The sequence below is a fragment of the Triticum aestivum genome, chromosome 6D (assembly GCF_018294505.1).
Source record: "Triticum aestivum cultivar Chinese Spring chromosome 6D, IWGSC CS RefSeq v2.1, whole genome shotgun sequence".
NCBI classification, from domain to species: Eukaryota; Viridiplantae; Streptophyta; class Magnoliopsida; order Poales; family Poaceae; genus Triticum; species Triticum aestivum.
The window spans coordinates 106,695,917-106,840,095 of NC_057811.1; positions in this window are offsets into that span (position 1 = coordinate 106,695,917).

Consider the following 144,179-nt stretch of genomic DNA (forward strand, 5'->3'; position numbering starts at 1 on the left):
GTATGGGTGAAAGCGGGGAGCCCATGTTTTCTTGACCGTCATGATTGAGAACTCCGACTCCCTCACGGTGCATGGGTGATTGATGTCCACATTCCTAACGCGACCGGCGGTATACAAGTGTGAGCATGGGAGATGAAGCAACAATGGCCTCCCGCAAGTGCAATCACATTCTGTTAACAACACCTTGAAAGCCCGACCTCCATGTTGCCGGCCATCGTTTGTGGTTCCTCCTGGCTCTTTCACTTCGTACTTCCACTCTTCGTTGTCATATAATATAGCTTCTTCTGAGTCCGCCTTCCGTGATTTAAATACCAACCATTCATCAACTTTGGGTGGGAACTTGTACTTGTACTTCCGTGGGTTCTCACCCGCTATCTGTGCATCGGTTTCCATCGAGTACTTTACAAAGTACGCATTCATCTTGTCAAATGTGTATTGAACTATTGCCATCACGGGTAATCCACGTGCACCTTTGAGCACCCTATTGAAGCATTCGGCCATATTGCTTGTCATTTGACCGTATCTCCGGCCATCTTCATCAAAAGCACGTGCCCACTTGTTCCGGTATTGAATGTGCCTATTGAGAAATTCTTGACCCCCGGGATCAAGTTTTTTGTGTGCGAGCAATTTGTGGTACAAAGTGGCGAAGCGCTTATCGGAGAAAGCGAGACAACAATCTTGAAGATCATCGGCCAACTCCTTAAGGCCACATGCCCTATAGAAGTTCGAACAAAAGTGCCTCATGCACCATCGATGGTGCAACGGATCATGCCCGGGAATGTCAATCTCCACGGCGTTAAGAATTCCTTGATTCCGATCCGATATGACACAAATTTCCCTTTGAGCGGGTAACACCTTTGTCCTCAAAAGATGCAGAAACCACTCCCAGTTGTCATTGTTTTCCACCTCAACCAAAGCAAATGCCAATGGCAACACCCGGTTATTGGCATCACTTGCTATCGCAACCAACAAGGTGCCCTTGTATTGTCTGGTCAAGAACGTGCCATCAATTGCGATGACCGGCCTACAATGTTCGAAAGCCCTCACACATTGCTCGAACGCCCAAAAAGCACGGCCAAATACTCCGACTTTCCTTCCTTCATGAACCGTTGTTTGGTGCCCATGAGGCTCGACCACATGAACCATGCCCGGGTTTGTCGCAGCCATGGCTAACAACAACCTAGGGATTCGGTTGTATGCTTCCTCCCATGTACCATACAACATCTTAAATGCGGCTTGCTTCGCCTTCCATGCCTTGCCGTATTTCACCTTGTAATGAAAGATGGCTTTCACAAGGTCAATGGCATGTTGGACGCTCATTGTTGGAAGTGTGGATATTGAGTTGGAGAGCCTGTAAGCGATGAACTCGGACATGAGTTGTTTGTGGTCTTGGGACACAATCTTGCCATCCACCCTTTTGCCTTGGCACATGTGAGTTGGCACAGAACTCACTACATGCCAAGTTGGACCTCCTTTCCATGGTCTTGCACGCACAATCCACGGAAAACCGCCACGGCCTCTTGTAAGTCCAAGTTGGACCTCCTTTCCACGAGCTCTACCACCACCACGGCCTCTTGTAAGTCCAAGTTGGACCTCCTTTTCATCTTCACATGCACATGCAACCGTGTAGCGCACATTGACGTCCGAGTTCACCACCTTGTGTGGACGATAATGCGTAACCGAGTAGTTGTCGAGCCACATCTTCAATTCCAACAAGCTGTCGAACTTAGAACCTTTAGCAATCCGGTTCTGGTCGTCTACCAAATCACGGTGAGAGCTTGGCCTAACCCCAAGAGGTACACATTGTCCACCATCTACCACGGCTTCATCCGCGAGACTAACATCCTTGAACAATGTAGTCCGATGATCCAAACCAAATACCTTCACGAAAGCTTCGGGCTCCTTCACCGTGAACCCCTCCGCATCAACTTGTTCATCGGGACCATCGTCATCTGAGTCCGATGCATATGCACGGGAAAAGGGATGGAATGGTCCATTGTCTCTTGCAAATGATATTTGTCGAGATCACCCACATTGTTGTCATGGAGATCAACTTCATTGTCATCGTCCGCATACTCATCATTGTCCTCTTGCGAAGATTCATCTTGGTTGTTTGTATACGGGCTCAATGTTGGCCTCACTTCTTGGGTCAAAAGAGGTTCAACAATTTCATCTCGCTTCAATGGTGGGGGGCTACTAGCAACCAAAGGGGAGGGGTTCCGGTTCAAGTCCAAATGCAAACTTGAATCAACCTTCTTCGTTGCAAATAACTCAAGAGCCTTGTCTAGTGATTCGGCCACCGTTTCCTTGTATGCAACCCAACGTTGCTCCGAGTTGAAACGCATTGTCTTCCAACGGATGTGCATTCCTAAACCTACATTAATTATGCCTTCCCTCCAACTCAACGATATCACTAGGGTCCATCCAATTCAAATCTTTCCTCACTTGGTGCAAGAGCTCCGCATAGCTAGGACTACTATCAAACACCATGTCAAGCTCATCCGGGTCCGGTTCAATATTGCCTTTCAAGAAGGCGTCTTTGTCCCCATGATGAACAAACACACATGTTCTTCCCATCCCTATAAGCATTCAAATAACACAAGGTAACATTGCTTCCATGAGTACTAATCCAAGGATTAACACGGAATACAAACCCTAATATATATATGAAACAACAACCCTAACCCTAACCATAACCCTAACCCTAACCATAACCATAACCCTAACCATAACCCTAGCCCTAAACCTAACCCTAGCACCAACATAAGAACACCCATAAGAATAACCCTAGCATACTAACAAAGCCCAATCATAGAAATTGGCAAACAAACATCTCACATCTCCATGCAAATCTCTAGATCCAAACAAAACTAGAGTTTCCCCAAACTAGCAACAAATGAGCAATGGGAGAACTTTACTTGGATCAAAACAAGGGGATCGGAGAATATTACCTTGAGGGAGGGTTTGACTTCGAAATCCACGGACAAATTCTTCAAATTTGCAAGATTTGGAAGAAGATTTGAGAGGGGGAGAGAGTGGGAGAGGGGGCAAAGCTCGGGGAGAGAGTGAGAGAGTGTGTGGTGTGGGGGGGGGGGGCCAGCCAAGTGGCTGGATAAGTCACAGTGCAACGCCTAGCCGCTAGGCGCTGCACATTATATGTGTGGCGCCTAGCCCGTAGGCGCTGCACATTACATGTGTGGCGCCTAGCCCGAAGGCGCTGCACTGCTGGGTGCGGGCCCAGGGGCTGCCACGGCGGACAGGAGTGCAACGCCGCCGCGCTAGGCGCTGCACAGTAGGGTGTGGCGCCGGTGTGGCGGGCGCTACACAAAAAGGTCAGGGGAGTGAAATAGTTTCACGGGCAGTTCATTCTGTGAAATGATTTCGTTCCGAGGTCAAAATTGTCAAATTTGCCGCAGCAGACCTGACTTTTTTGCATGATCCCATCCCATCCCATCCGGTGAGTAAGTAAAAGGTGAGGAGAGAGGTTGTGAAGGATGGAGAGAGAGGTGAAAGGTGAGGAGAGAGAGGATAAATGGCGGGGGAGAGAGGAGAGAAAAGTTGAGAGGTTGTGAAAGAGAAGAGAGAGAAAAGCTGATACGTTCCATCAGAGAGAGCGTCTGGGAGAGCTGAGATTGGCTTATACGTGCACTGTTCCTCCTCATATTACTGTTCATCTGTTGCAGCGAGCCAGGTTTGTTGGGCCGACCTTACCCATGTAGGTCCCAGTGGAACTGTGCACTCACATGAAGCCTCTTTAAAGATTAGCAAACCTAGCGCTCACGTGTAGCCCTGTAATCACCGACCGGTCCTGTGCATGGTTCATATCACGAAGCATGCCAGCCCATGACGAACGGTGTAGATAAGGGGGTGTACAGACACCCGGGAGCTAAAAGTCCAGTCTCATTCGTTCATGGCTGCCCATTCATTTCTCTCCTTTCCTCGTTAATTCCTATGCCGTTTCAATTTGCCATCAACGAAAGTTAGAGCCCCTCCAACGATGAGTCTATTCAGAAAAATTGCTCCACTCATGGTGGTGTTAATCTCACGCAAGTAACTGACGAACTTATTGGCCAGTAGTGGCGTTCGTCCCTCGACTCCCTCTATAGATCACTGTTTCCACATCCACTCATGTCACGGTGTGCGCCAAGAGCTCCTCTATCATCCTCCAATTCCTTTCGAAAAACTCGCAATCCACCCTGCCATAGAGCCGCATCCCTTCTGTTTTTCACCCATCGTCGCCTCAGGTGAGCACGCCGATACAATTCCTTCCACCAACCAAATCCCCTTGCCGCAGCCAATCTCCTAGACATCTTTTCCTGTCCATTTGTCGTTGTTGGCTACGCACACAATGGCGCCATGCCGCTGCCACCATTCGGGGCCGACGCCACCGTCACCCATGGACCGTCCGGGCAGTCCAAACGTGTCACGGTGCTCTCTCATCACCAGGAGAACACCACATCTTCATCACCATAGATCGTCGACAACTACATGCACCGGTGCTCGCCGGCATCAATGTTTCGATCTCTGACTACTACTCGGTGACTCAAAACCAAGCCTAACCTATAGGCCAATTTTGATGATATTAGGAACGAGTGGATAATTTTATTTTCAATTGAGTAGGTTTGATTGGTGTTAGTTTTTTTATAGCAAGTGCATATGATGTTGGCGCAATGAAAATCATGCAAAAAATAGCTGTGTTTTATTTTGTCATGTTCGTAGCATGCTTAGGGTATGTTCTAATTATGGTGTGATTCTAGAATTGTTTTAGAATGTCGTAGGATTAGTTTCCCTCTATTAAAATAGTGATGCATGATAACATGGTTTGATATTTTTGTATTGTGCATAGACGTAAAATATGCATGCGTATATATTTCAACTAGTATTTCCAAGCGTAGGAATTTCTTGTTAATCTAAGCTTAGTTTAATTACTTGATGCATATCATATTTGTTGTTTGATTATTTTGATTTTTGTCTAGGATATGTTGTGATGCATAATATATGAACGATGTTGCCCTTTATTATTTTGTTACATGTTTTGATCATGCCATTACTAAATTATTGTCGATCCTTTTGATTATATATGTATTTAGATTATTTTCTTTTAGATGCCACATGATTTGTGCCTATAATGTTTTGGTACTATTTTAGGGTCATGTTGTCGTTTGATGTGATGTAGTTTATCTAGTTTAGTTATGAAGTTATATAGCTTGGTTGGCATTTACGATGCTTGTCGTCGAATGCAATATTTGGTGTTTTGTTTAGATGCTATTAACCATTATGAATATTTAGATTTCATCAAAATATTTAATTGTGGTTAAATATTGTAATTCTCATGCCATGATGAATCATTTTGTTCGAATGCATAGAATAGTTTATTATTTTGTGTTCATGTCTTGTCATTACTTTTTACTTTTTTATTTTTAGTTAGCCCAAGGTAAATATAATGGGCACTATTAGAGTTCAATTAGCTAAGACGATTTAGAATGTTAGTTGTGGTGGCCAAATTTTTCCTAGTAACGATAAACCTAAACCCAACCAATCCATTCAATTCCATCTACTGATCTTCAACCGTGCTACCTCTGAAATCTCCATATCCATCTGGATATTGCTACACATCCTTACTATATTATTATTTCATTTGGACGATATTTGTATTTATTTCTTGTTATTTATTTTGCTTCGCCGTTACTCCGAGTAGGAGGTGACGGTACGGGAGATGAGCACTACGAGGAAGACGTAAACGGGGGACTCGACAACGAAGGCATGCCTCCTTTGATCAGACTTATCCTATGTTTTACAAAATTGCATTGTGTTTTACGGTTATTATATGCATGCTATTTTAATTCTGGTAGCAAGAGTGTTGATTGACACATTACCTTGATCCGATTCTCGCCTATTTACTTGGCACCTAAGTATAAGTATATAGTATTCCGATAGAGTAGAAATGCTTAGCCAAGCTTACCACCCTATAGGTGCTTTGTTGAATGAGCTTTGAGTCATTGACAGTTGAAAATTATCGCTGAGACTCGGTTCCGTGCGCCAGACTCGGTGGGCATATCACATCTTTGGGGGATCTATCCCAAAGACCTCGTCACAATCTCCCTGTCGGTAGACCAAATGGTGTTCTATACCAGCGGCCACTAGTGGCATCAAGATGAGATTGTGTTGTGTGGGTAAAGAGTACAACCTTTGCTGAGGGTAAAACTATTCGAATAACCGTATCCACGGTCATGGTCGACACATTAATCTTTCTTGACATACAGGACATGTCTTGCTTACTCCCTCTTTGCCCATATTCTTGAACCTATGAAGGACGTGAGTTGATCGAGGATCCTTACTTTGATGAAAGTTATTTTGGTGATAAAACATGTTTTCATCTAAAATTTCTTTTATCCAACTACTTTATTTGTCAAAGAAAATTAGCTTTTATGCAAATGAGCCATACATCCTTACTTTGAACCCACATATAGCTATTGGGTCTTTCCTCGAGGGAGGCATGTTGAGTACTTAATGTATTCATGGCAATACTTTTTTTGAACAATAGAGATCTATGAAAACGAGGGCATCGACTATGACTATTATGATGATCTTGAGGAGTCAGGTCACGTTGACTACGACGACTGCATGTGGCTGAGATGGAGTCGCTGTGTATTTTTATATTCCGCCGTGTTTATGATTGTATGACTTGTGGCAAGAGTTATTAAACTTATACTTGTTTTAAATGTTCTGCAATGATACCATTTCGTTGTGTTGTCAAGTTGATCCTGGCTTGACAAATATACACAAAAAGGTTTGAAATTAAATTCCGAGTTCTCATAGAAGTGGCATCAGAGCCGACGTCGACCTAGCAACGTGGGCATAGTTATAAATGGAAAAGCCTTAGGACTTATTTTGCAAATTATTGTTTTATACTTTTTTTAGCATTTCGCTCCTATATTCTCTTGTTAAAATTGTTTATCGATTCTCTTCTTATTCAAATATGTAGATGGTGATATCATCCTCACACCGGATTGAGCAGTTTGGCAACCTCGGTCGTCAGTTTCGGGACATGCTCACATGCTTGGGCTTCAACAAGGATCCAGAGGTTTTTGGACACTCCTACCGCATGATCGGGGGCGAGGAACATTTCAAATTCAAGTTGGTGTTATATCCGATGATTGAACAGACCGGTGATTACCAATTCACAGACGATGGAGAAGACTTCCTGGATGTTGTCATTCGAGTTGTTCATCAGGCGATGCATCAGATAGTCGGACTTCATCAGGACGAGCTGAAGCACACCACGTTCCGGTACTACACTTTTTGTATCGGGGACAGGGTGGTTCAGTAGAGCTTAGAGTAAATGGAGGAGGTTGATCCGACAATCATTCGTATGGCTTCACTCATCTTTGGACATGTGCAAAACCTTGCTATTACTACAACTATGCTGGAAGAGAATCATCAGCGCTTAGAGTTTTACCAGATGCATGTGGAGAAACTTGAGAGAGGTTTGTGGAGGTGAACACTTCCTTAGCTGCTGGCCATGAAACACAGGAGGCCGCTGAGGGAGTTGCAAAGCAGAGTATCATCACGACGAACTCTATGCTTTCCATGGAGAAGGTGACCAGCAGGAGATGCCACCAGAGGACCATACACCTCCACAACAGAGGCTTCATCCACGCATCAAGGTTAAGGGAATGAAGAAGAGCGCCCTAGCGAAGAAGCGCCGCCTGACACATCGTGACATTCCACCTTCAGCACCGCCCAGACTTCTAGCGCCATCGACTCATGATCAGAAGCTCGACGACACCGAGTAGGAGGAGATTGGGCCTGCGGAGAGAGTTCCTGCTACGCCAGAGGGGACATCGTCACCACCATTCGAGCTTTGCTTTGCAGCATCACCTACCCACCCGTACGATGGACCAGAGCAGCATGGCTATCTTAGCGAGTAGATGGTCTATAGGAACCATGAGTGATATCTATGATGACGCAAGTGAACATTATCCAGTACTCATGTGATCGAGTGTTTTAATTGTATTTTCATTTGGAGTTCAGTTGCTTGTTTCCTATAGCACATATATCGGTATAGTCTACCATGGACATAACAAACATGAAAAAAACTAACGTTCACTCGCATCATCATAGATATCACTCATGGTTCCTATAGACCGTCTACTCGCTAAGATATCCATGCTGCTCTGTTCCATCGTACAGGTGAGTAGGTATTGGTGCAAAGCAAAGCTCGAACGGTGGTGATGTTGTTCCCTCTGGCGTAGCAGGAACTCTCTCCTCAGGCTCAGTCTCCTCCTCCTTGGTGTCGTCGAGTTGCTGCTCACGAGTCGGTGGCACTAGAAGTGCGGGCAGTGCTGAAGGTGTAATGGCGCGATGTGTCAGGCGATGCTTCTTCTCTAGGGCGCTCTTCTTCATTCGCGCAACCTTGATGCGTGGATGAAGCCTCTGTCATGGAGGAGGTGTACGATCCTCTGGTGGCATCTCCTGCTAGTCACCTTCTCCATGGCAAGCATAGCGTTCGTCATGATGACACCCTGCTCTACAACTGCCTCAGCAGCCTCCTGTGCTTCATGGGTAGCAGCTAAGGAAGTGTTCGCCTCCACAAACCTCTCCTAAAGTGTCTCCACATGCTGCTGGTAAAACTCTTAAGCGTTGACGGTTCTCTTCCGCATAGTCGTAGTAATAGCATGGTTTTGCACAAGTCCAAAGATAAGTGAAGCCATACAATGGTTGTGGGGATCAACCTCCTCCATGTACTCCAAGCTCTGCTGAACCGCTCCGTCCCCGATACGAAAAGTGTAGTACCGGAACGGGATGTGCTTCAGCTCGTCCTGATGAAGTCCGGCTATCTGATGCATTGGCTGATGAACAACTCGAATGACACCATGCAGGAAGTCTCGTCCATCGTCTGTGTGTTGGTAAGCGTTGGTCTGTTCCATCCTTGGATACAACACCAACTTGACTTTGAAACGTTCCTCGCCCCCGATCATGCGGTAGGAGTGTGCAGAAACCACCGGATCCTTTTTGAAGCCCGAGCATGTGAGCATGTCCTGAAACTGACTACTGAGGTTGCCAAACTGTTCAATCCAGCGTGAGGATGATATCACCATCTACATATTTGAATAAGAAGAGAATCGGTAAACAATTTTAACAAGAGAATATAGAAGCGAAATACTAAAAAAATATAAAACAATAGTTTGCAAAATAAGTCCTAAGGCTTTCCATTTCTAACTATGGCCATGTTACTAGGTCGACGTTGGCTCTGATACCACTTGTATGAGAACTCGAAAATTATTTCCAAACCTCCTGTGTATATTTGTCAATCCAGGATCAACTTGACAACACAACGAGATGGTATCATTGCAGAACATTAAAAACAAGTATAAGTTTAATAACTCTTGCCACAAGGCATACATAGTGGAATGTCTCATGACATTTATTACAAACAGAAACACAGCGAAATATAAAAATACGTAGCGACTCCATCTCCGCCACAGGCAGTCAACGTGACCTGACTACTTAGGATCATCATAATAGTCGTAGTCGATGACCTCATTTTTATGGATCTGTATTGTTCAACAAAAGTATTGCCATGAGTACATTAAGTACTCAACATGCCTCCCTCGGGGAAGGACCCAATAGCTACATGTGTCTTCAAAGGAAGGATGTATGACAAATTAAATAGTTGGATAAAAGCAATTTTAGATGAAAACACGTTTTATCGCCAGAATAACTTTCATGAAAGTGAGGATCCTGGATCAACTCACATCCTACATAGGTTGAATAATAGGGGAAAAGAGGGAGTAAGCAAGACAGGTCATGTATGTCAAGAAAGATTCATGTGTCATCCATGACCGTGGACACGGTTATTCAAATAGTTTTACACTCTGCAAAGGTCGTACACTTTACCCACACGATACAATCCTGTTTTGATGCCACCAGTGGCCGCTGGTATAGAACACCATTTGGTGTACCTGCAGGGAGATTGTGACGATGTCTTTGGACTAGTGCCCCAAAGATATGACATGCCCACTGGGTCTGGCGCACGGAACTGAGAGTATGTCCCCAAACCGGTCCCCCATCTGTGCCGACGATACTCCCCGCAGGGCAGCTACCACATATGCGGTATGGCGACATTGACACCTAAGGCTGACTAGCTTACCTGACCAAGCCAGTGCCCATATAGCATGTGGCTATACTGTTATCACTATCTTCAAATCCAAGACATGCGGCACGGATGACTAATTGCCTCCTTCAACTTGTGAAGGCTAGCTAATTGCTTCTTCAATCCTTGATCCAGCTGTCGTCCACACCAGTACTCAGATGGTAAGTATAGTGCCCAAGATGCGATTCTATCCCAATCACATGATGAATTCATGATTGGGGCACCACCGCATTTCGAGCGCATGGCAAGGTGGATATCATTACAACATACCATGTACTAAATAGATGAGAATACCAGATGAAGGCTTACACTCGCCACAAGCTACAACAAGAATACATCAAGACATGAAGACATAGCAATCATCATACAGAAGAGCAGGATCCAACTATGAATGAAACCAAACGAAAAATAAGAATGACACCCACCCTACTAATCCCAGGCTCTCGACCCGGAACCTATCCCTTGATCGAAGAAGAAGCAGAAGAAGAACTCCAAACAAACAAGCATCACTCTCACGTCAAAGCATAGCTTTGACTGTACCTGCACCTGTTGTTGTAGTGATCTATGAGCCACGAGGACTCAACAATCCCATTATCATGGGTATCAAGACTAGCAAAGCTTAATGGGTATGAAATGGATACGTGGTGAGGTTGCAGCAAGCACTAAGCATTGTATGTTGGCTAACTTACGAGTACAAGAGTAAACTACGCATAACGGTCGCAAACTAGTAATGATCAAGAAGTGATCTCGAACTACTTACGAGTCAAACATAACCCCACTATGTTCTCTTCTCGGACTCTCTCGAAAAGAGACGGTCACAGTTACGCACGCGGTTGGTGAATTTTATTTGAAGTTTAGTGTCAAGTTCTCTACAACCACGGGAACGGTCTCAAAAAGATTTAACCCTGTAGGGGTGTCCGAACTTAGTCCATCATAAACTCTCACGATCCGCGGAGGAAAAACCTCCATCTCGTAACAACCCGATCAAGCTCGGAATCCGGGTGCACAAGATATTTCGACAATGGTAAAACAAAACCAGCAGGACCTCCTGACGTGCCGACACCCCGATAGGAGCCGCGCGTATCTCGTCTCAAGCCACGATCGGATGGGTCAAGCTACGAGTAAAACCAATCCTCGAGTTTCCCCGTGGTGGCCCCACAGGTTGCCCGGTTTGGACCAACACTCATGAGGAGCACTGGCCCGGGTTGTTGATTAATTATCCTCGGGTGCTACCTGGTCCCTATGCAAGTTCTAGTTATTATTAGGCAAATGGTAAAACCAAAGTTGAGCCTTGCTGGAAGAGTTTTATTCAAAGCGAACTATCAAGGGGGGCCCATAAACCCCGACCGTGTAAGGAACGCAAATCAAGGAACATAACAACGGTATGACGGAAACTAGGGCGGCAAGAGTGGAACAAAACACCAAGCAAAAGGTCGAGCCTTACACACTTTACCAAGTATATAGATGCATTAATTAAATACGAGATATTATGATATCCCATGATATCCATGTCCCAACATGGAACAACCTGCAACTAGCAACGCTATAACAGGGGCTGAGCAAAGCGGTAACATAGCCAAACAACGGTTTGCTGGGATAGTGGAAATATTAGAGGCCTATCGTGGCAATTTGGGAGGCTTGACAAACGAGTGGTAGGTAGCACGACATAGCGATAGCATCGAGACAACTAGCAAGCAAGGATATCAGTGATATGCAGGGTAATGGTCATCTTGCCTGAAATCCCGCTAGAAAGAAGACCGAATCCATGAAGAAGACGAACGGGCGTAGCCGAACGAATCCTCGCAATCGCAACTTAACCGGAACTATTGAGAAGGAGCACAATCGGAAAGAAGCAAACAACATGGTAAACCAACAAGCATAATCATGGCTTGATGCACAATCAAGTACGATGCATGTCTGGTTTAATGAGTCATGGCATGACAAAGTACAACAAACAATACTACAAATTAAGTGGAGATCATATTGATGAAAGACCACATTCAATTATTTAGTTCGCTCCCGTTTATTTAGTTCCCTCTATTTATAGTGAGACGGTTATATTTGCTATGTTTGAATGAAACAAACGGAGTTCGTTGCAGCTAAAAAGTTTGCATGGACCATAATATTTGTAGTAAATCATGAGTCAAAAGAAAATCGATTATGTGGTTTACCATATATTTAGGATACATAATTAAATATGTTTTTTTATTTCTTTGACTATTAAATATATGATCAAAAATTAATAAAAAATGTTAACCAATTAACCAAGCATACCCTGGTGTGGTGACACGAGGCTAGGTGCATGTAACAAGGTTGAGCTCAATTGCAATGAAATTTATGTTGATCTTCACGATGACTTTATAGAGTGAGCGATATGATTCATTCAATTTATGTTATAGGTTATCGTTTCGTAATGTTGCACCCTCAATTGTCTTATGCCTTTTTTCTTTTTTTCTTTTTATGCTCAGCATATTCTTGCTGGGGAAGGGCCGTGTTTATGCGTGTGGCCAACACTTGCCTATCGATGTGGACGGCACAGTTCATTTTGACATGATGCTGTTAAAAAATGGCATACCCTTGGCCGTCACTATCACCAACGAGGGAGAGAGAAGGGTATGCCATTTTTTTAACAGCATCATATCAAAGTGAACTGTGTCGTCCACATCGATGGGCAAGTTGGCCACACGCACGAACTCGGCTCTTTCCCAGCAAGGCATATGCTGAGCATGATAAAAAAAAAGATATAATACAACTATGGGCGCAACATTACAAAACGATAAGATATAACACAATTAAGTGAAACATACCATCCACTCCATAAAGTGATCATCGAGATGTACACGGATTTCATTGCAAGTGAGCTCAATCTTATTACATGCACCTAGCCTTTTGCCGCCACACCAGGGGCATGCTTCGTTCATTGACTACCATTTTTAGTTAATTTGTATATCATATATTTATTGGTCAAAGAAGTAAATACATATTCAATCTCGTATCCTAAATATGGTAAACCACACAATCTATTTTATTTTGACTCACGATTTGCTACCAATATTATCGTCAATGTTATGTTTTTAGCAGCAACAAACTCTGTTTATTTTTTGTAAATATAGCAACTATAATTGTCTCACTATAAATAAAGGCAACTAATAGCGCACAGTGAGAGTAGTAGTAGTTTTTTCTCAGATTTCATTGAAAGTGAGGTTAAACTTGTTATATGCACCTTGCCTCATGTCACTACAGTAGCGGCTTCCTTTGTTCATTGCCTATCATTTTTAGTTAATTTATCTATCGTATTTTTGGGGGTCAAATAAGTAAGAAAACATATTTAATTCCGTATTCTAAATATATAGTAAACCACATAATTTATTTTTGCTTGATTCACGATTTGCTATAAATATTATCATCCATGCAAAGTTTTTAGCAGCAACGAAATCCGTTTGTCTCACTACAAATAGAGAACTAATAGCGCATAGTGAGAGGAGTAGGATTTTTTCACAAAATTGGTAACTTGCCGTCTATTAAGAAAAACTCAGGATTACTTCAAGTTAACATATTTATTTTATATTTTGTGTGTACTAAATTAATATTTGATGTGTTATAACACAATTGGATGGAACTTTTTTAGCTTGAAATGGGTAACGTCTGCAATAATTGTACTACTGGTGTAACACCGTGCATCTTAGATCGTGAATAAGTATCACACAATTCTGTGTGATAGTTCCACAAAATCATCGTTATGGTAATGTGAGTCAACCATTTTTATATTTTTTGGTTTGTAATGTGATATGTAACTGTATTATACATCAAATTGAGTTGTAACTTACTATGTACACTTATTATGTATAGAATGTACATTGCTGAGGAGTTATGCAATTTAGGCACTACATCAAATAGCGTTATTTCACAGGCGAGACTTCTCACCTATCAAGCTAAATGATGTATGTAAAAGATAACGGAGATAGGATTAATATAGGTGGCATTGGATGAGATTGGTTTTGCTACAACTATGATATAAAAATAGGAGAGAAGATACATTTTCGCTACAACTGTCACCCTTTTGTGATGTATATGTCCCAATACATCAAGACGGTGAACCAATGGATATAATTAGTAAATACATATTGTTTTAAAATTAGTTGTTTTTAAGTTTATTTTTTAAAATTAACAACTGTTCAAAATTTTAAATTAATATAGCAGACATATTTGACGAAGGAGAAAGACCTGTTGCATACTGCAATGAGTTTAATTTTACAGAAAGAACATGCACACTATATTAGAGACATATGATGAATATCCTACGTGGGTCCATTGCTTCACTGCTGCCAACATGTATTAGAATCATTTGGTAAATAATAACAATATGTGAAATATAATCTCATTACTTCACAATTTAATAAAAACTACTTATTTTTATTTAAATATAGTAAAACATAGACCAATAGTTGGCAGGCTTGGTCTCCGACGATATGGTTCAATTTTGTTGGAAATGAGCCAGAAAACACACCAATCAGTAGAAGTTGATTATTAGATTAAGAAAGATGCCGTGGCTACTCTTTTTTTTACTTTTTAGAAAGTAATGTTCTTTTTCGAAAGATTACCCCTGTCTTTGTTTATGCTTCCGATTAGAGCAAATGACTCTAATTCGTCCATGCCTACGAATCAGTTGACATTTTGTACAAATTTTACGAATGAAGTTTTCATTCTGTACATGCCAGATCATGAATTAGTAACTGCATCCAATCTCTGAAAAGTCCCAATTGTTTCAATTTTTGAAATGGGATATTTACGGAATCCCCATGAATATGATCAAACCTTATTCCATGCTATTTCCATAAGATTCTTCTTTCTTATTCTTAAGCAAGCCCTCGAGAGGGCTTAGATCATGATTTCTGTTTTCTCTTTCTTTTCCTTTTTGTTTGTTTCGAGAAAGATATCGTCCGATTCTCCTTTTATTGATTCTTTTCCGATCGAGATGTACGGATCCATGTGTCTACATACATAGATTCTGTCCATGGTTAAAGAAAATGTGCATGAGCTCTATTTACCTCTGCCATTCTATGTATGGATGGACAAAAAATTGGGCATGACTTGTGTAAAAAAATAAAAAAATTGAGTGTTAGAAATGTTGCTAAATGAAAATTAATCAACGTTTTATGATATTTTGAACACTCTTTTAAAGCCATGTTGGTTAATTCATCTACAAGCTATAAATACATGAATTATACAACACATACATGGAATATTATTATTATGAATTTAACATATCTACAATCTATAAATACGTGAATCTATACTAATGTGCTTCTAAACAATAACATTCATTTACAATCTATGAATACGATCTAACATTCATCTACATATGTGAATCAAATATAAGTGCATATTTACCTGCACACTGCTTGAGCGCGAGGCGAACGAGGGATCGGTACTGGCCTCGGCGGAGGAGGAGTTGGTTGGCGGCGGTGTCACTCCCCCACTGCTGACGGAGGAGGCCATCGCATTGGGGGAGCATGAAGGCGGGCGAGGGACGGCGAGCGGAGGAGGGTCGCTGCCACGAGAGGGCCACAGACAATGAGGGCACCGAAGGACAAGGGCGGACGAGGACGACCCAGGCGAGGGGGCCCCAGAGTACAATGCCCCCGGCGGGCGAGGACAGCCGCGGCGAGGCGGGGGCAAGGGGGACGGGCTAGATTCAGAAGAGTTAAGGGAAGTTTGAGTTTCCAGATGCGGCTTTGGGAGGAAATTGAACCATCGCTGCGGCAGGCTCTAGCAAATGCCCGCCACTTCAACTAGTAGCAACGGGTAGCTGATTTTGACCGCCATTGCAATGTAGTTATACTAAATATGGTTTCCTTAGGAATTTTCGGAGCCCCTTCAAATTTGAGAGTAGTCCACGTTTATTATATGTGATTTCCTTGGAATTTTTGGGGCTAAAATACATGTGGCAGGCGACCCCTAGTACCCGTCACTTCTAACTTCTGGATATATATAATTTATCTTTTGCGCGTTTACCATAATTTATTTGTGATGGACATACATATTGCCTGCCACGTAAGGATACCGTAGCAGTGGCGGGTTCTCCCGAGGGCCCGGCACTGCTCGCTTTCAGCACGCGGGCAAATTTTGGGAGGTTCACTTTTGGCGGGTGCTCCCAAGGGCCCTCCACTGCTAGGGTAACTCCAGTGGCGGGCGGGATTTGTTACCCACCTCTACGTGTTTCCAAATAACAGTGGCGGGTCCTTGTATATGTCCGCCACTAATTTGAGTTCATCTATAAGGCTTTTTCGAATAGTGTCGGGCGTCACGTGAAAGGGCCATTTTGTGAAATATTTTTTAAATGGGTTCATTTTGTGCCGAACTTTGCAGAAAAAGGGTCAGTTTTGTCGTTTTTCACCATGTGATGCATCACCTTTAGATTTCATCACGCAACGTGTTCCTTAGACTGGTCAGGCCAACGCGGGGTCCACGGGGTTCACATCAGCATCAGTTTTTATAGTCCCAATATATTACCTTCTTCCTTCATCAGCATTCGCGACCGAGATGAGAAATTGAGAATGGGAATCCTTCAACCAAGCATTGCCCTACACCTAGAAAAGGAGGCGATGTCTTCTTCATCATCGTCGCCACATGGGTTGCGAGTTATTCGCAACGCGCCATTTACGATAAGCCGTCTTTTATCAGGTTCTCCGATGGCGGCATGCTTGTTTGCATCTAATACGACTATGGCTTGAACAGTGCATCGGATCAGGGTGCATATTCTGCATGTGTGCTATCATGACGAGGCATGTTACAGCAGAGCTCGCATCCAGCAGGATTTGCGCGCTGGAGCAGGACATGCTGGAAAAAGTTACCCACCCTACGGCGCATGGTGCGGAGGTAGTAGACGGGACGACCCGCGAGCCCGCTTGCAGTGCTGGCAGAGCTGCCTTGCAAGCTTTCCTGCGCAATTGAGTAGGTCGCTCCGCAGCAAGCCCCGCTGATTCTTTTGGCTCGTCCGCCAGTAGCGCGATGGGCGCCGACGATCAAGGATGTGCGACAAGCCGCATCCAATCAAGCAGGGACTTGATAAATTAACCACAAGTATAGGGATCAGTTGTAGCCTTTTAATAAATATAAGAGTGTCAATTTAACGAGGAGCTAAATGTAGAATTAATACTGTCAAATTCTATCGACCACCAATACAACTCTACAGATGCTAATGCTTACTTTACCTAGAACAAGAATAAAACTAGTTTGCACGTGTAATGGGATAAGTTTGCAATATAATAAAGAACATGTAAATAAAAGTTAGGTGTTGTTTTAATTAAAGAACAATAAAGTAAATGTTTTTAAAGAACAATGAGAAAAGGTTTGTCCCTAGGCACATGAATATGACATGATAGTGATAATGATCATACTTATGAGGGAGAGGCTTAAGCTAACATACTTTCCATGCTTGGGTCACATGTTTTTATGGTTGGAACTCTGGGAAGCATTCGCAACTACTAAAGATTCATTAAGGTAAAGCCCAACCATAACGTTAAGTGTAATATAAAGTCCCCTCTCACCGGTTCCATCGCTTTTCTATTACTACTGCTACTGATAGTACTAGTATTATGTATTCAACAGTGTATTTAGGGGATAATCTAATGCTTGCAACGTAGTTTTGTAGTGTAACAAAAATTAAAACAACAGTACTCCCTCTGTAAAGAAATATAGTACTAGTACTGTGTTTGGGTGGCTCCATTGAAGCCATGGAAACTGAATTGGCATTCAGCTGGCAGCAATGCAGGTGTTTGGCTGGACACCGAATCTGTATTGGAAACGAAGAGGCAATTCGGCCTGTTTTGGCTCCCACATAAAACTCCCTCCCATGATTCGGAGGGCTACTGCTCCGATTTCGGCTGAAATCACTCGCTCCCGCAAAACATACCGTTTCACCCCGGCAACCATGAATAGGAGAAAAGCAAAAGGGAGAGACTCAGCTGCGACCTAGCAGGGAGCTCGAAGGACATCCAAACGAAGCGTGAGTGTTTAGATCACTAAAGTAGTGATCTAAATGCTCTTCTATTTCTTTACGGAGGGAGTACCATTTAGTGGTGGTTTGATACGTCTCCAACGTATCTATAATTTTTGATTGCTCCATGCTATTATATTATCTTTTTTGGATGTTTTACATGGATTAATATGCTCTTTTATATTATTTTTGGGACTAACTTATTAACCTAGAGCCCAGTGCCAGTTTCTGTTTTTTCTTTGTTTCTGACTTTCACAGAAAAGGAATATCAACGGAGTCCAAGCGCAATAAAACTTTACGGTGATTTTTCTTGGACCAGAAGAAACCCACGAGACTTGGAGAGGAGGCCAGAAGACCTACGAGGCAGCCACAAGCCGTGGGGGCGTGCCCCCAGGCTTGTGAGTCATTCGTAGACCCTCCAGCCCTAATTCTTGCTCCATAAATACCCAATATCCCCCCTACGCCAGAGGGCACACCAAAAATATTTTTCCGCCGCCGCAAGCTTCTGTTCCCGTGAGATCCCATCTTGGGGCCTTTTCCGGCACTCCGCCAGAGGGGGGTTCGATCACGGAGGGCCTCTACATCAATCTTGCCTCCCTTCCAATGATGCGTGAGTAGTTTACCACAGACCTACGGGTCCATAGCTAGTAGCTAGATGCTTCTTCTCTCTTTTTGATCTTCAATACAATGTTCTCCTTGATGTTCTTGGAGATCTATTCGATGTAATCTTCTTTTGCGGTGCGTCTATTGAGATCCAAAAAATTGTGGAGTTATGATCAGATTATCTACGAATACTAGTTGAGTCTTTTCTGAACTCTTTTATGCATGATTGAGATAGCTTAGTAATTCTCTTCGCCCTATCGATTTGGTTTATCCAACTAGATTGGTTTCTCTTGCAATGGGAGAAGTGCTTTGTGATGGGTCCAATCTTGCAGTGTCCTCTCCCAATGACCGAAGGGGCAGCGAGGCACGTATTGTATTGTTGCCATTAAGGATAAAAAGATGGGGTTTATATCATATTGCTTGAGTTTACCCCTCTACATCATGTCATCTTGCTTAAAGCGTTACTCTATTCTTATGAACTTAATACTCTAGATGCAGGCAGGAGTCGGTTGATGTGTGGAGTAATAGTAGTAGATGCAGAATCATTTCGGTCTACTTGTCACTGGCATGATGCCTATATTCATGATCATTGCCTTATATATCGTCATAACTTTGCGCTTTTCTATCAATTGCTCGACAGTAATTTGTTTACCCACCGTATGCTTTCTTCAAGAGAGAAGCCTCTAGTGAAACCTATGGCCCCCGGGTCTATTTTCCATCATATATTTTCAGATATATAAACCCAAAAACCCAAAAATACCTTGCTGCAATTTATTTATATTTACCTTAGTTTGCTCTTTTATTTATCTTTTATACCTATCTCCATTAGATCTCACTCTTGTTCGTGACCGTGAAGGGATTGACAACCCCTTTTTCACGTTGTGTGCAAGTGCATATATTGGGGACTTGCTTGTGCCTCCTACTGGATTGATACCTTGGTTCTTAACTGAGGGAAATACTTATCTTAACTTTCCTGCATCACACTTTCCTCTTCAATGGAAAAATCAATGCAAGCTCAAGAAGTAGCATGGTTCAAGAATTAAGCTTCAAAGTATCTTTGAAAGTAGTGAAATATATTATTACTTCAAAGTTGCTATTCTCCTTTTGTTTATCATTCATACGAGGACACCCTTGTAAGCAGCAAAGGGTTGATTTCTTAGTTACTCACTCTTCATAACTGACTGTTGTTCTTTTGTCATATGCTTTTCAGGTCATGGAACTGTAACTCAGAGTGGCAATGGCAAGCACGATGCAAATGCAAGTAGATTCCAAAGATCTTGGAAAGGTATTAATGTGCTTGCTTGTTCACAAGATGAAAATGGAAGATCTTGATTTGCTTGGTTCAATTAAAATGACGTTGTTTGTAAATTAGCAAAGCGGGACTTAAAGACAATAACACGTATGATCCTTGGAGCCATGCATGACCGTATTATGAGGGATTTGATTGTATGTACTACAGCCGAAAGAACAAAGGTGGGGGTGCAACCCGTGCCACTGAGCACCTTGGTGCTATTTTAGGTAATGTGAGGGTGTGCCCTAATGTGCTAAGAAATGTGAAAGATGCAATAATGGAGTACGATAATTAATCAAAGAGGAAGAAAAGATACGAACAAAATTGTAAACTGAGAATGAAAAGAAATATCATGGAAGGGTTGTATCAAAGAGGAGGGTTAGTTAACATAACAGATGATGATGAAGAAGAAATTAAGATGTCAATTAGAAATGCATTGCATGACCCGAATGTCTCTCGCAAAGTAGAAAGTAGGATTGGGAGAGGGGTGTGGGTGACGTGCGGATTTCTGTTGGTAAAAAGAGTATCACCGCCTATTTTGACAAAGAATTATCCAGAAACAAAGTATCTATGTATCCCAAGATCAATACTATTTTGGATCCAAATTTTAGAGATGTACTTGGTCTAGCTTGGTAAAAGTTTTTCAAGCCAATGAAATTACTAGACTTAAAGTCGATTCCTGTATTTTTTAGATGCAAGATCACTCAACAATTAGGACCTACTCCTATACCAACTACAAAGGAGATTGATGGGAAATATTTTGAGGCCAATTATAATGAAGCTACTTTGTTTCTTCAAAATTTCAAACAAGGTTAGGAGAACTTTGGTGTGACTCTTGTGTGCAACTCTTGGACTGGACCTACATGAACGAGCATCATAAAATTCATGGTGCATTGTAATATACGAATGTTGTTTCTCAAAACCATTGACACATCTAGCCAAACGCATAACAGGTTACTTCTTCCTCCTCTTCTTCACATTTTACTATCTTGTACTCTTATAATTCTTGCTTCTTGAAATACTTGGATCTGTTCTATAATTGTCTTATGTTCTTATAATACTTGCTTTGTTCTAATTAGGTATATGCATTTTACATATTTTCTTAAAATACTTGCTTATGTTCTTATTAGGAATAAGCATTTTACATAATTTGGTAAACTTTCTCCACATAGAGATTGCAAAGGTTGTAGAAGAGATAGACCATGAGCATATATTTCAAATTGTAACTTATAATGGATCGAATAGTAAGAAAGCTTGCAAAACCCTTGAGAACCACAATACTCTCATATTGTTTAGCAACTATGTGTTGCATACAATGTCAATATTATGTTAAAAGATATAGATAAATTTCCTGAGGTTGGTGTGACCGTCAAAATGGCCAAGACAATATGTAGGTTCATGCATAACCACAAGAACCTACATGATAACATGAAGAAGAACATAGGTTGTGAACTAATAAGATGTCACATCCCAGATTTTTCTCAAATCTCGTATGTTAAAATATTTCACACGGAATTATATCTTTTCTAGGAAAACCTATGAATGGCTAGGATTTCTTGAGATTGACCTTGTTTGCCTGACTGTTTGCTTGGGAAGGGCAAAGCCCAATGCAAGAAGTGGAAACCTACCTAGCTTTTAATTGACACCAATACAAATTTTAATGTTCATTTGGGCATAAGGCTATCCTTAAAAAGACCCACATGGAATTGAAGCCCAATAAATTTCCCCAAGTGATTTGAGTTGATTTTTTTTGGAATCAACTTAAAAGCCAAATGGAAATTATTTTAAAATGGCTTTGCATTTATTTCGAAAGAAAGTGAATTCCATAAGTCCAAATTATTTTCAAATGGCTTTACTTTTATTTGGAATCAACTTAAGTACCAAAAGAACAAGATACACTTATGGTTGTAGGTATTGATAAATGAATTCACCTTTGTTCCATTGCATCTATCCTATTGGTCACCTTGTGCATTAAACTAAGGCACAACTTTGATGTAGGGCCAAGATGCGCGTCCATCCTTTGTATAGCGACCATCATAATTTTCTGAAGCTAGAAAAACTGCATTTTTTCTGTATCACCGTACTTCATCGCCTTATAAAGTGGCCTCAAACTACTGCAGGATGCTGGTAACGCGACACTACGATCAGAGACCCTTTGATGAAACTGTGTGCGATGCATTAATCGCAAACGTTGATGTAAAATAACTATTAAAAAAGATGCAAAACATTAGCAATGAAGGATACATCAAACACGGTTCAGATTTTTGTTTCGTGTGCGATGAGGGGCATACTGTTCAGTTCAGTTAACTGTTAGCGATGAGGCAGAACAAAAGAAACAGCCAGACAGATAAAGGCGTGTGCGATTGATACGTCTCCAACGTATCTATATTTTTTGATTGTTCTATGCTGTTATATTATCATTCTTGGATGTTTTACAATTATTTTATAGCAACTTAATATCATTTTTTGGGACTAACCTATTGACCTAGTGCCCAGTGCCAGTTGCTGTTTTTTGCTTGTTTTTTACATCGCAGGAAATCAATATCAAATGGAGTCCAAACACTGCGAAACTTTTTGGAGATTTTTATGGACCAGAACACCTAGGATGGGCCAGAGCAGCACCTGGGGGGTGCCCCGAGGGGGGCACAACCCACCAGGGCGCGCCTGGGGGCCCGGGCGCCCCCAGGTGGGTTGTGCCCACCTCGGTGGCCTCCCGCACCCCCTCTTTACCCTATAAATTCACAAATATTCCAAAATCTCTCAGGGTTTTCCTAGATCAGAAGTTCCGCCGCTGCAGGCCTCTGTAGCCACCGAAAACAAGTCTAGACCCCTTTTCGGCACCCTGCCGGAGGGGGGAATCATCTCCGGTGGCCATCTTCATCATCCCGACGGCCACCATGATGAGGAGGGAGTAGTCCATCCTCAGGGTTGAGGTTTGTACCGGTAGCTATGTGTTCAATCTCTCTCTCTCTCGTGTTCTTGAGATGTCACGATCTTGATGTGTCGCGGGCTTTGTTGATATAGTCGGATCATATGGTGTTTTCCCCTCTCTATATATCTTGTTGTGATGAATTGAGTTTTCCCTTTGAGATTTTGTTGTTATCGGATTGAATACTCTTATGGATTTGAGAACACTTGATATATGTCTTGCAATTGAATACTCGTGGTGACAATGGGGTATCGTATTGATTCACTTGATATATGTTTTGGCACTCAACTCGCAGATTCCCGAGGTGACATTGGGGTAATCTATGCATCGGGGTTGATGAACGTTCTTCTCTTTGTTTCTCCGGTAGAAATCTTGGGGCACTCTTTGAAGGTTTTTGTGTTGGATTGAGTATTATGAATATGAATTTGCTTCGGTGTTATTTTAGTACGAACCCTAGGATAGATCGAACGGAAAGAATAGCTTTATGTTATTTTAGTACGAACTCTTGAATAGATCGAACGGAAATAATAGCTTTGAGGTAGTTTCGTACCCTACAAACAATTTATTATTACGTTCTCCGCTAGATAGGAACTTTGGAGTGATTCTTCATCGCACTTTGAGGGGTGGTTATATGACCCAATTGTATTAGCACTGTTGAGAGATTGCACTAGCGAAAGTACGGACCCTAGGCCTCATTTTCAAGCATTGCAATACCGTTTTTGTGCTCGTTTAGTATTTGCTACCTTGTTGTTTTTTCAGATTATAGAAATATATTTCTACCATCCATATTACACTTTTATCATCATCTCTTCGCCGAACTAGTGCACCTATACAATTTGCCATTGTATTGGGTGTGTTGGGGACACAAGAGATTTCTTATATTTGGTTGCAGGGTCGTTTGAGAGAGACTATCTTCATCCTACGGCTCCCACGGATTGATAAACCTTAGGTCATCCACTTGAAGGAAAATTGCTACTGTCCTACAAAACTCTGCGCTTGGAGGCCCAACACGTGTCTACAAGAATAAAGTTGTGTAGTAGACATCAAGCTCTTTTCTGGCGCCGTTGCCTAGGAGGTGAGTGCTTGAAGGTATATCTTTAGATCTTGGAATTGAATCTTTTAGTTTCTTGTTTTAGCACTTGTTTAGTTTATAAAAGAAAACTACAAAAAATGGAATTGAGGTTGCATCATATTATTGATCATCTTTATAATGTTTTTCGTGAAAATGATGGAATGGAAAATTGTGCTCAATTGTTAGAAGGAGAAGTCAATAAAATGTTTGGCACAAAATATTTGAATGATGAGCATGGTTGCAATATTGCTAGTATTAAATCTTTGAACATCCATGATGCAAACGGCAAAGCCATTAGCTTGGGGATGCTATGTTTGATGAAGATTTTAGTCCCCCAAGTTTTGATGAGAATATTTACTATGATGAAAGCATGCCTCCTATTTATGATTATTATGTTGATGAAAGTGTATTTGGAGAGGTCATGACTTTATTTAATGATGAATCCACTATTTTGGAGGAGGTTGGAATTGATTATGACAACAAAGTTGCTATCTATGATGATTATGGTGATAACATTTATGCTATAAAGAAGAATGATAACCATAAAACTTGTCATCATGATTTTAATTTTGGGATAATTGGTTTTATGCCCCTAGTTGTGTCCCACTCGACAGGATTGCCCTTAATTTTCAAAAGCCAGCGGTTCTATCCAACCCACTTTGCTCGTCTTGTGCTTTTTCCCTTTGACCGTTTGACCGTCACTTTGAGAACTTCATAACTAATTCATACTAAATCAGCAAAATGCAAATAAGATACCAAAATGTTTGGGAAAACATCACCTACATGTCAATGTCATTTGCATTCATGACAAAAGTGTTGGCAAGTTCCCATCTGAGTGTTTGCTCTTATCATACCACCATGAACAGTAAAATCTAAAAAATTCAAAAATAAATTTGATGGCAAAGAATGACAAATGTTTTAAGTGCTTGCCAAGTTTTATCAGGGAATGACATTCATGGAAGTCATGGCAAAAAAAATTACCACTTCTAAGTCTGGTTTCAACACCTCATAATTTTTGCAAAGGGGTCAGCCACTGAGAAGTCATGGATGGGATTGACACGATGACTTCCGATTACTCTGTCATCTGAAGTTCCAAAATGAAATTCAACATTTTCGGAGCCTATTCCATTCTGCCGCAGTCGCAACAAACCATTCATTTTTGCGAAATAAATGTAGGGAAAACCTCATTACCTTCAGCACCCTTGCTCTGACAACAAAGAACCTGGCGAATACAAGCTCCGGTAAGGTCCCTCGGTAGGAGTTCAAAGTAATTTGATGTGATTGTTATATTGTATCACATTATCCATCACTGGGCTTAATCTTATCTGCAAAAGAAGAAAACGTGTTAGTGCCTACATGCAGTTTTGAACACTACTACATGCCTATTTGGTTTCCAGGATTTGTAAAATGCACTAATATGCCATCTTTGAGCCGACATGATTAACATGGGCATTTGATTACAATCTAGAAAAATGTAGCCTTCTTCACAAGAGGTTGGAGTGGATGAAAAGTTCCCTAAGAAAACTAGTACAGATGAATGCAAAGGAGAAATGCTTATGGATTGTAACCATATGGATCAAGCAACCAATATGCGGGGGACATGTATGTACTGAAATCCTCTAAAAGAAAACTTCAGAAAACATAGTACATTGTCATTGTAAACTTGGAAAAAGGTGTCACATATTGGACTCCCTTATGGTTAATATTTAATAGGAAAGGAACATCACCTCGATATATAGGTTCTCTAGGCACGGAAAGCATCTCAGGAAACTGACAACTTGCTCCAGGTTGGGGCCGATAGATTCTAGTGCCAAGACCTTCTCTTTGCATAGTTTCGGGGTCAAGCTTGTCAGAGTCATTTCCTGGATGACATACGAACATACATCTTTAAAAGTAGAAATAATGTTAATTTGTAGAATGAGAGGTAGAAGCCGGCTATTGTACCTGAATGGGTGTGGATCCAATAACAAGTTCGGAGTATTTGTCAGACGAGTAGCCCACCACAACTGTCAATTTCGGCGCAGAAATGACATTGATTCTTGTTGGACCTTCTTGACCAACTACAAGTAATCTCTCAAGTGCAGGTGTGTCCTCAATGACCATACCGTGGTACACATCTGGTGATGTCTTCTTGCCGCACCAGCAACACACATAAATAGTCCGGAGAGTCATGGAGGTGATGAGGAAGCTACTCAACCCATTGATCGCCTGAAGACGAAGGTACTCGAGTGTAGTACAGCCACGGAGCAGGCGCTCCATGTCACCATTTCGGAGGCAGACGGCGACGAGCTCGAGGTGCTTCAGTCATGGTAGAATAAGAGCGGGCGCGTGTCGGTGTGGAACGACACCTATGGGATCACAAGAATCCCTACTACGGTTGCCGGGGCGCAGGGTTGCGAGGAGAGCAGGGCTAGTAGACAGCACAGGGATCGTTTACCCAGGTTCGGGCCGCGAGGATGCGTAAAACTCTAGTCCTGCTTTGGTGGGTGTATTTCTGAGAGTTCTTGAGCTCTCAAACTAGCTGTGGTCAGTGCGTGGTTCGAAAGAGCCGAATCCTTCTCCAGTATGCCATGGGCCTCCTTTTATAGTTGAAAGGGGCTGCCACAGTGACACACAGGAGGTGGAAAGGCGTACAGTGCCCTGAGCTTATCGCTCGTATTACAGGACAAGACGCATTTAATGCGTAGCTTAGGTGTCCCCTTGCTTTATTGGGGACGGGGGCGAGGCCAGTCCCGTCCGTCGCCGCTCTTCCTCGCCTTGACACGCGCCCTGGCCAGTGAGGTGCGTGGTGCCATGTAGGTAGCCAGGCAGCTGAGGTGGCGCGGTGGCGGAGCCTTCACGAAGATCTGCATGCCGCCACGCAGGCACTCGATGAGTTGGCCTGGGAGCTGCATGTTGCCACGCAGGTGCCCGCCAGCTGGTTGGGCTGGCAGCTGCATGTGAACGGTGGTGAAAGCCTGTCCGGCGCGGGTTTGGCGGTGGCTCTGCTGGCGTCCTTGGCGAGGGCCTTGCCGGGTGGCCCGGCAAGGGACTTGCCGTGGCGTGCTGTCGTCCCCGGCAAGGACCTTGCCGGGGGTCTCGTGGCCTTCCTCGGCAGGGATCTTGCCGAGAATTATCATCTTCTAATCCTCATCTGATCTTGAATATGTCTTCATAAAGATCTGCATGCCACCACAGAGGTCCCTTCCCGAGCCCTGGCCCCACGTTGATGACGGCGTTGGGGGCCGTGGGCTCAAGGGTGGCTCGCTCTGTTGGTGTGGGGCAAGCTGTCCCAGCAAGGGTCTTGCCAGGGCCGGTGAGGCCGCCCGGCAAGGGTCTTGCCGGGGGAACGTGCTTCGTCCCTCTGCTCTTTGTGGTCTTGGCCTTGGCGTTGCTTTGATTGTCTTGGGCTTCGGTCTTACCTTGGCTCACCTTCCCTGTTCTGCTTGGTGTGGTCGTGGGCGCGGCTCTGACTGCTCGTGCACAGGTAAAGGGGTACAAAAGCGTGCCCCTCTTTTTGTACACCGACAGGAGCCCCCGGGCCTGGGCCACACATAAGCGCGACACGTTGTTGGGCCAGGCCCAAAACGGTGCGCGGGCAGGTGGGGCGTTTTTTTACCGTGGTAAGATTCTTCGCGCGCTCCGCTTCCCATGACCCGTGCGCGTGGCACGGCGTGGAGGGGCGTGCGTGACGTGGGCGGCATGCGTGGGGAGGTTTCCACACGCATGCGTCACATCGCAGTAAATGGGCAGCGCGCCCCGCGGCTTCCCCATAAAAAGGGATAACTGCGGGGGCATTGTTCCTTTTACCCTCCGCGCAACCCCAATCTCGGAGACCTCCGCCTGCCTCCCTCTTCTTCTTCAAGCTTCGTTCCTGCTTGCCGCCGTTGTGCCCCCGCCGCCCTCCTCCCCCAGCCGTCATTGCGCCAAAATCCACCAAGGGAAAGGGAGTGGCTAAGGATGCCGGAGCCGCGGAGCCGCCGGAAAGTGCGCTGGCGGTGCAGCGGGCGCAGTCCGCCTTCTTCCCCTCGACAGTCGACGTGTTCGAGCTTCGGGACTCCTTCAGGCCCTTGTTGGGAGTGAAGACGGGGCGGGGGGTGGGGGGGGGGAGAATTCGGGGCATCCGGCCATGCGTGTCATCCCCGCCGACTGCGCCGAGGCTGCCCCAAATCGGTACCCCTTCTTTGTTGATTATTTTTCTTGTGGGCTCTGTCCTCCCTTCTCCGACTTCTTCAGTGACATCATGCACACCTTCGGCTTCCGCCTCCTGGATTTTACTCCGAATGCGGTGGCGTGCATGGCCCTTTTCGCGCACCTCTGCGAAGGCTTTGCTGGGGTGCACCCCAACACGGCGCTGTTCCGCCATTACTTCTTCCCTCGGATCCAGACGGGAGGTGCCATCTAGGGGTGCATCGCCTGGATCCCAAAATCCAAGGGAGCGTACCTGGACGGCGCCATGAAGGAGAGGTGGGAAGAATGGCGGGGCCGGTGGTGCTGGATCGAAGAGAAGGACCCGCCGGCGTTCTGCAGAGTTCGCCGGGCGCCGCCGGTTCGTGGAAGCGATTGGAGCGACTTCGACGCCGACGACGGAAAGCTCATGGTTGCCACCACCAGGATTCTCCGGCTTACCCAGGCCGGGCTCACCCTTGAGATGATCGGGGCGGACTTCATCCGTCGCCGGATCACTCCTCTGCATAACAAGGGGAGGCCAGCCTGGCTCTTCACGAACCCCGCCGACATCATGCAGCTCCGCCCCAGCCTCAACCACAACTTCACAGTGATGGGACATGCCCATTTCTGCTAGCGGATCTTCCAGCTCAACGTGGGCCGCGACGAAGAGGTTGAGCGGACCGGCAAGGTCGCGAGGGCCGCCGCGAAGGCCGGCAAGGTCCTCAAGGGGCCTCTGTTCAAGCTGCCGGCGGGGGTGGTCCCGTTGTGCAACAACTCGCGTCGGTCCGAGATCATTGCCATGATGCCGGACTGCAACGTGCATGGCCCGGACCTGAGCTGGAAGGTGCCGGAGGACGCTGAAGTGCAGCAGTTCTTTGACACCCTGCATGAGGGGTATGTGAATGCTGACGCCGAGCGGCTGCTTGTCCAGGACACCACCCAGGAGGAGCTGGACTACATCGCCACCAGGGCGAAGGAGGCACAACTTGACAGGGAGGCCGGAAGCGCCGGCGGTGTGGAGGACAAGGCCGCAACGGCCGCGGAGGAGGAGGAGCTCGCCCGGTGGGCGGCGGCCGCCGGGGGAGCCAGCAGCGCCAGCACCGAGGCTCCTCTGGTTGAAGATGTGACCGGCGAGTCATCGTCGGAGGAGGTCGAGACCACAGGCCCGACGCCGGCTATGGGGAGAGGGCGAGTCCTGCGGCGGGCCAGTTCCGGCGAGCCGGTCCGGCCTGGCAGGGTTGCGCGGTCACAACTGACCTTGGAGGGGTCCGGGCGCCACACGAGGGCTGCGGCGGCGAAGAAGCCGGCGAAGGTCGCGGTGAAGAAGAAGATGGCCGTCCCTTCTCCGTCTACGCGTGTCCGGACTCCACCTCCTTCTCCTCCTCCGGCGGACGTCGACACGGGGGTCACTTTTGATTATGGATCCCTCAGCCCGAGGAGGAAGAGGAAAACAACAGAGGAGGAGGCGGACGACGAGTAAGTATCTGGTTCTTTTCCGTTATCTCTGCCTCCTCAATCTGTGTTGCTCGTCTTAACTTGTCTTCATGTTTGCAGGGATGTGGAGACGTTGGCCCAGAGGGTGAAGAGGGCCAAGGTCTCGGCGGGTGGCCAGTCCCCAGTTGGCACTTCGGGGGTGCCATTGGTGGTGTTGAGCAGCCCGGACAGCAGCCCCCGGCAGAGCCCCCAGTGGAAGTTCATCACTCTTTCCCCTGTCGACATGTGTTTGGGGCACGACTCTTTTGGCGTTGACCTTGCCAGGTATGCAGGAGGAGAGCAGCAGCAGGAGGAGCCACAGAGGGCTACTCCCAACACGCCGCCCCCGTCGACCACGCCGCCCCGAGGGACCTCCCCGACGAGGGCGCCAGGCATCGGGCCCACGCACATGGAGGAGGAGGAGGACTTGGGCGCCGGCGGCTTTGCCTCGACACCGAATGTTGGCGGGGAGGGGACTCCCGTTTCCCAGCCGGGTAATGGCACAGGTAAATCGTTCGCCGTTCATCCTTCCTTCTTTTTCCTTCTGGCCCTTGGTCCCGGCCTTGCCTCACCTCCTTTTTCGGTGTCCAGACTCCTCCTCGGTGAACCTAGAGGATGTGGACGCCGTCATCGAGGGCGTCGCCAAGGCTGCCGAGGCGGACGCCGAGAAGATCACCGCCGAGGAGGCCACCAGGGGCGCTGCCGAGGAGGCCGCCAAGGGGCCTGCCGCCGTCGAGGAGGAGGAGGAGGTGGCTGGCAACCAGCCTTCCTCTTCTGCTGCTTCCGGCTCCGGCAAGTACCTGAGGGTGAGCGACAACTTGTTCGTCCACCTTCCAGGCGCGTCGAGCACCAAAACACCCATTGAGGGGGAGGTGTTCGATGACGAAGTGCTTGCCGCTGCCGGGCTCGAAGTCGTCGATGAGCCGATCGTTGGCGGCGACGGTTCGCAGGAAGAGCGGTTCCTCCACACCATGGGTGCCAGCTTTCGGAAGATCCAGGCGCTCCACCGCGCCCGCCTGGACAAAGCCAAGTCCAGGACGGCGGTGGTGGAGAAGGCGGACCTCCAGGAGCGCGTTGCCGAGACGCAAGACTGGTTCCGTGAGGCCCACAAGGAGCTCAAGGCCGCTCAGGGCGAGCTCGCCAAGCGCGATGTGGAGCTCACCATGAAGCTCGCCGACGTCGAGAAAGCTCAAGAGACGGCGAGGAACTTGGCCGCGGCCGCCGAAGCTGCTCGGACCCAGCACGAGGCCGCGCTGAACTCCCAGGAGGAGGACCTCGCTGCGCGCGAGGGAAAACTTGCCGCCATGCTTCGCGACAAGGAAGCAGAGGTGGAGAAGCTTGTCTTGCAGCGGACTAGTGAGCTGGAGCAGAGGCACAAAGAGGCACTCAACGCCCAAGCCCAGGTCTACGCCGGCAGGGTGGAGGAGCTGGAGGCGGAGCGCGACGGGCTGAAGGAGCAGGCCCTGAAGCTGTCCCAGGAGAAGGACATGCTCAACAGTGTCCTGACAGAGGCGCCGGGCGCGGTCGTCAGCAAGGCTGGGGAGTTCTCCGAGGCCAAGAACTCCATCAAGGACCTCAAGCTGAAGCTGGAGGGTCTCGAGAAGGTGCTGGAGGAGGCCAAGACCCGAGAGGGGACCCTGGCCAAGGAGCTGGAGGCCAAGAAGCAGTTGCGGGAGAACGAGGGCCTCAACTTCGCGGATCACATGGCGGGCGAGAACCGTTGGCTCGATCGCCTCGCCACTGTCGCCAACCAGGCCGCCGCGCAGCTGGCCATCATGGGGATGCCGAATGTGAGGTACGTCCCGGAGCGGAGCGTGAGCGCCAATTGCATCCTGACCATGTTCTCCGAAAAGGTCGTCGGCGCTCTGGAGCGGCTCCACGCCAACCGTGCGGCCTCACTGGCCGACGAGTCCCGCAGGTTTTGCCAGGGAGCCATGACCAAGGTTCTCACCAATGTGGCGCACTGGTACCCCGACCTCGACTTCGACGCCGCGCTGGAGAGCTTGCCGGAGGGTACTGGCCTCGCGGCGCTCATGGAGCGCATCAAGCCCATCATTAGCCGAGTCGGCAGAATTCAGAGGGTGGAGGGCCAGCGCCAGGATTAGGCATCCCATTCTTTATCGCCGCTGCAGGTTCACAACCAAGACAATTGCTATCTCTAGTTAGAACCGCAGCAACAATTTGATGTAATATAACTCTACAGCACTTTTGGTATCATGCATGTTATTTTCCTGTTCGATTTTTCCTTGTATGTTCGCCCTACATAACTGGGTAGGCTTTGCCAGCACGTAAACCCAGGGCGGCGTCTTGGGGACGGATCCCCATTGGCCTACCGGGTGCGCTTGCTTTCGAGCAAACCACCTTACCGCCCTTAGCGCGGCCGCTCGAACTGTCGAGTTTGACTCGAGTCAGAGTCAGGAGCGTTGCCAGGTGTGGAAGGCTACCCCGCCACTCTCGACGCGGCTGCTTTGAGCTGTTGAGCGGACTCGAAACAGAACAAGGGCATTGCCAATTGCGGGGGGCCCCTTTGCGTGCAGGTTTCCCATACATAGGCAAGATCCTCGAGGACGACAACCATAAGTGTAAAAGGAAATAACCCAAGGCTCTGAATGACTTAGCTTTTCTGTTGCCGAGCCGGCGTCCTTCCTCCAGCCGCCTTCTTCTCAGAGACCGAAAGCGATGAAGAACTGCTAGGCTAACTACCAGACCAGTTTCTCACAATTGCGCCCCCTACCTGGCGCGCCAAAGATGTCGGTGTGGAACGGCACCTATGGGATCACAAGAATCCCTACTATGGTTGCCGGGGCGCAGGGTTGCGAGGAGAGCAGGGCTAGTAGACAGCACAGGGATCGTTTACCCAGGTTCGGGCCGCGAGGATGCGTAAAACCCTAGTCCTGCTTTGGTGGGTGTATTTCTGAGAGTTCTTGAGCTGTCGAACTAGCTGTGGTCAGTGCGTGGTTCGAAAGAGCCGAATCCTTCTCCAGTATGCCATGGGCCTCCTTTTATAGTTGAAAGGGGCTGCCACAGTGACACACAGGAGGTGGAAAGGCGTACAGTGCCCTGAGCTTATCGCTCGTATTACAGGACAAGACGCATTTAATGCGTAGCTTAGGTGTCCCCTTGCTTTATTGGGGACGTGGGCGAGGCCTGTCCCGTCCGTCGCCACTCCTCCTCGCCTTGACACGCGCCCTGGCTAGTGAGGCGCGTGGTTCCATGTAGGCAGCCAAGCAGCTGAGATGGTGCGGTGGCGGAGCCTTCACGAAGATCTGCATGCCGCCACGCAGGCGCTCGATGAGTTGGGCTGGGAGCTGCATGTTGCCACGCAGGTGCCCGCCCAGCTGGTTGGGCTGGGAGCTGCATGTGAACGGTGGTGAAAGCCTGTCCGGCGCGGGTTTGGCGGTGGCTCTACTGGCGTCCTTGGCGAGGGCCTTGCCGGGTGGCCCGGCAAGGGTCTTGCCGTGGCGTGCTGTCATCCCCGGCAAGGACCTTGCCGGGGGTCTGGTGGCCTTCCTCGGCAGGGATCTTGTCGAGAATCGTCGTCTTCTAATCCTCATCTGATCTTGAATATGTCTTCACAAAGATCTGCATGCCCCAAGGGTGGCTCGCTCAAGGGTGGCTCGCTCTGTTGGCGTGGGGCGAGCTGTCCCGGCAAGGGTCTTGCCGGGGCCGCTGAGGCCGCCCGGCAAGGGTCTTGCCGGGGGAACCTGCTTCGTCCCTCTCCTCTTTGTGGTCTTGGCCTTGGCGTTGATTTGATTGTCTTGGGCTTCGGTCTTACCTTGGCTCACCTTCCCTGTTCTGCTTGGTGTGGTCGTGGGCCCGGCTCTGACTGCCCGTGCACAGGTAAAGGGGTACAAAAGCGTGCCCCTCTTTTTGTACACCGACAACGCATCATTAAGGGGGGGATGGCAGTTCCTGAACTTGGCGACGCACATCGTGGGCGCGAGGCGGAGCGCGGACGTTGGCAGCGAGCGCTTATGCCCATCATCAAAAGTGAGCTCATCGAGCTCATCTAGGGCGGGGGATCGGAACCAGTCATCAAGCTTGGCTCGGTCCTTGCCGTTGGAATAGAAGTTGCCCATTCTAAGGCCTCTGGTTGGGCCAAGGTGGCTACCGAGGATCTTGGAGAACGCATCCAAGCTTTTGCGATAGCCATGGCAGAGTTCGTGGGTGTCGATGAGGTCGAGAGGGGCGGAGTTCTATAGGGGGCGCCACCGTCGAGATCGGACGGTTGTCCGCGCCCCATATTTGATTGGGAGGAGGGAGATGATGACTGTCAACATATCATCGGGGAGGCTGCTCATGAAGTCTAGGCCTGCTGGAGTCGCTTGCGGTTCTTGCTCGCCCTGCCTCCGGTTGTTGGCAACCCGTTCTCCACCTTCAGAGTCTCCTTGTTAGCAGCGCTTTCTGATAAAAGTGGGAGTACAGGGAATATTTAGTTAAAACATGGAAATAGAAAATGGTATTGGTAACTAGAAGTTATTAGGTAGGAATATAGTAAGAAACTGGAATAACAATTGGTTGCTTAAATACTACACAATTCATTTGATATTGCTGGGTAAGTCAACATGCAGATACTTGAAAAGAAAACTTACTTCGAACAAAGTCTGGATGGTGATATCGTCGGGGAAGTTAGCATATATCTCATGACCAGGATCTTTTATGTGCAGGCAATTTGTCACAGCCTGATTTTTGGCCCTTTTCTTTTTCAATCCATTTTCTGAGATTTTTTGCTTGAGTTTTCTTTTTCCGTGGCTATGTGGTTTGGAAATTGAAGAAGATGACCTCTTCTTTCTTTCCAGAGTGGCTTGTCATCCTGTTATCCATCCCTAGACCTTGCCATTTCCATCTTGGACCAACCCCAATAATCTTTTCCTTGGGAATATTCCCTTTTCTGTTAAAGGAATAACCCAATTTGTCCTAGGTTGTGAAGCAACCGATATTTCCATCACTCCTAAAATTCCCAAATAATTCTCATAAAATATGTTTGGGTCATATCTTCCTCAAATATGGCAAAAGATTTCATTGGCCATGTTTTCCACCATGCTCAATTAATTCATTTCCTATTCTGTCCTAAATGGCAAGTTGTGAAGCAAGTGCCATTTACCTTTGCCCTATTCACCCCAAACTTTTTCAACACCTTTTCATGTCCAAATAATTTCCTCATGCCAAAATTCAACTTAATGTGCCTAGTACATATTCCTGAGCAATTTTTCAAAGTTCCTGTCTGAGGGAATTGTTTGTGAAGGAAGTACTAGCTAGGTTAACCCAATTGAGTTGAAACTTTGCATGGTCCTTTATATCATCAAATCATGACCCTCCTCAAGATTTGAGCTCATGCTATGCAACCATGTGAGCTTAGCATCAATTCTTTGTTTCTATCCAAATTTTCAGTTAGTGAAGCAAGTATAGTTTATGTTGCTCCAATATAGCTGAAAATTTTCCAGGACCTTCGTCTATCCATATAACCTATCTCCACCAAATTTGGGCATATTTTATCTAGGCATTTTCCCTCAGGAATTTTCTCAAGTTTCTGTTCAGAGAGGACCATTATGAAGGAAGTACCACTTGGGCTGATCCAAATGGTATGAAATTTTTATGGCACTCTCATATGCCCAAATCATCTAGCCTTGCCCATTTTCAGCTCAAGTGGATGCACTGTGTGAGTGCTTCTTCAGGATTCAGTTTCTGGACCAGTTTATGCATTTGCAAAGCAACTGTCTTAAGTCTTGGTCCATTTCCTCTCTAAACCTCCAGGATTATACTCCTTCTTAACCTAAGCACTCCATACAACTCATTGGCTTCAAGCTCTTCGCTGTTGATCACTCTAACCTGATTCAGTTTGTTACAGCAAACATGCATCGAAGCCACACTTCACTCCAGAGAAGATTTGCTTTATCTATCACTTTCCCCAGCCCGAGTGATACATGGACTAATTACCAGACATATCACGACAGCCCCTCTTGTCCTCTTCATGCCAGACTACGCGTTGACCACCGTTTTGGCATGGCGTTTCTCGCGCTCTAGCATCTCTGTCATCTTCTCCCTCTCTCCGCTCGTCGTTCCAGAGGGCATGGGCATGTCTAGCGTGCTCCCCGCATCATCGCCGTCCTCCCGGAGCCATCTCCCCCTTTGTTTGTTTCCCCGGTGACCCATCCCCGTCGCCGAACAGTGAGCGCCCACGGGAGCGCTGTAGCCGACCCGCTCTGTTTGCGCCGCGGCTTCTTCCTCCTCTTGTCCCCGAGCTCTGCTCGTCTCCGTGACCTCTGCGGCTCGTCCGTTCCCTCCCTCGTCGCCTTCCCGTACCCTCCCGTGATCGCTGAGCATCGCCAGGGGCTCGGTCGGACGTGAGCGGCGGCACCTGAGCCAACCGCCTCGCCCCACCTATAAATAGACATCCCCGGGCAGCCCCGAGCACACCACTCGACTCACTCCAATTCCAGGACCCCGCCTAGCTACTCAAACAAACTCCAGAGCCCCTCCTCATCGCCCATGGCCACCGCGTCCATCCTCGGCCTTCCTCCTAAATTGGAGCCCTGCCTAGCCCCTCCGCTCCTCCTTTCTTCACTAGTAGAAGCCCAGGATCCTGGCGGAACTCCCCCATCTTCCTTTCTTCCTCGGGGCAACCCCTCGTCTAGAGCCAAGATCGACCGGAGGCCTCTTCCGTGGGAGCCCACGCCGCCGCCTTTCAGGGCCTCGTAGCCGTTCGTGCTCAAGTGGGATGGAGGCGCCGTACTCTCCTGAGCACGTCGGTGGAGGGAGCGCCTCGGGGGATGACCGGAGTCGGCCAAGCTAGAGCCGGCGCCGGCACCCTCTCTCTGCCCTGCGGGCATCGTCGGGAGATAGAAGAGAAGGAGCGAAGGAGAGAGAGAGATTGAGCAGGTCCCACCAGTCAGCGAGACAGGAGACGGCCCCGCCTTTGCCACGTCAGTTAAGTGGACGCGTATTCCGGCGAATATGTTTTCCTCTTAAGAAAGCGTACTTTCCTCGTACTTCGGCTAAAGGTACGTTTTCTCTTTGCAGAAGACGTATTCTCACCCTTGTAACTTTTTGCTCAAGACTTTGATTAAGGTGAATCCAACGCCCACGTCTTCGTCTCATCGAGCCCATTCTGTTCCCATCATTTTTACTATGGTTTGACATATTGGAAATGACCATTTTGCCCTTGCCCCTAATCAGCCCCCTCCGAGGGAGAAACCTTTCCAGCGATTCCTTCCGCGATCGTTTCTTCACCCCCAGGCAAGCCACAACCACCATTTACAAGATAGCCATGCAGTAGCATTGGTTTTGAACTTGAATCTTTAATAACTGTCTGTTTGATTTGCTACTGCTATTGTTATTTTGGTTATGCTTACGGATCGGTGGTTACCATCATGCCATGTTTTCTTGCACTCTGTTATCATGTTCTACCTGCTAGTAGTACTTTCGTATGTCACGCTTGGTAGCAGTACATGTTGGTGTTGGTTATGTTCTTCAGTGCATGACTATCGCCTGCTACCGAGTACCGTTGATATCCATGTTTCCTTTGCATCCAGTTGGTTACATGATTACCTGGTAGTGTTATCGTTATATTCTTGCATGATATTTACTTCTTATGCTAGTGGTTATGCTATGCTTATGAGTAGTGTTATGCTTGTGTTATTCATGCTCGTCGGTATGCCATGCTCATTCGGATATATGTTTCATTGTGGTTATGCTCGATGATTATGTTGCACCCCCATGCTTATGTGGATATCATGCTCATGCATTCTAGTTGCATCATGTTATTTTAAGATGGCTCAGCTTATTGCATTCAAGTTTAACCGGATAATAATGAACTTGAACACCTGTTGGCTGAGTCATGGTGCCACCATATCGAGCTGACCAGTGCAACCACATTTGCCTTTTATGGGGAGGCCCTCATTGGGTTTATTGTCATGCCTCTCGCCGGTGCCTCCAACGAGGGAAGGTTATGGGCGCGCGCTACCCTGATCAGGTAGGCAGACATAAGCCTTGTGATCCCAAGTTTGGTTATGTGCACATGTCCCCGTTTGGGACCATTTATTGTTTTGCCACGACGGTGTCCGTTGATGCCTTTGGTAGGCACGGGGCCACCCAGGACCTAGCCCAGAGGGGAGTTGGTCGGAGTGGCTGGGAGAGTGTCATGGGCAATAGATCGGTTTTGTCGGAACGCCATTGGTCCACCCGAATGGGAGGGCGAGGCCATGGGTTCCGTGCTGTGGGTACACTGTGCTAACCTCTGCAGAGTGTGTATTAAATGTATTGATAGCCGCGCCCGCGGATAAGGGCCTAGTTCGTAGTTGGTCACACTATGGGTCAACAGTAATTATAATAATGTTCTTAATAACAACCATGGTTCGATGATGTAACACCCCGGATGTAACTTTCCATATTTGTAACTTCAACTCTTGCCATTTTCGGCTATGTGTTATGATATTCCCTTCGTGGTCGGGTTTTGTCTTTCGTTTTGCACTTTGTTCATGTCATGCATCTCATATCATGTCATCATGTGCATTGCATTTGCATACGTGCTCATCTCATGCATTCGAGCATTTTCTCCGTTGTCCGTTTTGCAATCCGGCACCCCCACCTCCTCCGGCGCACCCCTCTTGTTTCTTTTCATGGGCGGGTCTTGAACGTTCTCGGAATGGACCGAGGCTTATCAAGTGGCCTTGGTATACCACCGGTAGACCACCGGTCGAGTTTCGTTCCATTTGGAGGTCCTTTGGTGCTCCAACGGTTAACCGGGTAACCGCAAAGTCTGTTTGTGTGTTACAGCAAAACCCCTCTCCAAACAGCCCAAAACCCCTCTAACTCACCTCCATGCTCTAGGTCATTCGATCACGATCGTGTGGGCGAAAACCGCACTCCATTTGGAGTCTCCTAGCGCCCTCTAGCTATATATATGTGAGTCCCCCCGAAATCTTCGCAGATCAAACCCTAACCTCGTCCCCTCCGTGCCGCCGGACAAAACTCCCACCGACGGACGTGTCCGCCTGCCACCGCTGCCGCCACGTGTCACCTCCGGATTCACCGCCGCCCGCGCCCACTTCGCCGCCCGCGCCGCCGGCCCGGAGAGCCCGTGCGGGGCCCTCCCGGCCCGCTCCTCCCGAGCCGCCGCGCCCTCCTTCGCCGCCGTCCTCCTTCGCCGCCGCCGCCTCGGCGCCCCGCCTCGCCGCCCGTCGCCAACGCCGCCGCCTTGCCACCGCCCGTCGCCCGCGGGACCCCGAGCCGCCGCGCCCGAGTCCTCCTCCTCCGAGCTCCTCTCCTCCTCTCCAAACGCCGCCGGCCGCCGTCTTCCCGATCCCCGATGAGCAGCACCCCGGCGACCTCGAGCGGCCCGATCCAATCTGGGACAGTGCGTTGACTTCTTCTCCTCCCCCGAAAATCAAGTCCTAATATTTTTACAATATGTGCACCCGTTCATCGCATCATAACTCCCTGCATATAGCTCCGTTCCGCGCGTGTAATATATCAAAATTTTCGAGTCGAGATGCTCTTCATTTTGTTCCATTACACCATGTTAATTTGAGTCCATCTTGATGCCCAAATCTCTGGTGCAAGAGTGCTAGTTGCTATTATCTGCTGTTACTTATCAGAACTTGGTGATTTGTTATTTTTGTTGCATTTAATCTGTGCATCTTATGGGCATGTGCTCTACATGTGTTTTGATGTATGCCATGCCATCTTTACAGAGGTGTATGCCATGTATTTTTGTGATCTATGTGGTGACTAGCACAAGCATGTAAACTAGGCTTCGTGATGTTTCTGATTTCAGAGACTTGGTGATTTTACCAAGTCTGTGACTGCTGTTATTTTGTTGCTTTGTATCCATGTGTCTACAAAGAGATCCATGCTCCTTTTGGAGATGTTCGGTAAGGATATTTTGTGGATATTGTTGTATTTTATCCATGCATGCCCTTGTTTGCAATTATGGAGTGCCATAGAATGAGTCAATCTTGCTCTACTTTTGCTATAAAATATTTCTGGCAGATTGTTTACATGTTATTCAATTTTGCCAAGCATGTTGTTGTTGATCCATACATGTTATGTACCTGCTCTTGCCATGGATCGCTTCATAAAAATTCCATCTTGCTGTAGGTATGCTTGTTTTGTCCTGGATTGCTTTGTGATGAGTGCATCAAGCTCACTAAGATGCCCTCATAATGTCTGCTTCTGCCATGCTCTGTTTTCTGCTAAGTCTGAAACCAGTTAACGAAACTTGCTATGTTTACATGGTTGCCATCATATCTTCTGGTCCTTTTTGGCTTATGGTCAGTAAGGGACTTTTGTTATATGCATTTAGTAGAATACTGCCATGCCTTGATTTGCCATGTTAAGTTCCTGTAGCATGTTCATTTCGTGCTCTGAACATTGCTACCTGATGTTGTTTCAGTCATGTCCAGTAATTTCGCCAAGTCTGTGAACCTGATATCTTTTGCACTTTTGCCATGCTTGTTTGAAGTTTCGGTGGTGTGAACTAGCCATAGCTCAATGTTCGTCTTTTGTCCAGCATCTCCTGTAGATTACTGTCATATGCTTTGTTGCTATGTTGGAGTGCTGTAGCATTATTACTTGTTGCATTCTAAGTGCTATCATGCCGTTAATCGCAGATTCGTGTCATTCTTGTTTTGCTTGCCATTTGCAAACCGTGCATCCGTTTCCGGTGATCTTTATATCGATTTCGACCGAAATCATCTCACCTTTCCAGTGGCATGATTAGTTTTCCAAGTTACTGCCTTGTTCATCATTTCCCTTCTGGACACGCATATGCATCGCATATCATATCTTGCATATCTTTCATGTATTGCATCATGTTGCTCGTGCATTCCCTGTGATTGATTGTGGTTCCATTGCTTGGGTTCGTGTTGGGTAGAGCCGGGAGACGAGTTCGTGAACGAGGAACCTGTTGAGTACGCTTATGAGGATCAAGCTTTCGACAACTCTGAGAACCTTGCAGGCAAGATGACCATACCTTCGAAATCACTTCTATCTTTGCTTTTCTAGTTGTTCGCTCTATTGCCATGATGCGCTACCTACCACTTTCTATATCATGCCTCCCATATTGCCATGTCAAGCCTCTAACCATCCTTTCCTAGCAAACCGTTGTTTGGCTAAGTTACCGTTTTTGCTCAGCCCTTCTTATAGCGTTGCTAGTTGCGGGTGAAGTTGAAGTTTGTTCCATGTTGGAACATGGATATGTTGGGAAATCACAATATCTCTTATTTAATTAATGCATCTATATATTTTGGTAAAGGGTGGAAGGCTCGGCGTTATGCCTGGTGTTTTGTTCCACTCTTGCCGCCCTAGTTTCTGTCATACCGGTATTATGTTCCTTGAGTTTGCGTTCCTTACACGGTTGGGTGATTTATGGGACCCCCTTGACAGTTCGCCTTGAATAAAACTCCTCCAGCAAGGCCCAACCTTGGTTTCACCATTTGCCACCTAAGCCTTTTCACCCGGGTTTTCGCGAGCCCGAGGGTCATCTTTATTTAAACCCCCGGGCCAGTGTTCCTCTAAGTGCTGGTCCAAACTAGAGCCACTAGCAGCGCCACCTTGGGGAAACTCGAGGATTGGTTTTAGTTGTACGTAGTGTTAATCCGGTGTGCCCTGAGAACGAGATATGTGCAGCTCCTATCGGGATTTGTCGACACATTCGGGCGGCTTTGCTGGTCTTGTTTTACCATTGTCGAAATGTCTTGTAAACCGGGATTCCGAGACTGATCGGGTCTTTCCGGGAGAAGGTTTATCCTTCGTTGACCGTGAGAGCTTATGATGGGCTAAGTTGGGACACCCCTGCATGGTATTATCTTTCGAAAGCCGTGCCCGCGGTTATGAGGAAGATGGGAATTTGTTAATGTCCGGTTGTAGAGAACTTGTCACTTGCTTAATTAAAATACATCAACCGCGTGTGTAGCCGCGATGGTCTCTTCTCGGCGGAGTCCGGGAAGTGAACACGGTTTCTGGGTTATGTTTGATGTAAGTAGGAGTTCTGGATCACTTCTTGGTCATTACCAGTTGACGACCGTTCCGCTGCTTCCCTTCTCGCTCTCATTTGCATATGTTAGCCACCATATAAGCTTAGTGCCTGCTGCAGCTCCACCTCATTACACCATCCTTTCCTATAAGCTTAAATAGTTTTGATCTCGCGGGTGTGAGATTGCTGAGTCCTCGTGACTCACAGATTCTACCAAAACAGTTGCAGGTGTCGACGATGCCAGTGCAGATGATGCAATCGACCTCAAGTGGGAGTTCGACAAGGAACGTGGTCGTTACTATGTTTCTTTTCCTGATGATCAGTAGTGGAGCCCAGTTGGGACGATCGGGGATCTAGCATTTGGGGTTATCTTATTTTTCATATGGATTTTGACCGTAGTCGGTCTATGTGTGTATTTTGGATGATGTATGGATTATATTTATGTATTGTGTGAAGTGGCGATTGTAAGCCAACTCTCGTTATCCCATTCTTGTTCATTACATGGGATTGTGTGAAGATGACCCTTCTTGCGACAAAACCACAATGCGGTTATGCCTCTAAGTCGTGCCTCGACACGTGGGAGATATAGCCGCATCGTGGGCGTTACAAGTTGGTAATCAGAGCCATCCCCGACTTAGGAGCCCCCTGCTTGATCGAATCGCTGGCGTTGTTGAGTCTAGAACAAAAATGTTTTGAGTCTTAGGATTATATATATCGGAGAGTAGGATTCTTTTTACTCCCCAGTCCCTTCGTCGCTCTAGTGAGGTCTCCTGACGTAGAAGTTTTGACTCTTCTCTCCTGAAATTTCACAAAATTTTTTTTTGGATCACGCGGGTATCTTAGAATCGTTCCGATGGTTTTGTGACGAGAACATTGTTCTTGGTGCCTCCTGACATTTAGGGGTTGTGGCAGTGTCCCGGGGAGTTGAGCTCCAAGGTGTTGTCGTCACAATTTTATCGTTGCAGTTCTGGAATACCTGAGTTTCGCCGACATCGAAATCTCTTTTATGCAGTTGTTGGTGAGATCACCTCGACGCCACCCAGTATTGGGGTGGGAGTTCGGGAGTATTGCCATAACTCGTATAACGGATGCTTTTCAAAGGTTGAGGTACACGATTTCCGAAGGTTTCTTGGTTATGTGTTGACGGATGGATACAACTGGATCTAGGGATTGCTAGTTTGGGTGATATATTTTGTGTCCCCTGTATCCCCAACACCAGATTGCATAACCAGAAAGTTTCGGGAGTTTATAAGTGGGAATTCAAGTAGCTCCTAGGGTATCTTTCCGACAGACGCATGATATGAGATTGGGGTTCGACGTCTAGTGGTCCGCCTTTCCACGGTTGGTTTTACAGTTGTCTCGTAGTGTCTTAAAGAGTCCTTGGCTATGCCGACTCGGGGACGCTTCGTATGTCATGTGCACTGCCTTGTACATGATGGTGCTGTATGATTGAGCCCGTGTGGGCCCCACCACGAAAACTTCGGACGGAATCTCTATCATATGTTTGTTCTGGCTTATTCTGCAAGCCAATACTTTGTTTTGTTTTGAATTGTGGTATTCGAGTTGCTTCGAAGTTAAATGTTGATTCCATACCTTTTTCTAAGTGGCTTCTCAACTAATGGAAGTGTGATGTTTTACTATGGAATTCATTCGTTCATCCTCGTTCGAATGTTTATTGTGAAGACTATATGTTGCAATTTCATTCCGTTGATTCTACTTGTCTATTTGTCTATCAAGATGCTAACGGATGTCACCCTTTCAGGATGGCTCCGCCAACGTGTCAGAATCCGGAACGCAATGAAGGGAGTCAGGCGAACCCTCCGCCACCACCTCCGCTTCCGGAGGCATGGCAAGCTATCATGGCAGCCACCAACGCCAATGCTCAGATGATTCTGCAACTCTTGCAAGAACGCACCCAAGGGCAAGGCAATCAAGGTCAAGGAAACAATCAGCCTCACTTTGCTACTCTCAACCAGTTTCTCGCAAATCAGCTGAAGTCTTTCAGCTACTGTGCCGAGGCCACGGATGCCGATGATTGGCTCGTGGACATCAACAAGCATTTTGAATGTAGCAATGTCAGGCCTGAGGACTATGTCAAGTTCGCTTCTTTTCAGCTCAAGGACCAAGCTGCTGATTGGTATCAACAATACAAAGATTCCAGAGGAGGTCGTGTGATCACTTGGACTGACTTCTGTCGGGACTTCAAAGCGCACCACATTCCACAAAGTGTTGTTGAGAGTAAGCGTGAGGAGTTCCGCAATCTCAAGCAAGGCCACATGTCTGTGTATCAATTCAACATCCAGTTTCAGAAACTTGCTCACTTTGCTAAACAAGACGTTCCTGATGAAAAGAGCATGATCTATCACTTCAGAGGTGGCCTTAGAGAGGATCTGCAGTTAGCTCTCGTTCTTGTTGAGCCTACTCAGTTTGATCAATTCTATAACATGGCACTGAAGCAAGAGGCTGCTCAGCTCAAGTGTGAGGCTTCTAAGAAGAGAGTCAGAGACGCAGTTCAGTCTTCTTCTTCCTCACTAGTGGCTGCTAAGCAACAGAAGTTCTGGTTGCCTCCTCCTCCTCCGTTTCGTCATCCTTACCAGTAGAAGAACAAAGGTGGCCATGGATCTTCCCACTCTTCCAACCCTGGCTATCAGAACAAGTCTCAGAATCAAGCTCCAAAGCCGAATGCTCCTTATCATCATCCACTCTCAGAGGTGACTTGCAACAAGTGTCAGCAGAAAGGTCACTATGCTAACAAGTGCTTCAATCAAAGGCGCCTTCCGCCTCCTCCTCCTGTCAGATCTTCCAGCAATGCAGTGGTCAAGCATAATCCCAAGTCTGCAAAGGTGAACATGATGAATGCAGCTCAAGCGGAGGAATCTACTAATGTGATAATGGGTAATCTCTCAGTTAATGATATTCCTGCAAAAGTTCTTTTTGATACTGGTGCATCTCTTTCTTTCATTTCGAGACCTTTTGTTGCCAAGCATGAGTTTGTGATGGAAAAGATTCCTATCCCGTTGAAGATTGTGTCACCGGGTAAGCAAATGACATCTAATAATTGTGTCCCGGATGTTTCTATCAAGATGGGGAACTATAAATTTCTATCTAAACCAATTGTTCTTGGTGACTCGGATATTGATCTAATTCTCGGGATGGACTGGCTTTCTAAGCATGAGGCTCAACTTGATTGTGCTGCCAGGGAAATTCAATTGACACACTCTTCTGAGGATGTTATTATTTATGCCGCTCGTGACGAAACCATTCGGTTGTTTTCTCTCAATGAGAAGGGCGAATTGAATGCCATCTCTCAAATTCCAGTCGTTTGTGAGTACCAAGATGTCTTTCCAGAAGAGCTTCCGGGTATGCCTCCTCACCTGCCAGTTGAGTTCGTTATCGATCTTGAGCCCGGCACTGAACCCGTTTGCAAGCGTCCATACAAGCTTGGACCCAAGGAGCTGAAGGAATTGAAGAAACAGCTCGATGAACAAGAGCGTCTGGGTCTGATCAGACCGAGTTCTTCTCCATGGGGTTGTGGTGTTCTTTTTGTCCAGAAGAAGGATGACACGGAACGACTTTGTGTCGACTACCGTCCATTGAACAAGAAGAGAATCAAGAACAAGTATCCACTTCCCAACATCAATGAGCTATTCGAGCAACTCAAAGGTGCTAAAGTATTCTCCAAGCTTGACCTTCGTATGGGTTATCATCAGATTCGCATTCGTGAAGAAGATATTCCCAAGACAGCATTCAGAACAAGCTTTGGTTCTTATGAATATACTGTCATGTCTTTCGGCCTTGTCAATGCTCCTCCAACATTCTCTCGGATGATGAATTTCATCTTCAACCCCTATACCAATGAATTCGTCCTGGTGTATCTCGATGATATCTTGGTCTTCTCCAAGAATAAGAAGGATGATGCCAAACATTTGCGACTGGTGCTCGACAAGCTCAGAGAGTATCAATTTTATGTGAAGTTTTCAAAATGTGAGTTTTGGCTTGATGAAGTTCTTTACCTTGGTCATATTATCTCTGCCAAGGGCATCGCTGTTAATCCTGAGAAGGTGTCCGCAATTGTGAATTGGGAACCTCCTCAGAATGTCAAGCAGCTCCGCAGTTTTCTTGGTCTTGCAAGCTATTGCTGAAGATTCGTTGAGAATTTCTCTAAGATTGCAAAGCCTCTTTCCAACCTCCTCCAGAAGCATGTAAAGTATGTCTGGTCTCCTGAGTGTGACGTTGCTTTCAACACTCTCAAAGAGAAACTAGTCACAGCTCCTGTCTTAACTCCTCCTGACGAATCCAAGCCATTTGAAGTTTTCTGTGATGCTTCTCTCCAAGGTCTCGGTGCTGTGTTAATGCAAGAGAAGAAAGTTGTGGCCTATACCTCTCGTCAGTTGAAGCCCAACGAAAAAAACTACCCCACTCACGATCTTGAGTTGGCGGCAGTTGTCCATGCATTAATAACATGGAGACATCTCTTGTTGGGAAGAAAAGTGGACAGTTTCACCGATCACAAGAGTCTCAAGTACATCTTCACTCAGCCCAACCTCAACCTCAGGCAAACTCGATGGGTCGAAATGATTCAAGAGTACAATCCGAGTATTGAATATACTCCAGGCAAAGCCAATGTCATTGCAGATGCTTTAAGCAGGAAGGCTTATTGCAACATCTTAATCCTCAAGCCATTCCAACCGGATCTTTGTGAAGCTTTCCGCAAGCTGAATCTCCAAGTTGTTACTCAAGGCTTTCTTGCCAACCTCATAGTCTCTCCTACTTTGGAAGATCAAATTCGTGAGGCACAACTTCTTGATGCCATGGTGAAGAAGGTGAAACGTGGTATTGACAAGGGTCTTTCCAAATACAAATGCTATCGCATTGATGACAGAGACACTTTATTCTTCGAGGACCGGATTGTGGTTCCTAAAGGTGATCTAAGGAAAGTCATTATGAACGAGGCGCACAATTCTCTTCTTTCCATTCATCCTGGAAGTACGAAGATGTACCATGACCTCAAGCAGTCGTATTGGTGGACTCGAATGAAGCGAGAAATCACTCAATTCGTGAATGAATGTGATGTCTGTCGTAGAGTGAAAGTAGAACACCAACGACCAGCTGGTCTCCTTCAACCTCTTGCTATCCCAGAGTGGAAGTTTGGTCATATCGAAATGGACTTCGTGACTGGATTTCCAAAGTCCAAGCGTGGAAATGATGCTATCTTCGTTGTCATTGACAAGCTTACTAAAGTGGCTCATTTCCTTCCAATCAAAGAATCTATCATAGTAGCTCAGTTGGCAGAGCTATACACCTCCAGGATTGTCTTCGTGCATGGCATTCCACAATTGATTTCTTCAGATCGTGGAAGCATCTTCACCTCTAAGTTCTGGGACTCCTTCCAGAAGGCCATGGGCACCAACATTCACTTCAGCACAGCTTTCCATCCTCAAACTAGTGGCCAAGTCGAGCGAGTCAATCAAATTCTTGAAGATATGCTCAGGGCTTGTGTCATTTCCTTTGGCATGAAATGGGAAGATTGTCTTCCATATGCCGAATTCTCCTACAACAACAGCTTCCAAGTGAGTTCGGGCAAGGCCCCATTCGAGATTCTCTATGGCAGAAAGTGACATACTCCTCTCAATTGGTCAGAGACTGGTGAAGGCCAACTTCTTGGCAATGACTTAATCACAGAGGCTGAAGAAATGTGTAAAGTCATCCGTGAAAATCTCAAAGCCGCGCAATCGCGCCAGAAGAGTTACTATGATAGTAAGCACCGTGATGTGGCTTTCGAGATCAGAGACCATGTCTACCTCCGCGTCTCTCCAATGAAAGGCACTCATCGCTTTGGTATCAAAGGGAAGCTTGCCCCTAGATACGTGGGTCCTTTCAAGATCATTGGCAAAAGAGGCGACCTCGCCTATCAACTTGAGCTTCCTTCCAACTTCGCGAACATGCACGATGTGTTCCACGTGTCACAGCTTCGCAAGTGCTTCAAGACGCCTGAGCGCACCATCAACTTCGAAGAGATTGACCTCCAAGAAGATCTGTCTTATCATGAGCACCCCGTTGCTATTCTCGAAGAAACTGAGCACAAGACTCACAACAAGTCAATCAAATTCCTGAAAGTGAAGTTGTCGCACCATTCCGACCAAGACGCCACCTGGGAATGCGAGGACCACCTTCGTTCCGAATATCCAGAGTTCTTTCAGTCCTAGATCTCGGGACGAGATCCTCTCATAGTGGTGGAGTGTTGTAACACCCCGAATGTAACTTTCCATATTTGTAACTTAAACTCTTGCCATTTTCGGCTATGTGTTATGATATTCCCTTCGTGGTCGGGTTTTTTCTTTCGTTTTGCACTTTATTCATGTCATGCATCTCATATCATGTCATCATGTGCATTGCATTTGCATACGTGTTCGTCTCATGCATCCGAGCATTTTCTCCGTTGTCCGTTTTGCAATCCGGCACTCCCACCTCCTCCGGCGCACCCCTCTTGTTTCTTTTCGTGAGCGGGTGTTGAACGTTCTCGGAATGGACCGAGGCTTGTCAAGTGCCTTGGTATACCACCGGTCAAGTTTCGTTCCATTTGGAGGTCCTTTGGTGCTCCAACGGTTAACCGGGTAACCGCAAAGTCTGTTTGTGTGTTGCAGCAAAACCCCTCTCCAAACAGCCCAAAACCCCTCTAACTCACCTCCATGCTCTAGGTCGTTCGATCACTATCGTGTGGGCGAAAACCGCACTCCATTTGGAGTCTCCTAGCTCCCTCTAGATATATATATGTGAGTCCCCCCGAAATCTTGCAGATCAAACCCTAACCTCGCCCCCTCCGCGCCGCCGGACAAAACTCCCACCGAAGGACGTGTCCGCCTCCCATAGCTGACGCCATGTGTCACCTCCGGATTCGCCGCCGCCCGCGCCCACTTCGCCGCCTGCGCCGCCGGCCTGGAGAGCCCGTTCGGGGCCCTCCCGGCCCGCTCCTCCCGAGCCGCCGCGCCCTCCTTCGCCGCCGTCCTCCTTCGCCGCCGCTGCCTCGGCGCCCCGCCTCGCTGCCCGTCGCCAACGCCGCCGCCCGTCGCCCGCGGGACCCCGAGCCGCCGCGCCCGAGTCCTCGTCCTCCGAGCTCCTCTCCTCCTCTCCAAACGCCGCCGGCCGCCGTCTTCCCGATCCCCGATGAGCAGCACCCCGGCGACCTCGAGCGGCCCGATCCAATCTGGGACAGTGCGTTGACTTCTTCTCCTCCCCCGAAAATCCTAAGTCCTAATATTTTTACAATATGTGCACCAATTCATCGCATCATAACTCCCTGCATATAGCTCCATTCCGCGCGTGTAATATATCGAAATTTTCAACTCGAGATTCTCTTCATTTTGTTCCATTGCACCATGTTCATTTGAGTCCATCTTGATGCCCAAATCTCTGGTGCAAGAGTGCTAGTTGCTATTATCTGCTGTTACTTATCAGAACTTGGTGATTTGTTATTTTTGTTGCATTTAATCTGTGCATCTTATGGGCATGTGCTCTACATGTGTTTTGATGTATGCCATGCCATCTTTACAGAGGTGTATGCCATGTATTTTTGTGATCTATGTGGTGACTAGCACAAGCATGTAAACTAGGCTTCGTGATGTATCTGATTTCAGAGACTTAGTGATCTTACCAAGTCTGTGACTGCTGTTATTTTGTTGCTTTGTATCCATGTGTCTACAAAGAGATCCATGCTCCTTTTGGAGATGTTCGGTAAGGATATTTTGTGGATATTGTTGTATTTTATCCATGCATGCCCCTGTTTGCAATTATGGAGTGCCATAGAATGAGTCAATCTTGCTCTACTTTTGCTATAAAATATTTCTGGCAGATTGTTTACGTGTTATTAAATTTTGCCAAGCTTGTTGTAGTTGATCCATACATGTTATGTACCTGCTCTTGCCATGGATCGCTTCATAGAAATGCCATCTTTCTGTAGGTATGCTTGTTTTGTCATGGATTGCTTTGTGATGAGTGCATCAAGCTCACTAAGTCTGAAACCTGTTAACGAAACTTGCTATGTTTACATGGTTGCCATTATATCTTCTGGTCCTTTTTGGCTTATGGTCAGTAAGGGACTTTTGTTATATGCATTTAGTAGAATACTTACATGCCTTGCTTTTCCATGTTAAGTTCCTGTAGCATGTTGATTTCGTGCTCTGAACATTGCTACCTGATGCTGTTTCAGTCATGTCCAGTAATTTCGCCAAGTCTGAACCTGATATCTTTTGCACTTTTGCCATGCTTGTTTGAACCTGCTGTGTTGTGAACTAGCCATAGCTCAGTGTTAATCTTTTGTCAAGCATCTCCTTTAGATTACTGCCATATGCTTTGTTGCTATGTTGGAGTTCTGTAGCATTGTTACTTGTTGCATTCTAAGTGCTATCATGCTGTTAATCGCAGATTCGTGTCATTCTTGTTTTGCTTGCCATTTGCAAACCGTGCATCCGTTTCCGGTGATCTTTATATCGATTTCGACCGAAATCATCTCACCTTTCCAGTGGCATGCTTAGTTTTCCAAGTTACTGCCTTGTTCATCATTTCCCTTCCGGACACGCATATGCATCGCATATCATATCTTGCATATCTTTCATGTATTGCATCCACTACTAGGAAAAGGGCTATAGATGGAATGGCCACTAATGGCGCACCAGACATGTGGTGCGCCATTGCTATATAGCAATGGCACACCATGTGCTGGTGCGCCATTAGTAACAATTTTTTTTATTTTGCCAGACATACTAATGGCGCACCAGGACGTAGTGCGCCATTACTAGTTGTAACTAGTAATGGCGCACCAGTAACATAGTGCGCCACTAAAATAGTTTTTTTATTTTTTACTTTTTTGCAAAACTACTAATGGCGCACCTGGTGCAGTGCGCCATTACTAGTTTAAGCTAGTAATGGCGCACTGCTCCCCGTGCGCCATTAGTGTTTTTTTTGCAAAACTACTAATGGCGCACCACCAGCAGGTGCGCCATTAGTAACCAGGGTTACTAATGGCGAATTTTGTGGTGGTGCGCCATTAGTAACCTGGGACGAGCTAGATATTTTGGACAGCCACACCTACCCACTCACTTTCCCCACTTCATTCTCTCCTCCCTCCTCCAAGCTTGTCTCGGCTGCCTCCTCCTCCTCACCTCATTTGCACCATAAATTCATCCAAATTACGTGGTTAAAGCCCATTTTTTTATAGGTAAGTAAGGGGGAAGCTATCTTTATGTTGTTCTCCCTCCAACAACGTGCACATGCACTTTTTATGTCCTAGCTAGATCTATGTATGTTTGTGGTGTTGCATATGTTTGTGGTGTTGCATATATGTTTGTGTTTGCAGGTACCGGTATTTGAAATGCGATAGTTGCCAATATTTTGCCGGAATGTTGATTCATTTCTGTTTCGGCGAGAATTTTGGCACTATGCATTCTTTTTGGTCCTATTTTTAGGGAAAGTCATGCCAAATTTTTTCTTGGTTCTAAAATATCGTTTTGCTCTACCCCGCAGGTGACCATGGTCCGCACGATGACCGAAGGCATCGTGAATAGGTTTTTGAGCTCCGCGAAGGCCGAGATGCTTGAAAAGAACGAGACGGAGATAAGATGTCCGCGTCGAAGATGCAAGCTAAAGAGCCTTATTGCGGACCCGGATTCCGGGCAGGTGCGGGACCACCTGCTCTTGCGTGGTTTCATGGATGGCTATCGGTGGCAAGGTGATGAAGATGACTATGAAGTCGTCCATGGGGGTTGGGCAAGAAATGAGGATGGGCAGCAAGACAACCACCGCGGCTCGGGCGGGCGAGAAGACGAAGAATCTCCAGGACATGATCACGACGGTGATGCTGTACACAGTCATCATGTAGAAGATGCCGGACATGATGATGAGGAAGATGTGGGAGCAGACGAAGGGCATGATCATGAAGATGAAGATGCCGGCGGAGCAGACGACGATGGACCATCGATGGGCTAGGTGCAGGACCCTCATATTCAAGAGCTGCTTCTCAAGCAGACGGATAACGCAAGAGCTGCCGCCCGAGAGAAAGCCAAGCTGGATCAACTGGAGATAGACGCGGTTACTCCATTGTATGAAGGATGCAGGCCCGAGGATACCCGCCTGAAAGTAACGCTCATGGCTCTGGAGATGAAGGTAAAGCACAAAATGACCGACGCATGCTTCGACGAGAACATGTCATTCTGGCACGAACGTCTTCCCAAGGGGAACAAGTGCCCGACCAGTTTCGAGGAGGTGAAGAAAATCGTGTGTGCTCTGGATTTACCGCACGTGAAATACCATGTGTGCATGAACAATTGCATCATTTATCGGGATGAGCACACGGAGTCTACCATATGTCTGGTGTGCGGCGTCACTCGATACAAGAAGAGGAAGAAAGCTCCTCGAAAAGTGGTGCGGTACTTTCCGATCACTCCTCATCTGCAGCGGTATTTCGTGGACCCTAAGGTAGCAAAGCTCCTGCGTTGGCACGCGGATAGGGAGGAGAAGAAGCGAGAAGATGACGCAAATGATCCGGAGATAAATAAAAAAGACAAGATGCTGAGTCACCCTAAGGATGGGAGCGAGTGGCAAGCGTTGAACTTCGAACACCCAGAATTTGGGAACGATCCAAGGAACATCGTGCTGGGCGCGAGCACCGATGGAGTCAATCTGTTTGGCAGCCAGAGAAGCACATATAGCACCTGGCCTGTGTTTGTGTGGATGTACAACCTTCCCCCCTGGTTGTGCATGAAGAGGAAGTACATTCACATGAGTATGCTAATTGAAGGGCCGAAACAACCAGGGAACAACATCAATCTATATCTGGGGCTGCTGGAAGAGGAGCTAGACACTGTGGAAAACGCCAGCCAATACGTGGGCCGCCGCAGAGAAAGAATATTTCCCTATGAGAGCCGCACTGCTCACGACGGTGCACGACTATCTCGGTTTCGGATATCTCGCGGGGCAGGTGGTCCACGGATTTTCTGGATGTGTCAGGTGCATGGATGACACAACGTATCGCCAGCTAGATAGAGATCCCGGGTCTTCGAAAACCGTGTTCATGGGACATCGAAGGTGGCTTCGCGACGATGACCCGTGGAGGAAACGCAAGGATCTGTTCGATGGTGAAACCGAACCCCGAAGACGCCCGCGTACGAGGAGCGGCGAGGAAATAGACGAGCTCTTGAAAAATTGGAAAGATTGCCCACTGCCGGGAAAGAAGCAAAAGGCGCCAGAGCCGGGAAAGAAGTGAAAGGCGCCAGAGCCACTGCTGAAGGTATGGAAAACGAGGTCTGTTTTCTGGGACTTGCCGTACTGGAAGATCCACCGTGTGCCTCACAGCCTTGATGTCATGCATATCACGAAGAACGTGTGCGAGAGTCTGCTTGGTACCCTGCTCAACATGCCAGAGAGGACCAAAGATGGGGCGAAAGCAAGGGCAGACTTGAAATCAATGGGCATCAGGGAGGAGCTTCACGCTAATGATGATGATGATGAGGCGAAGCAGGACACGGAAAGTCGTCGCAAAGGCAAAAAGGCCAAGAAGACCGGAAATGACTTCCCTCCCGCGTGCTTCACTCTAAGTCAGGAGGAGATCGATCAGTGTTTCACCTGCCTCGTAGGAGTAAAACTTCCTTACGGTTACGCTGGGAAGATAAGCAGATACATAGACTCAGTGAAGCAGAAGTTCAGCGGGATGAAGTCTCATGACTGTCACGTGCTGATGACGCAGATACTTCCAGTTGCAATCTGTGGGATCATGGACGCGCACGTCCATGAAACGCTATTTGGCCTATGAAACTTTTTCGACGTCATCTCTCGGAAGTCGGTTGGCGTGAGGCAACTCAGAAGGCTACAGGAAGAGATCGTGGTGATACTATGCGAGCTTGAGATGTACTTCCCTCCCGCATTCTTCGACGTTATGGTGCATCTGCTGGTCCATATCGTGGAGGATATCATCCAACTCGGGCTGACGTTCCTGCACAGCATGATGCCGTTCGAAAGGATGAATGGTGTCATCAAAGGATACATTCGCAACATGTCACGTCCAGAGGGAAGCATAGCTAGGGGCTTTCTGACCGAAGAGTGCATCTCCTACTGCACGAATTATCTAGGCATCGAGAACCCCGTTGGTCTGCCCGTCAACAGGCACCTCGGCAGGCTCGCTGGATGGGGTCACCGTGAGGGTCGCCACGAAATGCATGTCGACTTCGATGGTCGACTCGCCGACTTTGAAATAGCAAACCTAGTCGCGCTACAACACATAGACGTGGTCGATCCTTGGGTGGTAGAGCACAAAACGTTTATTGAGAAGACGTACAATGACCGAGGCCAACAGAGGACAGACGGAGATATAATCAAAGAGCACAACTCATGTTTCACGCGTTGGTTCAAGCAGAAGCTTCTGTCGTACCCTTTACATGAGGATTCTTCCATGGAAGAACAACTCATATTCGCCTTGTCACAGGGCGCCGAGCACAACCTGATGACGTATGTGGCGTACGATATCAACGGCTACACATTCTACACCGAGGACAAGGACATGAAGAGCGATGGTTATCAGAACTCCGGGGTAACAATGGAATCCTACACCGGTAACGACAAGGATAGATACTACGGAAGGATTGAGGAGATCTGGGAGCTGAGCTATGCTGGAGAGAAGGTCCCGATGTTCCGTGTCAGATGGGCCAAGAGCGTCATAAAATAAGACTGGTATTTCACCACCATGGTTATACCCGAAGCCAAATCCAAGACCGCAGGCGCGAACGTCACCGCGAAAAATGAGCCATGGGTAATGGCTTCCCAAGTGGACCAATGCTTCTTCATTACCGACCCATCAAAGCCCAGTCGTGTTGTCGTGAGGAGAGGCAAAAGGAAGATCATCGGAATGGATGGAGTCGCCAATGAGCAAGACTTCGACAAGTACGGCGACCCGAAGATGGAACATGACGACGATGATAAAGTATTAGCATACACCACAAGAAGAAGCAGGACCACCCTACCTAAAGGACGTCCGTTCAAGAGAAGAACTCCATTTACGAAAAATAAGGGCAAGAAGATTGTGAACATATAGCTAGCTAAGATCGATTGTATTTAAATTGTAGCCTTCATTTCTCGATTGTATTTCATGGGCACTTTTTGAACTCATGAATGTTTTTAAATTTCATGGACACTCGATTGTATTTCTCTATTGTAGCGGACCCCCCGCACCCTCCCCCGCTCCACCGGCCGCCGCCGCCGACCCCCGGCCCGCACCCTCCTCCACTCCACCGTCGCCGACGACCCCCCGCACCCTCTCCCCCGCACCCTCCCCGGCCCGCTCCACCGTCACAAATGAATGCAACTAAATTTGCAAAAACAAGCATAAAAAATTATTACTGTTATGATTTAAACAAGTTTGAACATATTTAAACACAAATAAATATCAAACAGCATTTTAAATGCATAAAAATAAAAATTGGGGAGCCTGGGAATCGAACCCAGGACCTCCTAGTGTGTGTGCTGCGTGCTAACCAGTCGGGCTAGTGGGCGTGTTCTGATGGAGATAGGGTTAGGTGGGATATAACCTGACAAGTCGGGCTAGTAAGTAAAACCAAATTCTAATGGCGCACCAGGGGGAGGTGCGCCATTAGAGTTGACGTACTTATGGCGCACCAGGGGGAGGTGCGCCATTAGAATAGACATACTTGTTCCCTGGCCTCGCACTGTCGCCTCCCTCCCTCCCTCGCTCGCCAGATCCCCCACTCCTCGACCCCAACCGTACGCCGCCGCCCCCTTGCTCCGCCCCCTCCGTCCGCCGCGCCTGCACGCCGTCCGCCGCTGTGCTCTTGCGCTGCCTCAACGCCGCCGCCCCGACCCCCGCGGGACTCCACCCCGCCGCCCCCGCGCCCCCTGAACGGGATCGGCCGAGCACGCGCCGCCCGCTCCTCTCCTCTCCTCCTCCCTCCGACGAGCGAGGGCCTCCTCCAGCCCCTGCAGCAGCCGGCGAGCGCGGCCCCGACGCGCCCATCCCGCCTGCCCCTGCCGTCCTCCGCCACCAGCCCCTGTTCTCCTTTGACCGCGGCCCCGACCCCGACCCCGACCCCTCCGGCGACCAGGTACCTCTCCTCCTTCCTCCTTCCTCTGTCACCATCATTCAACACTCTGCTTGCTTGATGTAGTATTAGCCTAGAAAACAATTGTTGGTGTAGTATTAGCAAATCTGGGTCACTAGATCAAAAAAATAAACGGTCCAAAATAACTTGTTGTACTGTAAAAGGTCTCTTTTATGCCTAGAAAACAATTTTTCTTTCCTTTTCTTTTACAAGATGGAACATACCGCTAGGAGAATATACTTTACACTACTCTGTCATCATCACTGTTATAGGAAGTAACTCCAAATTTAGCAAAAAGTGTATATTGTTATTTTCTTGTCATATTCTTTAGTTTGTATGCAATTTTTTTAGCAAAATTACTGCCAACTTATACTCTAGTTATTTTCCTGTCATTTCTTTAGTTGTATTGGCAGGGGTCACCGAAATTATTATTTTTCTATCTTAAAATTAATTTTCATTTATATTATATCCTATAACACTATCAAGTAGCTGAGCACTTAGATCTTCATCTCATATGTTGGAAAATGAACTAGACATTCACAGAGGCCAGTTGGTCTAGAATTATCCAAATTATGTCAGTTTTTAGATGCCAAAGGAAAATTCAGTTATGGCATCTAGAATTATGTCAGTTTTGTTTTATAACTAGAAGACCAAAGTGTTAGGAATTCTGTCCAAACTGTAGTTTTCAGTATTCTGTCCAAACTGAAAACTGTTAAAAAGACCATGTGTTTTTTGGTCAAAATCTGCATATATATGGGTGAAACTTCACTTGTTTTTAGGCTAGTGCAGGGTGTTGCTTTATTGTGATGCCTCTGAATTACTTGTGACATGAGTATTTGGCCTGCCCATCATGTTTTGTCTCCGACCATTGTGTCGTGATGAATTTGCAGGTACCCCGAGAGGCCCTTGAGTTTGCTGGAATGTCGATTAACTTCCGTTCCGGCAAATTCGGGTACTCCATATGTCCTATTTTCAGCAAAGGTCATGCTGAAATTTTCCCTATGAGATTTAGCATGACTTTGCTAAAAATAGGACATATGGGGTACTTGCGACTAATGCATGGGCCAGGGTATCTTAGTACTTAGTTAAGTAGGATCGACTGCCCCGCCATTCTTGCTGCATTAAACCATAGGTGGCAATAGAGCCAAGTGATTACGCCCAACTTAGAATTCTCCTTAGCATCGATAAACCCTGGATGATAAACTCAACATAGGTGGCAATAGAGCCAAGTAATTAGCCCCAACCTAGGGTGCCTCGGCATCGATAAACCCTAAATGATGAAAACTTAACTTAGGATTTAGGGTGCCTCGGCGTCGACAAACCCTAAATGATGAAACCTTGGCTTCTATAGGGTGCCTCGGTGTCGATGAGAACCTAAATGATGTACGCTTAGGCTTTTAGGGTGCCTCGGCGTCGACAAACCCTAAATGATAAAAGATTAGCTTTTAGGATGCCTCAGTGTTGACAAACCCTAAATGATGAGACCATGATCTTGTTCCTTGACAATAACCAACTTTTTGACCAAACTTTTTTCCTATTTAGAGCGAAACATGGCCCACAACAATGAGGCCGGCGGTTCGGGCGGCAAGCAATTCTGGGAGCTGTCCCAGGAGATGGAGGAAGAACCTCACCGCTATCGGGACGATGCCGCGGAAGACACCGATCCTGACTACACAACCCCTAGTGGGGTCGGGGATGACACCACTGATGGTGCCGTCGAGGATGCCACCACTGATGATAGCGGCGCACGCACAGATGGCAGCCAACCGAAGAGGCAACGGAAGGACCGGCGCCCGAACATGCTCGGCACCGTCAAGGAGGAATTTACTGAAGTGAACTCCGACGGGCATCCAACGGCGCCCAAACATGTAGTCAAGGGGTACTCGGTTCAGCTCGGGTGCATTCTCCGGAGCACCGTCTCCATCAACACCGAGAACCTAAGGCATAAGGACCGAGGGAATTTGCGCTGCCTCCTCTTCACGAAGCTGCACGAACGATACAAGTTCCCCAATGAGTTTGCAAACACACGCCTCTCAGGGAATAAAGTGAACAGTGCCGCCCTCATGAGGATGAGCACGGCCCTGTCTACATGGAGAAGCACGGTGAAGGAAATGATTGAAAAAGGTGATAGTTATGAGAAGATCAAGGCGAAATGTCCTTTGATGAGCGAAGATGACTACAAGGAGTTCAAGATCGAGTGCGAGAGCAGCTCAACCTCCGAATCAAGTCAGTGGGGGAAAGAAATGCGGCAGTTGAACTTAGGGGTCCACCAACTCGGTCCCGGCGGTTATAGAGTGGCGGAGCCTATATGGGACAAGGAGGACGCGGAGCGTGCCGAGCAAGGCCTACCACCCCGCTTCGAGAAATTCCCTGACAAGCAAACCAGGAACTTTGTCAGGGCCCGGTACAAGGAGGACCCGGTAACAAAGGAGCTTACCACGGATCCGAAGACCAAGGCGCTTGAGAAAGTTCTGGTAAGGAATACACCCCCGCGTAATTAGCTACATATATGGTTGCATTCTAGTTAATGAAGCCAAATTTCTAAATGGTTCACATTCCTTCCGCAGGAGGCTGAAAGCAGTAGCGCGGGGTCATCTCAGAGCTCCCCTTTTGACACCCCTTTAAATAGGGCGTTGAACGTAATGAAAAACAAGGATAAGCTTAGTAAGCCGTCGTCAGCTGGTCGTGTGGCCGGCAAAGGCTTGTCCACAAAATGGTCGTCATACTATTCCGCTGGTGGGCGAAAGGAGAAAAAGACCAGCTCGGAAAGCCAGTCGCGCGAGGTTCAAGAACTCAAGGCACAAGTGGCGCGGATTCCGGAGATTGTCCAAGAGCAAGTGCAACAACAACTGGGAACGACGCTCACCGCCATTGTGCCTACCTTGATTCAGGGGCTGACGACGTGGATTGCGGGCGGCCAACAGGGGCCTCCCCCGGTTCCCAGCTTCACGGCCAGCAACTCGCACAACACGCAGGCGGCGCCATTGGTGTCTCCGGCGGAGGCGGTATTCGTGTCTCCGGCGCCGGCATGGGCATTGGAGCTTAATGCACCTGGGTGTACGCCGGCCGGCAACTCGCCAGCAAGCGGCCCCTCCGTCAGTTGCACGCGCACGCCCGCCGTTGGCGGTGCCTCGACATTAGCCGAGCTCGACGGCATCACGGTAACTAAGCCTCTCGGCCGATGACTTCATCTCCTTGCCATTGACTGGGCATCCCTGACGCCCTACATGTTTTTACAGGGCGCCACCGATGTTCCTTGCACTCTCCTGCACTTCGTGGGCGGCGAGTTGGTCGACGTCGCCAAGGGCAGAATCGTTCAACCGGGCAACAGCGTGTTCCACGGTAATCCGATGCCACCCACCTTCTATAGGGTTGAACTGGTTCGGGTACTGCCAGGCTGCGACGAGTTGTTACCTCCGATTTGACCCGCTGGGGCCGACGAAGATGATATGATGACCCTCAGCGCCTGTGTAAGCTGGCCCCTGCTTTGGCCGAAGAGCCAGATTCGTTTGGGGGCGGGGGACACCACCCCACAGACAAGACCGCCAGTCGTGCCAGCGCCAAGCCATGGCAAGAACGCCGCAACGCTACCGGACCTGCCGGACATCCCTATGGCACAGGATCCGAACATGCATATGGCACAGGATCCGGACGACGACAACGACGACGGTACATTTACCAACGTCGATAAGTACTTTGCCGAGCATGGGTACAGTGACGAGTTCTGCGGGCCTCCTTCTCAAGAACCCAACCCTCAAAAAGACGACCGCGATCTAGCTGGTACGGCGGAGAAACCCAATTGCAACAGGCGTCGTCTGGCATTCAGTTCTCAGGAGACGCCTCCAGCTGCCGCCTTCACCGAGCCTCAGATAGCTGAGGTGCCAAATATTATCAGCCCCAACACGCTCAAGAAGGCGGTCTGTGAGCAGAACTCGATCCCATTACAGCAGATCAAGAAGAAGGGACGGAAACGAAAGACTAACAAGGGCGCCAGTGCGAGCCAACCGGCACCGAGTACGATCCGTGCTCAGGACGGACCACCTTCACCTAAGGATATCTCGAGGAGGGTGCATGTGGCGGGTAGGCCGATGCTACCGACAAATATGCTCAATGCTGCAACCGGTGCTATGCGGAGTCTGCATGACAGTGTTCTTTCTTTGGAGAAGCGGCGTCTTAGAGAGAATGATGTGGCATACCCGGTTTTCGTGGCCAAGGTGCCAGAGGGCAAGGGCTTTGTGGATAGCGCCGTCGGGGGTACGATCGTCCTGCGATTTGATGACATCTTTGCTATGCTTAACCTTCATCCGCTGCACTACACCTTCGTTCGGCTGTTTTCGCTGAGTATGGAGATGCGGATCATTAGAGACAAGACCCCGGACATTGTGATAGTCGACCCCTTCTACATGCGTGCCAAGATCTTGGGCAGCGCTGGGGACCGGCAAGTCGCGAGTTCACACCTCGAAGGCGTCATTCTGGCAAACCCAAATAAGGATAACTTCCTCGTGCCTTACTTTCCCGTGTAAGTCATCTCCTAACCGCCCCGTAACATATGATTTCTTAGATTTCGATCGTTCTTTTTTTCTAACATTCCGTGTTCTGTGCAGTGAAACACATTGCACACTCATCCTCTTAAGCCCAAAATATTCCATGGCCACGTATCTCGACCCGGACCGTGACTCCAAGATAGACTACACAAATATCAAGAAAGTTCTTGATGATGCTCTCCCCGGCTACGCCGCATCTGGAGGCACCTTTAAGAGGCCAGTTCGTAGGTACGGCAGGCACGTGTTCACCCACAATACGACGTTCCCCTGCGTCAAGCAGCCGCCTGGCGGTCAGAAGGATGCCTACTACGCCCTCCATCACATGCGGGCGATCGTGCGGGACCATAATCACCTTCTGCTACCAAATAATCTCAAAGATTGGGCCGCAAGCTTGGCGGCAATCCAGGACGCGGACATCCGACAAGAATTCTTTCGCATCTAGTCGGAGTTTGCAGAAATCATCCATCAAGATGTCCTTCGTACCTCGGGGCAGTTCTACCTCAAATTTCAACCGTCCAACAGCGACATAGACACAACGCTACAAATGCAGGCTGACAATGCCCGCGACTTCATGACCATCACGACAGACGGCGGCTTCATCCACGCTCCGGTCCCATGAGTCGAGTCGAAAGTTGTGATGCTATGTGTAGTTCTGAAACATTCATTAGCTCATGTTGTAATTAAACTCTAGTGAACTTGTACGTCTCTTTGGTTTGGACAGTCGTTCAACTTAGATGTAATCGATGCTATTTGTTAGTAGGACCATGAATCGTGCTATGGATGTCTTGCTTTTCTCTTCCGATCCTTTTGTTGCATACTTATATATTGCTTATGTATTGTCTATTGTTTGGCTTGTGCATAGAGATGTCGTCGTATGTCGTGTACAAGGGTAAGGTTCCCGGAGTCTACGACGACTGGGAGGAGTGTCGGAGACAGGTTCACCGTTTCAGCGGTAACAGTTACAAAGGGTACACCACTAGGGCGGAGGCGGAATCTAGATACGCGCGCTATCTAGCGGGAGAGAGGAGGGAGCGTTGGAGGAACCGGATGAAGACCAGTTTCATCGCGATGATGCTCATCATGATGACCGCATGTCTCTTCTATGTGATGGTAGTTTAGATGATTGATATCGACTTGTAATGTGAAGACAAACTCGCTACTCGCGGTCTCGAGACTTGTAATGTTCTATCTTCGTTCGGTCTTTTGAATTCGGAGACTAATATGATGAATTGTATTCAGAGACTAATCTTCTATTGTATTCGATGAATCTGCTCTTGCTGTGTCTTGCTGCTTATTTTCTATCCAATAATATATTTTGTAATCTGTGCAAAAATCAGAAAAGAAAAAAATAATAATCCCTAATATACATACTAATGGCGCATCACGCCAACGTGCGCCATTAGTATGCCAAAGGATACTAATGGCGCATCCCAGAGCAGTGCGCCATTAGTATGCCAGAGGGTACTAATGGCGCATCACCCAGCAGTGCGCCATTAGTATGCCGAAGGATACTAATGGCGCATCACACTGCAGTGCGCCATTAGTATGGCAAAGCACATGGGTATATATGGCCCCCTGGGAGGCATACTAATGGCGCACCGTGGCCTATACTAATGGCGCACTGCTCGGTGCGCCATTAGAGTACCAGATACTAATGGCGCACCAGCGGTGCGCCATTAGTAAAAATTACTAGTGGCGTGATGCTAGTGGCGCACCAGTAGTGCGCCATTAGTAGGCAAAACTGGTGCGCCACTAGTAAGCCTTTTTCTAGTAGTGATCATGTTGCTCGTGCATTCCCCGTGATTGATTGTGGTTCCATTGCTTGTGTTCGTGTTGGGTAGAGCCGGGAGACGAGTTCGTGAATGAGGAACCTGTTGAGTACGCTTATGACGATCAAGCTTTCGACAACTTTGAGAACCTTGGAGGCAAGATAACCATACCTTCGAAATCACTTATATCTTTGCTTTGCTAGTTGTTTGCTCTATTGCCATGTTGCGCTACCTACCACTTGCTATATCATGCCTCCCATATTGCCATGTCAAGCCTCTAACCATCCTTTCCTAGCAAACCGTTGTTTGGCTAAGTTACCGTTTTTGCTCAGCCCTTCTTATAGCGTTGCTAGTTGCAGGTGAAGTTGAAGTTTGTTCCATGTTGGAACATGGATATGTTGGCATATCACAATATCTCTTATTTAATTATTGCATCTATATATTTTGGTAAAGGGTGGAAGGCTCGGCCTTATGCCTGGTGTTTTGTTCCACTCTTGCCGCCCTAGTTTCTGTCATACCGGTATTATGTTCCTTGAGTTTGCGTTCCTTACGCGGTTGGGTGATTTATGGGACCCCCTTGACAGTTCGCCTAGAATAAAACTCCTCCAGCAAGGCCCAACCTTGGTTTTACCATTTGCCACCTAAGCCTTTTCCCCCGTGTCATGGAATTGTCACGGCAGATGTCCTCGAGCTAGGACTTAGTCGTGGAGCCATCGCAGCTAGGAAGCTTGAAGGGGTTAATGCGGGACAAGGAACACGAGGGTTTATACTGGTTCGGCCCCTTACGATGAAGGTAAAAGCCTACGTCCAGTTTGAGGTGGTATTGATTAGGGTTACGATCACCAGGGAGCTAAACTGCTATGCCCGGCTCTCGATGAGATCGTTCTTGCCCCTAAACCGCTGCCGGGTCGTCCCTTTATATAGGGAGGCTGACGCCCAGCAGCTCTCAGAGTCCCGGCCGGCTCATAAGAGTGTCCGGTTCGGACTCTCAACTATACTTGCCTTACACTACAAGTTCTACCATAACAATGATTGTACTACGGGCCTTAAGCCATATCCGGGTCTTAAGCCCATCTCTGGCCCATCGTCTCCAAGCTTGGCTCCGGGCTTCTGGCAACGACCATATGAGTAACCCGGCCCCTCCTGGCGGGTGACTCTAAGGTCTATATCCTCAACATTAGGCCCCAGATTGATTTGAGCCAGTTCATGTCAATCTTCAATTCCTTCAGCAGAAAATCGCCGGCTCACAATTGCGTGAAGACCATAACCCGGCGTGACGTCATCCTCTGGACTCCGGATAATCTGCCGTGACGTCATCTTCCATTAAGCCCGTTTTTTACTCCACCAGATCCGCAACGGATCTTTGCATTTACTGTCATCCCGAAAATCGAGGCGTTTCCTTGATTCTCGCGCCCACTTATGAGCTCGCCTTATAAATAGGCCGGCCCGACGGGCTCTTCTCACTCTCCTTCCTCTGTCATCTCCTTCCTCGCGCCGCTGCTCTCCTGCCCGAGCTCTGCTGCTGTCGCCGCCGCGGGTCGCCTCGTCGTCATCAACTCAGACCGCTGCATCACCCTGATCTGACCAGAGACACGCGACGACTTCCGCGACTCACCAGCCTCTATAAGCTTCTTCTGCCCTGCTAGAACAGATCTGCAATAGGGTTCGACTAGTTCATCCATGTTCTTCGCCATCATCCGCAAGTTCTTCAGTAGTTTTCATTTTTACCGCCCTCCTTGATCTTGGACCTGTATAGACCTGCCGCGGTAGCTATTTGGCACTCATTTTAGACGCAAGCAGGTATCTTTTGACTGCCAAAAAGTTCCATTCAAGCCCAAGAACTTCCTCACGTCTGTTTCTAGGTCTAGAAATTTTTCTTTTGCCCGACTGTTTTGATCCAAAATTTTTACTGCGATGTGTGAAACCTGTTTTACCACACTTAGTAAAAATTGCAATCATTGAATCTCGGCGGTTTACAGTTCCGGCTTAAAAAAACCACGCGCCGTAGAACCTTCGACTTACGGGAAGCCACGCGCCGTAAAATTTTCCGGCTCACTTATAACACGGCTGTAGACAATTTGAATTATTCTCAAGCACACTAGCGGCTTAGATAACCCGATGTACTTAGACATATATCATTAGTCCCCTCCATAAGCCGCCACCTTATACCTTAACCTTGTAAGTCTCCTCCGGCTCATTATTAAACCGGATATTTTTCCCTTTATCATAGGTTTCCAACAGTCACCATGCCTCCCAAGGCTCCTAAAGCCTCCATCACTTGCAACTGGATGAGGTCCAATGTCACCAATGAAACCTTAGCAGATTTTGTCAAGTCCGGCTATCTGCCCAAGAAAAGACATCATGTCCTACCGTGCCCCTGACCTTTCAGAAGAGAGACCACAGCCAAAGGACGGGGAGGTAGTGATTTTTGCGGATCATATGAGCCGGGGCTTCGCACCGCCCGGTTCAAAGTTTTTCAGAGAGGTCCTGAATTTCTTCGATCTGCGGCCTCAGGACATAGGACCCAACTCAGTGTCCAATATCTGCAACTTCCAAGTATTCTGTGAGGTTTACCTTGGAGAGGAACCCAGTCTGCTGCTCTTCAGAGAGCTTTTCTATTTAAACCGTCAGAATGAGTGCGCCAATGGGCCAAGTCTGGAGCTAGGTGGCATCTCCATTCAGCGGCGAAGAGACTGTCTTTTCCCTTATGCCGAGCCGCCAAGCCACCCAAAGGACTGGAACATGACTTGGTTCTATTGCCAAGACACATCACCGGCTGATGAAAGTCCGCTGCCCGGCTTTCGCCCATCGCATCTGGAGCCGACTCACCCACTGTCAGACAAGCTGACTCAAGCGGAGCGCCAACCTCTGCTCCCCACTATCAACAAGATCAAGGCTCTCCTGGGCAATGGTCTGAATGGGATCGACCTGGTCCAGGTCTGGATCTCATGGCGGGTGATCCCCTTGAGCCGCCGGCCCGGCTTAATGTGCGAGTACACGGGCCGAAAGGACGATCCTCAGAGACACAACCGCAACGATCTTCCTGAAGACGTCGCAGAGGAGATGACCAAGGCTCTATTGAACGAGAGCCTGGCAGACTGCGGAAGGACCGGGTTAGCCCCCTTCTGCAAGACCAACCCAGCCCCAGCGGTAAGCCGCTAATCTGAACATCTTATCTGTACATACCTTTCATCTGAATCATTTTAAGAAAAACTCATTGCACTTTTCAGGCTGATGATAAGTTCTGGCGGGTCAAGTATGACCATGAAGCGGCCAAGAAAGCCAGAAAGGCAAAGAAAGCCGCCCCTCGCAAGAAAGGAAGCAGGCCTACTGCTTCAGAGCTAATGCAATTAAGCGACAGCTCCAAGTCAGAGGTAACCCCTGAGCTTTTAAGTCCCTCCTATATTTTTTGTTTGCTGCTATCCGCCTTATTAATACTTGTTCATTGACAGGATGACACCGGCGCAAGTAACCCGGTGGTTGAAGAGGTAATGTCACTTTCCTCCGACTCGGAGCCCTTGCCAAGGCTGAAAGTCCGAAGGGTAACCCGGAAAGTAAGCTTTTCACATCCTTTAGCTTATCAAGATCCTTAATTTATTTTGAAGCGACAGGTTCATGAAAGCCGGCGTCACACCCGGACCAACAAGGACACCGACCTCTCCTCCGGGTTACCTGACGCATCGAGGAAGCACCGAACTGAGGTGATTTCCCACTTGTACCCTTTTCATCCGTTGGCGGGTGTTATCCGTCAGCCACTCAATTCCTCTGACTCAAATTATCAGGAGACCTCCCCCTCTTCGGGCGATTCTATGCAGTCGAGTCTTCGGGCTTTCAAGACCGCGCCCGAGTAATGACAACCATCTCATATTATACTTATCTGTACTTACCCTTTTTGTGCTTAACGTTTCTGTCCTTTCAGTGCCCAGGCAAAGCTCACCAAGAGAGCAAAAAAGACCAAGTCAGCCGGAGTGCCGGATTTACCTGAACCGGAGGTGACGGCTCAAGAACCGCCAGCTGCCTCCGCCCCCGAAGCCACCATTCCAACCGACAAGGCACCTGAGGCCGCTGCCCCAACTACCAAGGCAACTACAGAAGCTTCTGTTAACCCGGAGGCCTCCAGCTCGGCTCCACCAGCAGACGACCCGGACGTGGTAATCACCCGGACGGAGTTCGTTGAGCCGGGGAGACCTACCGTGCTGGCCAAGTGCTCCGCTAAGGGGGAGTTGCTGCAGCCCCACCGGGTGAACCTGGACCTCTCCGACTACACCAACCTGAGCATTGGAGAGCTCATCTCTGGCTACATCAGCCATGTGCACAAGAGCCGGGAAGCAGAGGTTGCCATGGTGAACCAGATCCAGCAAAAATCTGAGGTATCCTTCTGCTATCCTCTTACTGACTGCATAGTTACCTTTAGCATGCTAGCCCCCAAGTCGGCGACTTATGATTAAATATGTTGTAGACTTAGGTTCCGGCTTACTCAACTGAGCCGGCAGTTTGTAGATAGATACGTTCAATATGCATTAGCCCCCAAGTGCCAAGTGTCTTTGCTTGGAAAACGCTTGGGACTTATATAGTAACTGTTCATGCCATAACCCGGAAATTTATACAGGCTGCTGGCAAGAAGCTTGAGGCTGACCTTGCTGATGTCAAGAGCCGGCTGAAGATGCAAGAAATGGAGACCCGGAAGGAAAACGCCAAGTTCGTGTCCAGCATCGCCGCGCAAGAAAAGCTGAAGACAGAGTTCGACGCTGAACGGAAGGCGTGGGCCGAAGAAAAGGCCGCATTGGTGAACCGAGCTGAACAGGCGGAGAAGGCTCTCTCCGAGAAGACCGCCGAGCTCTCCGGCCTAAAGCGCCAAGTGTCCCAGATGGTGGCCGCAATCTTTGGTAAGTCGTCGCACCGGCTTTCATAATGTTTAGAATGTTTATATCTCATAATCTCATCCTTGTCGGCGGCTTATCTGACTCTGTTAAAACAGGTCCCAGAAGTGCCAACCTCAACCAGAGCGTGGTAACCAAGCTGAAGGCCGTGTATACCCTGGTGGAGCCGCTCTACACCGGGTCACAGCATGCCTTAGATGTGGTGGCCCTATCCAACGAGGTGCCGACTCACCTGGCAGAAGTCCTTCGCCGGCTCGCTGTACTGCCTCAACGGATCCAAGAGCTGCGACGGGCCTCTGCAAGAGCCGGAGCGATCGCCGCGCTGAGCCGGGCCAAGGCATTCCTGCCGGAGTTAGACCTGGCGGACATCGCCCTTGGCTATCCAAGCTTGAAGGAAGACGGCTCAGCTTTCGATCAGAAGGACTTCGCAGCTTGCGTGAAGGCCGTACGCCCGGTGGCCACCCTTATCGGGAACGACACATATCTGACCAAGTACCAGCCGGGTTACAATGCGGAGAATCAGAGGATTCCAACCCCTCGCTATGAAGCCCTCAACTTGATCCCGCCGGCTCGTCAGCACACTTTCGCCCCGGAAATTGACGCGGCCGGGTTAATTGACGAGGAAGCCCAATTCGAAGCTTCAGCGGCATCGACTGGAAGTCATCAACTTTCCAGGTCTTGGGATCAGCCGGAGGAGAAGATAGGAACGAGCCGGAGACTTCAACTCAGCAAGCGTCGTAACTCGGCTGGCGGTTTACCAAACAATGCCTCACCCTTTTGGACTCAACGAGTCTTGTAATAGAATAGGACCAACACTTTATTTTTGCCGTGTCATCGTGCACGCCTTGAATACTTGAAGTTTTATCGAAGTTATCTCCTTTATATTTCTCCGGGTCATTCTTTCCCCTTAGTCGCAAATAATTGCCTTTAACTATCCTGCATAAAAAGACGGATCACAAGTCTCCAGGCGGCTTACCGCCCTGAGAATCATATGTTTCAGATATATAATCTGGAATATGAATCAAAAAAGACTGGTTCTCAGGCATGTCCTTAATACAGCCGTAATAACACAATTAGCGGTCTGCAAGCATACTTCCGGATTAGATAACCCGGATAATAAGGCTGAATTCTGATTTGCTTGTCTTAATGACACCCATTGTATTCAACTATTACTATAACTCAAAGATAAGCCAGCAAAGTGAGACCCGGTCGTACACACTTGGAAATAATCAGACGGAACTTGCCATAAAGTAGAGGAACTTAGGGGCTTCCGGTTCGAATACGACCAGAGAACCGGCCCAAAGGGGTTATGCTAAGATTCGAATACGATCATATAGCCCCCAGTGGGTGTGGCGATGCCAATCAAGAGGGTATCGACAGCTATGTTCTCTTTGGTTCGAATACGACCCATGTTTGAACAGGAAGCCCCCAAGTGATTCTAAGAATTGTTTAACGACGCCGATTCGAATACGATCCACGTCGGTTCCCAAAGGGGTTAAACTATGATTCAAATATGATCAAAGAAAACCTCCCAATGAGCTCGGCACTTTGCCAATCAAATGGGTATCGACAGCTATGTTCTCTTTGGTTCGAATACGACCCATGTTTGAACAGGAAGCCCCCAAGTGACCTTATTACCTTCGGCTAGATTCGAATACGATCATAAGCCGGATCCTCCTACAAGTTATCATGTTAATCTTGCAATGAAAACAATACGTGCACATTTTGCGGAGAAAAAAGGACAGAGGTCCTGCTTTATTGCTTATCATAATATATACATGGCTGAGAGAAATATGTACATTATGAGAGCCGGTGGCTCAAGTGTAGTAAGGCCGAAGCTGAGCTATTTTCCATGGCCGACGGGTCTCTTCCTCCGACTTACGTGAATCTTTGTGCTCCCGAATGTCAATGAGGTAATATGACCCGTTGTGCAAGTTCTTGCTGACCACAAAGGGCCCTTCCCAAGGCGGGGATAACTTGTGTGCATCTGTTTGATCCTGGATGAGCCGGAGCACGAGATCGCCTTCCTGGAAGACCCGGGATTTAACCCGGCGGCTATGATAACGCCGCAGGTCTTGTTGGTAAATCGCTGAACGGGCTGCTGCCACATCATGCTGTTCGTCCAACAAGTCAAGAGCATCTTGGCGCGCCTGTTCATTATCCGCCTCAACGTAAGCCGCCACTCGAGGTGAGTCATGACGGATGTCACTGGGGAGGACTGCTTCTGCTCCGTAAACCATGAAGAAAGGCGTAAAACCCGTAGACCTGTTAGGAGTAGTGTTGATGCTCCATAACACGGAGGGCAACTCCTCCACCCAACAACCCGGCGTTCGTTGCAAAGGGACCAAAAGCCGGGGCTTGATACCCTTCAGAATCTCCTGATTAGCTCTCTCAGCTTGACCATTGGATTGAGGATGAGCCACTGAGGAAACATCAAGTCGGATATGCTCTTGTTGACAAAACTCTTCCATGGCGCCTTTGGAGAGATTGGTGCCATTGTCAGTTATAATGCTGTGCGGAAAGCCAAAGCGGAAAATCACCTTTTTCATAAATTGAACCGCCGTGGCTGCATCGCACTTGCTAACTGGCTCAGCTTCAACCCACTTGGTAAACTTGTCAACTGCCACCAAAAGGTGGGTCTTCTTATCCTTGGACCTTTTGAAAGGCCCAACCATATCAAGCCCCCAGACCGCAAAGGGCCAAGTAATTGGGATCATCCTCAGCTCTTGAGCCGGCACATGAGCCCGTCGTGACAACCTCTGGCAACCATCACATTTACTGACCAAGTCCTCTGCATCAGCATGAGCCGTCAGCCAATAAAAACCATGGCGAAAAGCCTTGGCCACAAGAGACTTTGAGCCGGCGTGATGGCCACAATCCCCTTCGTGAATCTCACGCAAGATCTCTTGACCTTCCTCAGGGGAGACACAACACTGAAAAGCTCCTGTAACACTGCGATGATGCAACTCGCCATTGATAACAATCATTGACTTAGCCCGCCGGGTTATTTGTCTGGCCAAAGTTTCATCCTCAGGCAACTAGCCCCGGGTCATGTAAGCCAGATATGGCATTGTCCAGTCTGGTATGATATGGAGAGCCGCCACCAGTCGTGCCTCCGGGTCAGGGACAGCCAAGTCTTCCTCCGTAGGCAACTTAACAGAAGGGCTATACAGGACGTCCAGGAAAGTGTTAGGCGGCACCGGTTTTCGCTGAGAGCCCAGCCGGCTTAAAGCATCCGCCGCCTCGTTCTTCCTGCGATCGATGTGTTCCACTTGATAACCCTGAAAGTGCCCAGCAATAGCATCAACCTCGCGGCGATAAGCCGCCATGAGAGGGTCCTTGGAATCCCACTTTCCTGATACTTGTTGAGCCACCAAGTCTGAGTCGCCGAAGCACCTTACCCGGCTTAAGCTCATCTCTTTAGCCATCCGAAGACCATGGAGCAAGGCCTCGTACTTAGCCGCGTTGTTAGTGCAAGGAAACAGCAACTGTAGCACATAATGGAACTTGTCACCTTTAGGGGAAGCCAACACGACTCCAGCCCCCGAGCCCTCCAACTGCCTGGAGCCATCGAAGTGGATAGTCCAATATGTGTTATCCGGCTTCTGCTCGGGCACTTGTGACTCTGTCCAGTCATTGATGAAATCCACCAAGGCCTGAGATTTAACAGCAGTGCGTGGCACGTACTTGAGACCATGAGGTCCAAGCTCTATAGCCCACTTAGCTACTCTCCCTGTGGCCTCTCTGTTTTGAATGATATCACCAAGAGGGGCAGAACTGACCACAGTTATGGGATGACCCTGGAAGTAATGCTTAAGCTTCCGGCTTGCCATGAACACACCATAAAAAAGCTTCTGCCAATGCGGATACCGCTGTTTGGACTCGATGAGCACTTCGCTGACATAATAAACCGGCCGCTGAACCGGATGCTCCTTACCCTCTTCCTTGCGCTCCACCACTATAGCCACACTGACAGCTCGTGTGTTTGCCGCCACATATAATAATAAGGGCTCCTTATCAACCGGAGCAGCAAGGACTGGAGGCTCTGCTAGCTGCTTCTTCAGCTCCTCAAAGGCAGTATTAGCTGCATCATTCCAGACAAAGTTATCAGTTTTCTTAATCAACTGATATAAAGGCATGGCCTCCTCACCCAAACGGCTTATGAACCGGCTTAAAGCAGCGATGCGACCCGCCAAGCGCTGAACGTCATTTATACACGCCGGCTTAGCCAGGGAGGTGATGGCCTTGATCTTCTCCGGGTTAGCTTCAATGCCTCTGTCAGAAACCAAAAAACCCAAGAGTTTGCCTGCAGGAACACCAAAAACACACTTGGCCGGGTTAAGCATCATCTTGTAGACCCGGAGGTTATCAAAGGTCTCCCTCATCTATCAGGGTTTCCTCCTTTATGGACTTAACCACAATGTCGTCCACATAAGCATGAACATTGCGCCTAATCTGTTTATGAAGACAGTTCTGCACGCAACGCTGATAAGTCGCCTGTGCACACTTGAGTCCAAATGGCATGGACACATAGCAGAAGGCTCCAAAGGGAGTGATGAACGCCGTCTTCTCCTGGTCCTTAACTGCCATTTTAATCTGATGATATCCGGAATAAGCGTCCAGGAAACTTAAACGCGCACAACCGGCCGTAGCATCAATAATTTGATCAATACGGGGAAGGGCGAAAGGATCAGCCGGACACGCCTTGTTCAAGTCCGTGTAGTCCACACACATCCGCCAAGTGCCGTTCTTCTTGAGTACGAGCACCGGGTTAGCTAACCACTCTGGGTGAAAGACTTCAACAATAAACCCGGGCGCCAAGAGCCGGGCCACCTCTTCACCAATAGCTTTCCGCCTCTCTTCATTAAACCGCCGAAGAAACTGCCTGACCGGCTTAAATTTCGGATCAATATTGAGAGTGTGCTCAGCGAGTTCTCTAGGTACACCTGGCATGTCAGAAGGTTTCCATGCGAAGATGTCCCTATTCTCATGGATGAATTCGATGAGCGCACTTTCCTATTTTGGATCCAGATTGGCACTGATGCTAAACTGCTGAGATGAATCTCCAGGAACAAAGTCAACAAGCTTAGTTTCATCAGCTGATTTAAATTTCATCGCCGGCTCATTCTCTGTAGTCGGCTTCTTCAGAGAGGTCATATCTGTTGGGTCAACATTGTCTTTGTAAAACTTCAACTCCTATGTTGCACAAACAGATTCTGCATAAGCTGCATCGCCTTCCTCACACTCCAGAGCCACTTTCCGGCTGCCGTGAACCGTAATGGTCCCATTGTGACCCGGCATCTTGAGCTGTAAATACACATAACACGGCCGTGCCATGAACTTGGCGTAATCCGGCCGTCCAAATATAGCATGGTATGGACTTCTTATCTTGACCACCTCAAAGGTCAATTTCTCCACCCTGTAGTTGTTCTCATCTCCAAAGGCCACTTCCAACTCAATCTTGCCGACTGGATAAGCCGACTTACCAGGTACCACCCCGTGGAAAATAGTGTTGGACTGGCTGTGGTTCTTATCAATCAACCCCATACGACGGAATGTCTCATAATAGAGGATGTTGATGCTGCTGCCTCCATCCATGAGCACCTTAGTGAACTTATATCCTCCCACCTGAGGAGCCACCACTAGGGCCAAGTGACCCGGATTATCCACCCATGGAGGGTGATCCTCCCTGCTCCACACTATAGGCTGTTCAGACCACCGCAAGTAGCGTGGAACCGCCGGCTCAACAGCATTCACAGCCCTATTGTGAAGCTTCTGATCTCGCTTGCACAAACTAGTGGTAAACACATGATACTATCCACCGCTAAGCTGCTTTGGATTGGTCTGATAACCCCCCTGCTGCTGTTGATGACCCTGGCCAGACTGCTGATTAAAGCCCCCTTGACCGTTCTGAGGAGCAGAATTTGAGCCGCCACCCGGGCCATGAAAGCCGCCGGCACCTGAGCCGCCGCCCGGGCCATTGTAATTCTTAAAGGCCTTCATAATTGCACAATCTTTCCACACATGAGTCGTTGGCTTCTCTCTAGAGCCATGCCTTGGGCAAGGCTCATTCAACAGCTGCTCCAGAGTTGGACCTGACCCGCCGCCTCGAGGAGGGGGCCTCCCCTTACGTCGCTGGTTATTCCCTTGTGAGCTGGCGTTGGCCACAAACTCTAGGCTGCCGTCGGCCTTGCGCTTGCCTCCTCCTTGGTTCCCCGGGTTATGCTGAGGACCCTTGCCATTGCCGTTCTTCTTTCCCTTCCCTGTCGTTTCATCATCTGAAGGGGGATCCTTGGTACCATCAGAATCGGCGTACTTGACAAGGGCCGCCATTAGTGTACCCATATCATTGCAGTCGCGCTTAAGCCGCCCGAGTTTCATCTTCAGGGGCACAAAACGACAATTCTGTTCCAACATTAAGACTGCAGAGCCGGCATCCATCTTATCTGATGAATGTATGATCTCCTTGACCCGGCGAACCTAATGAGTCGTGGATTCACCCTCCTGCTGCTTACAGTTAGTCAAATCCACAATTGACATAGACTGCCTACAGGTATCTTTGAAGGTTTGGATGAACCGGGCTTTCAGCTCAGCCCAAGACCCGATGGAATTCGGTGGTAGCCCTTTCAACCAGGTGCGGGCAGTCCCATCCAACATCATGGTGAAGTACTTGGCCATTGCCGCCTCACTGACCTCCAGTAGTTCCATGGCCATCTTGTAACTCCTGATCCAGGCTGCGGGTTGTAAGTCAGCCGTGTAATTGGGCACCTTCCTAGGGCCTTTGAAGTCCTTGGGTAGACGTTCATTGCGGATAGCTGGCGCTAAGCAAGGGACACCCCCAGTCCTGGTAGGGATACCCACATCAACGGATGTCGTCGGATAAGCCGGGGGAGTCTGGTAAGCCGTCAACTGAGGCACCTGCTCTGCCTCTTGCCATGCTTTGTCTTGGTCTGCTGCGTGAAAGGCTCCATTATAAGCCGGGCCATGGCCAGGGGGCGGGTCATGGCGTCGGACGTTACTTGAGCCGGTTGCTGAGACCATGTGTCTGCTGTAACTCGGGCTCCGGCCTGGACGAGGGGTCGAGTGGATCCTGTCCCGGCTGTAGGAGTACGCCTCTTGCTGCGCCAGTGCTGTCTGAAGGAGTTCCCTGACCCAACGGGTTTCAATAGCCGTCGGAGAGTCGCCGTCGACCGGGAGAGCCGCCAGCCGTGCTGCCGCAGCCACCGTGTTCTCCAGCGGGTTATTATAATGACCCGGTGGTATTGGCACGTGCTGAGGTGGGGCAGGGGGCATCTGGGGAGGCCGCATTACTTGTGGCTGAATAGGGGTCCCCGACCCGGGCACTATGACCCCTGGCGGGTTACTAGACCCTGCACCTGGCGTGTTGAAGAGGTTGCGTGGATCGTAAACAGGAGGGAGTCGAGATTGGGCCTTTTGATGCCTCCTTCTCAGGACCTCATTGGACGCGTTTTGATCCATCGTGAGCCGGAAGGACTGCGCCTGAATCAACTGGGTTTGGGCATCGAGAGCCGCCCGCTCCGCAGTCATCCTGATCCCTTCCGCTGCCAGATCCTCTTTAGCTTTCACTAGATCCAACTTTAACTGTGCCACCTCCGCATCATGCTGAGCTTGATCTGCCGGGTCAACCGTGGCGGTTAACAGGGTCGTCATCTTGTCCGTGAGATCCATCAGCTCCTGAGCCGGAGAAGGCACCGGGTTTCCCGCTCCAGCAGCGGGGTTCTGAACAGGCTGCGCACCGGCCATAAAGATTCCAACCCGGCTTGGCAGCTCAAATAGGTCCGGAATACTGTCACCATCAGAACAACCCATGAGCCTGCCGTCTTGGAGTTGATACAGCGGGTTTGACTCATCGGTGGCCGACTCGCCGTCAGAGCCGGCGGCCGTCTCATCACCAGATCCAGATCAATCAGAGAGTCCTCCATGGATACACCCCACAAAAGCATGCCTTAAGGCAGGCCGGGCCCGGGCGGGTCGCGCATGCCGAGCCGTCTCGATGAGATCGGCGCAGAGATCCGGCTCAGGGCCCGGCTCACCAATCTTGCCGATGAAAACATGAATTCCACCGAAGGGGACCCGGTACCCGTACTAAATTGAGCCGGCGTCAGGGCCCCAGTTTGCATCATCGATGTAGAGCTTGCCGCAACGACTCTTGGTCATCCGGCCCATAGCGTATCCCTTGAGCCCTTCGAAGCTGCCCTTCAAGAACTCAAATCCACCGTGCGCTGGCCCCACGGTGGGCGCCAACTCTCGTGGAATTGTCACGGCAGATGTCCTCGAGCTAGGACTTAGTCGTGGAGCCATTGCAGCTAGGAAGCTTGAAGGGGTTAATGCGGGACAAGGAACACGAGGGTTTATACTGGTTCGGCCCCTTACGATGAAGGTAAAAGCCTACGTCCAGTTTCAGGTGGTATTGATTAGGGTTACGATCACCAGGGAGCTAAACTGCTATGCCCGGCTCTCGATGAGATTGTTCTTGCCCCTAAACCGCTGCCGAGTCGTACCTTTATATAGGGAGGCTGACGCCCAGCAGCTCTCAGAGTCCCGGCCGGCTCATAAGAGTGTCCGGCTCGGACTCTCAACTATACTTGCCTTACACTACAAGTTCTACCATAATAATGATTGTACTACGGGCCTTAAGGCATATCCGGGTCTTAAGCCCATCTCTGGCCCATCGTCTTCAAGCTTGGCTCCGGGCTTCTGGCAACGACCATATGAGTAACCCGGCCCCTCTTGGTGGGTGACTCTAAGGTCTATATCCTCAACACCCCGGGTTTTCGCGAGCCCGAGGGTCATCTTTATTTAAAACCCCGGGCCAGTGTTCCTCTGAGTGCTGGTCCAAACTAGAGCCACTTGCAGTGCCACCTTGGGGAAACTCGAGGATTGGTTTTAGTTGTACGTAGTGTTCATCCGATGTGCCCTGAGAACGAGATATGTGCAACTCCTATCGGGATTTGTCGGCACATTCGGGCGGCTTTGCTGGTCTTGTTTTACCATTGTCGAAATGTCTTGTAAACCGGGATTCCGAGACTGATCGGGTCTTCCCGGGAGAAGGTTTATCCTTCGTTGACCGTGAGAGCTTATGATGGGCTAAGTTGGGACACCCTTGCAGGGTATTATCTTTCGGAAGTTGTGCCCGCGGTTATGAGGCAGATGGGAATTTGTTAATGTCCGGTTGTAGAGAACTTGTCACTTGACTTAATTAAAATACATCGACCGCATGTGTAGCCGTGATGGTCTCTTCTCGGCGGAGTGCGGGAAGTGAACACGGTTTCTGGGTTATGTTTGACGTAAGTAGGAGTTCAGGATCACTTCTTGGTCATTACCAATTGACGACCGTTCCGCTGCTTCTCTTCTCGCTCTCATTTGCGTATGTTAGCCACCATATAAGCTTAGTGCCTGCTGTAGCTCCACCTCATTACACCATCCTTTCCTATAAGTTTAAATAGTTTTGAGCTCGCGGGTGTGAGATTGCTGAGCCCTCGTGACTCACAGATTCTACCAAAACAGTTACAGGTGTCGACGATGCCAGTGCAGATGATGCAATCGACCTCAAGTGGGAGTTCGACGAGGAACGTGGTCGTTACTATGCTTCTTTTCCTGATGATTAGTAGTGGAGCCCAGTTGGAACGATCGGGGATCTAGCATTTGGGGTTATCTTATTTTTCATATGGATTTAGACCGTAGTCGGTCTATGTGTGTATTTTGGATGATGTATGGATTATATTTATGTATTGTGTGAAGTGGCGATTGTAAGCCAACTCTCGTTATCCCATTCTTGTTCATTACATGGGATTGTGTGAAGATGACCCTTCTTGCGACAAAACCACAATGCGGTTATGCCTCTAAGTCGTGCCTCGACACGTGGGAGATATAGCCGCATCGTGGGCGTTACATTTGATGAGAAAGAGGTTGGTTGTGATTGTGAGATGATCACTGTGGTATCGAGGATACCGAGTTGTTGGATATTTGTGGTGTTACGCAAGAATCACGGGTAAAGGTCAAGCTCATTGTGGTCATTAATGATTACTACGGGATTGTAATACCAAGCTTGATTGGATCCTGAGACGATCGTATGATGTCCGTGATGGTAAGCTTATGCATGTGATGGTTATGAGGTAACCCGAGCAGAGTAAGTTGGTGTACGATAGCGTTATCATATTGCATGCTAGTATCATCATGTTCATATGTTCATGCCATGTTCGTATTGTTCTAGCTGTATCATGTTGTATATGCCATGTTGTTCTGATAGTATCATGTTAATCCTTGTTAACCTGTAATTGCCATGCTATTGTCTGTCTTGATTGCTCTTGGTTGCTGTGAGCTAGCAAGTACATTCAGTGTACTGACCTGGCGTGTCATGCCAGTTTGAAGGTCATGCCGGATTTGATTGCTTGTTTGTCGTGGATTCCTTGTTTGCGAGCTAGTATAAGCGTTCCAGCAAGAGTCCCTGCAGAGTGGAGTTCACCACCGTTGTCGCTATTCTACTGCTAGAGTTTTTCCGCTGCTTCGTGTTGTTCTGCTGCTTGCATAGAGCAACCATGGCAGGCGTAGCGTCGTCGTGACGATGTAATCCCCTTGTACCCACTATAGATTATAATAAAGAGCTGATTTGGTCTATGCTAAGCATTGCCATATTCCAGAGACTTCTCCTCGATCTCTGGGCTGGAATACGGGGCGTTCCGGTTTCTCTGAGCTGGGGTGCCACATGCTTGGTATCAGAGCAGGTCTGGCTGTAGGACGCCCTAGCCTGCACGAGCATTAGAAAACAGTAGTATAGAGCCCAGTTGGTTTGTTGCACTTGATTGCTGTATTTGTCTGTCGCATAGCATGCATATAGACTTATTATCTTGCCACTAACGGTTTATATGGTGAGTGTAGGTGGCATCGGCTTCGGTCCCCAACCCGCACCCTCCTTCTTTGCATCCTACTCTTCGGTGTTTGGCGTCACCTCTGTTCCAGCAAAGTGATACCCTAGTACCAAGTGTTCCAGACACCATTTCCCAGAGTTATGCTCAGGTATCACGTCGATATCTTTTCCGTCACCCACCCACATCGTTTCGGTGATAGACAGGTATCTATCCCGAATCATGCTATCCATCTCATCCCTTTGGCAACCCTTACTAATCTTTGTTATCAGAAAAGGGCAATGCCAAGAAGCCTTGCTTTTCCTCCGCTATCCTACCCTGTCATTCCATTTCTTTGGACGTGTACAATTCCCTTTCATACGATTGATGATGATGTGGTCGTGACCTTGTGTCTCTCTACTTTATCACCAAGTCCGTCCTCGCCTCCGTATCTATCCAGATCCAACCGGTGTTCAGCCAGCACTTGGTGTAGCCTTGGTTACGCCAACTCCTTCCACACATGAATTTCACTTTCGTGCACACCGCCACAACATATTAGACCATAGTACCGGCGTTTTCGCGAGATTTGTGTGCTTAGGTGTGCATGCATATTATTGTTGTGAGTAGTAGTAATATGTGATGTTGCTTGATTATTTATATTATTAGTATGCTTGTGTGCTTTTGTTTTCGTCATTTCTTTTGTTTCTTTCTTTGGGCCTTCGGTGTTACATATTTTCCCCTTATTAAAATTGCTCGTCAACCAACACCGGACCCGAGGAATCAGTAAGGACTTCAAATATTTGGAAACTCAGCGAAACAGAATGGAATTATCAGGCAGTGAAATTGGGAATGTATCATTTGAATGCCAAAGAAATCCTGGATGGACTGTCAGTATCAAGTTTGCATTTGTGTGCACTCCTCACAACAATATGGATAAGCAAGTCTCCCTCATAGGAGTGATGATCAAATAAGCAATAAGATGAATGGTGTGCCAGATCGACAGTATGTTATCAGTCAAAGGTATGGGTCAGATGCAAGGGTTGATTCTTCGTTGAGGATGATTTTGAAACAAGATATACCTGGAAGCAAGCGAGAATGTGCCATGTATTCAAGACTCCGAAAGGGGGATAGTCCAGCAAACCCAGTTGCATACAAGTAATCAACCGCATAAATAATAAGATGGTATGTGTATGTGGTAATCGCTCTGCATATCACAATGAGAAGCTTCTTGTGTAAGCACCCCAGTCGTTCCTCGCAAGCTACCAGAGAAGCTTCCAGTGCAAGATTCATCTATCTTTCCTCAGCACGATATATGGATGACTTCCCGTGCAAGATTCTCTGTCCTCTTAAGTAAGCAACCACAAAGGCTTCCGGTATAAGGTACTGAGTCTTCCCGAGCAAGTATTTAAGGGGTGAAGCTTCTGCAGCACAATACCCAGTCTTCCTGAGCAAGATACTCTCGATGGGTTCCAGCATAAGCCATCCAATCATCCTTAGTACGACACTGGTGCAAGATAGTACATTGTAAATTGACAGCAGATGGCAGTGCAAGAATCAGATCCGCAACAGTTGGTCAGAAGCAAGAATCAGTCAGAACACAAGTCTACCTCGGGAATCAGATTCTCATATATATGTGAAGGAAGCCAGTTATACACTGCAGTCTGACAAAGGATTATGAAGATTGACGACAATAGTGAGCTCAGTACAAGTACCCCTGAACCTAGAATATGATCCCGATGAGCCCTTGTCTTCTTTTCTCTAGTAACGGCGCCATGCCTGTGATCTGAGCTGTTTTTAGCTATCCGGGGTGGATGCCAACTTTATATTTCTCTATTCAACAACTGTCACGAGTTCTGAGCTGCTTTCCGGCCGTCTCGTACAGCTGTTGAGTTTCTTTTTGTGACAGTGGCCCTTTGCTCTGAGTTGTTTCTTCGGTCGTCTTATGGAATTGCCACATTCTTCTTATCAACACGGTCTCATGCTCTGAGCTGCTTTTCGGCCGTCTTGAGCCGTAGTTGAGTTATTTCAGTGATGTCCCAGATCTGAGTTGTAAAGACCTTTTCTAGTGGCTACTGATTTATTTGCCGATTTCTTGCAAGGGTTCGGACGATCATTTCCCTACGTCAGAACTTGAGAGGTGATGAACCTGCCATTTACACAATATTACCATGTCAGAAGATGAGGATAAGGGTACGCCTGTCAGAATATTGCATCCGACAGAACCTATGGTCACACAAAGAAGCCAGATTACCCCGCTCTTTCAGCAAAGAATCCAGACAAAGAGAACAATAATGAAGAAGCAAGACTGACAATGCAGACAACCCGCTCAGTCAACAATATGTGCTCAGATTTATCAGTATCGAATATCTGGATCTGTCGAACCATACCAAGGGGCCATTCAACAGTTGACTCCAGCCTCCATGTTAAAGCATCACCCAGCCCACTATCCCCATGGATATGCTGACAGAATGAATAATCAGGATGATGAATAACCGTCTTGGGGCATGTGTCCTCACTTATGAGGATCATCAAAGGATAGCCTGTCATGAACAAATATTTACTGCCAGCACCACCGTCAGCCAAGTCTGCGAATACTATCATATAAGACCGTACCCCCTTTATGCTGGCCAAGACAGACATTTGGTACGAATCTGATACTCAAGACAACGGAGCCAGTTAGGATGAATCGGAAATTCCTGCGATAAGTCAGAATCGGTCAGGAAAACGATTATGACTCCACTCACTGTTTGGAACCCGAAGGACCTGCATGTTGTAGAGAAACCCAATGCAAGCGGTAAGAGCTTGGGTGTTCACATGGAAAATATGATCACCACTACATGGAAGGTTGTCAGTACAGACACAGCAATCGGAAATCACTCTCGGATTTGTGAGACAGGCATATATTTCAGTCATGATAATCTATCACAGTCATCTAAGTCAGCGGATATGAAAATAATTGGAGCCTGTATAAGCATGAACAAGCAAGGTAAGATCTGTCAGAATGTGGATACAGTGAAGCAAACCACCCCAGAGCTAGTCGGTCAAGTCAGATGAAGAAGTCAGTGGGAACAATCAATAAAGGAAAAAAGGATACCCGAGTTGGAAACGGTTTCCTTAGGGTCAGGTATATTCATACTTGTTCCCTGAGCAACCAAATCTCGAGGAAGAGATTTCTTTAAGGGGGGAAGGTTTGTCACAGCCTGATTTTTGGCCCTTTTCTTTTTCAATTGATTTTCTGAGGTTTTTTTGCTTGAGTTTTCTTTTTCCGTGGCTATGTGGTCTAGAAATTGAAGAAGATGACCTCTTCTTTCTTTCCAGAGTGGCTTGTCATCCTCTTATCCATCCCTAGACCTTGCCATTTACATCTTGGACCAACCCCAATAATCTTTTCCTTGGGAATATTCCTTTTTCTGCTAACGGAATAACCCAATTTGTCCTAGGTTGTGAAGCAACCTATATTTCCATCACTCCTAAAATTCCCAAACAATTCTCATAAATTGTTTGGGTCATATCTTCCTCAAATATGGCAAAAGATTTCATTGGCCATTTTTTCCACCATGCTCAATTAATTCATTTCCTATTCTATCCTAAATGGCACATTGTGAAGCAAGTGCCATATACCTTTGCCTAATTGATCCCAAAATTTTTGGACACCTTTTCATGTCCAAATAATTGCCTCATGCCAATATTCAACTTAATGTGGCTAGTACATATTCCTGAGCAATTTTTCAAAGTTCCTGTCTGACGGAATTGTTTGTGAAGGAAGTACTAGCTAGGTTAACCCAATTGAGTTGAAACTTTGCGTGGTCCTTTATATCATCAAATCATGACCCTCCTCAAGATTTGAGCTCATTGTATGCATCCATGTGAGCTTAGCATCAATTCTTTGCTTCTGTCCAAATTTTCAGTTAGTGAAGCAAGTATAGTTTATCTTGCTCCACTATGGCTGAAATTTTTCAGTGACCTTCTTCTATCCATATAACCTATCTCCACCAAATTTGGGCATATTTTATCTAGCCATTTTCCCTCAGGAATTTTCTCAAGTTTCTGTTCAGAGAGGACCATGATAAAGGAAGTACCACTTGGGCTGATCCAAATGGTATGAAATTTTTATGGCACTCTCATATGCCCAAATCATCTAACCTTGCCCATTTTCATCTCAAATGGATGCACTGTGTGAGTGCTTCTTCATGATTCAGTTTCTGGACCAGTTTATGCATTTGCAAAGCAACTGTATTAAATCTTGGTCCATTTCCTCTCTAAACCTCCAGGATTATACTCCTTCTTAACCTAAGCACTCCATGTTGGAGTAATAGGCCACGGGTAGCCTCATCGCCCCCCATGGCGCTTCAAGACATCGGGGCCGGCTGCTCCCACAAGATTCAAAGAAGCCAAGCGCCGTCTCCTCGTGGCCGGCTGATCCAAGCGGCCGACTGCGAGGAGGCAGCAAAGCCCAGCAGGTGGCCACGAGGTGGGCCGGCTCCTAGCAGGCGGCCCTAGTTGTCCTCGAAGTCTGCATCTGCATAAATGCGATGAGACAGGGCGTGGCTATAGCATGCCTTGCCAACCCAAATCTAGGGCCAAGCGTGACCACAGTGCGTCGTACCAGACGGAGATCTCCCATCCGGCGCAGCACTTCGCCATGCTGCGCATGACATCACCCCTGTCAGAGGGAGCCATGCTCCCACGACGGGCTGTCGGTACGGCCCGCAGGCGGCGGGCCCCACTTGACTGCGAGAAGCTAGAGAGCGGCCATCCCTGGCCAGTCGGCTCGAGGGAGGCCGGTTGATGACCAGGCGGACCTCCCCTCCTGGGGATTTGTGCATCATTACAGTGAGCGCCCGCGAGGCGGCGGTAATGTAGCCACGCCTCCCCCTACAAAACATGCATCATAACCAGCACAGCTAAAGTGCTGAGCAGCCAGCAAGACCCGCGAGCGGTGGGCGCGGCCTGTCGGCCAAGTACGAGATAGCCGGCGGGGCCCACCAGGTGGCGGGCCCCATCAGCCTGCGGAGAAGCCGGCGACCAGAGACACTGACAGCCGCGTCCTACACCCGGCCGGATTACCTTTGTACCCCTGGGGGTAGGCCTATATAAACCCCTAGGGCACCCATGCAAAGGGTTCAGACTTTAGTTCATCTACACCCACACATAGAGAGAGGAAGCCAGGGCCAGTCTTGTTCTTCTTCCCCCTCTAGAGAAACAGCTCAAGGAGCAAGCTTGTAGCCACCATTGTTGCTTGAGTGATCATGCGGAGACCCCGCAGAGCAGGACTAGGGGTATTATCTCCTAGGAGAGCCTCGAACCTGGGTAAAGTGCACCGGCGTTCGTGTCTACGCCTCATCCCGCTTCCAGGCACCGGTGAAGTCTTACTAGCTCCCACCATGATAAGCCATCCTTTGGCTTATGTCGCACCAAACCCCCAACATTTGGCGCCCACCGTGGGGCTAGGTGCACCGTCGTCCGGAGATCTGTTCTGGACGGGAACCTTGTTCCTCCCTAGCGAGCGCAGCCAGCCCGGCAGGCTCGATGGAGTTTGCACCGGCACGCTGTGTGGCGCAGAGCTTTCCTGCGCAGCGACTGGCCTTGCTGACCTTGTTGGCAAGATCTGCCTCTCCGACGAGCCCGCGCCAGGCAAGGGTGCAGCCAGCTCCGTGAGCTGCCTTGTCGATCTCCTTGGCAAGCTCGACATTGCCAACGATCCCGCCTCCGACCTGGAGTTGATCGGCTCCACTGACCCGATGCTTGTCGACTCCGACACGACATCGCTTTACGCCTTCCCCACCAACATGGTGGTCATCGATGACCCTCTCCCTCGTGCCGATTGCGGCGGCAGCACCGTCACGGAGGTGCTCGTCATCAGCCATGACGGAGCTTCTGGTGGCGCCGCCCAAGACCCGCTCGAACTGGCGCTACGAGACCTGTCTGCACCCATCGCAGAAGATGCCGACGCCAAGACGCTGGAAGCCCGCCGCGTCTTGCTCGTCGAGAGCGCCAACAAGTTGGCCACCATGAGACGCCTCTCAGAGGCCTATTAGCGCGAGATCGACCGTGTTGTGGGCGGCACGCCGGCTGCTGGCAGGCCCAGTCGCATCGACACGGTTCGGCAACGCTCTGCGGTCGTCAGCATATTCTGGGTAGACCGCCCTGTCTGTGCCACGCCCACGGAGAACATACGAGCCGCCCAGGCGGCTGCTGATGAGCTGGACCACCTTCAGGGCGATGAGCGTCGCTGCATGACGGAGCGCGTTCAGCAGCTCATTGATGCGGCTGCTGCGCAACAAGAAGCCGGCCGCGGCGCGGAAGGACCCGGCCAGCGGGTTGAGATCCCGCCCCCTCACCGAGAGCAAGGCGCGACCTCCCGGACGCCGACAGGCGGCGCCCGCAACGGACGAGACAAAGAGCCGGCTGCTAGCCGCAGCCGCAAATGCCTCACCATCGAGCGCGACCAAGATGGCCACCCACGAGCAGTGGAACGACGGGACGACTATCCGCCTCCTCCCCCTCGCAGGGAGAGGCGCGCTTCCCCGCCGCCTGTTGAGCACCCGACACTCGATGACCGGCTGGGCCGCCGGGAAGGAGTCAGAGAGAACAACGCACGCCACTAGATCGACCGCCTTGCTCGATCCCAGGCGCTAGAAGAAGAAGACGCATTGGGCCCCCCTTGTTTCGGCCCCCGCATACGCGACGAGCCCTTCCCCAAAGGGTTCTCGCTCCCACGAGACACGCTCTAGTACACCGGTTCCGTGAAGCCAGAAGATTGGTTGGTTGACTACTCCACGGCCGTCAGCATAGCAAACGACAACAAGCACGTTGCCGCGAAAAACGTTCCGCTCATGCTCCAGGGCACGGCCCGGACATGGCTGAAAAGCCTGAAGCCCCGCAGCATCAACAGCTGGGTAGGTTTCACTGAGGTCTTCATCCGCAACATCACCAGCACCTACAAGCGGCCGCCCAAGCCCCGCCAGCTCTCGATATGCGTTCAAGGCCCTGACGAGTCCACCCACGACTACTTGACGCGGTGGGCGGAACTGCGCAACTCCTGCGAAGGGGCGCACGAATAGAGTACTTCACCGCCGGGTGCCGAGAAGGGACCCTCCTCAAGCATCGACTCCTCTGCGACGAGCCGGCTACACTCGATGAGCTGCTGACCATAGCAGACAAATACACCACTGCCGACTCCTCCATGAGGTCGGAGCTCCGGGTGGACGCCTCTAGAAAGGTGCTCCCGCCGGCTCCAAGAACACCGGCTGGCGACTCCAGCCGGCGCCAGCAACAGAGCGACAACAAGCACAAAGCCCCAATGCCAGCTTCCACCAGCTGGCAGGTGTCAATAGTCGAAGACCAGTAGCCAGAGGGGCAATCCTTACCCAAGCGTTCGAAAGGTGGCAAGTCGGCTTGGCTACCCGCCTTCTCCTATGAGCAAACCCTCGATGCCCCCTGCAAGTTCCACAACGACGTGAAGCCGACCAACGACACCACCTGGAAGTGCCACTGGCTCACCCGAATCTCCAAAGGCGAAGAACTACTGCCGCCCCCGCCTGCTGGCCAGCCACCGCCGGCTCCCCAGCAGCCGGCGGCTCGCACAGCAGTCGGTGCCGTCCAAGATGAATTTCCTGAAGAGCATGGAGCCTACGTTGTCTTCTCCAGCCAGGCTGACGATAGGCGCAGTCGGCGTCAGCAACACCAAGAGGTCAACGCTGTCGCCACTGAAGTCCCAGAATACATGCACTGGTCTGAGAAGCCCATCAGCTGGAGCCGAGCTGACCACCCAGAAGTGATGCCTTCCCCGAGCTCTTATGCCCTGGTATTGGATGCTACCTTTGCAACAGAGAGGCGAGCTGCCCGTTTCTCCCGAGTCTTGATAGATGGCGGCAGCAGCATCAACATCCTTTACCGCGATACCATGGAGAAGTTGAGCATCAAAGCGAAGCAGCTCTAGCCCAGTTGGACTGTCTTCCATGGCATTGTACCCGGCCATTCCTGCTCACCAATCGGCAAGATCAAGATAGATGTCCTCTTCAGAGACAAGAATCATTTTCGTCGCGAAGCAATTTGGTTTGAGGTAGTAGACATGGAGAGCCCTTATCGTGCACTGCTTGGCCGACCTACTCTGGCCAAATTCATGGCAGTGCCTCATTATGCCTACCTCAAGATGAAGATGCCAGGAACCAAGGGCATTATCATGATCAATGGAGAAAATGAGAAGTCGTCCGCCTGTGTTGCAGCCAGCAGCCGGCTGGCCGAGTGCCTCGTGATTGCGGCCGCGAAGAAGCCACTGGACCGAGTGGTGGCCATGGCCGGCAAGCAGCCGGACCTGTCACCAGAGCACAAAGAGTTAGAGACTGAGGGATCCTTCAAGCCCGCCAAAGAAACAAAGAAGTCCCCTTGGACCCTGAGCACCCAGAGAGGCACGCTGTCATACGTGCCAACCTTGATAGCAAATAGGAAAGCGAGCTCGTCGATTTCCTCTATGAGAATCGGGACATCATCGCATGGTATCCCAAAGACATGCCGGGTGTTCCGACGGATTTCGCCGAGCACAAGCTACATGTTAGAGCAGACGCCAAACCAGTCAGACAGCCCCTCCGCCGACTGTCGGAGGAGAAGAGAAGAATTGTTGGTGAAGAGATAGCCCGGCTCCTGGTAGCTGGCTTTATTACGGAAGTATTTTTTCCAGAATGGCTTGCCAACCCGGTCCTGGTACTGAAGAAGAACAAAAAGAGGCGCATGTGCATTGATTACACCAGTCTCAAGAAAGCCTGCCGCAAGGATCCGTTTGCCTTGCCACGGATTGACCTTGATAGACTCCACAGCCGGATATGAGCTGTTGAGTTTCTTGGATGCCACGAGATCAAGTTGAACCCGGCAGACCGCCTGAAGACCGCCTTCATCACACCATTTGGAGCCTTCTGCTACCTGACCATGACATTCGTCCTGAGAAATGCCGGTGCCACTTTTCAGCGTTGCATGCAGAAGTGCTTCCTTAAGCAACTTGGCAGAAATGCCCACGTCTATGTAGACGACATTATGGTGAAGACGGAAAAGCGCGGTACCCTCTTGGAAGATCTCAAAGAAACCTTTGAGAATTTGCGCTGGTTTCAAATCAAGCTCAACCCGGAGAAGTGCGTGTTCGGAGTACCAGCCGGCCAGCTCCTTGGCTTCCTGGTCTCAGAGCGCGGCATCGAGTGCAACCCTGTGAAGATCAAGGCCATCGAGAGGATGGAGAAGCCTACCCGACTGAGAGACATCCAGAAGTTCACCGGCTGTTTGGCATCCATCAGCCGCTTCATCAGTCAGCTGGGCAAGCAGGCTCTTCCCCTATACCAGCTCATGAAGAAGACTACTCATTTCGAGTGGAATGACAAGGTGGATGAAGCTTTTCTCCAGTTGAAGAAGATGTTGACCACGCCGCCTGTCCTGGCGGCTCCGACTGCTAAAGAGCCCATGTACCTCTACATCGCCGCCACTAGCCGGGTGGTCAGCACTGTCATAGTAGTGGAGCGCCCAGAGGACGGCAAGGCACAGCCGGTCTAGAGGCCTGTGTACTATTTGAGCGAGGTATTGTCAACCTCGAAGCAGAACTACCCTCACTACCAGAAGATGTGCTACGGTGTGCATTTTGCCGCCAAAAAACTAAAGCCATATTTCCAAGAGCACCCAATCACGATTGTCTGCACTGCCCTGCTTGCTGAGATCATTGGCAGCAGAGATGCATCTGGCCGGGTGGCCAAATGGGCCATTGACTTGGCTCCCTACACCATCTTCTACCAGCCACGCACCGCCATCATGTCCCAAGCGCTGGCCGACTTCCTCGTCGACTGGGCCGAGACTCAATACCTGCCGCCAGCTCCGGACTCCACTCATTTGCGAATGCACTTCGATGGCTCAAAAATGCGCACCGGCTTGGGATCCGGCATTTTCCTCACCTCTCCCAAAGGCGACAAGCTCAGATACACATTGCAAATCCACTTCGCCGCCTCTAACAACGTGGCCGAGTATGAGGCGCTCATATACGGACTACGGCTGGCCAAAGAGCTCGGCATCCGCCGGATTCTGTGCTACGGCGACTCAGACTTGGTGGTCCAGCAGTCGTCTGGTGACTGGGATGCCAAGGATGCAAACACGGCGAGCTACCGCTTCCTCGTCCAGCAACTCAGCGGATACTTTGAGGGGTGTGAGTTCCTTCACGTGCCATGAAACGACAACGAGCAGGCAGACGCCTTGGCATGAATCGGCTCCACCCGTCAAGCAATACCAGCCGGCGTTTCCCTTCAGTGCCTCCGCAAGCCGTCGATCAAGCCTTCTCCAGAATCTGAGTCCATCTTCATGCCGGCTCCTCCCGAAGTAGTCGGATCTGACTTAGGGGCTGCAGCAGGCGGCACGGGGACTGTAGCAGTCGCACCCGGCCCGGGGACTTCACAACCCGGCCCGGGGGCTGCAGCAGTCGGCCTGGGGACTTCACCAAGCGGCTCGGGGACTGAAGCAGTCGCACCCGGCCCGGGGGCTGCAGCAGTCAGCCTGGAGACTTCAACGATGTAGCAAGCGGCAACCAACTCCAACGCGCCACCTCCCAGCCCAGCCGCCCTAGTACAAGTGGCCGTAGTGGAAGTAGAAGAAATTCAAGCACCATCATGGGCAGAGCCCATCCTCAAGTTTCTGGTGAATAGAGAGCTGCCGGCGATGACATCTCGGCCCGGCAAGTGCAACGACGAGCAGGAGCCTACACGATAGTAAATCGAGAGCTTGTCAGACGGAGTGTGACTGGAGTCTTCGAGCACTGCGTAGAACCAGAGAAGGGCCAAGCAATCCTCAAAGATATACACCAAGGCGAATGCGGCCACCACGCGGCTTCCAGATCTCTTGTCGCCAAAGCTTTCCGCCATGGTTTCTTCTGGCCGACTGCTTTGGAGGGCGCCAAGGAGTTGGTCAAGCATTGCAAAGGGTGTCAAAAGTTCAGCTCCCCGGAACATATACCGGCTTCTGCACTCAAGACCATCCCCCTGGCTTGGCCCTTTTCCGTTTGGGGGTTGGACATGGTGGGACCATTCAAGGCAGCACGCGGCGGCATGACTCATATGCTCGTCGTTGTGGACAAATTCACCAAGTGGATTGAAGCAAAGCCAATCAAGAAGTTGAATGGTCTGACTACTGTGACCTTCATTGCAGATATCACCACCCGGTACAGCGTACCACACAGCATCATCACCGACAATGGCACAAATTTTTCCAAAGGAGCCTTGGCCCGTTTCTGCGCGACGGAGGGCATCTGACTGGACTTAGCGTCCGTTGCCCACCCGCAGTCAAACGGCCAAGTCGAGCGAGCAAACGGCCTTATCCTCTCCGGCATCAAGCCCTGACTAGTCGAGCCTCTGGAGCGGTCGGCCGGCTGCTGGATCGACGAGCTGCCGGCCGTCCTTTGGAGCCTCCGCACCACTCCGAACAAATCAACCGCCTTCACTCCATTCTTTCTCGTGTACGGTGCCGCGGCCGTCATCCCAACTGACATTGAGTTTGACTCACCTCGTGTCACCATGTACACGGAAGCGGAGGCAAAGGAAGCACAAGAAGACGGTGTCGATCTGCTGGAAGAGGGCCGGCTATTGGCACTCAGCCAGTCCGCTATCTACTAGCAGAGTCTACGCCGCTACCACAGCCGGAAGGTCAAGCCAAGATCCTTCCAAGAGGGTGACCTTGTGCTCCAACTGATCCAGCGAACAACCGGCCAGCACAAGCTCTCGGCCCCTTGGGAAGGCCCCTTAATCATCAGCAAAGCATTGGGCAACGACTCCTACTACCTCATCGAGGTGCAAAAGCCCAGAGCACGCAAGAGAGACGATTCGGGCAAGGAATCGGAGCGCCCATGGAACGCAAATCTTCTCCGAAGATTTTACAGTTGATTCAGTATGTACCACGCTACCTTTTGTATTAAGCGCAAAAGACTCAGGGTCCCTCAAGGAGCACTTGGGGACTACCCTTTTTATCTATATGATAAGTATTATGCCTATGAACGCGTTATTTCATTCTATCTGTCTCGCACCGGGTCCGACCAGTCGGCCCGGGGACTTGCCGCCTTGTACTATGTCGGTACTACCCGCAGTTGGACAAGTAATGTGTCGGCATTTAAGCCTTCTCTTGCCGCAAGCCGCAGCTCGCAGAGCCACTGTCCGGTGGGCAAGAGTCGAAGGTAGGAAATGGTGACCAAAGTACTCAGATAGGCCAAGCCGGCCCCTTCCCTCACCGACCGGCTGCCGAGCAGCCGGTCGGCCGGCTTTTTACTTAACTTGCTATGTTCTAAAGTGGCTAAAGAACTTGTCTTCCCAAAGTGGCCAAGCACTTGACCCAGCCACGGACCGTAGAGTGGCCGTCTGGATGGCAAGGCGGCAGCTAAAGGAAGGCGGCAAAGGAAAAAGCCAAAGAACAGAAAGCAAGAGAAGTAGAATTCGGCAAAGCACAACTCGTGCGAGATAATATTTACATATCAAAAGACCCTTGGCCAGCATTCAACAAAGTTTGAATACACCCCCGGTGGGTGGAATTGCCCGAATTAACAAGTTTTCTTCAAAAGAAAGTACTAAGCATGAAAGATAAAACTGGCCGCCTAGGCCAGAGGAGCAGCAGGCGGGTATGGCAGGCTGGTGGAGTCAGCGGCACCGGCTGGTGGAGTGTACGGCTGGTGAATATCGGCTTGGTCGCCTCCGGCGGCAGACGACGCATCCGCACACGGCTCGCTGCTTGAGGCACGATCGAGCTGAGGTTGGTCGTCCGCTCCGCCCTCCGGCGCGTCGTCTTCACCATCCTCGCTCTTCTCTCCTTCACCTTCATCGCTGGAGGCTATCTCCTCCATCGAGTCTTCGCCATCAGCCGGGTCAGCCCGAACCAGTTGGCCTGCAGTTCGGCACCCTCCTCGTCCAGCTCCGGGATGAAGTTGTCGGTGTTGATGTACTCGGCGATCGCCGCAGCACACTGAGTGAGCTTAGCAGCCACCGCCGCCAACTCCCTAGTAGCTTCCTGCCGGAAAGTGGCCAGCTAGTCGAGGTCCAGCCCAGGGTACCAGGCCTTGACGAATTCCAAGGCCCTGCATGCACCCGCTCGGGACGAGGAGCCCTTCCACGCTTCAAGGCGGCCAGCTGCCACCTCCAGCCAATCAGCAGTCTGTCTGGGGGTGCGCAGAATGTTGGCTTCGGGCCAGAGGGCGGACAACACCTGGGCTCCAACGCGCTCCAGACGACGCAGCATTCGATGAGCCGGCTGAAGGCGCGACTGGATGGCGAGAAGCTGTTCACTGAGGGTCCGGGGCGCGTTGGGCGCGATTTTCGCGCCTTCGCCCCTTCGCTCATCGCGGTGTGCCTCGATGGCTTGGCCGGCGGTGACGGAGTAGCCAGGGAAGAACTATGCACAAGATGAAATATTAGAAGCAAGAAGCCGACTTCATCAGCAGTTGGTGACCATACAAAGGAAGAAGCAACTCACCATCGATCATGTCCTCGATTTCGCTATAGCCATCGGTCAGAGCATTCTTCTCCTCGCCCCAGTTCGAGCGCTCATTCTCGAACTCGGCCAAGAGGCTGGTCTCATTGTCCTTCGCCTTCTGAAGGACCACCTTGTGATGGTCCGCCTGGTCAGCCAGCTCCTTGATCAGGCGGTCGCGCTCCTCGGCCGCCTTGCTGCACTCCGCCTCCTTGGCGCGCAGCGCAGTTTGGGCCTCGACCAGTTCCTGCCGCAAGGCGGCGTTGGTTTCTGCAAAGACAAGAAAAAGAAAGGACGATCAACAATCAACGAAGAAACAAGAAAAACACCAGGAAGAACCGGCCCGACTGCTATCTCGGGGACTACACCCAGCAAGTGCACTGACGCGTCCCCGCAAGAGATAGAAGATGGAGTGCTTACTACGGCTCTCAACCAAGTCTGCGTTCTGCTTGGCCAGCTCCTAGATATGGGAGTTGAAGGCGGCCACACGGATGTTGAGGTAGTCCTGCAAGGAAGACGACAAGAAGAGAAAGCAAGTCAGCACTCGAACCTACCTGAAAGTTCCAGGCCGCCTGCTCAGCAGCCAGCCCGGAACTCGGGGACTACACCCAATGGGTGCGCTGACGCGCCCCCACGGAAGATCACAAAGGCAAGAATGAAAAAAAAGGCATACCCGGACAGCAGTTTGCGTCGCCACGAACGCCTTCGTGTACTCCTGAAGGGCGGCGCCCTGGGCCTGGAGCAGGGCCCGGACGTCTTGCGCGGCTGTGTTCCAGACGGCCGTGCCGCCCCCAGGCGTCCATTCTGGCGGGGCGCGGCTAGTGGCCTCTGCGTCGGGGGCGGACGACTCGCCGCCCTGGCCTCCTGCGGTCATGGCGCTGAGGCCGCCTTCTCCACCCGGCAGCGCACCTGGCGGCGATTGCGGCACCTCAGGCCGACTAGCCTGAGCATCGACAGCCGGCATGGGCGGGGTCGCTTCCGCCTCCATAACAACGGGCTCGCTCCCTCCCCTCTCCATGACCGGCTGGTCGTTGCCGGCTCCTCCAGTCGATGCATGGATCTCTGGCACCGACGGTGCGCTGCGCAGAGGGATGATGAGTCGCGGGGTTCGGCCATGGGCCGCTCCTCTGCTTGCGCCTTGGCGGTCACGTCCGCCTGGGCCTTGGTCGAGGCGTCGGCCTCCTCCTGCGCCGCCTTAGCCGCGTCCGCCTTCTCCTTCTCCGCCCTCTCCCGCTCTTCACGTGCCTCCTGCGTGTTCCACTCCGTTGCCGCCAGGAGCTCGGCGCGCGGGTCTACACGGCGAGTGTTGGTGGAGCGCTCCGCCGTCCCGATCACGGACGCGGAGTCAGACCACTCAAGAGAGAGAGGGGCCTTGTTCAAGATAGGACAAGAAGAAACACAGAAGGAGTTAGCAAAGAAAAGAAAAAAGCCCAAGGGATAACGAAATCTTACGCAGACACCATCGGCGGCTGCTTCGTGGCCTTCTGGAACCGGGCCACCTTCACGGAAGCCTCCGCCTGCTTGGTCGCCACGGCCGTGCTCTTGGCCTTCTTCGGCCGGCTGTCGAACAGCGGCGCGCCGGCTCGGCGCTTTGATGCGCCGCTTGGTGCAGACGGCGCAACTGAGGAGCTTGCACCTGCCTTGTTGGCAGCCGGCGGACGGCGCGGCTCGATCTCCTCGTCGTCATCCGGCCATTCGTCGAGGCTGCCTCCTCCGGAACCGCTTGTTCCGCCACCGCCGCCTGTGGCGTCATCCTCTTCCAAGGCGGCCGCCCCCAAGTCGGGGTCGTCCGCATCACTCACCGCCCGGTCCGGGAGGTACTCATGGTCCTGCTCCAGGGCGTCGGCCGCCGCCTAGGTCATGGAGATCTGCATCATGACCAACTGATCAGACGGCAAAGCAGAACCCGGCAAGTTAGAAGGAAAGATAAGAAAGTTAGAGACTTACTGCGGGCGGCGGACGCGTGCGAGAATACGGTAGCTTGCTGAAGTGCCACTCCTCCTCCGAGAGCTTGCAGTTCGAGATATGGTTGACCATCAGGGCCACTTCCGTGCTCGGCATCTCTTTGGTGCTCAGCCGGCACGGGTCTCGGCGTCCGCTCATTTGACTGATCATATGAGGCCGACCTTGAAGAGGGAGCACCCAGCGCACCACGAAGGCGGTCAGAAGATCCGACCCCTGGAGACCCTCCGACTCCACCATCACCTTGAGCCGGGTGATGGCGGCGGTGGAGGCGGCCGATAGTGCCTTCGGCTTGAAGGTCAAGTTGGTGCGAGGCTCGACTGGCGGGTTGGCTGTATAAGCCGGCAGGTTGATGAAGTCGGCCGTCGGGTGAGCGTTCTTGACATAAAAGTAAGATTTTTGCCATAGCTTGACCGATTGTGTCAAGCTGATGGGCGGGAAGCAGTTCCCGGCTCCTGGGCCTCGTACCGCGATGAATGCTCCGCACTAAGCCGGCGTGTCCTTGGCGGCAACCTCAAGCTTGGTGTAGAAGAACTCACACCAGAGCTCGAGGGTGGGGAGAATGCCAAGGTAGCCTTCGCAGAGCGTAACGAAGGCCGACAGCAGCACCACCGTGTTTGGTGTGAGGTGGTGAGGCTGGAGGTGGTAAAATTGGAGGAAGGAGCGGATAAACCCGCTAGCCGGTAGGCCGAAGCCACGAAGAAAGTGTGACCGAAAGACAACGCGTTCGCCATCTTTTGGCGCCGGCGTGATCTCTTTCGCCGGCAGGACGCGTACCTCTATGTAGCCTGCGCTGGGCAACCGTCGTGTGTTGCGGAGGAAGTCGAGTTGGTCCTCGTGAACATTGGAGCCGTCCCAGGCGCCGGAATTTGCCTTGTCGCGCGCCATGAGAGATTGGAGCTCGATGGAGGCGCGACGCGGCAAGAAATGGGCGAACCCGCGGTAGAGCAGCGGTGCCGCGGAGGAGAAAGGCTCGGCGGTGATGAGCTGCGGCGGCGTTTCGGCAAAGGGCAGGGGCGTCGCAGCAGTGAGGAAAGGAAGGAAGAAGAAGATGGCAAAGGGCGGGGAGGGCGCGCATGCGTCTGCCGCCCCCTCCTCCCCCTACTTATAGCCCCAGGGGCGAAGCCGAGGGGGCGAGAACATGGGGGGCGTGGGATTAATTGCGCCCACGACCGCACGCCCCCGCGTTAACCGCGCAGTAACGACGTTTAGTTACTGCGCCACGGATTTCTAACCGTCCACCTCGGCCGCACCGGATTCGCGCGCGTGCCGAGGCTCGGTAGTGGCGGGCCCAACCTGCCGCAACATCCCGTCACGCGCGTGGGCTGGCACGCCGGCCCGGTTGGTTGGCACCACGTGGCGCACAGGCAGCAGGCAGCTGGCCTGGCGCCAGGCTAGCGCGCAACCAGCTCCCGCCAAGACATTTCAAAAACCACCAGACGGCCTGCCTGGTCATATCCGACTCCTAGCTGTCAGTACGTCATAAGACGGACGGAGCAAGATCAATGAAGCACTTGGAGTAGGAAGCTCCCGAGGCTCGTTCCTTTCTTCAACCATGGATCCTCATCAGCTTCGAGGACTACTGTCGGAGTAATTGGCCACGAGTAGCCTCATCGCCCCCCATGGCGCTTCAAGACATCGGGGCCGGCTGCTCCCTCAAGATTCAAAGAAGCCAAGCGCCGCCTCCTCGCGGCCGGCTGATCCAAGCGGCCGGCTGTGAGGAGACAATAAGGCCCAGCAGGCGGCCATGAGGTGGGCCGGCTCCTAGCAGGCGGCCTCCAGAGAGGCCGGCTCCTAGCAGGCGGCCCTAGGCGTCCTCGAAGTCTACATCCGCATAAATGCGATGAGACAGGGCGTGGCTACAGCACGCCTTGCCACCCCCAAATCTAGGGCCAAGCGTGGCCACAGTGCGTCGTACCAGACGGAGATCTCCCGTCCGGCGTGGCACTATCGCCACGCTGCCGATGACATCACCCCTGTCAGAGGGAGCCATGCTCCCACAACGGGCTGTCGGTACAGCCCGCAGGCGGCCGGCCCCACTTGACTGCGAGAAGCTAGAGAGCGGCCATCCCTGGCCAGTTGGCTCGAGGGAGGCCGGTAGATGACCAGGCGGCCCTCCCCTCCTCGGGATTTGTGCGCCATTAACAAGAAGAGACGGGGAGTGGCTACAGTGAACGCCCGCCAGGCGGCAGTACTGTAGCCACGCCTCCCCCGACAAAGCATGCATCATTACCAGCACGGCTACAGTGCTGAGCAGCCAGCAAGACCCGCGAGCGGCGGGCGCGTCCTGTCAGCCAAGTACGAGACAGCCGGCGGGGCCCACCAGGCGGCGGGCCCATCAACCAGCGGAGAAGCCGGTGACCAGGGACACTGACAGCCGGATCCTACTCCCAGCCGGATTACCTTTGTACCCCTAGGGGGTAGGCCTATATAAACCCCCCAGGGCACCGATGCAAAGGGTTCAGACTTTTGTTCATCTACACCCGCACATAGAGAGAGGAAGCCAGGGCTAGTCTTGTTCTTCTTCCCCCTCTAGAGAAACAGCTTAAGGAGCAAGCTTGTAGCCACCATTGTTGCTTGAGTAATCATGCGGAGACCCCGCAGAGCAGGACTAGGGGTGTTATCTCCTAGGAGAGCACCGAACCTGGGTAAAGTGTGCCGGCGTTCGTGTCTGTTCCTCTCCCGCTTCCAGGCACCGGTGACGTCTTACTAGCTCCCACCATGATAAGCCGTCCTTTGGCATATGTCGCACCAAACCCCCGACACTCCAGACAACTCATTTGGCTCCAAGCTCTTCGTTGTTGATCACTGTAACCTGATTCAGTTTGATACATAAAACTTGCATCGAAGCCACACTTCAATCCAGAGCAGATTTGCTTGACCTATCACTTTCCCCAGCCTGAGTGATACATGGACTAATCTCCAGACATATCACGGCAGCCCGTCTTGTCCTCTTCATGCCAGACTGAGCGGTGACCACCGTTTTGGGATGGTGTTTCTCGCGCTCTAGCATCTCTGTCTTCTTCTCCCTCTCTCTGCTCGTCGTTCCAGAGGGCACGGGCATGTCTTACGTGCTCCTCGCATCGTCCCCGTCCTCCTAGAGCCATCTCCCCTCTATTTGTTTCCCCGGTGACCTGTCCCCGTCGCCGAACAGTGAGCGCCCACGGGAGCGCTGTAGCCGACCAAATCTGTTCGCGCCGCGGCGTCTTCCTCCTCTTGTCCCCGAGCTCTGCTTGTCTCCGTGACCTTTGTGGCTCATCCGTTCCCTCCCTCGTCGCCTTCCCGCGCCCTCCTGTGATCGCTGAGCATCGCCAGGGCCTCGGTCGGACGTGAGCGGCGGCACTCGAGCCAACCGCCTCGCCCCACCTATAAATAGACCTCCCCGCGCAGCCCCGAGCACACCACTCGCCTCACTCCACTTCCAGGACCCCGCCTAGCTACTCAAACAAGCTCCAGAGCCCCTCCTCATCGCCCATGGCCGCCATGTCCATCCCTGGCCTTCCTCCTAAATTGGAGCCCTACCTAGCCCCTCCGCTCCTCCTTTCTTCACTAGTAGAAGCCCAGGATCCTGGTGGAACTCCCCCATCTTCCTTTCTTCCTCGGGGAAACCCCTTGTCCAGAGCCAAGATCGGCCGGAGGCCTCTTCCCCGGGAGCCCACGCCGCCACCGTTCAGGGCCTCATAGCCATTCGTGCTCAGGTGGGATGGAGGCGCCGTACTCTCCTGAGCACGTCGGTGGTCGGAGCGCCTCGGGGGATGACCGGAGTCGACCAGGCGAGCGCCGGCACCCTCTCTCTGCCCTGCGGGCCTCGTCGGGAGGTAGAAGAGAAGGAGTGAAGGAGAGAGAGAGAGATTGAGTGGGCCCCACCAGTCAGCGAGACAGGAGCCGGCCCCGCCTTTGCCACGTGAGATAAGTGGACGCGTATTCCGGCGAATACGTTTTCCTTTTAAGAAAGCATACTTTCCTCTTAGTTCGGCTAAAGATACATTTTCTCTATGCAGAAGACATATTCTCCTAAATGCGCTTTCAGTTTTTTCGGTCAAGGGCTTGTTTGTAGAAAACTTTTCACAAATAGGTGCCTGGCAGAAAAACCCTCGTAAGTTTTTGCTCGAGACTCCAATTGAGGTGAATCCAATGCCCATGTCTTCGTCTCGTCAAGCCAGTTCTATTCCCATCAGTTTCACTATGGTTTGACATACTAGAAATGACCATTTTGCCCTTGCTCCTAATCAGCCCCCTCCGAGGGAGAAACTTTTCCGGCGATTCCCTCCGCGATCGTTTCGCACTCCTTCCCTGTGGTTTCTTCACCCCCAGGAAAGCCACAACCAACATTTGTATGATAGCCATGCAGTAGCATTTGTTTTCAACTTGCATATTTAATAACTTTCTGTTTGATTTTCTACCGCTGTCGTTATTTCGGTTATGCTTATGGATCGTGGTTATCGTCATGCCATGTTTTCTTGCACTCTGTTATCATGTTCTACCTGCTAGTAGTACTTCCGGATGTCATGCTTGGTAGCAGTACATGTTGGTGTTGGTTATGTTCTTCAGTGCATGACTATCGCCTGCTAACGAGTACCGTTGATATGCATGTTTCCTTTGCATCCAGTTGGTTAAATGATTACTTGGTAGTGTTATCGTTATATTCTTGCATGGTATTTACTTGTTATGCTAGTGCTTAAGCTATGCTTATGAGTAGTTTTATGCTTGTGTTATTCATGCTCGTCGGTATGCCATGCTCATGCAGATATATGTTTCATTGTGGTTATGCTCGATGATTATGTTGCACCCCCCATGCTTATGCTGATATCATGCTAATGCATTCTAGTTGCATCATGTTATTTTAATATGGCTCATCTTATTGCTGTCAAGTTTAATGGGATAATAATAAACTTGAACACCTGTTGGCTGAGTCATGGTGCGACCATATCGAGCTGACCAGTGCAGCCACATTTGCCTTTTATGGGCAGGCCCTAATTGGGTTTATTGTCATGCCTCTCGCCGGTGCCTCCAACGAGGGAAGGTTATGGGCGCGCGCTACCCTGATCAGGTAGGCAGACATAAGCCTTGTGAGCCCAAGTTTGGTTATGTGCACATGTCCCTGTTTGGGACCGTTTATTGTTTTGCCACGACGGTGGCCGTTGATGCCTTTGGTAGGCACGGGGCCACCCAGGACCTAGGCCAGAGGAGAGTTGTTCGGAGTGGCCGGGAGAGTGTCATGGGCAATAGATCGGTTTTGTCGGAATGTCGTGGGTCCACCCGAATGGGAGTGCGAGGCCATGGGTTCCGTGGTGTGGGTACAGTTTACTAACCTCTACAGAGTGTGTATTAAATCTATCGATAGCCGCGCCCACGGATAAGGGCCCAGTTCGTAGTTGGTCACACTATGGGTCAACAGTAATTATAATAATGTGCTTAATAACAACCCTGGTTCGATGATGAGAAAGAGGTTGGTTGTGATCGTGAGATGATCATCGTGGTATCGAGGATACCGAGTTGTTGGATATTTGTGGTGTTATGCGAGAATCATGGGTAAAGGTCAAGCTCCTTGTGGTCATTAATGATTACTACGGTATTGTAATACCAAGCTTGATTGGATCCTGAGATGATCGCATGATGTCCGTGATGGTAAGCTTATGCATGTGATGGTTATGAGGTAACCCGAGCAGAGTAAGTTGGTGTATGATAGCATTATCATATTGCATGCTAGTATCATCATGTTCATATGTTCATGCCATGTTCATATTGTTCTAGCTGTATCATGTTGTATATGCCATGTTGTTCTGATAGTATCATGTTAATCCTTGTTAACTTGTAATTGCCATGCTGTTGTCTGTCTTGGTTGCTGTGAGCATGCAAGTACATTCAATGTACTAACCTGGCGTGTCATGCCAGTTTGCAGGTCATGTCCGATTTGATTGCTTGTTTGTCGTGGATTCCTTGTTTGCGAGCTAGTATAAGCGTTCTAGCCGGAGTCCCTGCGGAGTGGAGTTCACCACCGTCGTCGCGGTTCCGCTGCTAGAGTTTTTCCGCTGCTTCGTGTTGTTCTGCTGCTTGCATAGAGCAACCATGGTAGGCGTAGCGTCGCCGTGCCGATGTAATCCCCTTGTACCCAATATAAATTGTAATAAAGAGTTGATTTGTTCTATGCTAAGCAGTGCCGTATTCCAGAAGACTTCTCGTCGATCTCTGGGCTATCATACGGGGCGTTCCGGTTTCTCTGAGCCGGGGTGCCACACAATTATAGTGCCAACTTTCAGTACATAAAACTTAGAAATTTCTTTCCAAAGGCCAGTGCCATAATAGGAGTCAGCACGCTCATCAAGTCTTACAGTAGCAACGATTGTAAATCCATGGTTTGTGTTCAGTATGACATCCCTGCTGTCTTGATTTATGTAAACGGAAAGATTGTGCACTAAAGATTCTGTTGCATAGCAAGGGACGCGCTGCAGAAAATGGTAGGATCGTTAAAGAAAATATGGCAACATGAAAATATGGGCCCAAATTGAAAGAACTGTACAGCAGTTGAAATCGCAGGACAAAAATCTATAATTAAACAGATAGGGTAAACATGATGTCATGGAAATATGAGAGTAATTGAAAGAACCATACATCATTAATTTGCCTAATATAGAAAGAAGAGGGAAAAAGCCCCTTTGACGTATATAGTACATGTGGCACCTTTGATGCAAATGTAGCAATATTTAGTATATGTTCAGGAAAGTAGGCCATGCCAACCAATTTACGGTGAGATTGAACATACCGCGCGCATCCTCAAGTCATCTGGTACGGTGAGATGGAATGTCTGGCGGAGGCCGCAAAGTCCTGATGTGTTCATGCACTGTACACTCTATGAATGAAACAAAACCCTCAAATCAGCTCGAATAAAAATGAATTCACGGGGATTTCGGCCGGGTGATTAAAGGAGGCTGATGAACTGGGATAAGAGATGAGATAATATCTCATTAAATTAGTTACCTTGTTGTCCATGAGAAAGAACCCTCAGTACGACGGATTCCCCAACTGAGTGGAGCTGGGTCGACCACGAGCAGTGTCGAGAAAGTCGATGGCGATAGGCGGCGGCAAGCAGAAGTGGCGAAATGTGGTGGGGTTTGCCGGCAGCGTGGCGGCGGCAAGCAGAAGTGGCGAAATGCGGTGGGGTTTGCCGGCAGCGTGGTGGCGGCGGCAAGCAGAAGTGGCGAAATGCGGTGGGGTTTGCCGGCAGCGTGGCGGCGGCGGCAGGCGTCGAGCTAAGTGGTTGCCGCCGCGATAGGCGGTGCCATGCATAGACGCGGAGGAGCTTGTGCAGGTGTGAATGGGTACCGGAGGCGGTGGCGGGCGGGGTGAGGGTTTTTGTGACATGGGGATGGAGAGGGTTTTCTTTATTCTTTTTTGAATTGGGTGGTGAGGGTTTTCTGTCCCACAAAGAATTTTGGAGGCAACAGTTTGCTAGAGCCAACCGTGTGTGATTGACACAACCGGCAAAATGAAAGGCATTGCACACGGTTCCAATTTTGGGAACCGTGTGTGATTGACGTACCACCTTCATCCTGGTTTATTGCTACCCTTTGTAATTTGTACCAAATATTTAACTAAGAAATGTTTATGCATGTCACCAAAAATTATATCACTGAACACTATGCTCAAATACGCATCCAACGATATAATTTTTGCTGACCTGCACTAACATTTTTTCAGTTAAATCTTTGGTCTAAATTTAACATAAATTACAAAGGGGACCAATAAACCAAGACGGAGGAAGATTCCATCAACCGAACTGATTGCATCCATATCCCACAGTTAGACATAAGTAAAAAAAGGTTTAACAAACTCAGACATAGATAATAAGCGTACACGTACACAAGCATAGTTCAACCATAAGTACATAGTTCAACCATCATTAAGCATACGCAAGCGTACATAGTTCGATCCCACATCTCATCTCACATGCCGGCACGATCCTAAAGCTTCTCCAGGTACTCGGCGTACGCTGTCGGTGTCAAAACCGGCGGATCTCGGGAAGGGGGTCCCGAACTGTGCATCTAAGGTCGATGGTAACAGGAGACAGGGGACACAATGTTTACCCAGGTTCGGGCCCTCTCTAAGGAGGTAATACCCTAATTCCTGCTTGATTGATCTTGATGAATATGAATATTACAAGAGTTGATCTACCACGAGATCGTAATGGCTAGAACCCTAGAAGTCTAGCTTGTATGACTATAATTGTATATGTATCCTCTACGGACTAAGCCCTCCAGTTTATATAGACACCGGAGGGGATTAGGGTTACACCAAGTCGGTTACACAGAAAGGAATCTTCATATTTGATCGCCAACCTTGCCTTCTACGCCAAGGAGAGTCCCATCCGGACATGGGTAAAGTCTTCGGTCTTCATATCTTCACAGCCCATCAGTCCAGCCCATAGCTAACAGGACGGACGCCCGAGGACCCCTTAGTCCAAGTCACCCTCAGTAGCCCCCGAACCAGGCTTCAATGACGAGGTGTCCGGCGTGCAGATTGTCTTCGGCATTGCAAGGCGGGTTCCTCCTCCAATGATTTCAAAAAGATGTCATACCCCTCGGCTTCTGTGTATCAGCAACTTCAGCCTCCACGTGTCGAGCGAATGCGAGAGGTCAGGGTATTTTTGCACATAGCACCCCAGCCATGCATGTCAGAAAAGCGTCTATTAAAGAGATTGGATCTCAGATCCCTTCAGCACCACACGGAAAAAATCCTCAGAGCTTCACCAGAAAAGTCCATTTCAGCATGGCTAGCGTTCCCAGCTCTTCCACCCGTCCCTGCGGCCCAGAAAAAGGCGACTGGGAAAGATGTTCCATGTCTCACGGTCAGCTGGTGAAGCTGCAAACACAGGGATTCCTTCCCCCCGTGGATCTAGTCCCTGTTCGAGCAGGACTGACCTCCTTCAATGGCAGGGCTCAAGCTGAAAATTTCCCCAATCCATCCAGGGGGAACGAGTGTGCTTCGTCCCTTATCGGCTAAGAGGTGTCGGATTTCCAATTCATCTGTTCCTCCGAGGGCTTCTGGAGTATTACGGCCTCCAGTTGCACAACTTTACTCCTACCTCCATTCTGCATATCGCGGGTTACATCGCTCTTTGTGAGCTGCTCCTGGGTTGTGAGGCCCACTTTGAATTGTGGAGGAAGCTATTCTGTCTTGTCCCACGCAACCACGAGGGATTAATATTTGAAGTGGGCGGAGCCGAAATATGGCGCATCGCTGAGACCGGATACTTATCTGGCACACCAAAGAAGGCATCCGAAGAGTGGCCTTCCGAATGGTTCTATATTGAGGACGTCGCACTTCCAGACCCAGTTCGGAGGGGTCTTCCTGAGTTCGCAAGCATTCCTTTGAAGAAACACCATAGCTGGCGCCCTCGGAGCCTCGAGGAGGAAGATAGTGCGAAAGTTCGTCAACTCATGAGCAAGATAAGGACGCTTGCTCAGTCCGAATTATCAATACTCGAAGTAATGGCGACTTCCATAGTACGGGGGGTTCAGCCACTCCAATACATAGGGCTTCCCATGTGGCACTACAATGGGGAGGATGACGCCTCCCGCTGCGGCAGGAAGGGTCCGGACACCCCCGCCGCTCTGGCAAAAATATTGGCCTTACCGTTCAAAGGGGATGAAGAGGAATTTCTACGTATCAGGCGCAGTGATGGATTTTCCATGTACAGTCCTCCTAGCTGGGTAAGTCCCAACTCCTCTGCTCTACTCACTCCACTCCCTGAGATACTCTCAATGAATATTAATCCGTCCATTTATAACAGCACTGGCGATAGATTTCCGAAGGGCTTCACAGCCCCGCCCTGTAGCTCGAGGGCCACAATCGGGACCTTGACCCCAGATTCGAAGAGGATCCGGATATATTCGTTGTGCTCGAGGACGGGGTGTTTTACCAGGCGAGCTATGACGGCACAGAAGTGGCCATCATCACCGATTATCCTGGTCTTCTCCCTGCTTCACACGTAAGTAATCAGGAGACATCTCATCCAAAAGAGTTCTCTCATTCTGCCTCACCCACTGCACCGTCCTGTGCTGAAAAGGGGAGGCGTTGGGCGCGCCATGCTGCCCTGGGGGCATTTCCAAAGAGAGCGGCCCACACGCTGGGCAAGCATTCAAAGAGGAAGGCAAACAAAGATACGGCCGAGCCTTCATCGAAGAGGTATGGATTTGCAAATATGTTCTTCAGCAGTCGCATCCAATTGTGACTTTTATGTTTGTCCTGTATCAGGAAAAGAGTGTGCCGGACTATGTCCGGGGGTCCGGCCGGTCATACTCCCCACAGCCGGGATCCAGATGCTTCCGTAAAGACGGGGGTGACGCTGGATTGTCCTCCAGCCGAGGATTCAGATGATGTATCCGTCACCAACTCGGAAGTGGAGAGCGCCATGAATCATCGGCGCCGAAGGGCCGTTCTATGAGACCCCAGCTTTTCAGAAGAGGCGTTTAATGCCTTAAGCTCGGGTGATGCATACATCCGAGCTGCTCGAGATGGGCGTACCAGAGCGAACAATCAAAATTTAAAAGATGTGTAGGTAAATTTACTATGTCCGAATAGGATAACCATATGCCAGTAGCCCCTGAGACTTGAAGCAGTTGGTACAACTGATTTGAGGATCGTTGTATAACCAGGTTCTTACAGAGAAGAACGACCTGCTAACCCAAGAGCTAGAAAAGTGTCGGACACAGCTAACTGCTGTCACCGCCGAACTGGAAATGTCCAAGAAGGCGTCCCCTGGTAATATTTCCCTCCATCGAGAAATAATAATTATATACCAGTTATGCTAACACTCTTGCTTATCTCATGATAGGATCGTCAGATCAATTGGAGGAGAAGCTGAAGACCGCACAGACGGGAGAGAAAGAGCCAAAAGACTACATGTCGCAGGCGAGCGTGTGCTGACCCGAGTTAGGGAGGAGAAAAAAAAGCTCCAAGATTTCAACACCCAGCTGGGCGAAGAACTGAAAGATGTGCGGGCCCAGCTTGTTGACTCCGTAAAAGAAAATAAAAGGCTGCAAGGCGGCATATTTAGTATGTGGCTGAACTTACCTTATAGTAATTCGGAGATGAAAGGATCTGACAGAGTTATGTTTCTAGGTATGCTGACGGCCGTCCCGAAGAGGAGGTGTCCAGATCGTCAAGCGATTGGTTGCAAGTGCTGTCCCAAATGCACGAGCAAGCTCGGCAAGCAATGCAGAGTGTTGCCAAGGCCTTATGGCCATCCGCCTCCCCTCCAGGAAGTATGGAGGAGCTGGTAGAGCTGTTCAAGGGAGCGCGACGGTGTATCCGATTATGGAAAATATGGGCCTGCCGGGACGGTGCGCGAGAGGCCTGGGCCATTGTGAAAACACGGTATACCAAGCTTGACCCAAATCGCATGGCCCGAGTCGGACCTCTAGGGCCAGATGGAAAAGAAGTTCCCGTTAATCTAGTATATGACCAGGTAGCAGTAGCCGCCAAAAATTCCCAACAGGATTGTAAGTTAGACAGCCTGTTGGATGGTATAGAGGAGGAAATTTTTGAGTCCAAGTGACTATGTACTTTCCTTGACATATGTAACTCTAGCTGAATTGTAAAAGAATTGTCATGGCAGACCTTTTCGCTTCAACCTCTGGACCCGAAGGTGCGGAGTGCTTTCGAATACCTGAGCGGTGAAATAAACCGGGGTATGCGTGGAAACCAGGCGTAGGGGACATAGTTGCGTGAACAGACAAGTTGTATCCGGCTATTTATGTTATATTACATTTAGATTGTAAGAAATATCTTCCAGAGAGAATAGTTCCGTTAAGGGTTCCTTTCCCTGGGTGTGCATGCGTTAATGTGCATGTCCGAACTGTGATTGAGAAATCGCAGTATATGTAACTTCTGGGGGTTCACAATGTAGTGAATACGAAAACATCTTAATTCACCGACCGAATATTCCCTTAAGAACGCTAGCTTTCGGCTTCACCCAGTCTGAGGTACACATCCGGATGACCCGGATGTAACAATCGCAGAGGTGCTCCCTTTATGCCCTAGCCAAACTAACGGGAACGTAGGGCATAAGCACAGGAGCCAGGCAACCTAGCTTGGCCAAAACTTAAGTCATATCAATGCATATAATGGCGAAGAAAAGGTACATATGGGAAAAACGCATATGTGATGAGCTTGATGCTCGGAAAATAATAATAACAAGCTTCTACCCAAGAAGCCCCCAGGTATAATGGACGTACATATTTGAAGATGTATACGTTAGGGGTGCACGGTCTAGCCGTACGAAAGCTTTAAGGCCTTGCTAACAAGGGCCCGGGCTGCGGCGTGGTGCCCGCCGAGACCGGCATGAATTTCAGCCAGGAGCTGCCGCCCCTCTTCCTCGGAGATACATCTTTGAAGGACTCCGGTAACGCTTTTTTTGTAGAGCTCTCCTCGTGGACCTTGTAGGCCTTCGAACGCCGGACAATGCGGCGGGCCTCATTCTGATCCTCAGGGAGTTCTTTCCTATTAGGGTAGGCCAAGAAGGGTTCGGTCCATGGGGCAATGACTGCCATAATGAGATGGGCCGACGGTGTTATTTTGGTGGCTGATCCCCCGATGATATCGGTGTGTTCGGGATCTGGGGTTGTGTTCGGATCCGGACTGGTGTTGCCGCTCTCCCCTTGCCACACCACGGACGGCTTAAAAAGCCTTTCCACAAAAATGTTAGGTGGGACGGGGTCGCGCTTGGCGCCGATGCGAGCAAGGACGTCCACCGCTTGATTACTTTCTCGGGCCACGTGATGAAACTCGAGCCCCTCGAACCGAGCCGACATTTTTAGCACGGTGTTGCGATAAGCCGCCATCTTTGGATCTTTGGCATCAAAGGTTCCATTTATTTGAGATATTGCGAGGTTTGAGTCCCCGCGCACTTCCAGGCGTTGTATGCCCATCGAGACAACCATCCGAAGACCATGTAATAAGGCCTCATATTCAGCTGCATTATTGGAGTCTGTATATAATATCTGGAGTATGTACTCGATGACGTCTCCAGTGGGGGACGTTAAAACGACAGCCGCTCCTAACCTTGCCAGCATTTTGGAACCATCAAAATACATAACCCAGTTGGAATATGTGCTGTACTCTTTAGGGAGTCCAGCCTCTGTCCATTCGTCGACGAAGTCAGCCAGTCCTTGGGATTTAATGGCTCGACGCGGCTTGTATGTTATGTCAAATGGAAGGAGCTCAATGGCCCATTTGGCGATCCGGCCCGTAGCATCGAGGTTGTTTATTATGTCACTGAGTGGTACTTCAGAAGCCACCGTGATCGAACACTCCTGGAAGTAGTGTCGTAGCTTCCGGGATGCCATGAAGACCGCGTATGCTATCTTTTGATAATGGGGGTACCGGGATTTGCATGGTGTGAGGAAAGTGGATACATAGTATACTGGCTTCCGAAGCGGGAATTTGTGTCCGTCCTGTTCTCATTCAACGACGAGCACGATGCTCACCACCTGGTGTGTTGCCGATATGTATAATAACATGGGTTCGCCGACATTCGGCGCGGCCAGGATTGGGTTGCTCGCTAGAAGGCCTTTTATTTCTTCCAGTCCGGCCATTGCCGCATCCGTCCACTCGAAGTGATCGGTGCGTCGTAGAAGGCGATAGAGTGGTAATGCCTTTTCTCCCAATCTGGAGATAAAGCGGCTTAAAGCTGCCACGCAACCGGCGAGTTTTTGGACCTGTTTAAGGTCCGTTGGCGTAGCCAATTGTGACAAAGCTCGGATTTTGGCTGGATTTGCTTCAATTCCTCTATTGGAAATGATGAAGCCAAGCAGTTTTCCGGCGGGGATGCCAAAAACACACTTTTCCGGATTGAGCTTGATGTCTTATGTGCGGAGGTTGTCGAATGTGAGACGTAAGTCGTCTATTAGTGAATCGACGTGCCTAGTTTATGACGACGTCGTCCACGTATGCTTCAACTGCCTTGCCGATCTGTTTCTCCAAGCATGTTTGAATCATGCGTTGGTAGGTTGCCCCGGCGTTTTTGAGCCTGAAGGGCATGGTGTTGAAGCAGAATGGCCCGTATGGGGTAATGAATGTTGTTGCAGCTTGACCGAATTCCTTCATTTTGATTTGATGGTATCCGGAATATGCGTTAATGAAGCACAGTGAGTCATGTCCTGCGGTGGCGTCAATGATTTGGTCGATGCGGGGGAGGGGGAAGGGATCCTTAGGGCAGGCCTTATTGAGGTCTTTGAAATCGACGCACAGGCGTCAGGATTTATCCTTCTTTGGCACCATCACCAGGTTTGCTAGCCAGTCCGGGTGTTTTATTTCTCTAATGAAACCGACCTCGATTAGCTTGGCTAGCTCTTCCCCCATAGCTTGACGTTCGGGTTCGGAAAAGCGCCACAGTGTTTGTTTGACTGGTTTATATCCCTTCAATATATTGGGGTTGTGTTCGGCCAACCTGCGTGGGATTCCTGGCATATCAGAAGTGTGCCAGGCGAATATATCCCAGTTCTCGCGCAGGAATTCTCGTAGCGCGGCGTCAACCGTTGGGTCCAGTTGTGCTCCGATAGATGCTGTCTTCTTGGGGTCCGTTGGGTGGACTTGGAATTTGACTATTTCTTCTACCGGCTTGAAGGAGGTGGATTTGGGTCGTTTGTCTAGGATCACATTGTCCCTGTACACCGTGGAGCACAGTGCGGTTAATTCTTCGGCCGCGAGGGCTTCAGATAATGCCTCAAGGGCCAGGGATGCGGTTTTATTTTCGGCACGGAGTGCTATGTCTGGATCACTGGCGAGAGTGATTATGCCGTTGGGCTCAGGCATCTTAAGCTTCATGTACCCGTAATGAGGTATAGCTCGGAAGCGTGTAAATGCATCTCGCCCCAAGAGGGCGTGATATCCGCTGTTGAAACGGGCCACTTGGAAGGTTATCTCTTTGGACCGATAATTCTCCGGCGTGCCGAATACCACGTCAAGTGTGATTTTTCCCGCACACCGCACCTCCCGACTACGAATGATTCCTTGGAAGGTCGTGCTGCTTTGCTCGATGCGGCTCCTGTCTATTTCCATTTTGTGGAGTGTATCCTCATAGATGTGGTTTAGTCCGCTATCGCCGTCCATGAGAACCTTGGTGAGCCGAAAGCCGTCCACGATTGGACTGAGGACCAAGGCGGCTGGTGCTCGGACTGTCCTGTATTTTGGTTCGTCACCGGCATTAAAAGTTATGGCCATGTCGTTCCAAGGGTTTATTGCTGCGATTTGGCAGACTTCGGCGAGTTCGCGGAGTGCCCTTTTGCGCCCATTGTTTGAAGCAAATGTCTCGAAGACCGTCAATAATTTGAGGTTGTTTTCTTCTAGGGGGTGTTGTTCAGGGGTATTCTTGGTGAGGATATCGTCGGCACTCTTGGCCACTTGCCAGAGTATCCAACATGCTCTAAGGCTGTGGGTTGGTATCTTATCTGGTGTTGTGTGTATTTTGCATGGCCCATCGATCCATCCTTCCAGAACGGTTCCGCGCCCCGTAATGGGCTTATATTTCTTTACTATTTGACCGGGCGTGCCACGAGGGTGCGCCCTTTTCGCCTGAACGAGGGGTTGAGTGGGGACCGATGGTTCCCAACGGGCTCCTGAGTTTTCCAGGCGCTTTCCATTGCGCTGTACTTCTGTACGATAGTTGCCAAGTCAGCAAAGTGTAATATGCGACGGCGGTTGATGGCGTTGAGGATTCCTTCGTCCATGCAATTGGTGCGGAACGCTGAGATCACGTCTTCGTCGCGACAATCTTTAATCTTGTCTTTGACAAGAAGGAATTTGGCCCAGAAGTGATGGACCATTTGCTGAGACTGCTATTGCATGCTCATGAGAGTGCTTATGTCTAGGTGGGTGGCTGTATTTAAATCTGAACCCTGACCCAATTTTGGATCTAGAGCCTGAAGATCTTCCGGACTTAACAGTCCGGGCTTCGGGATATCAACTGATTTTTAGGCTTGTCGTCCGATTCTATGTTCGGAGGACAAGACGCATCTCTTCGTAGGTGGGTGTCCGGTTCTTCGAGGTCGGAGATCCGGACATAGTCCATCCTCAGTATAGAGGAAGAGTTGTCCTCTCGCTCCTCGACTACCGCTATCTGGTGGGTGATCGGTGGAGATTGGATCTCTTTCTGATCGGGTTTAAGCCCAATTCGATCGTAGTATCTAGCGACCCCCAGGGCGGCGATGCGATCTAAGAGCTCGCTTAAAAACGAAAGCTCCGCCAGATCCATACGCCTGGAGTGTTCGGAGTCAATACAAAGGGGATTTTCGATGACCCGAGAGGTCATCGTCGGCTTAACGGCCGAACGGGCGGTCATGGTAAAGCCGCCCAGCCGGAGGGTTTGGCCTGGGGCCAGTGCTCCTCCAGAGGTGATATTGTCCTTGAGAACAAGGCGAGCCATCGATCCTATCTTCGACGTCATAGTGGAACTCTCAATGAAAGCACCAATGTCGGTGTCAAAACCGGCGGATCTCGGCTAGGGGGTCCCAAACTGTGCGTCTAAGGTCGATGGTAACAGGAGACAGGGGACACAATGTTTACCCAGGTTCGGGCCCTCTCTATGGAGGTAATAGCCTACTTCTTGCTTGTTTGATCTTGATGAATATGAATATTACAAGAGTTGATCTACCACGAGATCGTAATGGCTAGAACCCTAGAAGTCTAGCCTGTATGACTATAATCGTATATGTATCCTCCACGGACTAAGTCCTCCAGTTTATATAGACACCGGAGGGGATTAGGGTTACACCGAGTCGGTTACAGAGAAGGGAATCTTCATATTTGATCGCCAAGCTTGCCTTCCACGCCAAGGAGAGTCCCATTCGGACACGGGTAAAGTCTTCGGTCTTCATATCTTCACAGCCATCAGTCTGGCCCATAGCTAACAGGCTGGACGCCCGAGGACCCCTTAGTCCAGGTCTCCCTCATACGTGCCGTGCGCCATCCTACGAGAAAACTTCTGCTTGAAGGAGCCAACGGCCCGTCCTCTTGCATGCGCCAGAACACTTTGGTACACGTCATGAAGCTTGTGGTTGCAAAATTGTGACACCCAAAATTTTATTTGGCTTTTTCAAAAAAAATTATTTGACTTGAGGGAGGTGATTTAAATTTTTCTTCAAAAGAACCCTCCCTCTCAAAATATCTTTCCTTTATTGCAAGTACTTTGTTTTGGATTCACCCAAGGCTTGGTTCTTGGTCTTGGAGGTTTTCCTTTTATTTGGACTCAAAACCAAAATGCTTTTCACTTGGAAAAAATTGTCTTTTGAAAATTCCTTTGAAAAGCCCTATAGCTTTTGGAAAGATCCTTTTCCACTTTCAAAAAAAAATTCTCTCTTGACATGACCTTAGTGCAAATCCACTCTCATAAGCCTTTCCTCATCTTTGGATCATGATGTACTTCAAATCCAGCAAGTTGAACCTCTCCATATAATTTTTTTTCCATTTATTTCTTATCAAAAACAATTTCTGCCTTCTATTCTAGCTCTTGAAGATTTACAAAGGAGCTACCCTTTCTGTTTTGATTTTTGCCCCCAAACCAATTTACCTAGCTAGTCCTTTGAACCCTCAACCAAGATACATGAAGATCCACTGGTCTTCAGTTCAAATTTTTCAACCTACACTTGCTGCAAGTTTGGACCAGATTTGCCAAATTTGATGAAATTCATTCAAATCCTTCTCCTAAAAATCTGAGAAAAACCAGGCAGCCTCTGGGTGCATTGAGAGGTCACCTCACCAAGTCCCAGCTCCAGGAAAAATTTTCTTCTTGCCAAATCATTTCATCGAACACCTACTGGACACTGTTTCTCTAATGTTCAGTTAACAGTGTCTCAAACTATTGTCGTTTCTTCAGTGTCTGTTGTCGATCTCGCCAGTGCCCCAGCGTCGCCGTGCTTCCTGTCCCCTCCCCCTTGTCTTCTGCACCACACGAGCGCCTGGAAGGTTGCGGGCGTCGGCGACGAGCAGGAGGAGGTGCGCCGCCCCGTGACCGACGCCAGCGGCGGCTTTGCGGCCGCCAGGGAGAAGCACAGCGTAGACGGCGCCGACTAGCGCCGCCCAAGCCACCGGAGGTCGCCGCGTGGTCTTCCACTCCCCCGTGCGCGCTGCCACCCTCGTCGTGAACCGCTAGGCGTGGAGCGTGCTCTCTGCCGCCGCCGTGCCCGTACGGCCACCCCGCCGTGGACCGGCGCCATTACGCCAAGACCGACCTGGATTAGCGGGGGAACGGCACCAGTACACCTCCCTGATGCTGCCTGGCCACTCAAACTCCTTGCCAAGCCACTGCCTCACCGTAATTGCTCGCCGGAGCGATCCCGTTCACGGCCACCCCCTCGAGCCGCCTATAACTAGAGGCCCCGAGCTCCACCTCGAACCCACACCACCTCTGCACACCTCCAACACCCCGCCTAGCCACTGGAAGAGCCCCGAGGAAGTCTCCTTCCTCAACTCCGGCCGCCGCGACCCGCCACGGGATCCAGCTCGATTCGCTCCCGTGCGTGCACCTCTGCCTCTCATCTCTTGCCAGTAGCTTCCCTATGCATCCACGCTCCTGACCCGCGCTTCAATTCGGAGTTTGCAGCACCCACCGGAGTTCTCCACCATCACCCGAGCCGTCGTCCGCCGGAGAAAGTGTCGCCGTCGATGTGGTGCTCTCCGACGACCAAGTCCACCACCCACCGACGCGGAAGGACACGCTGAACCTCTTGGTACACTCCGATCTCCCTAACTCGCCGTGGTTCGACGCCGGCGACCACCGTAGCCTTCGGGCGCCGGCGAGGTTTTCAAACCTGACATGTGGACCCCCCACGTCAGCCTCTCTTTCTTTCCCCGCGAATCGTTTTCTGTTGGCGCCTTCGGGCACAGTACGTTTTCTCTGTGGGCTTGGGCGTTTCTCTTCGAACCGTTTTCTGTTTTCTCAGTTAAGTCCCTGGATCTTTTCTGTTTCATCACAGATTAGTCCCTGGACTAGAACCCTTATAACTTTTTAATAAAAAGTGATTTTTGAGTGATTCTTTTTCTAACAGTCTTATATTTTTGTCTAGTTTTTTATAGGATTTATTTGGAAAAAAAATTAGACAAATTTTATGCACGCGTTGGTTTTCACGTTAGAATGCATTTTCGCTATACCGTAGGTTTCGGAAGAGGTGACGGAGCCGCGAACTTCGCCGAGCTAGACTCCGACTTCTCCGAACCAGGCAAGCATGTTTGAACCTTTGATATGATAGGTGTTTTGCATGTTTGCGTGAAAGGTTGTGCATGACATATGAGCATCGGTGAGTATCTCGTTGCATGTGAGGCAACAACCCGTGTGTTCCGAAGTTACTGTGATCTCTGATGAGAGATGGCCTAGTCAGGTGGTGACATGAAGGGCAGCAAGGTGGTACTATTGTAGCATGCCAGCCTTACGTCATCCGATAAATTCCGACGTTAACGTCGACGGAGTCACGTTATCGTTCTTCCCCCTTCTGTGCTACCACATGTTTTCTGCCAGAATGCGGTTTAGTAAGTTGGTAACCTCTTTCCGTGTACACACCAAATAGAGGGGCCGGGATGAGGGTTCCATGGCCCTGGATTAAAGCCAGTCATCCGGTCAGGGGGCATGGGTGTTTCCGGTTGGGACCGAGATGGGGGCACCCCTTAGAGCGCGTATATATAAATTTGATCCCATGCTACGCGAGGTTGTAGCCTCCCCGTCTCAAGGTTTTTCTTGAACGTTGCCGAGGGTGATCCCTGGCTTCGGAATGTTGAATGGGTGTGTACTGGTTAGATGTGTTTCTTCCAAAACACCGTAAACGGAACTAGTCCCCGTGACTACTGAAATCCGTTGGCTGTGGTTTAAGTACAAACTCTGCAGAGTCAAATCCTTCCGAGTCATCGTATCCATGGTCAAGGACCGTGATCAGTGAACCCATATCTATGTCAGGTCCTCGTGGTATTATCCCCGGTAAACAAACTTGAGTGGTAAACTTGGTTAAACATTATTCCTGTGGATGAACTAACCCTGTTGTTTACCTCATGCCTGATTATTCTCTTGATATGATTTCAATTCATGAGCTACTAAGTTATGAATATAAGCCCTTTATGTGATGTCGCTCAGACGTCCGACTGTGGCATGTTTGTCGTTTACTTTCAATATAAGCCCTTTATGTGATGTCGCTCAGACGTCCGACTGTGGCATGTTTGTCTTTTACTGTCAATATAAGCCCTTTATGTGATGTCGCTCAGACGTCCGACTGTGGCACGCACTGTCTTTTATTTTCTATTATAAGCCCTTTTTGTGGTGTCGCCTTGACGCCCGACTGCGGCATTGTTATTCTTGCATTTTCCTCTCGAGGAGTCATTCAGACCCTCGTTTGGCACCCAGTATTTATTTTGCGATTTTGGGAGGACTAGCGCCCGACTTCTCTTTTATTTCCCGTGCATTATTATCTCTATGTCTGAGTGCACTTGTTAATCTGTTCTTATGCATCATGTTTACATTTGTTATATCTTATGTCCGAACTGTCTTGCGAGTACTTTCATAGTACTCACCTGGCTTGTTGATTTGGCCAGATGTTGACGAAGGCGATCTCATGGATGAAGAGTTTGATAGTGAGTCCGACGCCTAGAGGAGTCCCAGCCAGTCCCGTGCTATCCTGGATATTGGTCACTTGTATTATATACGCTTCCGCCACCCGCAATAAGTCTCCTCGAGCCTCACTCCGACGCTCGAAGAGTTGTTAGTTTTCAGGAGTCATATCACCCACATCGCGGTGATATTCCCACCACCACCCCTATCGTGAGTTAGTAGTTATGCCACCCTATCCGCCGTTATGTTTTATCGGCGCGCTTGTAATAAATTGTTGAGCAGTCTCCGCTCAACTTTGTATTATTTTCAGTACTCCTGGTATTTTTCTTCTGTGACCAAGATATTGTCTACCAGTGAAAAAGGAATTCTTCTTTACTGGTCCGTAAAAGGGATTGGTCTCTCAATAAATATTTTTATTGAAAAACCGGTCGTGACAAGCTTGGTATCAGAGCCAGGCTGACTGTAGGAAGCCACTAGGTGCGATCGTTAACCGGTTTATTAGCGTCTTTTGTGCTTTTTCAGCATTTTTGCAAATGTAGCTATTTTCTATTGGTCATCATAAATTTATGACATGACTACTCAGAATTTTTTCCTACTTTTGTAGATGGCTGGCAGCAACTGCGAGACTCGAGTGTTCACGAACGTGCCCGAGGGGTTTGTCAAACTCCTCATCTCCATCACCAAGCTCGCGATCGGGCCAGCGACTCGTCCGGAGTTCACGCTTTATCAGCACAAGCTCAGCGACGACGTGTCTATGCACCAGGCCGTGGTGCAATTCAAGGGAGGACGTTCTGCATCCCGCCACTTCCGTTTTGTGGGAAGGGCCATGCCTACGGAGAGGCATGCCATGCAGATGGCTGCCCGTGAGGCGATAGCTCGCCTTCGGGACATCCTTCCTATGATGAAGACTCGTCGCTACCGCTACCTCCCATGCCATGTGCCATATACTTGTCACTATGCATTCGCCTGCCATCGGGGAGAGCAAGATGAAGCCATCGAGATGGTTGTTGAGTACCTCAAGGCTCTAGAGGAATCCTTCGACAACCTCGTGGACGATCTTGTGGCTGCCCACATGGACTTAGTCCGGGGCGGTCCTACCAGCAGGAAGGAGCTTCTCCACACGGCACCGCCTCTGACATTCGTCTCGTCTTCAGCCTCTTATGCACCGGCCATTTTGGCCACTGCTCGCCGTCTGCCTACCACCGAGGAGTTCGACAGAGTCATCGCTCCTACTCCAGTCAGAGCTGCACCGCCTGCCGCACCCGCACTGCCGCCCGTCGCTCCCGCGCCATCACCGCAGCGCAGTGCTACGCGCCAGGAGCCTGCTAGAGAGGAGGTGGAGGTTGAATCTCCTGCACCGCTGAGTCTTGCCCTCGGCAAGGGAAAGGACATCGTCACCATCTCCGACTGAGAGCGCCGAGTAGCCGCGCGTTATGTCTGCTTGTATGATGTGTTTTATCTGTACGTTAGTTTGTAGTAGTGTGTTCGCTGCTTTCCGGAGGAGTGTGCTAGTCTAAATAACATGTCAGGAATGTGTACGCACATCCTGAGTGCTGTATCGTACGTTTGCGTTTCGCGTGTCAGATATATGCTAAGCGGTTCTTCTCCGTGCGAAATCGTTTATGCTTTCTTGAAAAATCTTGAGGTCTTTTAAATTTTTGCCTTTGCAAGATTTTCCTTGTGACACACAGTTCTTCTCATGAATTTTGCAAAATAATACCCCAGACTGGAAAAATGTCTCGCCCGTGGACTCGTTCCATGCCCAATCAGCCAGAAGAAGTTTATGGGACACAGACTAGCAACAACTTCACTCAGGGACAGTCCAGTCAACAGGACAGCGAAGCAGCCCTGTCTCAAGTATGCCGTCTCTTCGAACAAAGCCAGCAACAGCACCAAGAGATGATGAATCACGTCATCAATATGGGAAATCACCGTGAGCCCTATCAACCACACTCCAAGTTGTCTGAGTTACAGAAGACTCGCCCTCCAACATTTGCTCACACTGATAGGCCACTTGAAGCCGATGATTGGCTTTGTGACATCGAGAGAAAGCTGATTATTGCTCAGTGTTCAGATCATGAGAAGGTGCTTTATGCACCACACTACCTTACTGGAGCAGCTGCAGCATGGTGGGAAAACTTCCTACACATGCATCCCAGTGAACACAACATCACCTGGGAAGAGTTCAAGGAAGGCTTTCGTGGGGCACACATCCCCACGAGCATCATAAAAATCAAGAAGAGAGAATTTGATGACCTCAAGCAAAGAGGCATGTCAGTAACAGAATACAACGGTCAGTTTACCCAGCTATCTCGTTATGCCTACGACGAGCACATGACGGAGAACAAGAGGATGGAAAAATTCTTGGACGGCCTGGCACCGGCACTAAGATGCCAACTGGTTGTACACACTTTCCCGGATTTTAAAACTCTGGTTGACAAGGCCATTACCTTGGAGAATGAGCGCCGTAGTCTGGAAGACATCCGTAAGCGAAAGAGGGATAGGACGACCCTTGCTCGCAACAACCGAAGCAAGACTGATGCTCAAAGGACTGAAGCAAGGAGATCCACGACTACTGATCTAAGGCCAACCAAACAGTTTTATTCCAGGGACAAGGACTTCACGTACCGTCCAGGGGTCACTTGCTATGCTTGTGGTGAAGAAGGGCACTATGCTAAACAGTGCCCAAAGCCAAGGAACTCGGCCCCCAAGCCGAACAATGGTGGGAATAATCCAGCCCCCAAGCGCAACAACTTCAATCCCAACAACAACCACAGGAAGGGTCACCTGAACCATGTGACCAGAGAAGAAGCGCAGAATGCCCCAGACATCGTGCTCGGTACGTTCCCTGTCAACACAGTACCTGCCATGGTTTTGTTTGATTCTGGAGCTTCCCATTCGTTCGTTTCGAAGAGTTTTATTTTGCAACATGGTTTTCCGATGCTTCCCTTGGAAAAATCTATGATCATCAAGTCCCCCGGAAATAAGCAGATCACTCAGAGTTACTGCCAAGGAGTGATCATTGAGTTCGAAGGACTAAAGTTCCAAGCTAATCTCATCATATTGGAAAATAAAGGACTGGATGTCATTTTAGGGATGGACTGGTTGACCACCAACAAATGATTTATTGACTGTTTCAATCGGACCGTGATCCTCACTCATCATCACGGCAAAACAATAAAGGTTACAGCTCAAGAAAGACCACGGTCATAGCAACCAAAATTGAACCAAGTGGACATTTCAGAACTGAGAAAAGTTCCAGTGGTATGCGAGTTTCCTGACGTATTTCCTGAAGAACTACCAGGCATGCCACCAGACCGAGAGATAGAATTCAGCATTGAACTAGCACCTGGCACCGCTCCCATCTATAAGAAACCTTATAGAATGGCACCCTCAGAATTGGTAGAATTGAAGAAACAGATAAAGGAATTACTGGACAAAGGTTTTATTCGAGCCAGTTCCTCACCTTGGGGTTCGCCAGTATTATTCGCCAAGAAAAAGGATGGGACACTGAGACTGTGTATAGACTATCGAGCTCTCAATATGGTCACCATCAAAAACAAATATCCGATGCCACGGATAAATGATTTGTTTGACCAGCTTGCACAAGCCAAGGTGTTCTCAAAAATTGATTTGAGATCGGGATATCACCAATTGAAAGTACGGACAGAAGATATCCCTAAGACAGCATTTACCTCCAGATACGGATTATATGAGTTCACAATGATGCCTTTTGGACTAACGAACGCCCCCGCATATTTCGTCCACCTCATGAACAAAGTGTTCATGAAATTCATGGACAAATTCGTTGTGGTGTTCATTGACGATATTCTGGTTTACTCAAGGACACCAGAAGAGCATGCTGAGCATCTCAGAATTGTTTTGGGAGAATTAAGGAAACATCAGTTGTACGCCAAATTTAGCAAGTGTAAATTTTGGCTAAGGCAAGTTGGTTTCCTAGGCCATATATTAAACCAAGAAGGCGTGGCCGTAGACCCAGAAAAAGTCAAAGCCATACTTGACTGGAAACCACCCGCCAATGTGACAGATGTGCGGAGTTTCCTAGGAATGGCCGGATATTACAGAAGATTTATTGAAGGATTCTCCACTGTGTCGAAACCAATGACCCAGTTACTCAAGAAAGACAAGAAATTTGTTTGGACAGAAGCATGCGAGAAAAGCTTCCAAGAACTCAAGAAGAAACTAACAACCGCACTGGTCCTAACTGTGCTAGATATACACAAGAGTTTTGAAGTATATTGTGACGCGTCCCGAAAGGGCCTCGGATGTGTACTGATGCAAGATGGCAAAGTGGTCGCGTATGCCTCCAGGCAACTGCGAAAACATGAGGAAAATTATCCAACTCATGACTTGGAGCTAGCAGCGGTCATCCATGCACTCAAGGAGTGGAGGCACTTTCTGTTGGGAAATCGCTGTGAAATATATACGGACCATAAGAGCCTTAAATATATTTTCACACAGCCAGACCTAAATTTACGCCAACGACGCTGGTTGGAATTGGTCAAGGACTATGATGTCGGCATTCACTACCATCCAGGGAAAGCAAATGTAGTGGTTGATGCCCTTAGTCGGAACCCCAGCCCGGACAACGACGGTCCACAAAACTTGAGGCCTGAGTTTTAGCAAGAGTCGCTAGACTCAACATGGTGTTAGTCTCCGAGGGCACAGTATCAAACCTGGAGATACAACCCACCCTAATGGAGCAAATTAAGAAGGCTCAGCATGGACATCCCAGCATCGAAGGTATAAAGAAGAAAATGAACCTTGGTAAGGCTTCAGAGTTCGTCACAGACAGTGAAGGAATATTATGCTACGGAGACAGGATTTGCGTACCTAACATTGAGGAACTCAAGCAACAAATCCTAACCGAAAGCCACACCGCTCCATACTTGATCCACCCTGGAGGAACCAAAATGTACAAAGACATTCAGGAGAGATTTTGGTGGCACGGTATGAAAAGGGATATAGCCGCATTTATTGCTTGTTACGATTCATGTCAGCGCATCAAGGCCGAGCATCAAAAGCCAGCAGGGCTACTCCAGCCAAACAGGATACCGGAGTGGAAATGGGATGAGATAGGAATGGACTTCATCGTCGGACTACCTCGATCACAATGCGGAAATGACGCCATATGGGTCATCACAGACCAACTAACCAAGGTTGCTCATTTCATTCCCGTGAAGACTACCTACTCCACACAAAGGCTGGCCAAGATTTATCTCTCACGTATAGTTTGTTTGCATGGAGTCCCAAAGACTACAATATTCGACCGAGGCACCCAATTTGTCTCTAAATTCTGGGATCACTTACAACAAGCTCTGGGCACGCAACTAGCTTTCAGTACAGCGTACCACCCTCAGACTGATGGACAAACGGAACGTGTGAACCAAATCCTAGAGGACATGCTGAGAGCCTGTTTGCTCACCTATGGATCCAGTTGGGAAGAAAGTTTGCCATACGCCGAGTTTGCTTACAACAACAGTTACCAAGCCAGCTTACAAATGGCACCATTTGAAGCATTGTACGGACGGAGGTGTCGTACCCCGCTAAACTGGTCAGAAACAGGTGACAGTCGTATCTTCGGCCCAGACATGCTCAAGGAGGCCGAGGAGAAAGTTAAACAGATCAGGGACAGACTCAAGACAGCCCAAAGCCGACAGAAGAGCTATTACGATCAGAAACATCGTGAGGTCAGCTTTGAACCCGGTGATTTCGTATATCTCCGAGTGTCTCCTATGAGGGGTCTGCAACGGTTCAAAATTAAGGGGAAGCTAGCCCCAAGGTTTATTGGACCATTCTGTATAGTTGCACGAAGAGGCACGGTAGCCTACAAGCTAGACCTACCCAAGGAGCTGTCAGACGTCCATGACATGTTCCACGTCTCGCAATTGAGAAAATGTGTTGGTAACCCGGAGAAGCATGTATCCCATGAAGTCATTGATGTGCAACCAAACCTCACCTACAGAGAGCGGCCAGTAAAGATACTGGAAGAGTATGAACGGAGGACCCGTCAGAAAACGACAAAAAATTTCAAGGTCCAGTGGAGCAACCACACTGAGGATGAAGCTACATGGGAAAGGGAAGATTTTCTTCAGGAAGAGTATCCATATCTATCTGAGGATCAGCTGAAATCTAAAGGACGAGATTTTTCCTAAGGGAGTAGGTGTTGTGGCACCCAAAATTTTATTTGGCTTTTTAAAAAAAAATTATTTGACTTGAGGGAGGTGATTTAAATTTTTCTTCAAAAGAACCCTCCCTCTCAAAATATTTTTCCTTTATGGCAAGTGCTTTGTTTTGGATTCACCATGGCTTGGTTCTTGGTCTTGGAGGTTTTCCTTTTATTTGGACTCAAAACCAAAATGCTTTTCACTTGGAAAAAATTGTCTTTTGAAAATTCCTTTGAAAAGCCTTTCCTCATCTCTCTTGACATGATCTTTTGGAAAGATCCTTTTCCACTTTCAAAAAAAAATCTCTCTTGACATGACCTTAGTGCGAATCCACTCTCATAAGCCTTTCCTCATCTTTGGATCATGATGTACTTCAAATCCAGCAAGTTGAGCCTCTCCATATAAATTTTTTTCCATTTATTTCTTATCAAAAACAATTTCTGCCTTCTATTCTAGCTCTTGAAGATTTACAAAGGAGCTACCCTTTCTGTTTTGATTTTTGCCCCCAAATCAATTTCCCTAGCTAGTCCTTTGAACCCTCAACCAAGATCCATGAAGATCCACTGGTCTTCAGTTCAAAATTTTCAAACTACACTTGCTGCAAGTTTGGACCAGATTTGCCAAATTTGATGAAATTCATTCAAATCCTTCTCCTAAAAATCTGAGAAAAATCAGGCAGCCTCTGGGTGCATTGAGAGGTCACCTCACCAAGTCCCAGCTCCAGGAAAAATTTTCTTCTTGCCAAATCATTTCATCGAACACCTACTGGACACTGTTTCTGTAATGTTCAGTCAAGTTCAGTTAACAGTGTCTGAAACTACTGTCGTTTCTTCAGTGTCTGTTGTCGATCTCGCCAGTGCCCCGGCGTCGCCGTGCTTCCTGTCCCCTCCCCCTTGTCTTCTGCACATCACGAGCGCCTGGAAGGTTGCGGGCGTCGGCGACGAGCAGGAGGAGGTGCGCCGCCCAGTGACCGACGCCAGCGGCTTTGCAGCCGCCAGGGAGAAGCACAGCGTAGACGGCGCCGACCGGCGCCGCCCAAGCCACCGGAGGTCGCCGCGTGGTCTTCCACTCCCCCGTGCGCGCTGCCACCCTCGTCGTGAACCGCTAGGTGCGGAGCGCGCTCTCTGGCGCCGCCGTGCCCGTATAGCCACCCCGCCGTGGACCGGCGCCATTACGCCAAGACCGACCTGGATTAGCGGGGGAACGGCACCAGTACACCTCACTGATGCTGCCTGGCCACTCAAACTCCTTGCCAAGCCACTGCCTCCCCGTAATTGCTTGCCGGAGCGATCCCGTTCACGGCCACCCCCTCGAGCCGCCTATAAATAGAGGCCCTGAGCTCCACCTCGAACCCACACCACCTCTGCACACCTCTAACACCCCGCCTAGCCACTGGAAGAGCACCGAGGAAGTCTCCTTCCTCAACTCCGGCCGCCGCGACCCGCCACGGGATCCAGCTCGATTCGCTCCCGTGCGTGCACCTCTGCCTCTCATCTCTTGCCAGTAGCTTCCCTATGCATCCACGCTCCTGACCCGCGCTTCAATTCGGAGTTTGCAGCACCCACCGGAGTTCTCCACCATCGCCCGAGCCGCCGTCCGCCGGAGAAAGTGTCGCCGTCGACGTGGTGCTCTCCGACGACCAAGTCCACCACCCACCGACGCGGAAGGACACGCTGAACCTCTTGGTACACTCCGATCTCCCTAACTCGCCGTGGTTCGACGCCGGCGACCACCGTAGCCTTCGGGCGCCGGCGAGGTTTTCAAACCTGACATGTGGACCCCCCACGTCAGCCTCTCTTTCTTTCCCCGCGAATCGTTTTCTGATGGCGCCTTCGGGCACAGTACGTTTTCTCTGTGGGCTTGCGCGTTTCTCTTCGAACCGTTTTCTGTTTTCTCAGTTAAGTCCCTGGATCTTTTCTGTTTCATCACAGATTAGTCCCTGGACTAGAACCCTTATAAGTTTTTAATAAAAAGTGATTTTTGAGTGATTCTTTTTCTGACAGTCTTATATTTTTGTCTAGTTTTTTATAGGATTTATTTGGAAAAAAAATTAGACAACTTTTATGCACGCGTTGGTTTTCACGTTAGAATGCATTTTCGCTATACCGTAGGTTCCGGAAGAGGTGACGGAGCCGCGAACTTCGCCGAGCTAGACTCCGACTTCTCCGAACCAGGCAAGCATGTTTGCGTGAAAGGTTGTGCATGACATATGAGCATCGGTGAGTATCTCGTTGCATGTGAGGCAACAACCCGTGTGTTCCGAAGTTACTGTGATCTCTGATGGGAGATGGCCTAGTCAGGTGGTGACATGAAGGGCAGTAAGGTGGTACTGTTGTAGCATGCCGGCCTTACGTCATCCGATAAATTCCGACGTTAACGTCGACGGAGTCACGTTATCGTTCTTCCCCCTTCTGTGCTACCACATGTTTTCTGCCAGAATGCGGTTTAGTAAGTTGGTAACCTCTTTCCGTGTACACACCAAATAGAGGGGCCAGGATGAGGGTTCCATGGCCCTGGATTAAAGCCAGTCATCCGGTCAGGGGGCATGGGTGTTTCCGGTTGGGACCGAGAGGGGGGCACCCCTTAGAGCGCGTATATATAAATTTGATCCCATGCTACGCGAGGTTGTAGCCTCCCCGTCTCAAGGTTTTTCTTGAACGTTGCCGAGGGTGATCCCTGGCTTCGGAATGTTGAATGGGTGTGTACTAGTTAGATGTGTTTCTTCCAAAACACCGTAAACGGTACTAGTCCCCGTGACTACTGAAATCCGTTGGCTGTGGTTTAAGTACAAACTCTGCAGAGTCAAATCCTTCCGAGTCATCGTATCCATGGTCAAGGACCGTGATCAGTGAACCCATATCTATGTCAAGTCCTCGTGGTATTATCCCCGGTAAACAAACTTGAGTGATAAACTTGGTTAAACATTATTCCTGTGGATGAACTAACCCTGTTGCTTACCTCATGCCTGATTATTCTCTTGATATGATTTAAATTCATGAGCTACTAAGTTATGAATATAAGCCCTTTATGTGATGTCGCTCAGACGTCTGACTGTGGCATGTTTGTCGTTTACTTTCAATATAAGCCCTTTATGTGATGTCGCTCAGACGTCCGACTGTGGCATGTTTGTCTTTTACTGTCAATATAAGCCCTTTATGTGATGTCGCTCAGACGTCCGACTGTGGCACGCACTGTCTTTTATTTTCTATTATAAGCCCTTTTTGTGGTGTCGCCTTGACGCCCGACTGCGGCATTGTTATTCTTGCATTTTCCTCTCGAGGAGTCATTCAGACCCTCGTTTGGCACCCAGTATTTATTTTGGGATTTCGGAAGGACTACCGCCCGACTTCTCTTTTATTTCCCGTGCATTATTATCTCTATGTCTGAGTGCACTTGTTAATCTGTTCTTATGCATCATGTTTACATTTGTTATATCTTATGTCCGAACTGTCTTGCGAGTACTTTCATAGTACTCACCTGGCTTGTTGATTTGGCCAGATGTTGACGAAGGCGATCTCATGGATGAAGAGTTTGATAGTGAGTCCGACGCCTAGAGGAGTCCCAGTCAGTCCCGTGCGATCCTGGATATTGGTCACTTGTATTATATACGCTTCCGCCACCCGCAATAAGTCTCCTCGAGCCTCACTCCGACGCTCGAAGAGTTGTTAGTTTTCAGGAGTCATATCACCCACATCGCGGTGATATTCCCACCACCACCCCTATCGTGAGTTAGTAGTTATGCCACCCTATCCGCCGTTATGTTTTATCGGTGCGCTTGTAATAAATTGTTGAGCAGTCTCCGCTCAACTTTGTATTATTTTCAGTACTCCTGGTATTTTTCTTCTGTGACCAAGATATTGTCTACCAGTGAAAAAGGAATTCTTCTTTACTGGTCCGTAAAAGGGATTGGTCTCTCAATAAATATTTTTATTGAAAAACCGGTCGTGACAAAAATGGGCATCGATAGCCGCCGTTCCAGGTCCTAAACCTGTTATGCATTCCCGCATAAAGCTCCCTCAGGATTTGCCTCTTGTACCTCCTCTGGCCATCTTCATCCTCATTGTCCACATCGTCAGACAGCACCTATACAAATTGTAAAACAAATTGGCATCAAATCAATGTTTACATGCCATGATGTAGGGCTAGGATTTTATGGCTATTTCTTATACATATCCAGAGATTATGGTTCAATTTTTAAGGACAGTCATCTATGTACAGACCAATCTTGAAGAAAATAATGGCACAAACATATATGTAGGTCATTCAAAATCAATTGTCATGTCATGGCTAGGAATTATTAGCACGAACACTAATCCTAGTCGGATTACTAGCAGAAATCATTTGCATAGATGAAACAACTAATCACTTATCACTTGTACCATTCAAACAATCAATACACTACACGGATCTAACGAAACTTACTCAGGTTTCATGGATTGGGACAACATAACCACAGGATTTCTATTCCAAAATGGGGAGGCAAGAGTAACCAGAGAAACCCTAGGATCTATTTGACACATAAATGGGTATACATGACTAAACAGTTGTCCGACATCATCCGAGTCGTTTCCGGAGGGGTCGTCGGAGTCATCGCCGGGGTCATCGCCCGAGTCGTCACCAGGGTCGGTGTGAAACTCCGCCTCCCGCTGTGGAAGCTCGATGCCGTCGACGACGTTAGGGTGCAGCGATACCTCGCCGGTGGTGACGGCAACCTCTGTCACCATCTCCACGTTGTGCTCCGGTGCTTCAGGAGCCCCGGCGTTGCCACTCCCTCCAATGGGGCGCTTCGACGGCATCCTCATACACTGATGGCTTCGAGGACTGAGAACGGCGTCGAGGATGCAAGCGGAGAAAGAGGATTGTGTGTGTGGCGAGGATGGGGGTGAGGCCACTCGGGCGCACCATTAATATGGAGTAGTGGGAGTAGTGGGAGAGAGGCGGGCGGCGGTCAAACCGTTGGCTCGCCTCCCGGTGAGCCCGCGCACCGGACTGCTGGCATGCCTACCGTCATTTCACACAGCTACTTGCATGCCTCCCAATGACACTGCACATCGAGCACGCCTCCATCAATTCACAAACCTGCACGCACGCCTCCTGGTCTACCTACGCGGCGGACTGCTTGCATGCGTCCCATCAACTCACGCCTGCTCGGATGGCACACGGGTAGCGTGGCGGCACATATATTGTTTTTCTATTTGGATGATTAATTTTGCCACTTTATTGCTTAATTGAAGCATGGCACGTGTCCGTTGTTGGTCTAGCGCTCAGGGTTCAAATAAATAATCCGTTTGGGATATTGGTTCCCAATTATTAATAATCTCCCATTTGTAAGAAGATAAAGATTACATCAAAACTAGTCTGAAATTTGACAAAAAAAGTACAATGCCACTTTGTATTGGAGTCCATATGACAACACGATAAGTTTCATGAACTTCAAATAAGTTTTGGATGCACTAGAATTTAAAAATCAAGATTCTCAATGTTTAAAATTTCTTGCACGGGGAGTAAACATGCACCCAGTGAGACACATGTGTTTTTGCAATCCATTTAGGTGCACTGTCACGTGTGCATGTAGCTCAAATTTGATTTTTGCACATTATACCCGTAGAAAATCAATCAATGTACTAAAATGTCTTAATGATCTCTGTTTTTTTAAATTAAAACGTCCCTCCTTTGGTATCATATGTTCACCACGGGATAATTTAACAGGCATCGTAGTTGCGGTGGATTCGCGGTGTGTGTGTGGGTGTGTGTGTCTGGGGGGTGGCGGGTGGCTCGCAGTACACCACGAGTTGTGAGCCACCGTGTGGGCTGGCCGTTTTGTTAGGCAGGTGCCAGATCAGAGTCATGAATTCGTTATTTAAAGCATTGCACAACCCTTTCATACATACATGTTTTGGCCACATGCAGTTGATGGTTTTCCTACATGACACTCAATACTCGCGTGTGATGCTTTCTGTGGGCCCGCGAGGTCGTCGTCCATCACTTTGACGAACAGCCGGCAGTGAGGTTAAATTGACCTGCAAGGTAGAATCTTTTATGATTAGTTTGTGTTATGGTGAGAGTATATATATAGTACGCGTCGAAGAGGCCGGCGGCGGTCTGCCTACGTGGTGGACTGCTTGCATGCGTCCCGTCAACTCACGCCTGCTCGCACGTCACACGGGTCATCTGGCGGCACGTATATTGTTTTTCTATTTGGATGATTAATTCTGCCGCTTTATTGGTTAACCGAAGCATGGCACGTATCAATTGTTGGTCTAACGCTCAGGGTTCAAATAAATAATCCGTTTGGGATATTGGTTCCCAATTATTAATGATCTCCCGTTTGTAAGAAGATAAAGATTACATCAAAACTAGTCTCAAATTTGACAAAAAAAGTACAATGCCACTTTGTATTCGTGTCCATATGACAACACGATAAGTTTCATGAACTTCAAATAAGTTTTGGATGCACTAGAATTTAAAAATCAAGATTCTCAATGTTTGAAATTTCTTGCACGGGGAGTAAACATGTACCATGTGAGACACATGAGTTTTTGCAATCCATTTAGGTGCACTGTCACGTGTGCATGTAGCTCAAATTTGATTTTTGCACATTATACGTGTAGAAAATCAATCAATGTACTAAAATGTCTTAATGATCTCTGTTTTTTTAAATTAAAACGTCCCTCCTTTGGTAACATATGTTCACCGCGGGGTAATTTAACATGCATCGTTGTTGCGGTGGATTCACGGTGTGCGTGTGGGTGTGTGCGTCTGGGGGGTGGCGGGTGGCTCGCAGTACACTACGAGTTGTGCGCCACCGTGTGGGTTGGCCGTTTTGATAGGCAGGTGCCACATCAGAGTCATGAATTCGTTATTTAAAACATTGCACAACCCTTTCATACATACATGTTTTGGCCACATGCAGTCGATGGTTGTCCTACACGGCACTCGATACTCGAGTGTGACGCTTTCTGTGGGCCCGCGAGGTTGTCGTCCATCACTTTGACGAACAGCCGGCAGTGAGGTTAATTTGACCAGCAAGGTAGAATCTTTTTTAATTTGTTTGTGTTATGGTGGTGTATATATATAGTACGCATAGAAGAGGTGGGAGGGGACTAGCATATATACTATACGTACGCGTCCGTGAACAAGTACACCTCACTCAGTGTCGGGACTTTTCGGTTTCTGAGGCACGTGCCACATCAAAGTTGTGAAATTGGCTATTCAAACATCACACAACACCTCTTTGGGCCACATGCATGCACGCAGTGGTTATCCTAGCTAGGACACTCACATGTGACGCTTCCATCTATGGGCCCACGAGGCCATCGTCGATGCATGCATGACTTTGACCTACATCGGGAGAGGTTAATTAATGTCACCATCAAGGAGGATTTTTTTGGGTTGTATTACGGTAGGAGCATATAGTATGCGTCGAAGAGGGGAAAGGGGACCATCATATGTAGTACGCTTCATGAACCTCGCTCTGTGTGGGGACTTTACGGTTTTTGAGGCATGTGGCACATCAAAGTTGTGCATTTTGGGTATTCAACATATGTTTGGCCCACATGCAAAGCGATGGTGGTTGTCCTCTCGCACCCACTTAAGTGGCTATCAGCTATATCGATGCTTTCCATATGTGGGCCCGCCTGGTCCATCACTACTTTTTGCATGCCAATGAGAGAGGTTAATTTGACTTAGGAGGGGATTATTTTTGTGTGTGTAATACGGTATATATATAGGTCATGCTCTCGGATGACATGATACAGTTTGAGCACACACACATGCATGTCTGCGCATGAATCCCTCCCATCGAGTCAAAGTGGCTAGTACAACGACATGTCATGAACCGATATCGCTCTGTGTGGGGACTGTACGATTTTTGACGCGCGCGCCACATCAATGTTGTGAAATGGTATTCAAACATGCATGCATGCATCACCTCCATACATATGCATGTAGTGGTTGTCTTCGAATGGTACACTCCCTCGCGTGGTTATTGGTGACAAGCCTATATATTCATGGGCCCGCGTGGACATCCATTGTCGGGAGAAATCGACACCTATGGAATCACTGGGATCCCTTCTACTGTTGGCGGGCGCATGGGAACGGCGGTGGGGCCTTGGTAGGCGTGGGCCTGGCTGCGGCCCCGCTGGTGTCCCCGGCAAGGGTCTTGCCGTGGCGTCGTGGTTGTCCCCGGCAAGGATCTCGCCGGGGGTCGTCGCCTTCTGGTCCTCATCTGATCTCGTGTGTTTATGATCTTGACAAAGATCTGCATGCCACCATGGAGGTGCCTCCCGAGCCTTGGTTCCAATGTAGTTGTTGGCGGCGTTTGGAACTCTTGGGCTCATGGGTGGCTCGCTCTGCTGGTGTTGGGCAAGCTGCCCCGGCAAGGGCCTTGCCGGGGGAGTCCACCTCGCCCCTTTGCTCTTTAGTGTTTTTGGTCTTGGCGTCGCCTCGATCGTCTTGTGCTCCAGCTTCCCTCCGGCTTCCCTCCTCTGCCCTGCTAAGTGTGGCCACGGGCGTGGCTCTGACTGCCCGTGCACAAGTAAAGGGGTCAAAAGGAGAGCCCCTGCTTTTGTACACCGACAGGAGCCCCCAGGCCTGGGCCACACATAAGCGCGACGCGTTGTTGGGCTAGGCCCAGAACAGTGCGCGGGCAGGTGGGGCGGATTTTACCGTAGTAACTTTTCGTCCGCTGCACTTCCCCACGACCCGCGTTGAACGCGCGACATGGAGGGTCGTGGGTGACGTGGGGGTCATGCGTGGGGCGGAGTCCGCACGCATGCGTCACGTCATGGTAAAGAGGCTGCTCGCGCGTTCCCCATAAAAAGAGGGAGACGCAGAGGCGCGACTCATTTACTGGGCGGACCCGGGTCGTGGTCTTCAAGGCATCCGTCGCCTCACCCGTCCCCTCGATTCTTCTTGCTCACCACGTGTCCCCCATGCAGGTGGCAGGCGGTGGAGGCGGGTAACCGGGCCGTCACTGATTGGGGCAGCGGGTCGGTCTCGATTCCCTGTGCCCCCGATGGCCGGATTGGTTGAGTGGGGCGGCCGAGCCCCGACCTCGCCCCTTTATAAGAAGGGGGAGGGGGATGGCATCCCACATCCTTTCATCATCCGTTTCCATTCACTTCGTCTCCTTTCTTCCATCTGCCATGGCGAGAGGAGGCGCCGGCCCTTCAACGGTGGCGGCGAGGGTCGCTGCTCAACAGCGTGTCCCTCCTTCCGAAGGGCTCGCGCCGGCGGAGCCGGCCATGAGAGGAAGGGGGAGGGGCGAGGCCGAGGTCGTCGTGGCGCTCGGGGAAGAGGGGGAGGGGGCGGCGCATCGGCCTTGCCTCCGCCAGCGATGCCTCCCCCGATGGAGGGCCACGTCGGGGACCAGCCCTGTGAGTTCTTCATCAGGCTGCGCCGGCCACCGCATCGTCGTCTCCGTCTCTCTACCCCATTTGCTCGGGAGATGGAGCTCGATCCGCCTAGACCCCCAGGTTGCACATGAGGGGCTGCGGGAACGGCGACACGCGGGTCGATGTCGACTTCCCCGCTCCTCACGTCATGTACCTCCGTCGCGGATGGAAGACGTTCGCTCGCGTCCACAGCCTGACGGCAGGGCTCGTTCTCTACTTCAACTTAATGGAGAACGGCCTGCTCCCCGTCAAGGTCTTTGGAGATCTTGGAACTCGCCTAAAGTGCTGCGTGAAGAGCTCCTCTGACGATGAATATTCCTCCTCAAGCGGGAGTGACGAGGAGGACAGCGACAACGACGACGAGGGCGCCGAGCGGCGGGACGCTGACCCCGACTCCGACTGACCGCGTCGTCCCTCGCTCGGCCACGCACCCTGCTGAGGGCCTTCCTCGTCAAGCCCTCCATCGGCACGTTCCCCGTTGCCTCCTTGGGCGGCTGGCGTAGGAGGGCCGGAGAAGGCGAAGAAGGCCGGTGGTGGCCGTCAAGTCAGAGTACGCGGGCACCGACGCCTTCGTCGCGTATTGTCGGCTCGCTGCCTCATCTTCCAGCTCCCCTCCCGTCGCCGGGATGTTCTCTTGGTACCTTCTGCTTTTCGCACCTCGCCTAGGCACTCTTTTCGCCCTCCTGCTACCTTGTTCCATCTTCTGAGGAGAGGGACAAGAAAGGGATTACAGGCATCTTATCTCTTTTTAGTTTGTAAGCCTGCGGGCACTTGTTAGATTTAAAACTTGCAATCCCCATGCTCATGTTTTTGTTGGGGAACGTAGCAATAATTCAAAATTTTCCTACGTGTCACCAAGATCAATCTAGGAGATGCTAGCAACGAGAGAGAGGGAGTGCATCTTCATACCCTTGAAGATCTCTAAGAGGAAGCGTTACAAGAACGCAGTAGATGGAGTCGTACTCGCGGCGATTCAAATCGCGGAAGATCCGATCTAGCGCCGAACGGACGGCGCCTCCGCGTTCAACACACGTAAAGCCCGGGGACGTCTCCTCCTTCTTGATCCAGCAAGGGGAGAGGAGAAGTTGAGGGAGAACTCCAGCAGCACGACGACGTGGTGGCAATGGAGCTCGTGGTTCTCCGGCAGAGCTTCGGTAAGCACTACGGAGGAGAAGGAGGAGGTGTATGAGGAGGGAGAGCTGCGCCAGGGAAGAGGTGTGGCTGCCCTCCCACCCCTCCACTATATATAGGGGCAAGGAGAGAGGGGGAGGCGCCCTAGGGTTTCCCCTAGGGGGCGGCGGCCAAGCAGATTGGATCTCCCTAGGGAAAATCCTAGGGAGACTTGCCCCCCAAGCCAAGCAGGTGGAGGCTTGCCTCCCAAGCCAGGTGGAGGCGCCCCACCTCCCCAAGTAACGTGGGAAAGGGTGTGGGGGGCACACCACCCCTTAGTGGGCTGGTTTGCCCTTTCCCCTTTGGCCCATGAGGCCCTCCAACACTTGCCGGGGCTCCCGAAACACCTTTCGGTCATGCTGGCCATAGCCTGGTACCCTGGAAAACTTCCGGACTCCAATACCCTTCGTCCAATATATCGATTTTCACCGCCGGACCATTCCGGAACTCCTCGTGATGTCCGGGATCTCCTCCGGGACTCCGAAAAACCTTCGGTAACCACATACTATTTCCCATAACAACTCTAGCGTCACCGAACCTTAAGTGCGTAGACCCTACGGGTTCGGGAACTATGCAGACATGACCGAGACACCTCTCCGGCCAATAACCAATAGCGGAATCTGGATACCCATATTGGTTCCCACATGTTCCACGATGATCTCATCGGATGAACCACGATGTCGGGGATTCAATCAATCCCGTATACAATTCCCTTTGTCAATCGGTATGTTATTTGCCCGAGATTCGATCGCCAGTATCCCAATACCTCGTTCCATCTCGTTACCGGCAAGTCACTTTACTCGTTCCGTAACGCATGATCCCGTGGCTAACTCATTAGTCACATTGAGCTCATTATGATGATGCATCACCGAGTGGGCCCAAAGATACCTCTCCGTCATACGGAGTGACAAATCCCAGTCTCGATTCGTGCCAACCCAACAGACACTTTCAGAGATACCTGTAGTGTACCTTTATAGCCACCCAGTTACGTTGTGACGTTTGGTACACCCAAAGCATTCCTACAGTATCCGGGAGTTGCACAATCTCATGGTCTAAGGAAATGATACTTGACATTAGAAAAGCTCTTAGCAAACGAACTACACGATCTTGTGCTATGCTTAGGATTGGGTCTTGTCCATCACATCATTCTCCTAATGATGTGATCCCGTTATCAATGACATCCAATGTCCATGGTCAGGAAACCATAACCATCTATTGATCAACGAGCTAGTCAACTAGAGGTTTACTAGGGACATGTTGTGGTCTATGTGTTCACACATGTATTACGGTTTCCAGTTAATACAATTATAGCATGAACAATAGACAATTATCATGAACAAGGAAATACAATAATAACCATTTTATTATTGCCTCTAGGGCATATTTCCAACAGTCTCCCACTTGCACTAGAGTCAATAATCTAGTTCACATCACTATGTGATTGTAATGAATCCAACACCCATGGGGTTTGTTCATATCTCGCTTGTGAGAGAGGTTATTAGTCAATGGGTCTGAACCTTTCAGATCCGTGTGTGCTTTACAAATCTCTATGTCATCTTGTAGATGTAGCTACCATGCGCTACTTGGAGCTATTCCAAATAATTGCTCTACTATACGAATCCGGTTTACTACTCAGAGTCATCCGGATTAGTGTCAAAGTTTGCATCGACGTAACCCTTTACGACAAACTCTTTTACCACCTCCATAATCGAGAAAATTCCTTAGTCCATTAGTTACTAAGGATAAGTTCGACCGCTGTCATGTGATCCATTCCTGGATCACTCTTGTACCCCTTGACTAACTCATGGCAAGGCACACTTTAGGTGCGGTACACAGCATAGCATACTATAGAGCCTACGTCTAAAGCATAGGGGATGACCTTCGTCCTTTCTCTCTCTTCTGCTGTGGTCAGGTCTTCAGTCTTACTCAATACTCACACCTTGTAACACAGCCAAGAACTCCTTCTTTGCTGATCTATTTTGAACTCCTTCAAAATCTTGTCACGGTATGTATTCATTTGAAAGTACTATTAAGCGTTTTTTATCTATCCTTATAGATCTTGATGCTCAATGTTCAAGTAGCTTAATCCAGGTTTTCCATTGAAAAACACTTTTCAAGTAACCCTGTATGCATTCCAGAAATTCTACATCATTTCTGATCAACAATATGTTAACAACATATACTCATCAAAAATTCTATAGTGCTCCCACTCACTTCTTTGGAAATACAAGTTTCTCATAAACTTTGTAAAAACCCAAAATCTTTGATCATCTCATCAAAGCGTGCATTCCAACTCCGAGATGCTTACTCCAGTCCTTAGAAGGATTGCTGGAGCTTTGCATACTTGTTAGCATCTTTCAGGATTGACAAAACCTTCTGGTTGTATCACATACAACCTTTCCTCAAGAAAATCGTCGAGGAAACAATGTTTTGACATCTTATCTGCAAGATTTCATAAATAATGCAGTAGCTGCTAATATAATTCCAACAGACTCTTAGCATCGCTACGAGTGAGAAAGTCTCATCGCAGTCAACGCCTTGAACTTGTCGGAAAACATCTTAACGACAAGTCGAGCTTTCTTAATGGTGACACTTACCATCATTGTCTGTCTTCCTTTTAAAATCCATCTGCGCCCAACAGCCTTACAACCATCAAGTAGTTCTTCCAAAGTCGATACTTTGTTTTTATACATGGATCCTCTCTCGGATTTTATGGCCTCGAGCCATTCATCGGAATCCGGGCCCACCATCGTTTCTCCATAGCTCGTAGGTTCATTGTTGTCTAGCAACATGACTTCCAAGACAGGATTACGTACCACTCTGAAGTAGTACGCATCCTTGTCGACCTACGAGGATTGGTAGTGACTTTATCCGAAGTTTCATGATCACTATCATAAGCTTCCACTTCAGTTGGTGTAGGTGCCACAGGAACAACTTCCTGTGCCCTGCTACACACACTAGTTGAAGTCATGGTTCAATAACCTCATCAAGTCTCCACCATCCTCCCACTCAATTCTTTCGAGAGAAACTTTTCCTCGAGAAAGGACCCGTTTCTAGAAACAATCACTTTTGCTTCCAGATCTGAAATAGGAGGTATACCCAACTGTTTTAGGTATTCTATGAAGATGCATTTATCCATTTTGGATTCGACCTTATCAGCCTGAAACTTTTTCACATAAGCGTCGCAGCCCCAAACTTTTAAGAAACGACAACTTAGGTTTCTCTAAACCATAGTTCATACGGTGTCGTCTCAAAAGAATTGCGTGGTGCCCTATTTAAAGTGAATGCGATTGTCTCTAATGCCTAGCCCATAAACGATAGCGGTAATTCGATAAGAGATATCATGGTATGCACCATATCCAATAGGGTGCAGTTATGATGTTCGGACACACCATCACACTATGGTGTTCCAGGCGATATTAGTTGTGAAACAATTTCCACAATGTCTTAATTGTGTGCCAAACTCGTAACTCAGATATTCATCTCTATGATCATATCACAGACATTTTATCCTCTTGTCACGACGATCTTCAACTTCACTCTGAAATTACTTGAACCTTTCAATAATTCAGACTTGTGTTTCATCTAGTAAATATACTCAGCATCTACTCAAATCATCTGTGAAGTAAGAACATAACGATATCCACTGCGTGCCTCAGCACTCATTGGACTGCACACATCAAAATGTATTACTTCCAACCAGTTGCTTTCTTGTTCCATCTTACTGAAAACGAGGCCTTTCAGTCATCTTGCCCATGTGTTATGATTTGCATGTCTCAAGTGATTCAAAATCAAGTTAGTCCAAACGATCCATCTGTATGGAGTTTCTTCATGCATATATACTAATAGACATGGTTCGCATGTCTCAATCTTTTCAAAAACGAGTGAGTCCAAAGATCCATCAACATGGAGCTTCTTCATGCGTTTTGTACCAATATGACTCAAGTGGCCGTGCCACAAGTATGTGGTACTATCATTACTATTTTATATCTTTTGGCACGAACATGTGTATCACTACGATCGAGATTCAATAAACCATTCATTTTAGGTGCAAGACCATTGAAGGTATTATTCAAATAGACAGAGTAACCATTATTCTCCTTAAATGAATAACTGTATTGCGATAAACATTATCCAATCATGTCTATGCTCAACGCAAACACCAAATAACAATTATTTAGGTTTAACACCAATCTCGATGGTAGAGGGAGCATGCGATGCTTGATCACATCAACCTTGGAAACACTTCCAACACATATCGTCATCTCACCTTTAGCTAGTCTCCGTTTATTCCGTAGCCTTTTATTTCGAGTTACCAACACTTAGCAACTGAACCGGTATCTAATACCCTGGTGCTACTAGGAGTACTAGTAAAGTACACATTAATATAATGTATATCTAATATACTTCTGTCGACCTTGCCTGCCTTCTCATCTACCAAGTATCTAGGGTAGTTCTGCTTCAGTGACCGTTCCCCTCATTACAGAAGCACTTAGTCTCGAGTTTGGGTTCAACCTTGGGTTTCTTCACTAGAGCAGCAACTGATTTGCCGTTTCATGAAGTATCCCTTTTTTCCCTTGCCCTTCTTGAAACTAGTGGTTTTACTAACCATCAACAATTGATGGTCCTACTTGATTTCTACTTTCGCGGTGTCAAACATCACGAGTTGCTCAAGGATCATCATGTCTGTCCCTGATATGTTATAGTTCATCATGAAGCTCTAATAGCTTGGTGGCAGTGACTATGGAGAACCATCACTATCTCATCTGGAAGATTAGCTCCCACTCGATTCAAGCGATTATAGTACTCAGACAATCTGAGCACATGCTCAACGGTTGAGCTTTTCTCCTTCAGTTTGCAGGCTTAAGAAACTAGTCAGAGGTCTCATACCTCTTGACGTGGGCACGAGCCTAAAATCCCAATTTCAGCTCTTGGAACATCTCATATGTTCCGCGACGTTTCAAAATGTCTTCCGTGCCTCAATTCTAAACCGTTCAACATTACGCACTGAACTATCACATAGTCATCAAAACGTGTATGTCAGATGTTCGCAACATCCACAAACGACGCTCGAGGTTCAGCACACCGAGCGGTGCATTAAGGACATAAGCCTTCTGTGCAGCAATGAGGACAATCCTCTGTTTACGGACACAGTCCGCATAATTGCTACTATCAACTTTCAACTAAATTTTCTCTAGAACATATCTTAGTAGAACTAAAGCGTAAGCTACGACATAATTTGCAAAGACCTTTTGACTATGTTCATGATAATTAAGTTCATCTAATCAAATTTTTAATGAACTCCCACTCAGATAGACATCCCTCTAGTCATCTAAGTGATACATGATCCGAGTCAACTAGGCCGTGTCCGATCATCACGTGAGACGGATTAGTCATCATTGGTGAACATCTTCATGTTGATCGTATCTTCTATACGACTCATGTTCGACCTTTCGGTCTCTTGTGTTCCGAGGCCATGTCTGTACATGCTAGGCTCGTCAAGTCAACCTAAGTGTTTCGCATGTGTAAATCTGGCTTACACCCGTTGTATGCGAACGTTAGAATCTATCACACCCGTTCATCACGTGGTGCTTCGAAACAACGATCCTTCGCAACGGTGCACAGTTAGGGGGAACACATTCTTGAAATTTTAGAGAGGGATCATCTTATTTATGCTACCGTCGTTCTAAGCAAATAAGATGTAAACATGACAAACATCACATGCAAATCATAATGTGACATGATATGGCCAATATCATCTTGCGCCTTTTGATCTCCATCTTCGAGGCGCGGCATGATCACCTTCGTCACCGGTCATGACACCATGATCTCCATCATCATGATCTCCATCATCGTGTCTTCATGAAGTTGTCTCGCCAACTATTACTTCTACTACTATGGCTAACGGTTAGCAATAAATTAAAGTAATTACATGGCGTTTTTCATTGACACGCAGGTCATACAATAAATTAAGACAACTCCTATGGCTCCTGCCGGTTGTCATACTCAGCGACATGCAAGTCGTGATTCCTATTACAAGAACATGATCAATCTCATACATCACATATATATAATTCATCACATCCTTTTGGCCATATCACATCACATAGCATACCCTGGAAAAACAAGTTAGACGTCCTCTAATTGTTGTTACATTTTTTACGTGGCAGCTATGGGTTTCTAGCAAGAATGTTTCTTACCTACACAAAAGCCACAACGGTGATATGCCAATTGCTATTTACCCTTCATAAGGACCCTCTTCATCGAATCCGATCCGACTAAAGTAGGAGAGACAGACACCCGCTAGCCACCTTATGCATCAAGTGCATGTCAGTCGGTGGAACCTGTCTCACGTAAGAGTACGTGTAAGGTCGGTCCGGGCCGCTTCATCCCACAATGCCGCCGAATCAAGATAAGACTAGTAATGGTAAGCAAATTGAACAAATCATCGCCCACAACTACTTTGTGTTCTACTCGTGCATAGAATCTACGCATAGACCTAGCTCATGATGCCACTGTTGGGGAACGTAGCAATAATTCAAAATTTTCCTACGTGTCACCAAGATCAATCTAGGAGATGCTAGCAACGAGAGAGAGGGAGTGCATCTTCATACCCTTGAAGATCTCTAAGCGGAAGCTTTACAAGAACGCGGTTGATGGAGTCGTACTCGCGGCGATTCAAATGGCCGATCTAGCGCCGAACGGACGGCGCCTCCGCGTTCAACACACGTACAACCCGGGGATGTCTCCTCCTTCTTGATCCAGCTAGGGGAGAGGAGAAGTTGAGGGAGAACTCCAGCAGCACGACGGCGTGGTGGCAATGGAGCTCGTGGTTCTCTGGCAGAGCTTCGCTAAGCACTACGGAGGAGAAGGAGGAGGTGTATGAGGAGGGAGGGCTGCGCCAGGGAAGAGGTGCGGCTGCCCTCCCACCCCTCCACTATATATAGGGGCAAGGGGAGAGGGGGAGGCACCCTAGGATTTCCCCTAGGGGGCGGCGGCCAAGCAGATTGGATCTACCTAGGGAAAATCCTAGGGAAACTTGCCCCCCATGCCAAGCAGGTGGAGGCTTGCCTCCCAAGCCAGGTGGAGGCGCCCCACCTCCCCAAGTAACGTAGGAAAGGGTGTTGGGGGCGCACCACCCCTTAGTGGGCTGGTTTGCCCCTTCCCCTTTGGCCCATGAGGCCCTCCAACACTTGTCGGGGCTCCCGAAACACCTTTCGGTCATGCTGGCCATAGCCTGGTACCCCCGGAACACTTCCGGACTCCAATACCCTTCGTCCAATATATCGATCTTCACTACCGGACCATTCCTGAACTCCTCGTGATGTCCGGGATCTCATCCGGGACTCCGAACAACCTTCGGTAACCACATACTATTTCCCATAACAACTCTAGCGTCACCGAACCTTAAGTGTGTAGACCCTACGGGTTCGGGAACTATGCAGACATGACCGAGACACCTCTCCGGCCAATAACCAATAGCAGAATCTGGATACCCATATTGGCTCCCACATGTTCCACGATGATCTCATTGGATGAACCACGATGTCGGGGATTTAATCAATCCCGTATACAATTCCCTTTGTCAATCGGTATGTTACTTGCCCGAGATTCGATCGCTAGTATCCCAATACCTCGTTCAATCTCGTTACCGGCAAGTCACTTTACTCGTTCCGTAACGCATGATCCCGTGTCTAACTCATTAGTCACATTGAGCTCATTATGATGATGCATTACCGAGTGGGCCCAGAGATACCTCTCCGTCATACGGAGTGACAAATCCCAGTCTCGATTCGTGCCAACCCAACAGACACTTTCGGAGATACCTGTAGTGTACCTTTATAGCCACCCAGTTACGTTGTGACGTTTGGTACACCCAAAGCATTCCTACAGTATCCGGGAGTTGCACAATCTCATGGTCTAAGGAAATGATACTTGACATTAGAAAAGCTCTTAGCAAACGAACTACACAATCTTGTGCTATGCTTAGGATTGGGTCTTGTCCATCACATCATTCTCCTAATGATGTGATCCCGTTATCAATGACATCCAATGTCCATGGTTAGGAAACCATAACCATCTATTGATCAACGAGCTAGTCAACTAGAGGCTTACTAGGGACATGTTGTGGTCTATGTATTCACACATGTATTACGGTTTCCAGTTAATACAATTATAGCATGAACAATAGATAATTATCATGAACAAGGAAATACAATAATAACCATTTTATTATTGCCTCTAGGGCATATTTCCAACAGTCTCCCACTTGCACTAGAGTCAATAATCTAGTTCACATTACTATGTGATTGTAATGAATCCAACACCCATGGGGTTTGTTCATATCTCGCTTGTGAGAGAGGTTATTAGTCAATGGGTCTGAACCTTTCAGATCCGTGTGTGCTTTACAAATCTCTATGTCATCTTGTAGATGTAGCTACCACGCGCTACTTGGAGCTATTCCAAATAATTGCTCTACTATACAAATCCGGTTTACTACTCAGAGTCATCCGGATTAGTGTCAAAGTTTGCATCGACGTAACCCTTTACGACGAACTCTTTTACCACCTCCATAATCGAGAAAATTCCTTAGTCCATTAGTTACTAAGGATAAGTTCGACCGCTGTCATGTGATCCATTCCTGGATCACTCTTGTACCCCTTGACTAACTCATGGCAAGGCACCCTTCAGGTGCGGTACACAGCATAGCATACTATAGAGCCTACGTCTAAAGCATAGGGGACGACCTTCGTCCTTTCTCTCTCTTCTGCTGTGGTCAGGTCTTGAGTCTTACTCAATACTCACACCTTGTAACACAGCCAAGAACTCCTTCTTTGCTGATCTATTTTGAACTCCTTCAAAATCTTGTCACGGTATGTATTCATTTGAAAGTACTATTAAGCGTTTTTTTATCTACCCTTATAGATCTTGATGCTCAATGTTCAAGTAGCTTAATCCAGGTTTTCCATTAAAAAACACTTTTCAAATAACCCTGTATGCTTTCCAGAAATTCTACATCATTTCTGATCAACAATATGTTAACACCATATACTCATCAAAAATTCTATAGTGCTGCCACTCACTTTTTTGGAAATACAAGTTTCTCATAAACTTTGTAAAAACCCAAAATCTTTGATCATCTCATCAAAGCGTGCATTCCAACTCCGAGATGCTTACTCCAGTCCTTAGAAGGATTGCTGGAGCTTTGCATACTTGTTAGCATCTTTCAGGATTGAAAAAACCTTCTAGTTGTATCACATACAACCTTTCCTCAACAAAATCGTCGAGGAAACAATGTTTTGACATCCTATCTGCAAGATTTCATAAATAATGCAGTAGCTGCTAATATAATTCCAACATACTCTTAGTGTCGTCTGATCCCTCGACGGCAAGCACAGCCTTGCCCTTGCATTTCCTATTGCGGCGCAGGCCCTTCTTTGTCGGGGCGGCGGTGTCTTTGTCCGTAGAGTCGGTTTCCGTGCCGGCATCCTCGTCGGGGTAATTCCTCCCCTCTTTAGCTCGAGCGCATCTATCGGGCAGAATGTAAAGTTCGGCCACATCCTTGACCTTGTTCATTGCCAGCTCTTCACACATCTTGCGGTTACGCACATCCTGATGGAACGTGCTGATCACGGCAGCGGGATGAACATCTAGGATGTTGTATTGCACTCGGCTGAACGTCTGTATGTACTTGCGCAGGTTTTCGCCTTCCTTTTGGGGAATGATATGCAAATCACTCTCCTGGCCATGAGCTTGGTGGCCCCCAGTGAAGGCACCAATGAACTCATGACACAGATCCGACCAAGAAGAAATGGAATCTGCTGGCAAGTGCATCAACCAAGACATGACATTAGGTTTCAGGGCCAACAGGAAGTAATTGGCAAGCACCTTATCGTCACGAGCTCCAGCGGCTTGCATCGCGATGGTGTAGATGTTGAGGAACTCTGACGGACGGGTCTTGCCGTTGTACTTTTCGCTGACATTGGGCTTGAACGTGCGGTGGGACGGCCACTGGAACTGCCGCAGCTCACGGGTAAAGGCTGGGCAACCCACCTGGTAAGGTAGGCCGCCGTAGCCTCCCGGTGTTGGGTGGTCCATAGTGGGCCCCGCCCACTTATCTGACTGGTGGCGTGTATCGCGTCGGCGCTCGATGGTGGTTCGAGCGTCTGCATGGGCTCTCTCCCGAAGAACTTGGCGCTGGTCGCGGTGGGTCCACGGGTCAGATGACGCTATGGAAATGTTATCGCAAGCGTCATCACGACGGATCGACACCCGCGGTGGCTGGCGTGGAGGAGGAGAGTGCACCGTGGCTGCAGCACCCCCGGTCCTTCCACCGCTGGCATGTGGTGGGTCGATAGAGCGTCGTCCCAAGGGCCCCGCTGGTCGCGGTTCATCTTGGTTGGCGACACCGACGAGGCTCCGGATGGTGGCTCTCCACTCGTCGACCTTTTCCGTAGCAGGAGGGAAGTCGAGGAGCAACTGCGCGCCCGCCAAAGCTTCTTCTGGCATGGGCGGAGGCGAAAGCTGCGTGCACTGTGGCGCGCTCCGACTCCTAACCACGTTAGAAGGAGCTCCATCATGGCCCTGCGGCTGTACGCCATTTCCGCCAGCACTTCGGCGGGCATGTTGGCTTCCTCCGTCCCACGAGTGATGCACAGGACTCTTCCTATGGCGACGCCCTGGGTCCCTAGCATGGTGCCGCTGCTCGTCGCGCACACCCTGGGAAGAGCGCGTCGTGGGCGCCGGCGTAGGCGACTTGGAGGTCGATGCGCCGCCCTTGGAGGGCCCCGCGCCGCCTACGGGGGCCCCGGCTTCGTCTTTGGGTTGGGCAGCGTGCGGCCCATCGTCTCGCGCACGAACGACGCCGCTCGCTAGGCTCTGACTGCCAGAGCGATGCTAGTGCTCGCGAGCCACGCCTCGGGTTCTGTCCGCGACCGGCCCGCTGCTCGCGCGCACCGGTGCGGGCCGTCCGGCTCCGGATGAACCGATCACCGTGATCGTCTTCTTCTTGGGAGCCATGGCGACAAAGAACTGCTAGGCTAACCGCTAGACTGGATTTTCACAACTACGCCCCCCTACCTGGCGCGCCAAAGATGTCGGGGGAAATCGACACCTATGGAATCACTGGGATCCCTTCTACGGTTGGCGGGCGCGGGGTTGTGCAAAGAGCGGGTCTGACAGGAAGCACACGGATTGTTTACCCAGGTTCGGGCCGCGGAGATGCGTAATACCCTAGTACTACTTTGGTGGATGTATTTGAGTGTTCTTGTGTTCTTGAGCTAGCTACGGGGTGTAACTAGCCCAAAAGATCCGAATCCTCCTCCTGGACGCCTCGGGCCTCCTTTTATAGACAAAAGGGGTTGCCATAGTGGCACACAGGAGGTGGAAAGGTGTACAGTAGATGAGTCTATCCTCTGGCACCATCGGACAAACGCATTTAATGCGCTGCCGACGTGCCCCTCTCGCTTTATCGGGGACGGCAAGGAAGCACGTCCCCGCTGTCGCCAGCTCACCTGGCTTTGACACGCGTCCGAGCTGACGAGGCATCGTGGAGCCACGTTGGCTGGCTGCTGGGCTGGCGCGGTGGTGGAGCCTTCGTGAAGATCTGCATGTCACCACGCAGGTGCTTTCTGGGTCGGTGTAGAGGCCGCTCGTCGCCACGCAGGTGCATGCCCGGCTGGTTGGGCTAGCAGCTGCATGGGAACGGCGGTGGGCCCATGGCAGGCGTGGGCCTCGCTACGGCCCCGCTGGTGTCCTTGGCAAGGGTCTTGCCGGGGCCCCGGCAAGGGTCTTGCCGTGGCATCATGGTTGTTCCCGGCAAGGATCTCGCCGGGGGTCGTCGCCTTCTGGTCCTCATCTGATCTCGTGTGTTTATGATCTTGACAAAGATCTGCATGCCACCACGGAGGTGCCTCCCGAGCCTTGGTTCCAATGTAGTTGTTGGCGGCGTTTGGAACTCTTGGGATCAAGGGTGGCTCGCTCTGCTGGTGTTGGGCAAGTTGCCCCGGCAAGGGCCCTTGCCGGGGGAGTCCACCTCGCCCCTTTGCTCTTTAGTGTTTCTGGTCTTGGCGTCGCCTTGATCGTCTTGTGCTCTGGCTTCCCTCCTCTGCCGTGCTAAGTGTGGCTGCGGGCGCGGCTCTGACTGCCCGTGCACAAATAAAGGGCTCAAAAGGAGAGCCCCTACTATTGTACACCAACATCCATGATCACCTTGACCGACAACAAGATAGGTTACCATGGTGGATTCTGGCTTTGGTTTGTGTTATCGTAGTATAGGTCATGGTGAGATTCAGACCTAATTAAGTTTGAGCGCATAATATGCACGCATGCATGCATGAATCCTCGTCATCGGCTTGAAATGTGGTGTAACATACATATGCATCGTCAACCTAACCCTGACTCAGAGTGGGGATTTCTTGTTCGAAAGCACGGTGCCACATCAAAGTTGTAACATTGTGTATTCAAAACACACCTCTCCATACATATGTTTGGGCCACACGCATGCTTGTCTTCGGGGACTAGCTACTTGCGTGATTATTGGCAAGCTAGCCCATCTCCGGGGTCGCATGGACGGCCATCACTTTGACCAACAACAAGAGAGAGGTTGTACGACCAAGGTGGATTATTGATTCTTGGTCCGTTTTATGATCCATCTTGGTGAGATGCCTCTCTGGCCCGCCGACTGAAAGTGGGTGTGTGTGTGGGGGGGCTGCTACTTCGCACTTTGCTAGATGAACCTCGGTTGGGGGGCATGCATTCATAGCTTAGGATTCCCTTCGTGCCGATATGAGGGGGGGCAAGCAATACCATACGCTTTGCGAGATAGGTGCTACATCGAAGTTGCATTTGGTATTTGAACATCAAACCACCCTTTTCATACATAAATTTGGTCAACACGCAAGTGTGTTCATTTTCTAACCCTCTCCCGCATCATTTTTCACCAAATTTATGAACATTAGACAAGTCGGATGACGCAACAGACATGGTTAAGTCACACTAACCGTGTGCCACGCCGGTGCCTCTGTCACACACACCCGCACAGTACATTGGGCTCCACGAGGCTTCCCCTCTCAAAAATGTCTACCCACCTGAAGCTTTTTTCTGTTTGATAACACACGGTTATTATGTTTCGACCGTGTGTGATGTTTCTTGTTCCCAATCCCGCCCGCATCCCTCGAAAATATCTGCCCGCCTCGAGGGTTTTTCTGTTTCATAACACACTGTTGTTATTTCCAGAATGCGTGCGATGCACCATCATCCAAATTTTCAATAGCCCCGGCATTTCACTCCCGCGTTTGACTCTCGCGTAGTAAAATTTTCACTAGCCGCGTCATTTCCTCAAACACACCCCGCCCTCCGCACACACACACACACCAAAAACCTCCTCGGGTGCGCGCGCGTGCACACACACCCCCTCCCTCGCTCGAAACCCTAGCAAGGTCCCCGCCGCCGCCGCCGCAAGGACTCCATTGTCAACATCTGCCGGTTTGCCCGTGCACCCACCGATCTCCATACCTAGGCCGCCCTGAGTTTCTTAGATGACGCCTACCAAACGCCCCCTTTCCCACAGATCCCCATCCCCATCCCCCACTCCAGAGCGTCGC